The sequence below is a fragment of the Callithrix jacchus genome, chromosome 2 (assembly GCF_049354715.1).
Source record: "Callithrix jacchus isolate 240 chromosome 2, calJac240_pri, whole genome shotgun sequence".
Classification (NCBI taxonomy): Eukaryota; Metazoa; Chordata; class Mammalia; order Primates; family Cebidae; genus Callithrix; species Callithrix jacchus.
This window is the reverse complement of record NC_133503.1, coordinates 17626394-17769049: the sequence shown is the minus strand read 5'-3', so window position 1 is coordinate 17769049 and position 142656 is coordinate 17626394. Positions and strand designations below refer to the sequence as shown.

The 142656-nt window shown below is 49.5% G+C and overlaps 1 protein-coding gene and 1 non-coding gene across 2 annotated transcripts; both read left to right on the top strand.

Annotated features, from left to right (window-relative positions):
• Nucleotides 1–47498: 47498 nt before the first annotated feature.
• FOXK1 (forkhead box K1) lies at nt 47499–139630 on the top strand. The gene is made up of 9 exons (XM_017967013.4): nt 47499–48105; nt 106875–107060; nt 120926–121082; nt 121692–121838; nt 123379–123572; nt 127748–127914; nt 128006–128290; nt 129928–130152; nt 131042–139630. Exons 1-9 carry the CDS (start codon nt 47513–47515, stop codon nt 131320–131322), a joined length of 2235 nt encoding a protein of 744 aa, XP_017822502.2. The 5' UTR covers nt 47499–47512; the 3' UTR covers nt 131323–139630.
• Nucleotides 55576–55680, top strand: LOC118151975 (small nucleolar RNA U13). The gene has a single exon (XR_004740363.1). It is a non-coding gene; the product is annotated as a small nucleolar RNA U13 (small nucleolar RNA).
• Nucleotides 139631–142656: the final 3026 nt, after the last annotated feature.

Sequence of the window (142656 nt, the reverse complement as noted above, 5' to 3'; positions counted from 1 at the left end):
CAGAGAGGTTCAAAATGACACAGGCAGGGGCCAGACCCATTGGGGAGCAGGGCCAGAGCCTCTTGGATCCTTTCTGTAAAGGATATGGTCATGGGACAGACATAATGTGATCTGATCTGCACTACAAGTGGTAAAATAGACTTAGCATAGAATGTAAAAGCTTAGGCCAGGCACAGTGGCTCAGGCCCATAATCCCAGGACTTTGGGAGGTCAAGGTGGGTGGATCATGAGGTCAGGAGATTGAGACCATCCTGGCTAACACGGTGAAGCCCTGTCTCTACTAAAATTACAAAAAATTAGCCATGCGTGGTGGCATGCACCTGTCGTCCTAGCTACTCGGGAAGCTGAAGCAAGAAAATTGCTTGAACCTGGGAGGCAAAGGTTGCAGTGAGCCAAGATTGGAGATTGCACCACTGCACTCCAGCCTCGGTAACAGAGCAAGATTTCGTCTCAAAAAAAAAAAAAAAATAGAATTTGAAAGCTTAACCTTATTTTATTTTATTTTTTTTGAGATGGAGCCTCACGCTGTCGCCCAGGCTGGAATACAGTGGCGTGATCTCAGCTCACTGCAACCTTCGTCTCCCAGTTTCAAGCGATTCTCCTGCCTCAGGCTCCCAAGGAGCTGAAATTACAAGTGCCCACCACCATACCCAGCAAAGTTTTATATTTTTAGTAGAGACAGGATTGTTCGATGTTGCCTAGGCTGGTCTCGAACTCCTGACCTCAGGTGATCTACCCACCACAGCCTCCCAAAGTGCTGGGATTACAGGTGTGAGCCACCGTGCCCAGCTAAGCTTAACCACGTTTAAGCATGAAGTTCAGGGGCATTAAGCACATTCACATTGTTGTGAGGTCACCACTACCCATCTCCAGAACTCTTTCATCTTCCCAAACTCAAACACCATCCCATCAAACACTCACTCCCAATCCCTGTGCCACCAGCCCCTGGGAACCACCACTCTCCTGTCTGTGACAACAAATCTGATGGCTCTAGAACCTTATATAAGCAGAATCATACACTATCTGTCCTTCTGTATCTGGCTTATTTCACTCAGCACCATGTCCTTAAGGTTCATCCATGTAGAAGCATGTGTCAGAATCTCCTTCCTTTTTAAAATTGTGATAAAATGCATGGCTCACCCCCATAATCCCAGCACTTTGGGAGGCTGAGACAGGTGGTGGATCACTTGAGGTCAGGAGTTCAAGACCAGCCTGGCCAACATGGCAAACCCCATCTCTACTAAAATTACAAAAATGTTTAGCTGGATTACTAGCGTGGCCTGTAATCCAGCTCCTCGGGAGGCTGAAACACAAGAATCGTTTGAACCCAGGGGGCGGAGGTTACAGTGAGATGAGATCAGACCATTGCACTCCAGCCTGGGCAATAGAGCAAAACTCTGTCTCAAATATAAAATAAAATTGTTATAAAATATACAAAACATTAGATACAATAAGATCTAGTGTCTAGCACAGCAGCTGGACCACAGTCAGTACTAATTTGTTGTACGTTTTAGAATAACCAAGAGCATGCAATTGGAATGTTCATCACACAGAAACCATGAATGCTGGGGGTGCTGGAAACCCCATTTACCCTAATATGATTATAACACAAATATCCCATGTGTCCCATAAATATATACACCTACTATGTACCCATAAAAATTAAAAATTAAAAAAAATTAAATTAAAACATGTAGGCCAGGCGAGGTGGCTCAGACCTGTAATCCCAACATTTTGGGAGGCTAAGGTGAGAAAATCACTTGAGCCCAAATGTTCAAGACCAGCCTGGGCAACACAGCAAGACCCCATCTCTACCAAAAACAGGAAAAAAAATGGCCAGGCATGGTGGCTCATGCCTGCAATCCAGCACTTGGGGAGACTGAGGCAGACAGATCACTTGATGACAGGAGTTCAAGATCAGCCTAGCCAATATGGTGAAACCTTGTCCCTACTAAAAATACAAAAAAATTAGTTGGGTGTGGTGGTGCACGCCTGTAATCCCAGCTACTCTTGAGGCTGAGGCAGGAGAATCGCTTGAACCCATGAGGCAGAGATTGCAGTGAGCCGAGATCGCACCACTGCACTCCAGCCTGGCCGACAGAGCAAGACTCCATCTCAAAAACAAAAACAAAACCAAAACAACAACAATATATATATATACATATACATATACATATACATACACACATACATATATGTATGTGTGTATGTATATGTATATGTATATGTATATGTATATGTATATGTATATGTATATGTATGTATGTATATATATATCTGGGTGTGGTGGTGCCGGTCTGTAGTTCCAGCTATTTGGGAGGTTGAGGTGGAGGTGAGAGGATCGCCTGAGCCCGGGAGGTGGAGCCTGCAGTGAGTGATGATGGCATCACTGCACTATCACTGCACTCCAGCCTAGGCAACAGAACAAGACCGTCTCAAAAATAAAAATTAAAAAATAGAGATACATAGATATACACATACAAAACATAAACTGTACTCCACTCCTTTTTAAGGCTAAATCGTACTGCATGGTCTGCTGCTCATCCCTGGGACTGTTGTGTCTCGAGGGGTCCTCTTAGCAGCCGCCCAAGAAGGCACTCAGGGGCCAGCGCTGCCCTCCAGCCAGGTCACCACTGCACCTCCACTACCACCCACAGGGGTCCCACTTTGCAGGTGAGGGCCGCAGACTCAGAGGCCCGTGGGCTGCCTGCGCAAGGACACGAAGCAGGTGAGGCACCGCCGGGCGAAGAGCAGGGCGGGGCTGTCCCGATCCGCCTCTCCGCGCCCCGCAGCACCGCCTGACCGCAGAGTGCGGCCCCTCCCCGGGCCCTGCTCACCGCCCACCCTGCGCCGCCACTGAGCAAGCGCAAGAGGAGCACCGTGTCTGAGCCTTAGGGCGCATGCGCGGAAAGCGCACAAGCACGGAAGGCTCCGTTCCCACGGGCGTGAATCCGCCGATCCGGGCTTTCAGGCTCGCCAGGAGCTCTGTTTATAAACACACCGCGCGGTGGCCGGCGAGGGGTAACCCTAAGGAGAGTGGGGTGGGAGGTCAGAGGTTACTGGGCCTGGGGGCGCCGGTGGGGAGACGGACCCTACCCACCCTCGGGGACTGCTGGCTGTGCGGCGTGGCTGGTAGGGCCGCCCTACAGCGGACCGGGGCTGCCGGGGCGCCACGTGGTGTGCACGTGGTCCTGCCCCGGCGCGGCGGCTCCCCTCCCCCACGGCGTGAGCCGGGCTCCAACGCCCCCTGGCGTCGCCGGGTTGCATATTGCGCTTGCGTACAATGCGTCGCGAGGCGTCTTCCGGTGGCGCGGCGGGGTCTGTTGCATCCTCGCCACGGCTGCGCCGGGAGGTTCCGGGGCGGTGGGGTCGCCTGCCCAACGTCCTGTGCGCGAGTGACGGGTGAAGGCCGGCTTTGAGTGGGGGCGAGCCTCCAAGAGTCCACGTGGGGCCAGAGGGATTCGCTGGTCCTGTTTTCTAAACACTGGGTGTCCTCGAACCTGGGGGCGCGGGCTGGGTACCCCCCCACCACGAGGACGATCGTGCCTGGGTCAGTGACTGCATAAATAAATGAATGGGGGAGGAAATATGTACAATATTAAAAAGAATGTTGTTTCAGATTTTTTACCATGTCACCTACTCTTACAGATTTTATGAGACTTTTTGTTGTTTTTTATGTTGCCCAGGCTGGTCTCAAACTCCTGGGCTCAAACTATCCTCCGGCCTCAGCTTCCCGAAGTGCTGGGATTACAGGCGTGTTGATGAGATTCTACATGAAATTTATTGGGCATTTCCTAAGCAGTCAGTGGTAGTTACTATGGTTGTTGCTTAAAAACAAAAACAGAAATAAATGGTATACTCTATTCTAAAAGGATTTGAGAAAGATTTATAAAGATTAAAAAGCAAGTGACAGGAAAAAATAAAAACATGCAAAATTCCTCCTTTTTCTGCCATTTTATAGCAAAGGCTCAGAATTGCATTGCCACTGCTGGTTGTTTCTGTAAAATTAGTATTTCTCAATTTATCTACTCCAGGGACATTTTTTTTTCTTGAGACGGGGTCTCACTGTGTTGCCCAGGCTTTAGTGCAGTGGTACAATCATGGCTCGCTGCACCCTCAGCCTCCTGGGCTCAAGCAATTCTCCTACCTCAGTCTCCTGAGTAGCTGGCATTACAGGCACAATCCTCCATGCCCAGCTAATTTTTGTATTATTATATTTTTTAGAGACAGGGTTTTGCCATATTGCCCAGGCTGGTGTCAAACTCCTGTCTTCAAGTGGTCCTCTCACCTTATCCTCCCAAAGTGCTGCAATTACAGGCATGAGTCACCATGCCCAGCCCAGCAACATCCTTTATTTTTTATTTTTGTAGAAACAAAAGTCTCACTGTGTTTCCCAGGCTGTTCTCAAACTCCTGGGAGGCTCCCACCTCAGCCTCCCAAAGTGCTGGGATTACAGGTCTGAGCCACCTCTGCCATCCCATCTTAAATACAGCCATGCATTGCTTGAGAAAGATGATACTTGAGAAATGCATTGTTAGGCAATTTCATCCTTGTGTGAACATCATAGTGTGTAATTACACAAACCTGTATGGTACAGCCTGTTGGCTCCTAGGCTACAAACCTTTAACAGCATGTTAATGTAATGTGCTGAATACTATGAGCAATTGTAACATAACGGTATATGCATATCTAAACATAGGCAAGGAAGGGTAAAGATACAGTATTATAGGCCAGGCGTGGTGGCTCACACCTGTAATCCCAGCACTTTGGGAGGCCAAGGTAGGTGGATCACCTGAGTTCAGGAGTTCAAGACCAGCCTGACCAACATGGAGAAACCCCATCTCTACTAAAAATACAAAACATTAGCTAGGCGTGGTGGTGCATACCTGTAATCCCAGCTACTCGGGAGGTAGAGGCAGGAGAATCACTTGAACCTGGGAGGCAGAGGTTGCGGTGAGCCAAGATTGAGCCATTGCACTTCAGCCTGGGCAACAAGGACAAAACTCCATCTCAAAAAAAAAAAAAAAAAGGGGATACAGTATTATAATCTTAGAGGACCGCTGTCATCTATGGCCTGCATGGTGGGCCTGTTTCATGACTGTAAATACCTAGTATGTGCCAGATACTGCTCTGGGCTCTGAGGTGACGCTATTCAGGTAAAAGGAAAATCTAAACGTGGTCACATTATAAAGGAAAGCCAGGAAGTACATATCCTAACGGTCAGGCTAATGGTACATGTTTAACAATCAGATGGGGAAGGACTGCATGTATACACATTTATTATAAATGTTACTGGTATGAAGCGTGTGTGTCATATCAATTATAAATAATGATAAAACACACAGTTATCTTTTTGTTTGTAAATTCCATGGTCAGCTGATTCTCGGAGAATTCTTTCCTTTAGCATTGTTGAACTCCGGTGACCATAGCCAGCCTGTGCTTGAAACTGAATTATAATCTGCAAGGTTGAGTTGTTGCCCAGCCCACCATTTTCCCAGTAAATTTGTTGTCTTTAAATATAATGCTTGGCCTGGTAGGGTGGCTCATGCCTGTAATCACAGCACTTTGGGACTGTATGGGACGCCAAGGCAGGAAGATCACTTTAACCCAGGAGTTTGAGACCAGCCTTGGCAACAGAGCAAGATCCTGTCTCTACAAAAAGTAAAACAATTAGCCAGGCATCGTAGCATGCACCTGTGGTTTCAGCTATTTGGGAGGCTGAGGCTGAAGGATCTTTTGAGCCCCAGAGTTGGAGGCTGCGGTGAGCCATGGTCACGCCACTGCACTCTGTCCTGGGCAACAGTGAGACCCTGTCTCAGAAAAATAAAAGTAAAATAAATGTAATGTTTGACAGGAGTGTTGATATTTTTACTTACATTAACGAGTAAGAAATGAAGTAAAAAACCATACAGATCAGAACTTTGTTCCTCGATGATGTCAACAACTTCTTTGCTGTATTGGAGAACGGTTTTCTATTACTGGGTGAATATTTCCTCAAGGTTTTGTGCTATTCTCAATGTAATGGCTACAGACATCACAGAATTTGAAGTTTAACCATGTTGTTAATTTTCCCCATTATTTTCTTATGTCTAGGGATTGGCAAATGGATTCTGCAGAGTCAGATGGTAAATATTTTCCAGACACATACAGTCTTTGGCGCAGTCTCTTGTTTTGTCTTAACCACCCTTTAACAATGTAAAAAAAAAAAAAAATTTAGCACAAGCAAGGGCCAGATTTGGCCTTCAAAACCCTGAATTGTAGTATTTTCAGATTTCTGCAGTGTAAATATCTCTGCGATAGTTGATCCAAGCTGCCGATGGAGTATCTGAACCAACGCAGAGTATCTGAACTTGGGGTTGGGAAGAGACTTTCCAGTATACAGATGGAGTAGTTATAAGTAACCTCAAAAGCATAGATTACAGTAAAATAATTAGGACATGATAAGTGTTGAGACCCTTTCAACAGAAGTTATTTAACTGCAAGCTTAATGTAATTTAATTTTTTTTTTTTTTTTTGAGACAGAATCTTTCTCTGTTACCCAGGCTGGAGTGCAGTGGCGTGATCTCAGCTCATTGCAACCTCCACTGCTCAGGTTCAAGCAATTCTCCTGCCTCAGCCTCTCTAGTAGCTGGGAGTACAGGCAGGCACCACTGTGCCTGGATAATTTTTTATTTTTGTAGAAACAGGGTTTCACCATGTCACCCAGGCTGGTCTCAAACTCCTGAGCTCAAGTGATCCACCCGCCTCAGCCTCCCAAAGTGCTGAGATTACACATGTGAACCACTGTGCCTTGCCTAATATAATTTAATTTTTGATCATGGCTATCTTTAACAACCAATTCACCGAAATCCTGAACGTTTCACAGATAGGCTCTTGGGAACAGCTCCAACTCCGCATTAGTCTTGTCTGTAAGTAGAGGTGGGCTTCTGGAATGGTAGAGTTCCATTTCTTAGCATGGGTTACACTTAGACATACCCAAAAGTGACCACCTGCCCAGGAGTCACACACGTGTATCACACCCTCCGTTGAGTGAGTGCAGGGCCTGTGATGGGCTTCTAACCAGTGGAACATGGCAGATGGGGCAGATGTCATTGCCCAGATATGGTTATGCTGGTTATGTTATATGCAAAGGGCAAGGGGCTCCTATTCCCATCACTCCTATGGTCACATGACATTATAGAAGATCCGGTCCTGGCCCACTAGAGACAGAGACGCTCCTGCTGGCCTTGCAGAAGCAAACAGCGTGTTGTGAACAGCCCCTGGAGAGGACCCCATGGCCAGGGACTATGAGTGGCCTCCAGGACCTGAAGGCAGCCTCCAACAGATGGCCAGGAAGAAGCTGGTACCCTCCTCAGTCATGTGGCCACAAGGAAATGCGTGCTGCCAGCAGGCTGAGTGAGCTTGAGAGAGGATTCTTGCCCGGTTGAGCCTCTGGATGAGAATGCAGCCCAACTCAGCCTGGATTACAGCCATGAGAGACTCTGAGCAGAGGACCCAGCAGAGCTCTGCCCAGGCTCCTGCCCCAAGGAGACCATGCGGTGCTAGATGGATGTTGGTTTAAGCTGCTAACAAATACATAATTTTTAAATATATGGATGCACTGTTCTGTATGAGTGTTACATTTCCCAATTTTTTTTTTTTTTTTTTTGAGACAGTCTTGCTCTGTCGCCCAGGCTGAAGTGCAGTGGTACGATCTCAGCTCACTGGTACCTTGCTGCCTGGGCCTGCTGACCACTGCCTTCGTCCCTCTTTAATTCTGCTGTACCTTGTCACCCTCGTCTCACTTCCAAAGCTCTCCCTCACTTCTGGGATATTAAGAGGCCCACAGAAGGCCAGGCGTGGTGGCTGACGCCTGTAATCCAAGCACTTTGGAGGCCAAGGCTGGCGGATCACCTGAGGTTGGGAGTTCAAGACCAGCCTGACCAACATGGTGAAACCCCCTCTTTAAAAAAATAAAAATAAAAAAGTTAAAAAAAAAAAAAAAAAGGCCCACAGAGCCTGCTCGAAGCTCAGCCAAGGCTAACCAAACACCACCTCCCTGTTCACAAACCCATATCTTCTCTCCACCCCCCAGCCTCAGACTCCCTTGTCCCCCTTCCCTGGGAAGCCAAAACATCACAGCCCGGCCACTACGCATTTGCTCTCGTCTGCAGAATTTCACAAAAGAAACCAAGGGCCCCTGGGCCCCCACTCCAGCCCCAAGCGTTCTGCCAAGGAGGGAGGCCCCTGCTGTTCACGCTGCCCTGTGTGTGGGTAGACGGATCTTCCCAGGCCGGCTTAGGTTGTGAGGTTGGCCTGGCAGGGATAAAACCAGGCCGGATGAGGACTGGATTGCAGCAGGCAGCCCATGGGGCTTTATCGCCGTTTTCTGCGGAACAAAGGCCCGGCTGGCCCTGGGAGCGCATGCTGCTGCTCTATTGAAATCTTGAGGTGGTTCTCTATTAATCACTCCCCCTGGCGCCTCTGAGGCCCCAAAAGGAGTCAAACAAAACCTCTTTTCTAAGCAGGAAGAGGTTTGCAGAGGCCTGAGCAGAAAGATTCCCCCAGCCCCTCCGGCCAACTTAACACACAAGAAAAGCGTTGCTTGGGTGCATGGCGGTGGGGGGAGGTTGGAACGTGACCAATTTCACTCCGGACCCCAAAGAGCTCCGTGCAGGAAGCGGAGTGGGTGAGCGAGGGGTCTCACCTTCGTGCAGCCCCTTCCTTGTTTTATTTTAGAAACTGAAAAGACCCAGTTGAATGATGTTTGTTTGTTTGTTTGTTTTTAGTAGACATTTACTAGGAGCAAAGTAGAGAAAAAAACAAAACTTCCATTTTCTTTTTTTTTTTTTAGATGGAGTTTTGCTCCTGTTGCTCGGGCTGGAGTGCAATGTCACAATCTCAGCTCACCACAACCTCCGCCTCCCGGGTTCAAGCAATTCTCCTGCCTCAGCCTCCCAAGTAGCTGGGATTACAGGCATGTGCCACCATGCTTGGCTAATTTTGTATTTTTATTAGAGACGGGATTTCTCCATGTGCCCAGGCTGGTCTGGAACCCCTGACCTCAGGTGGTCTGCCCACCTCAACCTCCCAAAGTGCTGGGATTACAGGCGTGAGCCACAGCGCCTGGCAAAACTCCCATTTTCTTTCCTTCTTAGATGTAACCGTGAATCACAACTTCTTTGTTTCTCTTTTTTCCCCACCCGATATTGCTGTTCTGCATTAACCAATAACTGATATTGCATTATTCATTGACCTATCGATATGAGGTTTGGCTTCTATTTTTAAACAGGCTAAAACACCAAGCAATCATTTCCCCTGATAAGCACTCACGACCCGCCAGGACCAGGCCTGCTGCCTGTGGGTGTGTGTTTGTCTGTTTCTGAGAAACAGCTTTTTAATACTTTTATTTATTTTTTATTGTATTTTTTTTTTTGAGACAGAGTCTCACTCTGTTGCCCAGGCTGGAGAGCGCAGTCACTGGCATGATCACGGCTCCCTGTAGCCTCACACTCCTAGGCTCAAGCAATTCTCCTGCCTCAGCCTCCCAAGTACCTGGGACTACAGGCACATGCCACCAGTCCCAATTAATTTTCCTTTCTTTTTTATCTTTCAGACCAAGTCTTGCTCTATTGCTCAGGCTGGAGTGCAATGGCACGATCTCAGGTCACTGCAACCTCCGCCTCCTGGGTTCAAGCCATTCTCCAGCCCCAGCCTCCTGAGTAGCTGGGATTACAGGCATGCACCATCATGCCTGGCTAACTTTTGTATTTTTGTAGAAACAAGGTTTCACCATGTTAGCCAGGCTGATCTTGAACTCCTGACCTCAGATGATCTGCCCACCTCGACCTCCCAAAGTGCTGGGATTACAGGCGTGAGCCACCACACCCAGCCGCAACCAAGTTTTATTTCCTAACTTACTTGGTGACACTTTGCTGTCTCCTTCCCTCCCTCCTGCCCACTCCTTTCCTGCCTTTCTTTACTTCCCACTCTGTGTTCTTCTGTTTTTGTTTCATTTTTGGATTAAAATGACAGAAGTTTGTTCTCTCGCAGTTCTGGAGGCCTGAATTCTGAAATCACGGTGTCAGCAGGGCACAGTTCCCTTGAGGGCCCTTGGGAGGAATCTTTCAGGCCTCTGTCCCAGCCCCCGGCAGCCATGGGCACTCCTTGGCCCATAGGGGCATCATTCTGCAGTCCTTGGATCAATCAAGTACTCTTTGCAAAACACTACCAATGTGTGTTTTGGGAGGAATATCAAATGCAGTCCTGAGATTGCAAGTCCTTCGTGTCTCTACCTTTACAAGGCCATCTTCTCCCTGTCTTTCACATCATCTTCCTTCTATGCGTGTCTGTTTCCGTGTCCAAATTTCTTTTTATTTTATTTATTTATACTTATTTTTTTGAGATGGGGTCTTGCTCTGTCGCCAGGCTGGAGTGCAGTGGCTCGATCTCGGCTCCCTGCAACCTCTGACTCCCTGGTTCAAGCGATTCTCCTGCCTCACCCTTTCGAGTAGCTGGGATTACAGGCACACGCCACCACACCCAGCTAATTTTTGTATTTTTAGTAGAGACAGGGTTTCACCATGTTGGCCAGACTGGTCTCAAACTCCTGACCTTGTGATCCACCCGCATCAGCCTCCTGAAGTGCTGAGATCACAGGCATGAGCCACTGAGCCCGGCCAGGAATTTGTTTTTAACTGAAAAAAAGACACTAATTAGAGATGATTATAATAATGTCTTTACAGTGCTGCCTAAGGATTAATGAGACCTGTAGAAGTAGACAATTTACAGTATAGCTGAGGTTCCACTCGCTGTTATTTGCCAGGAAGAATTCAAATAACTCTCAGCTGACCTTTTTGGTTTCTTTTTGTTTGTTTTGAACAGAGCCTCACTCTGTTGCTCAGCCTGGAGTGTGGCAGCATGGTCATAGCTCGCTGCAACCTGGAACTCCTGTGTGCAAACCATCCTCCCACCTCAGCGCCCCAAGTAGCTGGGGCCGCAGGTGCATACCATCGTGCCTGGCTACGTTTTTTATTTTTTTGTAGAGATGGGGTCTCGCCATGTTTCCCAGGCTGGTCTCAAACACCTGGCCTCAATTGATCCTTCAGCCTTGGCCTCCCAAAGTGCTGGGACTGGTGTGAGCCAGTGTACCCAGCCCTCAGCTGATCTTTGATGCCAGCAGCGACTGGAACTTTTCGTATTGTGCTTTATGGTTCACAGCACAGCACCAATCAGTGCACAGCATCTTACACACACACAAAATGTTTCTCTTGCTCCATCCTCAACACAGGCTTTTATTTTCCCCAGAGTAAAGAAGACATTAGAAGAATGCTAACCTTTGCCTAATTTCAAAGTTCAACAAATAAGATTAGTGAGAAAGGTTTGCACTTTGGTACCGAACTCACTCCCTTTTTCTCTTCTTCCCCTGTGATATCCCTCCAAAGCACACATTCGTAGTGTTTTGCAAAGAGTGCTTGATTAATGCATTTTGAGTAACTATACAGTTACTTTAAATGATGTTGGCCAGGTGCAGTAACTCACACTTTGGAGGGCCAAGGCAGGAGGAACATTTGAGGCCAGGAGTTTGAAACAAGCCTGGGCAAGTTAGCAAGATCCCATCTTTATAAAGAATAAGGAAATTAACCAGGCATGGTGATGAACAACTGCGGTCCCAGTTCCTCAGGAGGCTGAGGCCGGAGGATCACTTCTGCCCAGGAAATTGAGGCTGCAAGTGAGCCATGTTCATGCCAGACAAAGTGACAGAGCGGGACCTTGTCTATTAAAAAATTTGTTTGATTATGTCAACTAAGAATTTGTAATCACATGGGGAAATACCACACAAAGTGAAAAAAAAAAACAAGAAAAGAAGCTGAAAGCCGGGCGCAGTGGCTCATGCCTGTAATCCCAGCACGTTGGGAGGCCTAGGCGGGTGAATCATGAGGTCAAGAGATTGAGACCATCCTGGCCAACATGGTGAAACCCCGTCTCTATTTAAAAAAAAAAAAAAGAAGAAAAGAAAGTTTAAAAGTAAAAAAAAAAATTTCCCAGGCACTGTGGCTCACGCCTGTAATCCTAGCACTTTGGGAGGCCGAGGTGGATCACCTGAGGTCAGGAGTTCAAGACCTGCCTGGCCATCATGGTGAAACCCCATCTTTAAAAAAAAAAAAAAAGAAGAAGCTGAAAATAGCCAGCTGTAAGGTGAGGCATAAGATCTGTTTCTTTTGTATATATATTTCCTACGATGAATACGCACTGCAGTTCTAATTCAGAGAAATCTCATTTCTTAGATGTAACAGGAACAGGAACAACGCTCTAATATTCCTTTTCTCCCATATGCTGCCTTCTTGTGATGGTTGACGTTTGTGGTCCACTTCAGTTCCTTGTATGCAATTCTTGAGATGCTAGCTTGTTGCTTGGTAACAGTCATTTTTAATGAGATCTTTTTCTCACCGGTCCCCTTCAGCGGGGCTGAGCTGCAGAGCAATCTGGTGTGAAATGATTGCAGACCAGGGCCGCGGTGAAACTACCTGGCCTTCGCAATTACCGAGTGGACGTCGGAACCACTGGCAATTTCCCAAAACATTACGTCGAACAAATGTACCAGAAAGAATAACACCTTAAAGATTCATGGTTCCTTGTTTTTGCTTCAATTTGCAGATGCGCAGATCTGTTGGTCCCTTGCACACTGCTACCTCTGTCCCAGAGTTCTCCTCTGACCTGTTACAGCACATGCCTTTTGTATGTGCTATCTTGCCCAGGCTTGTTTCAAACTCCTGGCCTTAAATGATCCTCCTGCCTTGGCCCCACCCAAGTGTTGGGATTACAGGTGTGAGTCACTGCATCCGGCCAACATTATTTTAAATAACTGTCTAGTACATGCATTAATCAACTACTCTTTGCAAAACAGTATAAATGTGTGCTTTGGGAGGAATATTGAAGGAAAAAAAGAGGAAAAGGGAAAGAGTTGGGTACCGAAGTGCAAACTTCTTTTTAAGACAGTGTCTCGCTCTGTCACCCAGGCTAGAGTGCAACGACATGGTCTCAGCTCACTGCAAGCCCCGCCTCCAAAGGTTCAAGCGATTCTCCTGCCTCAGCCTCCCGAGTAACTGGGATTACAGGCCCACCACCACACCAGGCTAATTTTTGTATTTTTAGTAGAGACAGGGTTTCACCATGTTGACTTGGCTGGTCTCAAACTCCTGACCTTGTGCTATGCCCGCCTCGGCCTCCCAAAGTGCTGGGACTACAGCCTTGAGCTACCACACCCCGCCAAGTGCAAACTTTTCTATCAGCCTTTTCTTCCCCCTTTCCTATCCAGAGAACCCACATTTCATCCAGATATTCATTTTCCATCAGCTTCAGGGGAGGTGGACCCCAGTTCCTAGGAGGGAATCATGGCAAAGCCAAGAAAAGCAAAGTGATCCCAGACAGCTCTCTTGGAATGGGTTCCAAGCATGGACACGTGATGTCACTGTGGCCAGTGAGACAAGAGGGGAAGCCTGCTGGGGGAGGAGAGCACAGGAAAAGGGATCTTTAGTCCTAAAAAGAATCTAATAAAGCAAAAATGGTACCTGGAGCCACCATTGTGGACGACAAGCCTAAGGCCCCTGCAGCCATCGTGAAATCATCAGAGCCAACATACCAGGACACAGGGGATGAATGATAGAAAGAAATGGAGTCCTCGGGCCAGTCGCGATGAGTCATGCCTGTAATCCCAGTACTTTGGGAGGCTGAGGTGGGCGAATCACAAGGTCCGGAGTTCGAGACCAGCCTGGCCAACATGGCAAAACTTCATCTCTACTAGAAATACAAAAAATTAGCTGGGCGTGGTGGTGGGCGCCTGTAATTCCAGCTACTCAGAAGGTTGAGACAGGAGAATTGTTTGAACCTGGGAGACAGAGGTCGCAGTGAGCCCAGATCACACCACTGCACCATAGCCTGGTCGACAGAGCAAGATTCTGTCTGAAAAAAAGAAAAATAAAAAGAAATGGAGTCCTCAATGACATCACAGTCACTGAATCAGTCCACCCCAGGACTGACTGTTCATCTCTTAAGTTCTTTTTTTTTTTTTTTTAGATGGAGTCTCCCTCTGTCGCCCAAGCCGGAGTCTGGTGGCATGATTTTGGCTCACTGCAACCTCTGCCTCCCGGGTTCAAACGCTTCTCCTGCCTTAGCCTCTCGGGTAGCTAAAACTACAAGCGCATGCCACCACACCTGGCTAATTTTTGTATTTTCAGTAGAGATGGGGTTTCACCATGTTGGCCAGGCTGGTCTTGAACTCCTGACCTCAAGTGATCCGCCTGCCTCAGCCTCCCAAATTGGTGGAATTACAGGCATGAGCCACAGTGCTCAGCCTCCTAAGTTCTTATCATGCAAGATATAAACGCCCTCAGCGTCAGAGCCATGTTGAGTTAAACTTTCTGCTATTCCCATCTGAAGCCATCTCACTGAGCCAGTGCTTAAATTAAAGGCTTGCATTATGTGGATACCCCCATCTCCCCTCTGCATTGGGTGACCTACCCATGGGGCCATCCACCACATTAAGACTGCACCTATGATCTTGGTGTGATTATAAAAACGCCTTGCTTTACTCTCAAAAGTGTCCCAGTTTTGGGTGATCGAGCATCTGCTTCTTGTTGTGAGTGGAATTGCATGCCCCTGAAATTTCTATGTTTAAGTCCTAACTTTCAATCCCTCCAAGTGTGACCTTGTTTGGAAGTAGGGTCATTTCAGATATCAGTAGTTAAGATGAGGTCATATGGGTGGGCACAGTGGCTCATGCCTGTAATCCCAGCACTTTGGGAGGCTGAGGTGGGAGGATCCCTTTGAGGCCAGGAGTTCGAGACCAGTCTGGGCAAGATAATGAGACCCTGTCTCTATGAACAGTTTATTTTAAATTAGCTGGAGGTCCTGGCACTTGGTTGTAGTTCCACCTACTCAGAAGGCTGAGGTGGGAGGATCGCTTGAGACCAGGAGGTCGAGGCTGCAGTGAGCTACAATTGCACCACTGCACTCCAGCCTGGGTGACAGAGAGAGACTCTGTCTCTGAAGGAAAAAACAAAAAAAAGATGAGGTTATACTGGAATCAGGCCAGCCCCAATCCAATACAACTGCTGTCCTTATAAAAAGAGATAGTTTTGGCTCATCTTGTAATTCTAGCACTTTGAGATGCCGAGGTGGGTTGATTGCTTGTGCCCAGGAGTTCAAGACTAGCCTGGGCAACATAGCAAAACCCCCATCTCTACAAAAAAAAAAAATTGAAAAAAATTAGGTGTGGTGGTGCACACCTGTAGTCCCAGCTACTCAGGAGACTGAGGTGGGAGCATTGCTTGAGCCCAGGAGGTAAAGGTTGCAGTGAGCCTCAATCTCCCAAGCTGAAGTGATCCTCCCAACTCAACCTCCCTGAGTATCTGGGGCTACAGGTGCATGGCACTAAGCCTGGCTAATTTTTTTAAATTTTTTAAGAGATGGGGTCCCACCATGTTGCTCAGTTTGGTCTCAAACTCTTGGGCTCAAGTGATCCTCCTGCGTCAGTCTCCCAAAGTATCAAGATTACTGAAAACATTAATCTCAAAGGAAAATAGTGATGCATATGACTGAATTAAAATTAAGAAGTTGTTCATCAATGTACAGCCACAAAAAGAAAATGAAAATTAAAAAAACAGTCACAGACAGTAGTAGAAGATACTTGCAACATCTATAACCAACCAGGACTAGTAGTTTTCCTGCAGTTCAAAGAACCTCAAACCAATAGAGGAAAAACAGATGACCCTATAGAAAAATGGGCAAAAGACTGTAATAGGCACTTCACAAAAGGGAAATATCATTTCTTTCTTTGGAAGTAAAGTGGTTTTTTTTTTTAATTATACTTTAAGTTCTGGGGTACATGTGCAGATCTTGCAGGATTGTTACGTAGGTATACACAGGCCATGGTGGTTTGCTGCCTCCATCCCCCATTGCCTACATTAGGTATTTCTCCTAATGTTATCCCTCCCCAACATCCCCAACCCCTGCTATTGCTCCCCTAGCCCGCCACCCCCCAGCAGCCCCCAATGTGTGATGTTTCCCTCCCTGTGTTCATGTGTTCTCATTGTTCAACACCCACTTATGAGTGAGAACATGCGGTGTTGGGTTTTCTGTTTTTGTGTCAATTTGCTGAGAATGCTGGTTTCCAGATACATCCGTGATCCTGCAAAGGACATGAACTCATCCTTTTTTGTGGCTGCACAGTATTCCATGGTGTATATGTGCCACATTTTCTTTACCCAGTCTATCTTTGATGGGCATTTGGGTTGGTTCCAAGTCTTTGCTATTGTAAACAGTGCCACAGTGAACATACATGTGCATATGTCTTTATAATAGAAGGATTTATAATTCTTTGGGTATCTACCCAGTAATGGGATTGCTGGATCAAATGGTCTTTGACAAACCTGACAAAAACAAGCAATGAGGAAAGAATTCCCTATTAAATAAACGGTGTTGGGAAAACTGGCTAACCATGTGCAGAAAGCTGAAACTGGATCCATTCCTTACACTTTATACAAAATTTAACTCCAGCTGGATTAAAGATTTAAACCATAAAAACCCTAGAAGAAAACATAGGCAATACCATTCAGGACATAGGCATAGGCAAGGATTTCATGACTAAAATACCAAAAGCAATGGCAAGAAAAGCCAAAATAGACAAATGGAATCTGATTAAACTTAAGAGCTTCTGCACAGCAAAAGAAACAACCGTCAGAGTGAACTGACAACCAACAGAATGCAACCTACCCATCTGACATAGGGCTAATATCCAGAATCTACAAAGAACTAAAACAAATTTACAAGAAAAAAACAAACAACCCCATCAAAAATTGGGTGAAGGATATGAGCAGACACTTTTCAAAAGAAGACATTTATGGGGCCAACAAACATTTGAAAAATGCTCAACATCACTGGTCATTACAGAAATGCAAATCAAAACTACATTGAGATATCATCTCACGTCAGTTAGAATGGCTATCATTAAAAAATCTGGAGACAGATGCTGGCGAGGACGTGGAGAAATAGGAACACTTTTACACTGTTGGTGGGAATGTAAATTAGTGCACCCATTGTGGAAGACAGTGCGGCGATTCCTCAAGGATCTAGAAATGGAAATACTATTTCTTACATGAGATATAACAGAAACAAGAACAGCGCTTTAAAATTCCTTTTCTTCCATATGCTACCTTTTTTGATGACTGACTTTTGTGGTCCATGTAAGTTCCTTGTATTCACAAAAGGGGCAGTCCAAATGGCCAATAAACATTTGAAAAGGCATTCAGTCTCATTAGAAGTCATTCAAGTGCCTATTAAAACAGGAGTGAGATACATTTATACTCTTCAGGCGGGCAGACATTTTAAAGCCAAGTGATAGAAAAGACGTAAAGCAATGGGAACTCTTAGACACTACAGGTGGGAGTGTAGATTGCTGCAATGGCTTTGGAAAATAGCTTGGCATTGCCTAAAATATTTGAACTTTGCAAATCTTATGACTCAGCAAATCTGCTTCTAGATTCATAACATGGAACAATTCTTCTCAAATCTTAGCATCAGAATCTCGTGGAAGACTTTTGATCCACCCTCCCAGAGTTTGAATCAGTAGATCAGGGGTGGGACCTGAGAATGTGCATTTCTAAGAAATTCCCAGGTGATGCTGATGCTGCTGGCCTGCGGATCACACTTTGAGAAACATGCACACCACCCCAGATATACACACAAGACCTGAGAATAGAGTAACAACTAAAAATGTCCATCACTAGTTGAATGAATAAAATATGGCAGTGGTCCTTGTGGGAAGTAAAAGTTCCTCTTTAAAGTTTCCTTTCTTGTCAAAGAATAAATCATAAGTGTGCTAATAACTCTTTGTTAAGCCCTATTTTATGTAGCTGTTAAACATGCCATGTTTACAGGCACGTAGTACATTCCATGTCCTTATACTTTAACCAAGGTATGTCCCAGCTCACAGCCTATGCCATAGCTTTTACCTGTTTAGAAAAGTTTTAAGTTATTAGCCAGTTGGGTTTTAGTTTAGATCGTAAGGTCTGGCTCCTGCTGAGATCAGACACAGCAGTTAAGAATGACCTCAAATGCGTAAGGGATAAATATGTCTGATTTTCCTTTGTTCATTGTACTCTCATGGCAAGATAGTTAGCAAGCGTACCCTTCTTACCGGAAGGGAAAATTGCTTGCTGAGAGATCCTTTGACTCAGTGCTGATTTTTCTTTGTGGCATGGAGCATCTGTTCCCAACAGTCCCAACCTTTTTGGTACCAGGGACCAGTTGTATGGAAGACAATTTTTCCACAGACCAGAGTTTGGAGGGATGGTTTCAGGATGATTGAAACATATTACATTTATTGTGCACTTTATTTTTATTATTATTACATTGTAATATATAATGAAATAATTACACAACTCATCATAATGCAGAATCACTAGGAGCCCTGAGCTTGTTTTCCTACAACTAGGCGGTCCCATCTGGGGGTGATGGGAGATCATCAGGCATCAGATTCTCATGAGGAGTTGCGCAACCTAGATCCTCAAATGAGCAGTTTGCAATAGAATTCACACTTTTATGAGAATCTAATGCTGCCACTGACCTGACAGGAGGCGGAGCTCAGGTAATAATGCAAGTGGAGGAGCAGCTGTAAATACAGATGAAGCTTCACTGGCTAGTTGGCCTCTCACCTCCTGCTGTGTGGCCTGATTCCCAGTTCAGGGCTTAGAGACTGAGGACCCTTGAAAGATGGCATGTTTCTGTAATGGAATACTGCAAAGCATTGGAAATGAATGAACTGTAGCCAGGTGCAAAACATAGATGCATCTCTAAACAATTCCCAAAGCCAAACATAAAAGATCATAACAGTAGAAACCTAATCATAAAAATGAAAAGAGCTCAAATCAAACCACATTATTTAGGGTTGCATGCATATCTGATAAAACTCTAAGGAAAAGCAAGGAAACGATGATCAAAGTCATTGGCATAGCGTTTTCCTCTCAGGAAAAAGGGCAAGAATGCATGCCAGTTATTAAGTTCTGAATTGTTAGGGCTGGGCTTTGTGATGTTGAGTCTGGGATTGACATCACCCTTTTCCCTTCACCCAGCTCTTCCCATAGGGGACGCTAGAGAAGGACTTTGAGGCTGGAACAGGAAGGAAGAACTTCCTCCTTCCTATTCTTTCCTTTTGGGTCTCCACCTGTTTCCTGCCCCTTTTAAAGGTTCCCAGCAAAACTTCTTCAACCTTGCACCATCAGTTCCTTTGTGCAGCAGCAGCTAAATCCTGCCTGCCATTTTTCCATCACTTCACAAAACTAACCTCATTGTGACCCTTCACCATCACCAGCTCCTGCCAACCCACTCTTCAGAAATCAGAGTTTCAGCTCCCCTAAGTTCCTAAATTTCAGTAATTCCAACCTCTTCATGCGATGCCTCCCCTCCACTCATCCCTATTGGGTAATTGCTTCTTCATCCAGTTGCTACCTCTAAGATAAACTTGGAATTCTGTTTTTACCATGTTGGTTACAGAGGTCACAATTTTTTACCTAGCTAATGGTTCATTAGATCAAGTTTTTTCTATTAAAATAACTTGGTGGCTCTTGAGTTCGTGTGTGTTGCTTCATAGTCTAGCATTGGGCTGACATCCCATGCAGCAAGAGAGGGAAATGGTGTATGTCAGCCACACCTTCCCCTTTCAAAGAGCTTTCCACTAGGATGACCAGTTGTCTCTGACTGTGCAGGACTGAAGAATTCCCCAGGATGCAGGACTTTTGTGACAAAACTGAGAAAGTCTGGGCAAACATGGATGAGTTGATCACCCTAAATTCTGTGACTTTTGCTTAAACACATTGACTGTAGTTATTTCTAAGGTCACCTTGGTCACCTCTGGCTTCAAGGAAGGCTGAGATATGTAGGTTTTTAGCAGGGCTCATGACCACCCCATGCAAAAACAGAGTCCTGTTAATTGGAAGGAAGGGTAGAATGGATACTGGGGAGGCAGCTGGTGGTTCTGCCCTTTAACTCCAGACAGCAATCATTAACCACCCACAACACTGCCTGAGATCACATGGCTATCATTAGAGTTGTGACCAGAAGCCAGGTCTTCTGCTGGTGGCTCCCATAGGATACACTGCCTGTTTCTCTTATTCAAACCATTATTCATTTCTGGCAGCCAAGAGAGAAAACCATTTCCATATGTTAGCATTTTGAATCTTCAGTGACTAATTATATTCAAAAGGTGAGAGGTTTATGAGAAAAAACTTCCCACCATGTCTTGGCGAGTTACCGGGTGAAAGTGATCATCCAGTGGAACCATGGATGATTTTACATACATGCCATTTTACATGTATATAAAAAATAGTTACATGTATGTAAATATTTTACATACATGCCATTTTTCCTTCTGTGGTTTGTAGTCATGCTTGGCTCTTTCTGAATGGAAATTCTGGTTTTAAGATTTTAGTTTTGGGCCAGGTGCGGTGGCTCACGCCTGTCATCTCGGCACTTTGGGAGGCCTTGGTGGGCACATCACAAGGTCAGGAGTTCGAGATTGGCTTGGCCAATATGGTGAAACCCTGTCTTGACTCAAAATACAAAAAAATAATAATAATAATTAGCCGTGGTGGTGGGAGCCTATAGTCCCAGCTACACAGGAGGCTGAGGCAGGAGAATCACTTGAACCCAGGAGGCAGAGGTTGCAGTGAGCCGAGATCACACCACTGCACTCCAGCCTGTGCAACAGAGTGAGATTCCATCTTAAAAATATATATATTTTTTAGTTTTGTCTGGGTACAATGCCTCACGCCTCTAATTCTAGCACTTTGGAAGGCCAGGATGAGTAGATTGCTTCAGCTCACAGTTTGAGACCAGCCTGGACAACATGGCAAAACCCTGTCTCTACAACCAATACAAACATTGGCCAGGTGTGGTGGGATGTCCCTGTAGCCCCACTTGCTGGAGCCCAGTAGGCAGAGGTTGCAGCGAGCTGAGATCATGCCACTGAACTCCAGCCTGGGTAACAGAGTGAGACTCTCTCTCTCAGTCTCTCTCTCTCTCTCTCTCTCTCTCTCTCTCTCTCTCTCACACACACACACACACACACACACACACACAGAGAGATTTTAGTTTTGGCCGGGCACGGTGGCTTGCACCTGTAATCCCAACACTTTGAGAGGTCAAGATGGGCAGATCAGTTGAGCTCAGGAGTTCGAGACCAGCCTGGGCAACATAGCAACACCCCGTCTCAATTTAAAAAACAAAAACAAGACTAGCCAGGGAAACACAACAAGACCCCATTGCAATTTTTAAAAATTGTTTTAGTTTTGCGATGGGTTCAGAAATCCTGTTTTCTGTACGCTCTTTTTATTTTGTATTTATCTGCTGTTTTTCTCAAACATTAAGTTGTTTTGTTTTGTTTTGTTTTGTTTTGTTTTGTTTTTTTGAGATGGATTCTTGCTCTGTCACCCAGGCTGGAGTGCAGCGCTGCCATCTTGGCTCATGGCAACCTCCACCTCCCAGGTTCAAGCAATTCTCCTGCCTCAGCCTCCCGAGTAGCTGGGACTACAGGCGTGAACCACCACACCCAGCTAATTTTTGTATTTTTGGTAGAAACGGGGTTTCACCATGTTGGCCAGGCTGGTCTTGAACTCCTGACCTCAGGTGATCTGCCCGCCTCGACCTTCCAAAGTGCTGGGATTGCACGCATGAGCTCCCTGCCAAATATTGTTTTATTCTAGATGTCTTTGTTCTAGGTACCCTTTGGTATCTGCATTTACTCTTACTGAATTGGTAATAAAATGCTTGTTTGGGAGGATTTCAAATCCATGAAATCCATATGCTGGCTCACTTTCATCTCAGCAGCCAGGTGCTTTGGCTTTATGGCGTTAATATGCATCAAAAGAGGAAGGCAAACTTATGTCTCATAGATTGAATCTTTTTTTTTTGAGACAGAGTCTGGCTCTGTAGCCCAGGCTGGAGTGCAGTGGCATGATCTGGGCTCACTGCAACCTCCACCTCCCGGGTCCCGGTTCAAGCAATTCTCCTGCCTCAGCCTCCTGAGTAACTGGGATTACAGGCACGTGCCACCACGCCTGGCTAATTTTTGTATTTTTAGTAGAGAGGAGGTTTCACCATATTGGCCAGGCTGGTCTTGAACTCCTGACACCATGATCCACCCACCTCGGCCTCCCAAAGTGCTGAAATTACAGGTGTGAGCCACCACACCCAGCCTAGATTGTATCTTTTTTACCAACTTAATGGAAGACTCTCTTGGCCAGCTTGGTTTGTTCCTTCAAAGCATGAATAGGACAAACTGCAGAGGAGACAATGTGATCAATAGGTATCAGTCAAGGGACACTGGGCCTTGCCTATTTCATGACATTTTGTGGTCTCCCCACACCACTCCATCGTTGGAGGCTGCATAGCTGCAAGGTACACATAAAACAGGCCACATCTCATCTGCTTTCAATTACCGCAGCACCACGTATGCTCAGTACAACCACACTTCTTATAAATGGCTGGGCAACGGGCTGGAAGCCAGCGTTTCTCAAATTCCATTTCCTTCTCTAGGATACGAATTTCCTCGTAGATGTGGGAAGCTACGTTTCCTCTTCCTTTCATCTCCTTCAAAGTGAATATGTGAATACACATTTAGAGTAGCGCGAAAAACAAGTGGTTCCTACATCTCACATGTAATTCACTAACATCCAATTTCATTTTCTCTCCTTGTCTCCATGTAATTCCTTTTTTCCTGTTCAGAGCTCTGAAGATTTGTAATTAAACTCCTACACTTGGGCTTTTGTTTCTTACTTCAGCTTTGATTACAATTTTAGATTGAGCCATATGAAAGTAATGACAACCACATTTTACCTTTTTTTTTTTTTTTTTTTTTTTTTGAGACAGAGTCTTGCTTTGTTGCCCAGGCTGGAGTACGGTTGCTCAATCTTGGCTCGCTGCAGCCTCCACCTCCTGGGTTCAAGTGATTGCCCTGCTTCAGCCTCCTGAGTACCCGGGACTACAGGAGCCCACCACCACACTTGGCTGATTTTTTTGTATTTTTAGTAGAGATGAGGTTTCACCATGTTGGCAAGTCCGATCTCGAACTCCTGACTTCAGGTGATCCACCCACATCAACCTCCCAAAATACTGGTATTACAGATGTGAGCCACCACTCCTGGCCCTCACATTTGACCATTTTTGAATGGCAGTTGCATCTGATTCAACCTAATTATAAGCTGCATATATTGAGATCGTGCTTATATTCGTGGCACTGCACCAAGTTTTTACACACATAACCCCCAGTTAGATTGCAGATTCACCTGAAGTGGGGAAACTGAGGCAGGCATACATGGAGATTAAGTGAATTGATCAGGATCGTGAAGTTAGTAAATGTTGGAGCTGCAGTTAAAACTCAGGAGTCTGGCCAGGTATGGTAGCTCGTGCCTGTAATCCCAGCACTTTGGGAGGCCAAGGCAGGTGGATTGCTTGAGATCAGGAGTTTGAGACCAGCCTGGTGAAACCCTGTCTCTACTAAAAATACAAAAACTAGCTAGGAGTGGTGGCGTGTGCCTGTAATCCCAGCTATTCAGGAGGCTGAAGCACAAGACTTGTTTGAACCTGGGAGGCAGAGGTTGCAGTGAGTCAAGATCACGCCACTGCACTCCAGCCTGGGCGACAGAGTGAGATTGTCCCCACAAAAACAAGAGAGAGACGGGGCAGGGGAGGGTTCTCCCTTTGTTGCCCAGGCTGATCTTGAACTCCTGGCCTCAAGCAATCCTACAGCCTCGGCCTCCCAAACTGCTGGGATTATAGGGGTGAGCCACCGCGCCTGGAAACCAGTTTCTTCGGGAAAGGGTCTGGTCTCCTGGTTGCTGTTCTCACACCTCTCAAACACGTGGCTACTTGTCACTTCGGGGTAAGAGGATTTGACATACAGCAGGACCTTATGATCTGCACTATGAAGCTGCTCACCACGAATCCACTTAAAATGGAAACAAAAACTTTTTAATTCTGTGAAATTTTGTGAGGTTTGTGGGGAACAAGAAAGGTATGATTCAGACTTTACCTAGAAAGATGATTCAAATAAATTGGTTTAACTTACACTTCACCGAATTTAGTTCCTACAAAATTTCTGCCAACTTTTAACAGCTGAGACAAAATGTGCATATTATATAAATCACCCATTTTGAATGTACAATTTAGTGGCTCTTGGTATATTCACAGATGTGTGCATCCATCAACACAGTTTACTTCAGAACATTTTCTTTTTTGTTGTTGAGACAGAGTCTCACTCTGTCGTCCAGGCTGGAGTGCAGTAGCGTGATTATGGCTCACTGCAACCTCTGCCTCCTTGGCTGAAGCGATCCTCCCACTTCAGCGTCCCAAGTAGCCAGGACTACAGGTGTGCACTACCACACCTGGCTAATTTTTCTAGAGATAGGGTCACGCCATGTCACGGAGACTGGTCTCGAACTCCTGGACTCAAGCAATCTGCCCACCTTGGCCCTGTAAAGTGCTGGATTACAGGCATGAGCCACCATGCCCAACCTTAAAACATTTTCATGACACCAAAAGGAAATTCCAAGCTCCTTAGCTATTAGCTTTCTCTCCCACACCCTCATCCCATCCAGCCCTAAGAAACCACTAATCTGCTGTCTCTGTGGATTTGCCCATTCTGGACGTTTCATATAAACGGAACCACGCATTAGGTGGTCCTTTGTGATTGGCTTACTTCACGTAGCATAATGTTTTCAAGGTGCACCCATACCGTAGCATGCATCAGTACCTCAACCTTGTTTATTGCCAAATAATATGCCATTGTAGCCAGGTGCAGTGGCTCACACCTATAATCCCGGCACTTTGGGAGGCCGAGGCAGGTGGATCATTTAAGGTCAGGAGTTCAAGACCAGCCTGGCCAACATGGTGAAACTCAGTCTCTACTAAAAATACAAAAATTGGCCAAGTGTGGAGGTGGGTACCTGTAATCCCAGCTACTTGGGAGGCTGAGGCAGGAGAATCACTTGAACCCAGGAGGCAGAGGTTGCAGTGAGCCAAGATTGTGCCACTGCACTTCGGCCTGGGCTACAGAGCAAGACTCTGTCTCAAAAAAATAAATAAAATGAAATAAAATTGCCTTCCCTGACGTGGAATTGAAAGCCTGACTTTTTAGATTCTTTCATCAGATCCCAAAGAAACCAACTGCCATTTCCACTCCTGAAGTTTCTCAAAAAACACCACTGTCCATTGGTCTGGTTAACAATGGGTGTGTCTTTCCCAAGAGTTCCTCCCACATGCTTAATAAAGAAGCAGGAATACTGATTGAAATTTTCCATTTGGCCAGGGAGGGTAGCTCATCCCTGTAATCCCAGCACTTTGGGAGGCTAAGATGGGAGGATTGCTTGAGCCTAGGAGATCAAGACCAGCCTGGGCAACATAGCAGGACCCTACCTCTATTATTAAAAATGAAGTTAAATTTAAAAAGAAAAAAAAGAAAATTTTATTTGGTCTCTGCCAGGAAAAAAAAGTAGCTTCCACTTAGCAATCAGCTTTTTAATCTTATAGAGAGTTAACCTTAGAAATGAACATATTTCCTTCCTTGTTTTGGCTGCTAGGTAGCTCAGAACCAAAACTGGGATCCATCTGTCCCAACTACATAAACATTAGGGTTTGTATTTTGTGTACTCACTATATGCATGGTTTAATCTTTATTTTTTGGTCACATTTCTCTGTTTTTAGTTTTCTCATTTACTGATCTACTTTTATTTTGATGTATGTATATTCTGAGTAAGCTAGCAGAAACACACTTTTAAAAATTTGAAAGCAGATGAACTTAACCACCATGATGCAATCAGCAAAAGTCAGACTGTGGGAAACTCTAATGAGCAAATGACCCAGTTTCTTGAAAGGGGAAGAAAAGGAAATGGATGGGGAAGCCTAGACCCAAAGCAATTACAAGAACCCTCATACGTGGTTCTTGGGAATGTCAAATTCCACAGCCGCTTGGGAAAGCAGTCTGGTAATTTCTTCAAAAGGTAAACATATACTTAGTATGTAACCCAGCAATTTCATCCCTAGGAATCTAACTGGAGAGAAATGAAAACACATGTCAAAGACTAGTCTGTGAATGTTCATAGCAACTGCATTATTCATAGGGCCAAAAACTGCAAGCAATCCATGTGTCCATCTAGTCGTGGATTTATTTATTTATTTTTGAGACAGAGTCTCACTTTGTCGCCCAGGCTGGAGTACAATGGTGCTATCTCAGCTCACTGCAACTTCTACCACCTGGGTTCAAGCAATTCTCCTGTCTCAGCCTCCTGAGTAGCTGGGACTACAGGCATGTCCTACTACACCTGGCTAATTTTTGTATTTTTAGTAGAGACAGGGTTTTACCATGTTGGCCAGGCTGGTCTTGAACTCCTGACCTCAGGTGATCCACCAGCCTCCACCTACCAAAGTGCTGGGATTACAGGCATGAGCCACTGCTCCTGGCCAATTTATTGTTTTAAGTGTGGTACAATTTATACTATACAACATTATCAGCAATAAAAAGTATGAAGTGCCAGTACATGTAACAACACAGATGAACCCCCAAAGCTTGTGCTCTGTGAAAGAAGCCAGATACAAAAGGCCACGTGTTTCATGAGCCTATGTATGTGAAATTGATAGAAAAGTCTAAATGGGCCAGGTGCTGTGGCTCACGCCTGGAATCCCAGCACTTTGGGAGGCCAAGGCAGGCGGGTCACCTGAGGTCAAGAGTTCAAGACCAGCCTGGCCAATATGGTGAAACCTCATCTCTACTAAAAATACAAAAATTAGCCATGTGTGGTAGCAGGTGCCTGTAATCCCAGCTACTCGGGAGGCTGAGGCAGGAGAATGGCTTGAACCCAGGAGGCAGTGGTTGCAGCGAGCTGAGATCGCGTCATTGCACTTTAGCCTGGGCAACAGAGTAAGATTTCATCTCAAAAATATATAAGTAAATAAAAGTAGAAATGGTCAAGGGAAAAGCAGGGGCTGGAGTGAGGACTGACTGCAAATGGGTGTGACAATTTTTAGGATGATGGAGATATTCTTTTTTTTCTTATTTCTTTTCTTTTTTTTTTGAGATGGAGTCTGGCTCTGTCACCCATGCTGGAGTACAGTGGTGCGATCATAGCTCACTGCAGCCTTGAACTCCAGGGCTCAGCCGGTCCTCCCACCTCAGCCTCCCAAGTAATTGGAATACAAGCACACACCACCAGATAGAGCTAACTTTTTATTTTTATTTATTTATTTATTTATTTTTAGGGGGATGGAGTCTCACTCTGTTGCCCAAGCTGGAGTGCAGTAGGGCATTCTCGGCTCACTACATCCTCCACCTACCAGGTCCAAGCCACTATCCTGCCTCAGCCTCCCCAGCAGCTGGGATTACGGGCGCCCACTACCACGCCCAGCTAACTCCTGACCTCAGGTCATCCACCCTCACCTTGGCATCCCAAAGTGCTGGGATTCTAGGTGTGATCCACCATACCCAGCCTAATTTTTTTTATTTTTTGTAGAGAGGTGGAGGTGGCAGTGAGCCAAGATTGCACCATTGCACTCCAGTCTGGGCAACAGAGTAAGACTCTGTCTCAAAAAAAAAAAAAAAAAAAAGTTTTAAAAGATAAACTACCAGACACAGTGGCTCACACCTATAATCTCATCATCTTGGGAGGCCAAGGAAGGATTGATTGCTTAAGGCCAGGGGTTCAAGACCAGCCTGGGTGACATCGGGAGACCCCCATCTCTACAAAAAAATACAAAAATTAGGCCAGGCACAGTGGTTCATGCTTGTTAATCCCAGCATTTGGGAAGCCAAGGCAGGCAAGTCACCTGAGGTCAGGAGTTGGAGACCAGCCTGACCAACATGGCTAAACCTCATCTCTACTAAAATAAAAAAAATGATCCAGGCATGGTGGCACATGCCTGTAATCCCAGCTACTTGAGAAGTTGATGCAGGGAATCACTTGAACCCAGGAGGCGGAGGTTGCAGTGAACCAAGATCACACCACTGCACTCCAGCCTGGGCCACAGAGTGAGACTCCGTCTCAAGAAACAAAACAACTTTGGGAGGCCGAGGCGGGTGGATCACGAGGTCAACAGATCGAGACCATCCTGGTCAACACGGTGAAACCCCGTCTCTACTAAAAATTACAAAAAATTAGCTGGGCATGGTGGCGCGTGCCTGTAATCCCAGCTACTCAGGAGGCTGAGGCAGGAGAATTGCCTGAACCCAGGGGGCGGAGGTTGCGGTGAGCTGAGATTGCACCATTGCACTCCAGCCTGGGTAGCAAGAGCGAAACTCCGTCTCAAAAAAAAAAAAAAAAAAGAAAGAAACAAAACAAATTAGCTGGGCATGATGGTGCCTGCCTATGGTCAGGAGGACAACTAGAATGCAGGAGTTTAAGGCTGCGGTGAGCAATGATCACAGCACTGGGCTCCAGCCTGGGTGACAGAGCAGGACCCCATCTCTAAAATAAATAAATAAATAAAAATAAACTAAAGGGTCTTTTAAAAAACAAAAATGAAGCTCTGGAGCACAGGTCACTGACGACGGCTGGCTGAATGACACAGTGAACGTCTAGTTTTTGCCTGCTCAGCATTCATTTCCCCTTCTGCTAGCAGGAGTTTGCTTGAAGGAATAGTCAGCCGTTCACAGGCAGCCTTCTGGAGTCTGCCCCTCAAGGCAATATACATACGCCAACCCACCCTTAGCCCAGCTGTGGACGTAGAACCTCTGCTAGGCTGATCACCGCCTGGGATCCCTGGGGGATTCCAGATTCCAGTCTCCTATAGAATGATGTAAGAATGGAAACGCTCAGAGCTGATTGATCCCAGTGGGACAACCTGAGACACAGTCTTGGGTTTTTGCTGCTGAATCCCACAGCAGCCCTGACTCCTGTCTTTTCTGAAGCCTGGATCTTGGCGTTCCTCTGTTATGTGAACTACAAGCGAATACATTCTTTTTGTTTGTTTGTTTGTTTGTTTAAGTTGGCTGGGGTTGGCTTCTGTGGCTCAAAACCACTGCACCCCATGGCAGAGCCTCTGCGGGTCGTCAGCTATTCTGTGTGCTTCCTTTCCTTGTCGGTCTTCGACTGATACAGCTACACCCACAGAACCCCTTTGACGTTAACACTTAGGCAAGCCATGAGAAGGGCATGGTGGAGTGAGACTGTGGTTCCAGCTACTCAGGAAGCTGAGGTGGGAGGATCGCTTGAGCCCAGGAGGTGGAGGCTGCAGTGAGTTATCATTGCACCACTGCACTACAACCTGGGTGACAGAGCAAGGTCCTGTCTCAAACAAACAAAATTCGGCCAGGCACAGTGGCTCACACCTGTCATTCCAGCACTTTGAGAGGCCAAGGCAGGCAGATCACTTGAGGTCAGGAGATCAAGACCAGCCTGACCAATGTGGTGAAACCCCGTCTCTACTAAAAGACACAAAAATTAGCCAGGCATAGTGGCGCATGACTGTAATCCCAGCTACTCAGGAGGCTGAGGCAGGAAAATCGCTTGAACCCAGAAGGCAGAAGTTGCAGTGAGCTGAGATCACACCACTGCACTCCAGCCAGCCTGGGTAACGGAGCAAGACGCCGTTTCAAAAAAAAAAATTGGCCAGGTGTGGAGATGGGAGCCTGTAATCCCAGCTACTTGGGAGTCGGAGGCAGGAGAATCGCTTAAACCTGGGAGCGTGAGATTGCAGTGAGCCGAGATTGCACCACTGGACTGGAAAAAAAAAATTCCATGGGAACCAGTACAAGGGTAGGAAAAGCTAAGCAGTAACGGGTGAATTCCTCGAGGCTCTGGATGGACGAGTCTGAGTGTTAAAATCTCCAAGGGACCCAGCCCTAGAGGGTTCTCACACTTTTGTGTTTTGCTTCCTGGACTCCTACCAGATTTTCACAGTGAAGATCAGAGAAAAACAAAACCAAACCCTCATGCTTCAGCAGAGGGAAGCAGAACATAGATGTTTTGAAATACACCAGAGTGCGGTCAATTCTTTGCAAGGCCTGCCCTCAAGGGAAACTATTTTACCAGAGCCAGATGGATGGACTGGGTGGGGTGGGTACCAGAGACTAACCAATCACTTACCTTGAATGTGCCTTATTCTTCTCATTTATAAAATCCGAGTCATAGCTATAACCACATAAGGGTATTGTGAGGATGAAATGGTGAACGTTTGCAAAATGCCCTGAGCGGCACCTGGTCCACAGCACCTGCTTGATATACGTGTATGTGCTGTCATCATTATCGTCATCATCCCCTGCACCTAAACGGGGCAGAGATGTGGACATCAGAGCGTCTCTGGACCCCGACGGACTTCTAGTCCTCAAACTCGGCCCAGTGCTATGATTCCCAGTTGAGCAGCCCTTGGGGGGCTGCTGTGAATCTGGTGTTTGAGCTATGATGATTCTTGCTTTTCTCATTTCCAAATCCACTCTTGCCAAATAAGCTTCATGTCTTGAGGTAACATGAGTGAGTTTCCGAGTGTCTCACACCCTCACTGACATTCTCTCTCTGTCTCCTCTCTCTGAGACAGGGTTTGTCTCTGTCATCCAGGCTGGAGTGCAGTGGTTAACTCATGACAGCCTCAACTGCCTGGCCCCAACTGATCCTCCTGCCTCAGCCTCCAGAGTACCTGGGACCACAGGCACGCACCACCACACCCGGCCATGTTTTAAAATTATCTGTAGAGACAATATCTCCCTATATTGCCCAGGCAGGTTTTAAACTCCTGGGTTCAAACAGTTCTCTTGCCTCAGCCTCCCAAAGTGCTGGGATTACAGGCATGGGCCACCATACCCGGACCATATATATCTTCTTTGGAGAAGTCTCTGTTCACATCTTTTGCCTAATTTTAAAATAAATTAATGTATTTTTAGAGACAGATTCTCAGTCTTATTACTCAGGCTGCTGTGAAATGGCACAATCATGGCTCACTGAAGCCTCGACCTCCTGGGCTCAAGCAATCCTCCGGCCTCAGCCTCCAGAGTAGCTACAGGCATGCACCACCACACCCAGCTTATTTTTGTATTTAGGGTTTTCCCTACGTTGTGTAGGGGAAGTGTAGATAGGGTTTTCCTACATTAGCCAGGCTGGATTTGCCTATCTTTTTTTTTTTTTTTTCAGATTCAGATTGAAGCACAGGGATGAAGGATTTGCCTATCTTTTAATGGATTGTTTCTCTAGATATTTTATTGCCTCTTTAACAATAAGATTAAATAAACTCTCTCTAACACAGCTTGAACTTCGCATCATGGTCTTGTGAATAGCTTAGTGCCTTGGAGTTAGTTTTGTTCCTTTTCGTTTCTGCTACCAGCTCCACAGCCTTCTGCTAAGGTAAGAGCCTGGATATGGTACGGTCTAAAAAGGTTGACTCATTCCTCCTTTGCAACTTTCTTTTCTTTTTGAGATAGAGTGTCACTCTGTAACCCCGGCTGGAGAGCATCGGTGCAATCTCAGCTCTCTGCAACCTCCACCTTCTGGGTTCAAACTGTTCTCCGGCCTTGCCTCCTGAGTAGCTGGGACTACAGCACATAACACCATGCCCACTAATTTTGTATTTTAGCAGAGACGGGGTCTCACCATGCCGGCCAGGCTGGTCTCAAACTCCTGACTTCAGGTGATCCACCCTCCTCAGGCTTCCAAAGTGCTGGGTTACAGGCATGAGCCACCACACCCGGCTGTAACCTTTTTATTTTTCTTCCTTTTGTTCTTGTTTGTTTTGAGATGGAATCTCATTCTGTCACCCAGGTTGGAGTATAGTAGTGATATCGTAGTTCACGGCAGCCTTGACCTCCCAGTCTCAAGTGATCCTCCTACCTCAGCCTCCCAAGTAGCTAGGACAACAGGTGTGCACTACCATGCTTGGCTAATTTTTGTATTTATTTGTAAAGATGGCGCAGGGTTGGGGGTCACACTGTGTTGTCCAGGCTGGTCTCCAACTCATAGACTCAAGCAATCCTCCTACTTCAGTCTCTCAAAGTGCTGGTGTGAGCTACCAGGCCAGCTATGCTTCTGTTTTTGAGCACATGCTTTGTGAGACAGCTTTCACCTGCCCTCTGGACCTGGAGGGATTGAGAGAGTAATTCAGTTTCTTACATTTTGGTTGGCCAATGCCTTTTTACTGGTCCTTTTTTAACCCTCCCTGTAGAAGCTACCAGTATGTGCAGTAACTGACTGCGTAAGGAAAAAGAATGGCAAATGATTAAACCCATGTCTGGACTTGCCAAGGTTGCAGTGTGGTGGCCTCGTGGACTCCTTGCGGTATTATTGTACAGCTTTCTGCTCTTAGGGAAAACAACACCTAGGTTTGTCAGTTTGTGCACAATTCTTTCTTTCTATGCTTTTTTTTTTTCTTTTTCAGAGACAGGGTCTCACTGTGTCCCCCAGCCTGGAGTGCAGCGGTGTGACGATCTTGCTCACCACAGTCTTGACCTCCTGGGCTCAAGTGATCCTCCAGACTCCATCCCCCCAGTAGCTGAGATTACAGCACCACCACACCCGAATAATTCTTTGCATTTTTTATGGAGATAGGGTTTCACCATCTTGCTCAGGCTGATCTCAAACTCCCATCTAGAAGCGATTCACCCACCTTGGCCTCTCAAAGTGCTGGGATTACAGGCATGAGCCACTGTGTTCAGCCTACCGTTCTTTACATTTTCTTTTCTTGTTTTAAGACGGAGTCTCGCACTGTTGCCCAGGCTGGAGTGCAATGGTGCCATCTCAGCTCACTATAACCTCCGCCTCCTGGGTTCATGTGATTCTCCTGCCTCAGTGCCCCAAGTAGCTGGGATTGGAGGCGCACACCACCACACCCAGCTAATTTTTTGTATTTTTAGTAGAGACAGGGTTTCACTATATTGGCCAGATTGGTCTCCAACTCCTGACCTCAAGTGATCCAACGCCTCAACCTCACAAAGTCCTGGGATTACAGGGGTGAACCACTGAGCCCAGCCTACGATTCTTTACATTTAATATTGTTAGGCCTTTGGTGCCTGGAGGTACATACATGCCTCTTGTCCTGAAATAGATCCCTCATTAAAAAGTCAGAAGTCAACTGAATGAGTCTGAAGGAAGAGATTGTATGTAAATCCCTCTCTTTACAACTGCAGTAAAATACACAGAACAAAATTTAACATCTTAACCGTTTTGTTTTCTGGGTTTTTTTTTGTTAGTTTGTTTTTTTGAAGCAGAGTCTGACTCTGTATCCCAGGCTGGAGTGCAATGGCATGATCTTGGCTCATCGCAACCTCCGACTCCCAGGTTCAAGCAATTCTCCTGCCTCAGCCTCCCAAGTAGCTGGGATTAGAAGCACACGTCACCATGCCCAGCTAATTTTTGTATTTTAGTAGAGACGTGGTTGGCCATGTTGGCCAGGCTGGTCTTGAACTCCTGAGCTCAAGTGATCTGCCTGCCTTGGCCTCTCAAAGTGTTGGGATTACAGGCATGACCACCACGCCCAGCCGTCTTAACCGTTTTTGTTTTTTTTTTTTTGAGATGGAGTTTTGCTCTTGTTACCCAGGCTGGAGTGCAATGGCGCGATCTCGGCTCACCGCAACCTCCGCCTCCTGGGTTCAGGCAATTCTCCTGCCTCAGCCTCCCGAGTAGCTGGGATTACAGGCGTGCGCCACCATGCCCAGCTAATTTTTTTTTTGTATTTTGAGTAGAGACGGGGTTTCACCATGTTGACCAGGATGGTCTCGATCTCTTGACCTCGTGATTCACCCGCCTCGGCCTCCCAAAGTGCTGGGATTACAGGCTTGAGCCACCGCGCCCGGCCTCTTAACTGTTTTTAAGTTCACAGCTCAGTGGCATCAAGCACAGTCACACTGTTGTGCAACCATCACTGTCATCCACCTCCAAAATGTTCTCATCTCCCCAGACAGAAACTCTGTCCCTATTCGGCTGTAATTCCGCATCTCCCCTCTCCCCATCCCTGGCACCCAGCATTCTACTCTCTGTCTCTATGACTCTTACTGTGTCTTTCTGTGACCAGCTGACTTCACTGAGCATAACGTCCCCAAAGCTCATCCCTTCACATGTCACGTGTGTCAGAGTTTCCTTCCTTTCAAGTCTGAATCATGCCCCTCTGGATGTGGTGCCATAGGTGTAAATGCACACTTGGATGGCTTCCACCTTCTGGCTCTCATGAGTAAATAACACTGCTGTGAGCATGCCAGGCAAGTATCTCTTCAAGACCCTGCTTGCAATTCTTTGGGGTGTAAAACTGGAAGTGGAATTCTGCATTGCATCTTATGGGAACTCTAGTTGTTTATTTATTTATTTATTTGTGTTTTGAGACAGAGCTTCACTCTATCACCCAGGCTGGAGTGCAGTGGTGTGATCTCAGCTCACTGCAACGTCTGCCTGCCGAATTCAAGTGATTCTCCTGCCTCAGCCTCCTGAGTAGCTGGGACTACAGGTGCCTGCCACCAAGCCCAGCTAATTTTTTTTTTTTTTTTTTTTTTACAATAGAGATGGGGTTTTACCATGTTGGCCAGGATGGTCTTGAACTCCCACTCTCAGGTGATCCACCCACCTCAGCCTCCCATATACTTTCTTTAGAAAAGTATCTGTTTGCATCTTTTGCCTAATTTTTAAATAAATTAATGTATTTTTAGAGACAGGGTCTCGCTCTTGTTGCTCAGGCTGCGTGAAATGGCACAATCATGGCCCACTGAAGCCTCGACCTCCTGGGCTCAAGCAATCCTCCTGCCTCAGCCTCCAGAGTAGCTACAGGCATCTGCCACCACACCCAGCTAATTTTTGTATTTGTTGTGTAGATGGGGTTTTGCTAAATTGGACCGGCTGGATTTGCCTTTTAATAGATTGTTTCTCCAGATATTTTGTTGCCTCTTAACAATAAGATGAAAGTTTCTCCAGAAATTTTGTTGCCTCTTTAACAATAAGATTAAATAAACTCCCTCTTTAATACAGCCTGAACTTTCCCTAGTGGTCTTGTGAATAGCTTAGTGCCTTGGACTTAGTTTCGTTCCTTTTCGTTTCTGCTACCAGCTCCACAGCCTTCTGCTAAGATAAGAGCCTGGGTATAGTGGGGCCTGAAAAGGTTGACTCATTCCTCCTTTCAACTTTTTTTTTTTTTTTTTTTTTTTGAGATGGAGTTTCACTCTGTAACCCAGGCTGGAGTGCAATGGTGCAATCTCAGCTCACTGCAACCTCCAACTTCTGGGTTCAAGTCATTCTCCAGCCTTGCCTCCTGAGTAGCTGGGATTACAGGCGCAGAACACCATGCCCACTAATTTTGTATTTTAGTAGAGATGAGGTCTCACCATGTTGGCCAGCCTGGTCTCAAACTCCTGACCTCAGGTGATCCACCCTCCTCAGCCTTCCAAAGTTCTGGGATTACAGGCAATGAGCCACTGCGTCAGGCTGCGACGTTTTTATTTTTCTTTCTTCTTTTGTTTTTGTTTTTTTTGTTGAGACGGAATCTCTTTCTGTCATCCAGGCTGGAGTGCAGTAGTTGATCATAGCTCACTGCAGCCTTGACCTCCAAGGCTCAAGCAATCCTCCCACCTCAGTCTCCCAAGTAGCTAGGACTGCAGGTGTGTGCCACCATGCTTGGCTAATTTTTGTGGTTTTCTGTAGCAATGGTGGTGTCTCACTGTGTTGTCCAGGCTGGTCTTCAACTCACAGACTCAAGCAGTCCTCCTGCCTTAGCCTCCCAAAGTGCTGGTGTGAGCCACCAGGCCAGCTATGCTTCTTTTTTTGAGCACATGCTTTGTGAGACAGCTTTCACCTGCCCTCTGGACCTGGAGGGAGTGAGAGAGGAATTCAGTTTCTTACATTTTGGTTGGCCAATGCCTTTTTACTTGTCCTTTTTTAATCTTCCCTGTAGAAGCTACCAATATGTGCAGTGACTGACTACGTAAGGAAAAAGAATGGCAAATGATTAAATCCACGTCTGGACTTGCTAAGGTCGTAGTGAGGTGGCCTCGTGGACTCCTTGCGGTGTTATTGTACAGCTTTTTGCTCCTGGGGAAAACAACACCTAGGTTTGTCAGTTTCTGCACAATTCTTTCTTTCCTTCCCTCCCTCCTTTTCTTTCTTCCTTTTTTTTTTCTTTCTTTCAACAGGGTCTCACTCTGTCCTCCAGCCTGGAGTGCAGTGGTGTGACAATCTTGCTCACTGCAGTCTCAACCTCCTGGGCTCAAGTGATCCTCCAGCCTCCATCCCTCAAGTAGCTGGATAATTTTTTGCATTTTTTGTAGAGACGGGGTTTCGCCATCTTGCTCAGGCTGATCTCAAACTCCTGACCTCAAGTGATCCATCCACCTCAGCCTCCCAAAGTGCTTGGATTATAGGCGTGAGCCGCTGTGCCCAGCCTATGATTCTTTACATTTAATATTGTTAGGCCTGTGGTGCCTGGAGGTACATATATGCCTCTTCTCATTAAATAGATCTGTCATTAAGAAGTCAGAAGTGCTGGGCATGGTGGCTCACGCCTGTAATCCCAGCACTTTGGGAGGCCAAGGTGGGTGGATCATGAGGTCAGGAGTTCAAGACTAGTCTGCCAAGTTGGTGAAACCCTGTCTCCACCAAAAGTACAAAAAAATTAGCTGGTTGAGGTGGCAGGCGCCTGTAATCCCAGTTACTCAGAAGGCTGAGGTAGGAGAATTGCTTGAACCTGGGGGGCGGAGATTGCAGTGAACTAAGATCACACCACCGCACTCCAGCCTGGGCAACAGAGTGAGACTCCATCTCAAAAAACAAAAAAAAGAAGTCAGAAGTCATCTCAGTGCATCCGAAACAAGAGATTGTACGTAATTTTCTCTTTACAATTGCAGTAAAATACACATAACATAAAATTTAACATCTTAACCATATATTTTTTTTTAAAGACAGGGTTTTACCAAGTTGGCCAGGCTGGTCTTGAACTCCTGACCTCAGGCGATCCACCTGCCTCGGCCTCCCAAAGTGCTGAGATTACAGGCGTGAGCCATCACACCCGGCTAACCGTATTTTTTTTTTTAACTGCTGGAGTGCAGTGGTGCGATCTCAGCTCACTACAATCTCCTTCTCCCAGGTTCAAGCAATTCTCCTGCCTCAACCTCTCGAGTAGCTGGGATTACAGGCACATACCACCAGGCCTGGCTAATTTTTATATTTTTAGTAGAGACAGAGTTTCACCATGTTGGCCAGGCTGGTCTCAAACTCCTGAGCTCAAGTGATCTGCCTGCCTCAACCTCTCAAAGTGCTGGGATCACAGGCGTGACCACCATGCACGGCCATCTCAACCGTTTTTAAGTGCACAGCTCAGTGGCATCAAGCACATTCACCCTGTTGTGCAACCAGCACCATCATCTGCCTCCAAAAGGTTCTCATCTCCCCAAACAGAAACTCTGTCCCTATTCAACAGTAACTCCCCATCTCCCCTCTCCCCATCCCCAGCACCCAGCATTCTCCTCTCTCTCTCTATGACTCTTACTCCACAAGGGGCCCCATAGAAGTGGGACCACACAGCATGTGTCTTTCTGAGACCAGCTGATTTCACTGAACATAACGTCCCCAAAGCTCATCCCTTCACATGTCAGGTGTGTCGGAGCTTCCTTCCCTTCAAGTCTGAATTGTGCCCCTCTGGATGTGGCACCACAGGTGTAAATGCACCCTTGGATGGCTTCTACCTTCTGGCTCTGGTGAGTCAATAACGCTGCTGTGAGCATGCCAGGCAAGTATCTCTTCAAGACCCTGCTTGTCGACCAGGCACGGTGGCTCATGTCTATAATCCCAGCAGTTGGAGAGGCTGAGACGGGCAGATCTCTTGAGGTCAGGAGTTCGAGACCAGCGTGGCCAACATGCTGAAGCCTGTCTCTACCAAAAATACAAAAATTATCTGGGCGTAGTGGTGGACACCTGTAATCCCAGCTACTCTGGAGGCTGAGGCAGGAGAATTGCTTGAACCTGGGAGGCAAAGGTTGCAGTGAGCTGAGATGATGCCACTGTATTCCAGCCTGGGCGACAGAGCGAGACTCCATCTAAAATAATAATAATAATAATGATGATGATTCTGCTTGCAATTCCTTGGGATGTAAACCCAGAACTGGAATTCTGCATTGTATCTTATGGGAACTCTAGTTTTATTATGTATTTATTGAGATAGAGCTTCACTCTGTTACCCAGGCTGGAGGGCAATGGTGCAATCTCAGCTCACTGCAACCTCCACCTCCTGGGTTCAGGTGATTCTCTGGCCATGCCTCCTGAGTAGCTGGGATTATAGGCGCATGCCACCATGCTCACCAATTTTGTATTTTAATAGAGATGGAGTCTCACCATGTTGGCCAGGCTGGTCTCAAACTCCTGACCTCAGGTGATCCACTCTCCTCAGCCTTCCAAAGTGCTGGGATTACAGGTGTGAGCCACTACGTTAGGCTGCAACCTTTTTATTTTTCTTCCTTGTTTTGCTTTTGTTTTTGTTTTTGTTTTGAGACAGAATCTCATTTTGTCACTGGTAGAAATAGATGCTTGGTGCGGCAAAGAAAATTAGCACTGAGACAAAGGATCTTTCAGCAACACAATTTTTACTTTCTGGACTGCAGGAAGGGCACTCTCGCTAACCATCTTGCCATGAGACTACAATGAACAAACGAAAATACACAAATTTATCCCTTACGCATTTGGGGTTGTCCTTACTGCTGTGTCTGAGCTCCATTGGCTGGAGCCAGACCCCAAAATCTAAACTAAAACCCAATTGGGTAACAACTTAAAACTTTTCTAAACAAGTAAAAGTAATGGAGAGCTGGGACATGCCTATGAGTACGTCCGGCACAGATACCTTGGTTAAAGCACAAGGACATAGAATGTACTGCGTGCCTATAAGCATGGCATGTCTAAGAGCTACATAGGATAGGGCTTAACAAAGTTATTAGCACACTTATTCTTTCACAAGAAAGAAAACTTTAAAAAGAAACTTTTCTACTTCCTATAGTCACCTAGGCCAGAGTGCAGTGGTGAGATCATAGCTCACCACAGGCGTGACCTTCCAGGCTCAAGTGATCCTCCCACCTCAGCCTCCCAAATAGTTAGCACTACAGGTGTGCACCACCATGCTAGGCTAATTTTTGTATTTTTTTGTAGAGATGAGGCGGGGATCTCGCTATGTTGCCCAGGCTGGTTTCAACTCATAGACTCAAGCAATCCTCCTGCCTCAGCCTCCCAAAATGCTGGCATGAGCCACCAGGCCGGCTATGCTTCTTTTTTTGTGCGCATGCTTTGTGAGACAGCTTTCACCTGCCCTCTGGACCTGGAGGGAGTGAGAGAGGAATTCAGTTTCTGACATTTTAGTTGGCCAGTGCCTTTTCAGTGGTACTTTTTTAACATTCCCTGTAGAAGCTACCAATATATGCAGTGACTGCATAAGGAAAAAGAATGGCAAATGATTAAATCCGGGTCTTGACTTGCCAATGTCACAGTGAGGTGGACTTGTGGACTTCTTGCAGTATTATTGAACAGTTTTTCACTCCTTGGGGAAAACATCATCTGAGTTTGTGAGATTGTGCACAATTATTTCTTTCTTTCCTTTTTTTTTCTGAGACAGGGTCTCACTGTGTCCCCCAGCCTGGAGTGCAGCGGTGTGACGATCTAGCTCACCACAGCCTCGACCTCCTGGGCTCAAGTGATCCTCCAGACTCCATCCCCCAAGTAGCCGGGATTACAGGCATGCACCACCACGCCCCGATAATTTTTTGCATTTTTTTGTAGATATGGGGTTTTACCATGTGCTCAGGCTGGTCTGAAACTCCTGACTTCAAGTGATCCACCCACCTTGGACTCCCAAAGTGCTGGGATTATAGACATGAGCCACCATGCCCAGCCTACGATTCTTTACATTTAATATTGTTATGTCTGCGGTGCCTGGAGCGTAGATGCCTCTTCTCATTAAATAGATGCCTCATTAAGAAGTCATCCCCGGCCAGGCACGGTGGCTCACGCCTGTAATCCCAGCACTCTGGGAAGCCCAGGCGGGTGGATCACGAGGTCAAGAGATCGAGACCATCGTGGTCAACAAGGTGAAACCCCGTCTCTACTAAAAATACAAAAAATTAGCTGGGCATGGTGGCGCGTGCCTGTAGTCCCAGCTACTCAGGAGGCTGAAGCAGGAGAATTGCCTGAACCCAGGAGGCGAAGGTTGCGGTGAACCGAGATCGCGCCATTGCACTCCAGCCTGGGTAACAAGAGGGAAACTCTGTCTCAAAAAAAAAAAAAAAAAAAGATGTCATCCCCACTTCAGATTCATCTCAATGAATCTAAAGGAGAAGATTGTATGAGGAGAATTAATGTAAAGCTCTCTCTTTACAATTGCTGGTAAAATACACATAATATAAAATTTAACATATTTCTTTCTTTTTTTTTTTAAGATGGGGTTTCACTATATTGGTCAGGCTGGTCTTGAACTCCCGACCTCAGGTGATCCACCTGCCTTGACCTCTGAAGTGCTTAGATTACAGGTGTGAGCCACTATGCCCGGCCTAAAATTTAACATCTTAACCATTGCTTTTTTGATGTGTCTCCCAGGCTGGAGTGCAGTGGTGTGATCTCAGCTCACTACAACCTCCACCTCCCACGTTCAAGCAATTCTCCTGCCTCAGCCTCCCAAGTAGCTGGGACTACAGGTGTGCGCCACCACACCTGGCTAATTTTTGTATTTTAGTAGAGACAGTATTTTACCATGTTGGCCAGGCTGATCTCAAACTCCTGAGCTCAAGTGATCTGCCTGCCTCAACCTCTCAAAGTGCTGGGATCACAGGCGTGACCACCATGCACGGCCATCTTAACCGTTTTTAAGTGCACAGCTCAGTGGCATCAAGCACATTCACCCTGTTGTGCAACCATCACCATCATCTGCCTCCAAAAGGTTCTCATCTCCCCAAACAGAAACTCTGTCCCTATTCAACAGTAACTCCCCGTCTCCCCTCTCCCCATCCCCGGCACCCAGCATTCCACTCTCTGTCTCTATGACTCTTACTCCCCAAGGGGCTCCATAGAAGGGGGACCACACAGCATGTGTCTTTCTGTGACCAGTTGACTTCACTGAGCATAACGTCCCCGAAGCTCATCCCTTCACATGTCACGTGTGTCAGTTTCCTTCCCTTCAAGTCTGAATCATGCCCCTCTGGATGTGGCGCCACAGGTGTAAATGCACACTTGGATGGCTTCCACCTTCTGGCTCTCTTGAGTAAATAACACTGCTGTGAGCATGCCAGGCAAGTATCTCTTCAAGACCCTGCTTGTCAGCAGGGCGTGGTGGCTCACGCCTGTAATCCCAGCACTTTGGGAGGCCGAGGCTGACTGATCTCTTGAGGTCAGGAGTTCGAGACCAGCCTGGCCAACTTGGTGAAACCCTGTTTCTATCAAAAATACAAAAATTAGCTGGGTGTAGTGGTGGACACCTGTAATCCCAGCTACTCTGAAGGCTGAAGCAAGGTAATTGCTTGAACCCGGGAGGTGGAGGTTGTGGTGAGCCAAGATCACAGCAGTACACTCCAGCCTGACAGAGCGAGACTCCATCTAAAACACACACACACACACACACACACACACACACACACACACGCAAAACCCTGCTTTCAATATTTTGGGGTGTAAACCCAGAAGTGGAATTCTGCATTGCATCTTATGGGAACTCTAGCTTTATTATTTATTTATTTACTGAGAAAGAGCTTCACTCTTTCACCCAGGCTGGAGTGCAAGGACGCAATCTCAGCTCACCTGCAACCTCCACCTCCTGGGTTAAAGCAGTTCTCCAGCCTTGCCTCCTAAGTAGCTAGGACTACAGGCACATGGCACCATGCCCGCTAATTTTATATTTTAGTAGAGACAGGGTGTCATCATGTTGGCCAGGCGGGTCTCAAACTCCTGACCTCAGGTGATCCACCCTCCTCAGCCTCCCAAAGTTCAGGGATTAGAGGCATGAGTCACCAAACCAGGCTGCAACTGTTTTATTTTTCTTCCTTGTTTTGTTTTGCTGTTTTGAGAAAGTATCTCATTCTGTCACCCAGGCTGGAGTGTGGTGGTAATGATCATAGCTCACTGCAGCCTTGACCTCCCAGGCTCAAGCGATCCTCCTACCTCAGACTCCTGAGTAGCTAGGACTACAGGTGTGTGCCACCATGCTTGGCTAATTTTTGTAGTTTTCTGTAGCGATGGCAGTGTCTCACTATGTTGCCCAGGCTGGTCTCCAACTCATAGACTCAAGCAATCCTCCTACTTCAGCCTCTCAAAGTGCTGGTGTGAGCCACCAGGCCGGCTATGCTTCTTTTTTTGCGCGCATGCTTTGTGAGACAGCTTTCACCTGCCCTCTGGACCTGGAAGGAGTGAGAGAGGAATTCAGATTCTTACATTTTGGTTGGCCAATGCCTTTTTACTGGTCCTTTTTTAACCCTCCCTGTAGAAGCTACCAATATGTGCAGTGACTGACTGCGTAAGGAAAAAGAATGGCAAATGATTAAATCCGTGTCTGGACTTGCCAATGTCACAGTGAGGTGGCCTCATGGACTCTTTGAAGTATTATTATACAGTTTTTTGCTCCTTGGGGAAAACTCCTAGATTCGTCAATTTGTGCACAATTCTTTCTTTCTTTCCTTTTTTTTCCTATTTTTTTTTTTTTTTGACAGGGTCTCACTGTGTCCCCCAGCCTGGAGTGCAGCGGTGTGACAATCTAGCTCACTGCAGTCTCTACCTCCTGGGCTCTAGTGATCCTCCAGACTCCGTTCCCCAAGTAGCTGGGATTACAGCCCCACAACACCACACTCGGATAATTTTTTTGCATTTTTCTTGTAGAGACAGGCTTCACCATGTGGCTCAGGCTGGTCTAAAATTCCTGACTTCAAGTGATTCACCCACCTTGGCCTCCCAAAGTGCTGTGATTACAGGTGTGATCCACCATGCCCAGCCTATAATCCTTTACATTTTTTTTTTTCTTTTTTTGAGATGGAGTCTCCAAAACCCAGGCTGGGGTACAATGGCGAGATCTCTGCTCACTACAACTCCACCTCTCAGGTTCACATGATTCTCCTGCCTCAGCCTCCCAAGTAGCTGGGATTACAGGTGCGTGCTACCACAACCAGCTAATTTTTTATATTCTTAGTAGAGATGGGGTTTCACCATGTTGGCCAGATTGGTCCCCAACTCCTGACCTCAAGTGATCCACCCACCTCAGCCTCCCAAAGTGCTGGGGTTGTAGGCGTGAGCCACTGTGCCCAGCCTACAATTCTTTACATTTAATATTGTTAGGCCTTTGGTGCCTGGAGGTACATAGATGCCTCTTGTCCTGAAATAGATCCCTCATTAAGAAGTCAGAAGTCATCTCAGAGAGTCTGAAGGAAGAGATTGTATGAGATTGTATGTAAATCCCTCTCTTTACAATTGCAGTAAAATACAAATAACATAAAATTTAACATGTTAACCATTTTTGGGTTTTTTTTGTTTTTTTGAGATGGAGTCTGATTCTGTCTCCCAGGCTGGAGTGTAGTGGTGTGATCTCAGCTCACTACAACCTCCACTTCCTGGGTTCCAGTAATTCTCCTGCCTCAGCCTTCTGAATAGCTGGGATTACAGGTGCCTGCCACCATGCCCATGTAATATTTGTGTTTTAGTAGAGATGGGGTTTTGCCAGGCTGGTCTTGAACTCCTGAGTTCAAGTGATCTGCCCGCCTCGGCCTCTCAAAGTGCTGGGATTACAGGTGTGAGCCACTGCTCCCAGCCACCTTAACCGTTTTTAAGTGCACAGCTCAGTGGCATCAAGCACATTCACCCTGTTGTGCAACCGTCACCATCATCCACCTCCAAAATGTTCTCATCTCCGCAAACAGAAACTCTGTCCCTATTCGGCTGTAACTCCCCGTCTCCCCCTCCCCATCCCCGGCACCCAGCATTCTACTCTCTGTCTCTATGACTTTTACTCCCCAAGGGGCCCCATAGAAGTGGGACCACACAGCCTGTGTCTTTCTGTGACCAGCTGACTTCACTGAGCATAACGTCCCCGAAGCTCATCCCTTCACATGTCACGTGTGTCAGAGTTTCCTTCCCTTCAAGTCTGAATCATGCCCCTCTGGATGTGGCACCACAGGTGTAAATGCACACTTGGATGGCTTCCACCTTCTGGCTCTCTTGAGTAAATAACGCTGCTGTGAGCATGCCAGGCAAGTATCTCTTCAAGACCCTGCTTGTCAGCAGGGCGCGGTGGCTCACGCCTGTAATCCCAGCACTTTGGGAGGCTGAGGCAGGCGGATCACTTGAGGTCAGGAGTTCAACAGCCTGGCCAACATGATGAAAACCTGTCTCTACCAAAAATACAAAAATTAGCCGGGCATGGTGGCACGCACCTGTAATCCCAGCTACTCTGGAGGCTGAGGCAGGAGAATTGCTTGAACCCGGGAGGCGGAGGTGGCGGTAAGCCAAGATTGTGCTACTGCACTCCAGCCGGGGCGACAGAGAGAGACTCCGTCTCAAAATAGAAAAAAAAAAAGAAAAGACCCTGCTTGCAATTCTTTGGGGTATAAATCCAGTAGTGGAATTCTGCATTGCATCTTATGGGAACTCTAGTTTTATTGATTGATTGATTTAGACAGAGCTTCACTCTATCACCCAGGCTGGAGTGCAGTGGTGTGATCTCAGCGCACTGCAACCTCTGCCTTCTGGCTTCAAGCAATTCTCATGCCTCAGCCTCCTGAGCAGCTTGGAAAAGTGCACACCACCACGCTTGGCTAATTTTTTGTATTTTTGGTAAAGACAGGGTTTCACCCGTTGGCCAGGCTGGTCTCAAACTCCTGACCTCTGGTGATCCACCCTGCTCAGCCTCTCAAAGTGCTGGGATTATAGATGTGAGCCACTGCCTGCCAGGTCTTGTTTTAACTTCTTGAGGACCTGCCATGCTGGTTCCCACAGAGGCTGCCCTGTCTTCCATTCCCACCAACAGTGTGTGCATGTAAATGTCTTTGCGGGAGATCAGTAGCCCCTGCTTCTCTGCACCTCTCTCCTTTTGCCTCTCTCTCTAGCTTTCTGAGTGACCTCCAACCGTCACTCTAACCTATTTGCAGCTCAGGATCCCCAGGGCAGCTGGAGTGATTGCATTTCAGATACTGCATGTGGGTGTGCCTGCCGTCTTGCATTTACAAGCTTCCCATTGCTCTTGGGATCAGCTTCAGATCCTTATAGGACTCACCTCCGCCCCTCTTCCCTCCTTAGCCTAACCTGGTTCAGCCGAACAAAGCCACCGGGTTCCACCCTCCAAGGCCCATACTTCCTTATCACATGCAGTTCCCTGGCTGGGCACCGCCCTCACAGTCCCCTGCCCCTTCCCTAATCAGCATCCCATAGACGTCAGGGAGGAGCCCCCGACTCTGTTTACCATTTTCCTCCCGCCCCCAATCAAACAGGTACTCTGGTTCCAGCGGCACTTGCTCATAATAAGTTCCTTGCCTCCCAAACAGTTATGTCTGTTTGCATGCACATATCCAAGACTGAGATGAAATACCTACTTCAGCCTCAGATTGGAGCATGGGTGTGCGGGTAAGGGAAGCTCCCACCTTAGGTCTAGTCTCCCGTCTACACTTGCATGTCACTAGGTACGAATCCCCCACTGGATTTACCACAGCTGTGGCTTGATTTTACTTTCACTAGGATGTATCTTTGATTTATGTCTGTAATTCCCCCTCGACTATCAGCTCCACCAGGGTGGGAACTGTGTCTCCTTTCCCACCCTCAATAACTCATAAATGAGGGAAATGTGGAAACTGCACCGCCTTTTTAGGGGAACCTGAATTATAGAAGGAAGACCAGGCTACTGAAGTCCTAAAGGAATCCCAAAGACACCCACGTTTGCCACTCCCTGTTTTCAGCTAAGATTTCTCGTTTTTTTTTTTTTTTTTTTTTTTTTTTAAGACGGGGTTTCACCATGTTGGTCAGGCTGGTCTTGAACTCCTGACCTCAGGTGATCCACCCACCTTGGCCTCCAAAGTGCTTGGATTACAGGTGTGAGCCACCAAGCCCAGCCCAGCTAAGATTTCTCTGTGGCATTTGTAGCCTTGTTGCCTTGCCTGGGTCTAGAGTATTGAATGAGTGAATGAAGAGCTCCAAAAGGAAAGAGTGGGATAGGCTGCGGGCAGTGGCTCCTGCCTGTAACCCAGCATTTTGGGAGGCTGGGCTGAGGTGGGAGGCTGCTTGAGCCCAGGAGTTGGATACCAGCCTGGGCAACATAGTGAGACCCGGTCACTATAAAAAACTTAAAAAATTAGCTGAGTGTGGTGTCTTATAGCTGTGGTCCCCTACTTGGGAGGCTGAGGTGGGAGAATCACCTGAGCCCAGGAGGTCAAGGCTGCAGTGAGCTATGAGTGCGCCACTGCACTCCAGCCTGGGTGACAGAGACCCTGTCTCAAAAGAAAAAGAAAAGAAGAAAGAAAAAATGGGAAGGAAGGGAAGGAAAGAAAGAAAGGGAGAGAGGGAGAGAGGGAGGGAGGGAGGGAGGGAGGGAGGGAGGGAGGAAGGAAGGAAGGAAGGAAGGAAGGAAGGAAGGAAGGAAGGAAGGAAAGGAGGAAGGGAGGGAGGGAAAGAAACAGAAAAAAGAGAAAGAAGGGAAAGGAGAAAGAGAAAGGAAGGAAAGAAGGAAGGAAGGGAGGGAGGGAGGGAAGGAAGGAGAGAGGGAGGGGGAAGGAAGGAGAGAGAGGGGATCGGGGATTCAGGGATTGATGTCAAGTGGTCTTCAGTTGAGTATGAGGACCTTTAATCTAAGGGTTTAAGAATGATCAGTCCTGGCACGGTGGCTCACAGGATGCTTTGGGAGGCTGAGGCAGATGAATTGCTTGAGGCCAGGAGTTCGAGACCTGCCTGGTCAACATAGCAAGACCCTGTCTCTATAAAAAGTAAAAAAAAAAAAAGCTGGGCATTGTGGTACTCGGGAGGCAGAGACAGGAGGGTCACTAGAGCACAGGAAGTGGAAGTTGCAGTGAGCTATGATTGTGCCGCTCTGCACTCCAGCCTGGGCGATAAAGCAAGACCCCATCTCAAAACATAAGCATATGTATTATATATAATACTCATATATTTTATCTATGTATGTATCTATCTATCACACATTAGGGTTGGGGGCCTGAGTGGGGCGGGGAGACTGCCGAGGTCATTCGTCCCTTTCTCCAGTGGCGCAGGCTCAAAACTCTCTGGCTGGACATTTCAGGGGTCCCCTGTACCCCCGGATGGAGGAAAGGCGGCTGCCTGCAATCCCACGCCGGGGCCTAGCCCTCCGGAGGGCCCGTCAGCCCAGCCAACCCAGGCCTTGCCCCCGACACCGAGCAGGCGCGCGCCGCATGGGCTGCGCTGGGCGGGACAGGCGGGCGCGGCGCGCGGGGGGCTGGGAGGCTCCGCTCCGCGCCGGCGCGATCTGGCCCGGGTTTCCGCGCCGGCCCCGCGCCCCGGCCTCCCCGCCCCCCGCGCCGCCGCCGCCGCTGCTGCCGCCGCCGCCGGAGGCCGCTCGGAGCCGCGCGAACATGGCCGAAGTCGGCGAGGACAGCGGCGCCCGCGCCCTGCTGGCGCTACGCTCGGCGCCCTGCAGCCCCGTGCTGTGCGCCGCGGCCGCCGCCGCAGCCTTCCCCGCGGCCGCGCCCCCGCCGGCCCCTGCGCAGCCCCAGCCCCCGCCCGGGCCGCCGCCGCCGCTGCCGCCGCCGCCGCCGCCGCCGCCGCTGCCTCAGAGCGCGATCGCGGGCGTGGGCTCCTCTGCCGGCTCCTCCGGGGGCTCCGGGGACGCAACGGGCTCTGGGGGCGCCGGGGACGAGGGCGCGGCGCCCGCCCTAGTGGCCGCGGCGGCCGCCTCGGTGCGGCAGAGCCCGGGGCCGGCGCTGGCGCGGCTGGAGGGCCGCGAGTTCGAGTTCCTCATGCGCCAGCCCAGCGTCACCATCGGCCGCAACTCCTCGCAGGGCTCGGTGGACCTGAGCATGGGCCTCTCCAGCTTCATCTCGCGGCGCCACCTGCAGCTCAGCTTCCAGGAGCCGCACTTCTACCTGCGCTGTCTCGGCAAGAACGGCGTCTTCGTGGACGGGGCCTTCCAGCGGCGCGGCGCGCCCGCCCTGCAGCTGCCCAAGCAGTGAGTAGCCCCCGCGATCCCCGCCACCCGCACCCGGGGCTTACCCCCGACCTCGATCTCTGCTGCCCTCCCCAGCTTGAACTCCTCCCCGTCCCCGTAACCCCCTACCGGCCCGGACTCCGTGATCAACACCGACCCCGGCCTCCTGGGCCTCTGGGGTCACCACGACCCCGATTCTTGCGGCCCAGGCCTGAGGTTCCCCCTCCACTTTCCCCAGCCTGGACACCCTGGTCGCCCCCAACCCCCACAGACCTAGACCCCCGGGGATCAACTCGGACCTCCTGTCTTCTGGACTCCTGGGTCACCCCCGACCCCAATCCCTGCAGCCTGGACTTGGGGATCCTGGTCGCCTCCGACCTCCACCGGCCTGGATTCTGGGTTCAACCCTGGCCCACATCTCGCGGGCCCTGGGGTCATGCCTGACCTCAACTCCCACCGGCCTGGACTCCTGGAGCTACGCCTACCCCAACCCCAACTGGTTGGGCCTCTGAGGTCACCCCTGACCCAGATCCCTGCTGCCCCCTGCTCCCACCGGCCTGGATCCCTGGGGTCATCTACATCCCCACCCAGCCTCAACACCCGAGGTCAACCACAACCCCCACTTCCTAGGCACCCCAGGGTCACCCCTGACTGCTAACCCCGCAAGCCTGGGCTTGAAGGGCCACTCCCACTCCTGTTCCACCCAGCTGAATCAGTGAGGTCACCCTGGACCCCCACGGGCTTGGACTTTAGGGTCACCACAGTCTGGCCTGTTTCTCAGGACCACCCCCTACCTCCACCAGCCAGAGCCTCGAGTCACCCTAGTGCCTATCCCTGCTGCCCTGGAACCCAGTGGCCATCCTGACCCTGTCTGGCCTGCCCTGGGCCACCCCTTCCCCATCCAGTCTGGGTCCTGGGGACTCCAGTGCAGTCACACAGGAGGGTGAGAGTGTTACTGTGGGAAGTGTGAGGTCCCCGGAAGCTTGGACTGTGATGAAGGGGCAGAGGCCCGGTGGGGAGGGGCCAGGACACGAATCCCGGGCCTCAGTTTACCTCACCAGTGACTACTCAGATGGAGTAGTGGGCTCCCGAGCTCCAATTAGATTCCCCCGGGCCCGAGGTCACCGGGGACAGAGAGACCCAGCTGGGCCTGGATGGCTGCCCAAGCCTGTCGTGCCTTTTCTCAGCATCCCAGGGTCACCTCCCACCCATTCCGGTTCCCTCCTTTCCAGCACCCCACCCTCTGCTCTGCGCCGACCTCAAGGTCTGTTGATCAGGAGAAAGCCTGTTTAATTACTCATTTCCTCTGGAGCCACTTTCTTTTTCTATTTAGTGATTGCCTGTAACTCCTCACCATGTTTATATTTCTTCAATGTCCTTCTCGTTCAAGGGTTGTCTGACTGTCTAATTACTCCCTTTTATAAGCGCTTTGAATGGGGTGGGGGGGGGGAATTTTTGCTGGGATAATTTCCAGGGCCCAAAGTTTGTGTCTGTAAGCTTACAAACCTTTGTCTGTTTGGTTACAAATATGACATTGAATAATCTGAAATGCAACATCAACAATGACTCACTCCCACTTAGGGGTGAGAGGGAAGTAGACCTTCATTTTCCAACCATGCTGAAAGGTGTGCATTTTGGTAGAATCAGAACTCGGGAGATAACAAAGTTGTTCTTTGCCTCAGTTATTACTCTGCTCTCTCTTTTCCATAACCTACACACTCTCTCCATTTGGGGCCATTAATGCATTTCCCTGCCTGTCTCCCCTCTGGTAAGAAAATGACAGGTGGGCTCCCCCAGGACCCCCTTAGAGCTGTGCTTTACAAATGCACCTTTATGTAATTCAGGTTCTCTGAGTGCTTCCATTAAACAGACTTGTTTTCAATTTCCCGTCCCAGCCGTGGAGACAGGTACACTCCCGAGTCAGATCCAGCTTTAGCGAATCTTGAGGGAGGCTTTCACAGTATTTTTTTTCTAGCTCAAGGAGAAAAAAGTTCGACCTGAGATCGTCACTGAATAGGCCAGTAACAAGTCTGTTATTTATGAAATGTTATCAGTGTATGTTCTTAGTGGGTACATTACAGGGCATCGTGGCAGAGCTGTCAGGCTAAACAGATGCCCGCTTGCTGACTTGGTGCATTAGATGTGCGAGACGTGCTCAGCCCACTGCGCCTGTCTGTTTTTATTTGACTTCACCTGCACATGTGAGCAGTATCTATGTAGACAGCAATGTAAAATGTACAAGAACAGAGCAGATGCGCAGAAGGAAAACATTAAATGGATGTCCATGTCCACCCGCCGAGAGAAGAGCTTTTTGTTGTTGTTGTTTTAAGATGAAGTCTCTTCTGTTACCCAGGCTGGAGTGCAGTGGCGCGATCTTATCTCACTGCAACCTCTACCTCTGAGGTGCAAGCGATTCTTGTGCCTCAGCCTCCTAAGTAGCTGAGATTACAGGTGTGCGCCACCACTTGGCTAATTTTTGTATTTTTTAGTAGACACAGGGTTTCACCATGTTGGCCAAGCTGGTCGCAAACTCCTGACCTCAAGTGATCTACGTGCCTCAGCCTCCCAAAGTGCTGGGATTACAGGCATGAGCCAACTCGCCCGACCGTAAAGCTGTTTGCTTCTGAAAGCTGCCAAAGTCTGTCAACAAAAATGTTTAGCAGTTCAAGCAGTTTTTTTTTTTTTTTTGAGACGCAGTCTTGCTCTGTCGCCCAGGCTGGAGCACGGTGGCACGATCTCGGCTCACTGCAACCTCTGCCTCCTGGGTTCAAGCAATTCTTCTGTCTCAGCCTCCTGAGTAGCTGGGACTACAGACACATGCCACCACGACTGGCTAACGTTTTGTAGTGTAGTAGAAACAGGGTTTCACCATGTTAGCCAGGATAGTCTCGATCTCCTGACCTTGTGATCCTCCTGCCTTGGCCTCCCAAAGTGCTGGGATTATAGGCATGAGCCAACTCACCTGGTCATAAAGCTGTTTGTTTCTGAAAGCTGTGAAAATCTCAACAAAAAATGTTTGCAGTTCAAGCAGTTTTGCTTTTTTTTTTTTTTGAGACGGAGTCTTGCTCTGTCTCCCAGGCTGGAGCGCAGTGGCTTGATCTCAGCTAACTGCAAACTCTGCCTCCTGAGTTCAAGCAATTCTTCTGCCTTAGACTCCCGAGGAGCTGGGACTATAGGCACACCTGACTAATTTTTTATATTTTTAGTAGAGATGGGGTTTCACCGTGTTAGCCATGATGGTCTGGATCTCCTGACCCTGTGATCCGCCTGCCTCAGCCTCCCTAAGTGCTGGGATTATAGGTATGAGCCACCACCTCACATTTTTTTTCTTTTAATTTTAGAAAACTTAGCACCTAGCTAGTCACATATGTAGAGCAGGCTGTCATAAACTTCTTTTTGGGTAAATATTCTTAAGCCTGGCGAGGTACAGTGGCTCATGCCTGTAATCCCAGCACTTTGGGAGGCCAAGGTGGGTGGATCACTTGAGGTCAGGAATTCAAGACCACCCTGGCCAATATGGCAAAACTCCATCTCTACAAAAAATACAAAAATTAGCTAGGCATGGCTCACGTCTGTAGCCCAGCTACTTGGGAGACTGAGGCAGGAGACTCCCTTGAACCCGAGAGGCAGAGGTTTCAGTGAGCTGAGATCATACCCCTACACTCCAGCCTGGGTGACAGAGCAAGACTCTGTCTCAAACAAACAAAAACAAACCAACCAACCACGATTCTTAACCCTGTTGCATTGAAAGTCATTAAGAAATTTTAAGGAATTCAGAGCAAGGAAGTTAGATGCATAAGTTTTTGTCACCCCTGAGTGGGAAATTCGTCACCAAATGTCAAGAATTACTGTGTCTGTTTTCTCTTGGGCTTTGGTACCTCTATTGCCATTGCTATTGGAAGTTGTGAATTTCTTTACTGTAAACTACAAATTCTCTTGCTGCATTGAAGTGTGATTGCCTTGAGCATGCTTGGATTTGGTGGGAAGTCCACGTCATATTGGTGCTCACACCATTTAAAGCTATGTTGTCCTAAACCGCCCTCTTCATCTTAGATCAGGTGCATGTAACACACACTCTCTGTACACCTCTCATCCAGGAAGGATACCAGAATTCACCCCTATTTGTTACTGGAAATATATAATTCCAAATCTTCAATATTCTTTTTTTTTTGAGACAGTTTCGCTCTTGTTACCCAGGCTGGAGTGCAATGGCGCGATCTCGGCTCACTGCAACCTCCGCCTCCTGGGTTCAGGCAATTCTCCTGCCTCAGCCTCCTGAGTAGCTGGGATTACAGGCACGAGCCACCATGCCCAGCTAATTTTTTTTTGTATTTTTAGTAGAGACGGGGTTTCACCATGTTGACCAGGATGGTCTCTATCTCTTGACCTCGTGATCCACCCGCCTCGGCCTCCCAAAGAGCTGGGATTATAGGCGTGAGCCACCGCACCCGGCCTCTTCAATATTCTTAATTATTGGTGGGGAAGAAAATGGCTTGTGACCCAGCTTAGAGCTGATCTTGGTCCGCTGGGTATCTGACGCTGTGTGTGGTGGGTGAGCATGTCGCCAGAGCTCCCAGGCCAGGAGAGTGTGCATGGATTCTGATTCAGGCTTGCTTGGTGTTGACTTGGAGGCACTGCCTGGGTCTCTGTGGTAGCATATCTTCTAAACCGGAAGCTCCCTGTGGCTGGGGCCGAGAATTTCCGATCTTTCCCCAGAGACCTGGTGCAGGCACTGGCTGGCATTAGGTACACAACAACTGAGTTCTGTTTGTCAAGTGAACAAATCAATGGACTAATGAATTTTCAGCTTCCATAGGAGAAAAATGGCATCACTGATTGAGCCTGGTGTCCTAAAAGGAGCAGTGAGCCTGTCGTGGGGCATTCAGACAGCCTTCTTCCATTCCGGGGAGGGGGTGTGAGGTGTGTGTGCACATGTGTGTGTGCTGTCGTCCTTGATGCCACTTACTTTTTTTGTTACATAGTGAATGTACCAACTAAATTCTTGTTTTGTTTTGAGACAGAGTCTCACTCTGTCATCCAGGCTGGAGTGCAGGGGCGGGATCTCGGCTCACTGCAACCTCTGCTTCCCGAGTTCAAGCAATTCTCCTTCCTCAGCCTCCCAAGTAACTGGGATTACAGGCATGTACCATCACACCTGGCTAATTTTTGTATTTTGGGGTTTTTTTTTGTAGAGACAGGGTTTCACCATATTGGCCAGGCTGGTCTCAAACTCCTACCCCAGGGGATCCACCACCTTGGCCTCCCAAAGTGCTGGGATTACAGGTGTGAGCCACGGCACCCTGCCAATTTTGGCTTGATGCCACTTAATTTTGAATTTGAATTACCCAATTCAAAATTCAAAAAATGTGTTTCATTCATGAACCTAAGAGACCCCAACCACATCCCATACTTGCTCTCCCCTCTTTTTCTGCAGACTTTTCCCCCAGTATTTTTATAGTAAGTGTAGATTACATGAATAATTACAGTGAGAACAAGACTTCTGTTTGTGATAACTTTCAGTGGCATCTTTTTTCTTTATACTTTTATGTGTTTTCCATATTGTCTGCAGTGAACATGGTTACTTTTCTTTTTATTATTTTTGAATTTTGTACAGACAGGTTTTGCCATATTGCCCAGGTTAGTCTGGAACTCCTGGCCTCAAACAATCCTCTCACCTTGGCCTCCTAAAGTGTTGAAATTACAGGCATGAGCTACCATGCCCAGCTGCTTTTTTTTTTTTGAGACAGAGTCTTATTCTGTTGCCCAGCCTGGAGTACAATGGCAGGATCTCAGCTCACTGCAACCTCCATCTCCCAGGTTCAAGTGCTTCTCCTCCTCAGGCTCCCAAGTAGCTGAGATTACAGGCTCATGCCACCACACCCAGCTAATTCTTTGTATTTTTAGTAGAGATGGGGTTTCACCTTGTTAGCCAGGATGGTCTCAATCTCCTGATCTCGTGATCCACCTGCCTCAGCCCCCTAGAGTAAGAACTGGGATTACAGGTTTGAGCCACCACGCCTGGCCACCCGGCTGCTTTTTTAAAAGCACACTTGTTTTTATCATGGTCAATTTTAAATGTAGAGTAATGAGCTTCCTTCCACGTGCCTGTTGCCGGAGTCAGTAGCTATCGTCTGGTGGCCAGGCTTGTGTTATCTTTACCCCCATTCACCTTTCCCCCACGTCCCAGTTATTTGGAAGCAAATCACAGATGTCATCTTTCTCTGTCTGTAAATATTTCAACCAAAATTTCAAGAAGATAATTCTGTCTTTAAAAAAAACTTAACCACAATGTTATTATCACACCTAAAAAATGAATAATTTCTTACTGTCCTTAATCAGTCCGCAGGTTTCTCTTACTGTCTGCATGATTATTTCTTTCTTTTTTTTGTTTTTGAAACGGAGTCTCGCTTTGTCGCTCAGTCTGGAGTACAGTGTCATGATCTCAGCTCACTGCAACCTCCGCCTTCTGGGTTCAAATGATTCTCCTGCCTCAGCCTCCTGAGTAGGTGGGAGTACAGGCATGCCCCATCACACCTGGCTAATTTTTGTATTTTTAGTAGAGACGGGGGTTTCACCATGTTGGCCAGGCTGGTCTCGAACTCCTGACCTCCAGTGATCTGCCTACCTCGGCCTCTCAAAGTGCTGGGATCACGGGTGTTAGCCACTGCATCCAGCGCCCCCAGCTTTTTTCCTCGTGAGGTCTTTTGTCCTGTGTAGTTCTTCACACCTGCCTTTACAGATTGGATTCTGGCAGCATCCATTCACTATGTCCCTCCCCCTTGTCGTTTCTGTAAATTGGTTACTAGACCTGGAGATTTGATCAGACTCAGGTGTTTTGTTTTGCTTTGTTTTGCTTTTCTGCCAGAACTGCCTTATAGGTGGTGACGTGTGCAGAGGTGAAAATGTCTGGATGTCCCCCATTTGTAACATTAGCAGCTTTCGGAGGTCATTGCCTGGGTCCCTTAATTTGTTCTCACCTGTACTTTTTTTTTTTTTTTTTGAGCCGGTTTCACTCTTGTTGCCAAGGGTGGAGTGCAGTGGCACAATCTCAGCTCACTGCAACCTCCACCTCCTAGGTTCAAACAGTTCTCCTCCCTCAGCCTCCCAAGTAAGTAGCTAGGATTATAGGTGTCCACCACCATGCCTGGCTAATTTTTGTATTTTTAGTAGAGAGGGGGTTTTGCCATGTTGCCCAGGCCAGTCTTGAACTCCTGACCTCAGGTGATCTGCCCACCTCCGCCTCCCAAAGTGCTGGGATTGCAGACGTGAGCCACCGCACCCAGGCACCTGTACTTTTTTGTGGTTCATTTTGACTGCCAGCATCGGATACCTGGCCGGGTTGCCATGCTCCACCTGCTGAGAGGCGTAGTGTGAATGGCAGGTGTTATGGATCACAGCCTCTGCACATGTGCCGTGAGAAGAAGTAATTAATTGTAACCACCAAAGCATTTTACTACATAAATGATTTAGCCCCTTTAAAAAGATCCGGAGATCGTTTTGTAGTTCATGAGCATGATGATTGGGTGTTTTCACGCGGTGTGTGAAATGTGCCACTCTGGAGCATTGTTAGGACATCAGCACGTTACCCGTCTGACCTGAAAAATAAATTAATTAATAAAACACGGGCCGAGGCGGGTGGGTCACGAGGTCAAGAGATCGAGACCATCCTGGTCAACAAGTGAAACCCCGTTTCTACTAAAAATACAAAAAATTAGCTGGGCATGGTGGCACACGCCTGTAATCCCAGCTACTCGGGAGGCTGAGGCAGGAGAATTGCCTGAACCCAGGAGGCGGAGGTTGCGGTGAGCCAAGATCGCGCCATTGCACTCCAGCCTGGGTAACAAGCAAAACTTCGTCTCAAAAAAATAATAAATAATAAATAATAAATAAATAAATAAATAAATAAATAAAACATATGGAAACCTGTTTCTCATGGCTATTTCCAACTGGTCACTTGAAGAGTATCGAATTAGTTTTATGCATTGTATAACCATCATACAATTCGTTATAGATTGACATGACATTATCTTGAAATTAACTGGAAAGTCACCCAGACATAGGGAAGTCAGTAAGCTTGTGCCCAATGCCCCATTACCTGGCATCAAGGGACGGTCATGGCATTTCTCTTCTTGGGTTTTTACACCCTTGCCACTGCCCTCCCCCGTCCCTTAGGACCCAGGCACTGGGTCATGCTTGGCTTTGCATTTGGGACAAGAGAAGGTATCAGATCAGTCTCTTTCCAGCGGGTAGATGTGAAAATTCAGGTGTTGCTGACTGTCTTCTCCACATGGAGGATCAACCTGCAGTGAGAAAGGCGGGCAAGGGCTGTGATTAGGGAGGATTGGTCTCTTAGTGAAGGAAGCCATGGAGGAGATAAAGGCCCATCCTGAGACCTGCAGCCCCAGGTCTGCTCCCTGGGAAGGAGCAGATTTGGGTTGCAGGATCTGCTGAAGGAAGGAATGTTCCCGTTGGGTAATGGTTTGAAACGGAGCCGGGGAGAATGGTCACGTCTGCAGAGGCTGGAGGGGAGCTGCTTCCCAGAGGGGGGTGAAGCTTTAGTTTCAGTCCATTTGTATCTTTTATTTATTTTTTTTTAATTTTTTTTTTTTTTTTGAGACGGAGTTTTGCTCTTGTTACCCAGGCTGGAGTGCAATGGCGCGATCTCGGCTCACCAAAACCTCCGCCTCCTGGGTTCAGGCAATTCTCCTGCCTCAGCCTCCTGAGTAGCTGGGATTACAGGCACGCGCCACCATGCCCAGCTAATTTTTTGTATTTTTAGTAGAGACGGGGTTTCACCATGTTGACCAGGATGGTCTCGATCTCTTGACCTCGTGATCCAAAGGCTGCCTCAGCCTCCCAAAGTGCTGGGATTACAGGCTTGAGCCACCACGCCCGGCCCCGTTTGTATCTTGATAGTCAAATTATGAAATGTGGCATCTCCGAATAGAGGCTTTATTCTGGTTTTTTGCTAGTTGGCAGTTACTATGTATCACATATATTTGTTCCAAGTGAGACTGTCAACTTGTTAAAAGTTACTTTAAAAAGGTTTGTGGGCGTGTGGCAAGTACATTGGGTCTGTGTTAAAAATATGAGCCACTTCTAGTATTTGGTTCACGTTGAGTCTTTCCAGCTTGCTGCCCATTTAAGAAAACTTATGTAGAATGTTAAAAGGCAATCTATGAGAAGGGTGTTATCATGTAGTATTATTGAATTGAATTTAGAATATCCGAATGAAAGCCTTTGTCATATTGACGGGGAATAGGGTTTGTGGGTGCTAAAAGTGTAGAACGTAGTGGTGTTCGTATTTGGTACTTTTGAAAAAGACGCAGCTATGTTTAAAATTATGTGCTGAAATGAAACTAAAGCATTTGATTTGGAGATGGAGTAATTTACGATTTGCTGTTTTTGCATCTTGTGAATGTCAGAGGATAAACTTGCTAAATTAATGACAACCCAAATTGCAGCAATGCCTCATTTCCATAATTACCCTGCATTTAAAGCATTTCATATTAAAATGAGAGGATTATATAAAATGCTCTTACTTTGATTTCCTGGAAATAGGCCCCTGCATTGTGACTTGTTGGGCTATCTTGCAGTTAATTTTCATTGCGACTATTACTTTTCATGAGTTTCTAGTTTTCTGGTAAAATGTTGCCGGGTAATTAGAAAGGATGAAAACAGAATGTGCGTGTGAGTGTAGCTGGTGAATTTACAAAGTGAAACCAAGAAGGCGTTCGGCGTGCTCCCAGGATTCGAGGAAGCAGGGTGCCCTCCCAAAGTGCTGGCACACGACTGTGATCCCAGCACATTGGGAGGCCGAAGCAGGCGGATCATGAGGTCAAGAGATCAGGACCTTCCCGGCCAACATGGAGAAACCTCGACTGTACTAAAAATAACAAAAATTAGCCAAGCGTGGTGGCATGCGCCTGTAATCCCAGCTACTCAGGAGGTTTGAGACGGTAGAAATCGCTTGAACCTGGGATGCGGAGGTTTCAGTGAGCCAAGATCCAGTCCAGCCTGGCAACTGAGTGAGACTCTGTCTCAAGAAAAGAAAATGAAAAGAGAACTCACCTCATCCGAGACCCATTTCTACGGTGTCGACGATATGTTTTCTCCTAGGATGCTGTGAAGATGAGTTTCGGCAGGTTTTGCTTTACTTAAACATAGCAGTTCTATCATTAAATCATGCACTGCTTGCAAATGTATAGCTTTTCTCTCCTAAGAATAATTTTCAGGAGATAGACGAACTGATCAATAAACATACAGAATACAGATGGGTTTCTTTTTTTTTTTTTTTGAGACAGAGTCTCACTCTGTCCCCAGTCTGGAGTGCAGTGGTGCAATCTCAGCTCACTGCACCCTCTGCCTCCTGGGTTCAAGTGATTCTCCTGCCTCCGCCTCCCGAGGAGCTGGGATTACAGGCGCCCCAGCTAATTTTTGTATTTTTAGTAGAGACGGGGTTTCACCATCGTGGCCAGGGTGGTTTTGAACTCCTGATCTCAAATGATCCGCCCACCTCAGCCTCCCAAAGTGCGGGGATTATAGGTGTGAGCCACCATGCCTGACCCAGATGGGGATTTTATACATGATTTGATTAAGAAGAATCTGCATTTAACCTTACTGGAAAAGGTGTGAACTGTCTTTTATCTGTTTCCTCAGAGGATGCTGCACTCTGGTTATGTTGCTGCCCTGCCTGGAAACCTCAATGGCTCCCATGTACCCAGGGGGGTGAGGCCCTGCCCTTCAGCCGAGACCCTGGTATTCTGAAGTTCCTCCCCTATCTTGTTCCCCTAAGTGTCAAAGGGCATGGTTCTCTCGGGGCAGAATGGCTGCTGGACGTTCTCTGCTTAAACCAGCAATTCCCAGATTTGTTTTAGTCTCAGGGCCCTTTTTTACTCTGATACTCCTGCACATTACTGGGGACTCCAAAGAGCTTTGGTTTATATGGGCTATATCTGTTGATGTTGACCATATTAGAAATTAAAATATATATATTTCTTCATCTGCTCAAAAATAGCAATAATAACTATTTCAATATATATATATATATACACTTTTTTTTTTTTTGAGACAGAGTCTCACTTTGTTGCCAGATGCCAGGCTACAGTGCAGTGGCACAATCTTGGCTCACTGCAACCTCCGCCTCCAGGATTCAAGCAGTTCTCCTGCCTCAGCCTCCTGAGTAGCTGGGACTACAGGTGCACGCCACAATGCCCAGCTAATTTTTTTGTATTTTTAGTAGAGACGGGGTTTCACCATGTTGGCCAGGATGGTCTCGATCTCTTGACCTCATGATCCGCCCGCCTCGGCCTCCCAAAGTGCTGGGATTACAGGCTTGAGCCACCGCGCCCGGCCTCAAAAATATTTTTTATTTTAAAAAAAAAATAAATTCTCTCCCCTCAAAAAAATAGAGTAAGAGGTTTTTTTGTAGAACTCTGTAATGTCTGGCTTAATAGAAGGCAGCTGGACTCCACGGCTGCTTCTGCTTTGAGTCGGCTGAGATGTGTGGTTTAGGCTGAAGTACATGGAGACAAGCCAGCCTCCTGCAGATACGTAGTTGGAAAAGGGAGTATTTTAGTAGCCTTTTCAGATGTTGGGGATAATTCTTGATTCCCCCACTAAAATGTGATATGGGATAGTTTCTTTTATTTCTTTGTTTTGTTTTGAGACAGAGTCTTGCTCTGTCGCCCAGGTTGGAGTGCAGTGGCACCATCTCGGCTCACTGCAACCTCCGCCTCCCGGATTCAAGCAATTCTCCTGCCTCAACTTCCTGAGTAGCTGGGATTACAGGCATGTGCCACCACACCTGGCTAATTTTGTATTTTTAGTAGAGATGGGGTTTAATAATGTTAGCCAAGCTGGTCTCAAACTCCTGACTTAAGGTGATCTGCCCACCTTGGCCTCCCAAAGTGCTGGGATTACAGGCATGAGCCACCGTGCTGGCTGGGTAGTCTCTCTTTATTTATTTATTTTTTGCGATAGCGTCTTGCTCTGTTGCCTAGGCTGGAGTACAGTGGTGCAATCATAGCTCACTACAGCCTTGACCTCCTGGGCTCAAGCAATTCTCCCACCTCAGCCTCCTGAGTAGCTGGGACCACAGGTGAGCACCACCAGACCAGCTTATTTCTTTCCTTCTTTCTTTCTTTTTTTTTTGTTGAGATGGGGTCTTGCCACGTTTCCCTGGCTAGTCTCAAACTCCTGGTCTGAAGTCACCCTCTGCTATGTCCATGGATGTTTTGTACTGTGTTACATTAAAGCTCATTGCTCTTTTATTTTTGAATGAATCTTTTGCCCCTCCGTGTGATTTTGTAACATCATACATTGGCCATTGAAGAATATTGATTGAGTTATGCAGTAATGTTAATATAATTATACAAAACAAAGTCTGTTTTATCCTGAGGTTCAGCTGGTAGTTAAACTTGATCCCTTCAAACCCCATAAGCTTTGTTTTTTTAAGTAGAAATCTTTTATAGGAGCAGGCTTTTTAAAGTCAGTTAATTTTTAAATCTGTTTTAAAAGTTGAATGACATGGCATATTTTTAATAGACTTTTTATAGAACGGTTTTAGGTTCACAGCAAAAGCATATTTTTATTGAAATAAAAAAGTTACATAATTTAGTCATTGGCCTTATTAGCATCTTGTGACATGACTTGGCTAAATTTAGCATATTTTTTTTTAATGTACAGGAACTTTTTGATAATTTAGGGTGGCACAATTTATCCCATCAGTTTCTGCTGTTATTTTCCCTGGGGGGCCTCTCTGTCCCCCAAGCCACTCTCTGATGGTGCCCCTGGCCTTTCAGGCACAGATGTGGGGGTCTCCTCCCCTGGAGAAGAGCAGAGTGATGAGGGAGGTGGGACAGGGTTGGGGTGTCCCAGGTGAGTCCTGGAGTAAGCGGGTAACAAAACTTGTTTTTGTCGTCGTTGTTGTTGTTTTGTTTGTTTGTTTGATTGATTGATTGATTTTGAGACAGTATTGTTCTGTCGCCCAGGCTGGTCTTGAACTCCTAGGCTCATGTGATCCTCCAGCATCTGCCTCCCACTGTGCTCAGATGTGAGCCACCTCATCTGGCTGTAAATAATCTCTTTAAAAAAAAAACAACAACTTTTTTTGTAGAGACCGGGTGTTCTTGCCCAGGCTGGAGTGCGATGGCATGATCACAGCTCACCATAGCCTCCAACTCCTGGGCTCAAGCGATCCTCCTGCCTCAGCCTCCTGAGTAGCTGGAACTACAAGTGCGCATCACCATGCCTGGCTAATTTTTTTTTTTTTTTAAATAAAGATCTGTGTCTCACCATGTTGCCCAGGCAGATCTTGAACTCCTGGGCTCACAGGATCCTCCTACCTGGGCTTCCCAAAGTGTTAGGATTATAGGCGTGAGCCACCACACCGAGCCAGGATGTGTTTTCCACACAACATGGAAACGTTGTGTGGAATTTTTCATGAAACTTTTCTTAAGTTTTGTTTGTTTGTTTACTTTGGAACATTTACATCAAAATAAGCAGACTTTTTGAAAAACTGTGCCACTTTGGATAAACATAAAAATTCGTTTTCTTCCTCCATAGTCTGATAGGAACTCCTGGGAGAAATTTATCTCTCTTTCTTTCCCTTCTCACTATAAATCACAGCAAATCAGTATTACACAGAGAATAAAAGCAGTCTTCTGCCTGTTCTGAAAAAGCTTGCTTTTTCTGATTTGTGTCATGAAGGTGAAATGTCCTTACTGTTTTTCTGAACATACAGCTGTGATAGAGGCTCCTCCCAGCCCCGTCCACAGGCCCAAACAGTGCTCTGTCTCACAGATGTGTTCTGGGGCTTGGTCCTTATTTTTGTTTTTGTTGGGGGCAGCATATAGAACCCCAAAATAATGTCATAACCTAAAGTTGGAGCTTTGTGCCAGCCTTGTCTGTAGGATGACCCGTGTGGGTCTCACCTGTGGCTGGGGGTCTGCCGAGGTCAGTAAGTTGCAGGGAGCTGCAGGGTGTCTGTCAGCAGAGGCCCTCTTATTCCCCAAACCCAGGAGCCAGAGGGATTGACGCCCAGATAAATGCACAAGCCGCCGAGGGTGGGATTGGTCCTCTGTAGAAAACCCTCCCAGAAATACACCCTCCCATCCTGTGACTTGGATACAGTTTACCAGTGAAATTAGGGAACCTCCTACATCTTACCAAGAATCCTGGCTAGAATTAGTCAATGAAAAATGATTTGTAAACTTAGTAACTCTTTGGAGCTGACTCTGAAACAGTGTTTAAAATGATAGCTGATACTGCCAGACAACAGAGCAGGCCGGCCTTACATGAGGTTCTAGAAGGAGGAAGACTGCAAAGTTTGTGTTTGCTCCCTCTGCCCTTGGGATGGAGCCATGCTGTCTGCTTGGCTGTACCGCCCTGGCATTGGGAGCAGTGATTCATCACCGCTTGATGAAAACATCTTTCCCTGAAGAACATCCACCTCCCTCGGGTTAGATTCCATATTAACCGGGGAACATTGGCAGCCCGAATTTGGTGCCTAACCTGCAAGAAGATTTGGCTAGAATATCCAGCTTCCTTTGTAATTCTGTTTTTCTCCGTAAATTGTGGTGTGGACAGATTTTACCGGCCCACCTACCCTTGGATTGGCCAATCAGGGATGCCATGGCGAGTCTAGCACTTTCTATGGTGGTAGAAATGTTTTTATCTGTGCTGTCCAGCATGGCTACCACGAGGCATGTGTGGCTGTTGAGTGTTTGAAAGGTGGCTCAAGGCTGGATGCAGTGGCTCATGTCTGTAATCCCAGCACATTGGGAGGCCGAGGCAAGAGGATCACCTGAGGTCAGGAGTTTGAGACCAGCCTGGCCAACATGGTGAAAACCCGTCTTTACTAAAAATATAAAAATTAGCTGGGTGTGGTGGTGTACACCTGTAGTCCCAGCTACTCAGGAGGCTGAGGCAGGAGAATCACTTGAACCTGGGAGGTGGAGGTTGCAGTGAGCTGAGATCGCACCACTGCACTGTAGCCTGGGGAACAGAAAATAGTAATGATTTTCATTTAAATTGAAATGTGGCCCATGTCACTACAGAACTGAATTTTTCATTTGGCTTTAGTTTTTTCTTTTTTGGGGGGGCAGTGGTACAGGGTCTCACTCTGTTGCCCAGGCTGCAATCATGGTTCACTGCAGCCTCTAGCTCCCAGGATTCAGATGTTCCTCCTACCTCAGCCTCCTGGGCAGCTGGGACTATAGGTGTACATCACTACACCCAGCTAATTACTGTATTTTTTGTAGAGATGGGGTTTTACCATGTGTCCAGGCTGGTCTTGAACTCCTGGGTTCAAGCAATCCACCTGCCTCAGCTTCCCAAAATCCCGAGATTACAGGCATAAGCCACCATGTCTAGCCTGGCTTTAGTTTTTAAGTTAAATTGAAGTGACCACACACAATGCTGCTCAGCAGTGCCTTTGAAGAGGTTACAGGTCTGTGAGTTCCCTGGTGACTGGTTGTGGCCACTGCCTCAGTTTACTCCATTGACCTCAGTGGCACAAGTATGATTTTCTGCAGTTGGCTTTGAGGTGGAAATGATCAGGAAGGTCTGGTGAAAACTGTGGAATTTTGCAGACCCACTGAAGTTGTCTGTGGTCACAAGGTGCCCTGAGGCAGGGAGCCAGCCCTCTAGACCCCTGTTAAAGGCTCCTTTTGAAATGCCTTGTGGCCTGGTGTGGTGATCCCAGCACTTCAGGAGGCTGAGGCAGATGGATCACCTGAGGTCAGGAGTTTGAGACCAACCTGGCTAACATGGCGAAACCCCGCCTCTACTAAAAATACAAAAAGTAGTCGGGTGCAGTGGCTCATGCCTGTAATCCCAGCACTTCGGGAGGCTGAGGCAGGTGAATCACCTGAGAGGTCAGGAGTTCAAGACCAGCTTGACCAACATGGAGAAACCCCATCTCTACTAAAAATACAAAAATGTAGCCAGGCACGGTGGTGTACACCTGTAATCCCAGCTACTCGGGAGGCTGAGGCAGGAGAACCCTTGAACCCAAGAGGCAGAGGCTGCAGTGAGCTGAGATCCTCATGCCACTGCACTCTAGCCTGGGCGACAGAGCAAAACTCCATCTCAAAAAAAGAAAATGCCTCCTTCAAGGGGTGATTCTGGAGTTCAGTGGCCTGGGCGTGGCTGTGCCTGCTGCAGTGGTGTCTGCATCTGGAGAAAGGGAGGGTCTCAAGAGTCCAGGGGAGGCAAGGCCCAGAAGCAGCAGATCTCACTTCCACTCAAGCCAGTGACCAGAGCTCAGTGTCCAGCCACCCCAAGGGAAGGCACTGTGCCCAGGAGAAAGAGGGCAGTGGCTCACTGAACAGCCAGCCAGTAGTCGTAGCCAACTTCTTAGATCAAGGTAGCCAGCTGCAGCCTGTGGGCCAGACCCAGCCAGCCACCTGTGTTTGTAAATAAAGTTTTATTGGAACACACCACACACATTTATTAAGTGCTATCTGTGGCTGCCGAGCTGAGCTGGAGACTATGTGGACCCCAGAACATCTGCACACTCCTGCCCTAGGCCACAGACTTCTACTCTTCCATATCTGTGCATTTCACTGGGGCTCATCAGCCAGCATCTTTTGTTACCAATTTCTCTTCACATCAAACCGCTTGTGTTTCTTGTCATGTTAAATCCTGCGTTTTGGGAATATGAACAGGGTCTTTTTTTCTTACTATTTTCTGAAGGTTAGTGTTTACATACAGTAAAGGTAGGCTATGTGAGAGTGTGCGTGTGTTTCTTTGGTATGAATTTTATAATACTAATTTGTTTTTCTTTCTTTCTTTCTTTCTTTCTTTCTTTCTTTCTTTCTTTCCTTTCTTTTCTTTCTTTCTTTCTCTTTCTTTCTCTCTCTCTCTCTCTCTCTCTCTCTCTCTCTCTCTCTCTCTCTCTTTCTTTCTTTCTTTCTTTCCTTTCGATGGAGTCTTGCTCTGTCACCCAGGCTGGAGTGCAGTGGCAGGATCTCGACTCACTGCAACCTCTACCTCCCAGGTTCAAGCAGTTCTCTTGCCTCAGCCTCCCGAGTATCTGGGATTACAAGAGTGCGCCACCATGCCTGGCTAATTTTTGTATTTTTAGTAGAGGTGGGGTTTCACCATGCTGGCCAGGCTAGTCTTAAACGCCTGACTTCAAGTGATCCTCCTGCCTCAGCCTCCCAAATTGCTGGGATTGCAGGCGAGAGCCATTGTGCCTGGCCCTAATTTATTATTAAAATTTTACATTTTGAAAATGTTGCACGCCTCCAAAAATGTTGCAGGATAAGTCCAAATAGCTCCTGCATGTCCTCTGCCCAGATTTTTTCATTTTTAGTGCTCTGCCATGTTTAGCATTTTCTGTCTGTACTTATGGTATCTGAGAGTGAGATTTTATACGTGTGTGTGTGTGTGTGTGTGTATATATATATCGTGCCCTTTTTCTTAATACCACAAGATGCATTTCCTAAGAATAAGGATTTCTTTTTCTTTTCACTTCATCATATGCAAGAATAAGGATATTTTATTCATGTCCACCCCAGGACACCCAAGAAAGGGATGGAGGATATTTTATATAACCACAGTTATTCAGCAACATTAACACTGACCCCATATGATTAGCTCGTGTGCAGTCCATAGACCACTGTTTTTGTTTGGTTTTCTGTTTCTTTGTGATAGGGACTCCCTGTGTTGCCTGGGCTGGAGTGCACTGGTACCATCATAGTTCACTGTAGCCTCGATCTCCCAGGCTCAAGTGATCCTCCCACCTCAGCCTCCTGAGTAGCTGGGACTACAGGCACATGCCACCACGCCCTGCTAATTTTTTCTGGTCACATTATGTTTCTGGTAACAATTTTTTAATTCATGTGTTTGGGTTTCCTAGGTCATAATCCTCATGTGCAAATAATAATTCTTCTCTTTGTTCCACTATTTTTTTTTTTTTTTTGAGATGGAGTCTTGCTCTTGTTGCCCAGGCTGGAATGCAGTGGCACAATCTTGGCTCACTGCACCCTCTGCCTCTCCTGTCTCAGCCTCCAGAGTAGCTGGGATTACAGGCGCCCGCCACCATGCCTAGCTAATTTTTGTACTTTTAGTAGAGATGGGGTTCTGCCATGTTGGCCAGGCTGGTCTCGAACTCCTGACTTCGTGATCTGCCCGTCCTGGCCTCCCAAAGTGCTGGGATTATAGGCATGAGCCACTGTGCCCAGCGCTGTTCCAGTATTTTAGATCTCATTTCTTTGTGTTGTCTGGTTGAATACTCTAGAATCTCCAAATAACACTGACCAAGTGCCATGATAATGGGCTTCTTGTTTCTGTCTTGGAAAGAAACTCCTGTGAAGGATTTTAGAGTAAATACCGCTCTGCCTGAGAGCCACTTTCTCGGGGGTCTTCCCCGGTTTCTGGCTGAGCTTAGATCCCACTGGCGTGCACCACAGCACCCCATGGCACCTCGTGTGGCCTGTCATTGTTTGTAGTTATATTTATCTGAGGCACCCTGAGTTTTGTGGGGGCAGGACCGTGTTCTTGTTTCTTGCATAACCTCAATACGTACCAATATGCTTGGCATGTAGTTGGCATTTGTAAATAATTGTCAAAATGAATAAACAAATAGGAGAGATCTGAATACAAAAATAACCTGGTCTAAGAAAGCGATCGGAAGTTACATTAGCTTAGTTTCTTAAAGATCTGCTTTTTGTTGGGTGCCCTTGGGCAAGTGGATAGACCCCTGAGATCCTGTTTCTCATCTATAAAGTGGGCATACTTCCTTTTTCATAGGTAATTGTGAGAATTACTGGAGAATATTAGAAGTATTTATGGGCCAGGTGTGGTGACTCAGTGGGATTACACCTGTAATCCCCTCCCAGCACTGTGGGAGGCCAAGGTGGTAGGATCACTTGAAGCCAGGAGTTCAAGACCAGCCTGGGCAACATGGCGAAACCCTGTTTCTATAAAAAATACAAAAATTAGTCAGGCATGGTGTCACACACTTGCGGTACCAGCTACTTGGGAAGCTGAGGAGGAAGGATCCCTTGAGCACCGAAGGTCAAGTGAGCTGTGATTGCACCACTACTCTGCAGCCTGGGCAAGAGAGCAAGACCCTGTCTCAAGGGAAAAAAATCAAACAAGTATTTATCTCAGTGCCTGACACACAGACAGTGCTAATAGAGAGACATCCCACATACACGTGTCTGTGCTGTCATCCTCGCTTCTGTTATTGTCAAGGATGTATTCATTCTGTGATGTCGGAAATGAGGTTTGCTGCAGGGCAGAGGGAAATGCCTTGGTGCTTTGAGCTGCTCACAGTGGAGCAGACTGGCCCTCAGGCCTGCTGAGCTCCCCGCCCCAGCCTGTTCCAGCATGGGTGGCGGCTCACAGGCAAGGCTGTCATTCCTAGGTAGCGTCTTGCACTGGTTGGAGAATGGGCTCAGTATCTCCAAGCTCCCTGCTGCTCTGAAGGTTGTGTGATCAGAGCTAAACAGCAGGGGTTTGTTTTCTTGTGTTTTTCTGACCTGCTTATCTAGACAGTGGGAGCTCAAAGTACAGGGAACTGAAAGAGACAGACTTAGGTTTTACCTTGAATGAGTTTGAGTAACCTTTGTAGGGTATAGAGACTGGGTAAAACTTAGGGAGGGCACTGAGATAAGGTTTGATCTGAAGACACCCCCAGTTTTAGCCACCGTGCCCAGCCAATTTATATGTATTTTAAGGCTTTTTTTTTTTTTTTGAGACGGAGTTTCGCTGTTGTTACCCAGACTGGAGTGCAATGGCGTGATCTCGGCTCACCGCAACCTCCGTCTTCTGAGTTTAAGCAGTTCTCCTGCCTCAGCCTCCCGAGTAGCTGGGACTACAGGCGCGTACCACCATGCCCAGCTAATTTTTGTATTTTTAGTAGAGACGGGGTTTCATCATGTTGACCAGGATGGTCTCGATCTCTTGATGACCTCGTGATCCACCCGCCTCGGCCTCCCAAAGTGCTGGGATTATAGGTGTGAGCCACCGTGCCCAGCCAAGGCATTTTTTAAACATGGAAAAGTACAAGGATATGTAACAAGTACTATTGATCAGGCACGGTGGCTTACACCTATAATCCCAACACTTTGGGAGACTGAGGTGGGAGGATCCCTTGAGCTCAGGAGTTCAGGGCCAGCCTGGGCAACATAGCAAGACTCTGTCCCTGCAAAAAATAAAAAATTATCTGGGCATGGTTGTGCTTGCCTGTAGTTGCAGCTAGTCAGGAGGCGGAGGTGGGAAGATTGCCTGAGCCAGAAAGGTTGAGGCTACAGTGAGCTGTGATTGTACCACTGCACTCCAGCCTGGGTGACAGAGCGAGACCCTATCTCAAAAAAAAAAAAAAAGAACAAGAAAACCAAGTTGTATTATACTCACTAAGAATCAGTGCTTATTCACATTTTGTTATATTTTTTCAAGCCCTTTTAAAAATAAGAGACAAATGACAGATAAAATTGTGGTCCCTTGTCCTCTGCCTTCCCCTCCCGTTTCTGTCCCTTCTCCAGATGCAGCTACTGGAGGAATTTAACCCGAGTCCTCCCGCATATGTCACATATACATGTAGATATCTAAGAGGCATTTGTTGTTTATTTGTTTTTGGTGTTTTTGTTTTTTTGAGACAGAGTCTTGCTCCGTCACCCAGGCTGGAGTATAGTGACACGATCTCGGCTCACTGCAACTTCTACCTCCCCAGTTGAAGTGATACTCTTGCCTCAGCCTCCCAGGTAGCTGGGATTATAGGCGTGTGCTACGATGCCCAGCTAATTTTTTGTATTTTTAGTAGAGACAGGGTTTCACCATGTTGGCCAGACTGGTTTCGAACTCCTGGCTTCAGGTGATCTGCCTACCTTGGCCTCCCAAAGTGCTGCATGAGCCACCATGCCCGGCTGCGTTCACTGTTTAGTGTGTGTGTGTTTCCAGGTTTGTGTAAGTGTTGTCATGGCATCTTGTTCATGATCCTGTTTGTATTTTCCACTTCTATGGAAAGATCACATCATAGGTGGGCGCAATCGGCCGTGTGTGACGCTTGTGGGTGTAGCTCCCCCATCCAGGACGGGGCCTTGAGGGGCCTATGGCCTTCTCCCCTGCCTTCTTCTTCTCAGCTTTCACCAGAGGAGATGCAAGCTTTTGTTCCTTTGGGTGGCAGAGCCAGCATGCCTGTCCCACCCAGCTCAGGCTCTGGGTTCTTTTGTCCCCGTCCTCAGAGCTGCGTGTCCACTTCACCCTCCTGAGCTCCTGGCCTGCGTCTCCACCTGAAAGGCTGTCTTCAGCTGTACCCCCGCCAGGTCCAGTTGGGTACCAAGACCCCTGGTTGCTTGCAGTGCTGAGTGAGAGCACTGCTGTGTGGGGAACTGAGCTGGGCTGGGAAGACTGGCTCTCTCAGGAGATTGCAGGGTAGGCTGCAGGGAGGGCCTTTCTGAAGAAGCTCTGTTTTAGCCAAGGTCTAAGTTTATAGGCAGGAGCTGCGGATGAGGAGTCAGGGACACACCTCTAGCCATTGGGCCTCTCAGCTCTGAGGCGAGGGGAGGGAAGGGGAGAACCCAAGGGAGCCAGCCGTTTAGGATATCAAGTGGGTAGGGCATGTCGACAGCCTGGCTCCCAGGGCACAGGAGGACAACTCGGTGAAGTTAGCGGCCCCAAGCCATGCGGAGAACCGAGTCTGCAGGGCTGGTGGCGTCCAGCACAGGACAAGCATCCTGGTGTCCTCAACCTGCAAGGCTGCTCCAGGGTGGCCTGACCCTGCTACACAGGAGGGAAAGAGCCACAGGAAGTTGAAGGTACCCAGGAGACTTGGGTACATTTTACTAATCTTAGGGTTGAGGACAGAACATCATTAAGAATTGTTTTTATATCTGGCAAAACTAAGTTTAGATATTAAAACCAAATGATCTCAGGAAAAGCCGCAGGAGGGGACTAGTGCGCCATGAAATTCACACAGCACTGCTCAGGCGATCAGAAGGCCCTTCAGTGCTCAGGGGCACTTTTAGCCTTGTCTTTCCGAGTGTCATGACTATATAAAAGTAGGTGAAAATGGACTCACAGCCTGCGGAGAGCTTTAGAGAGATTCCCCTTACCATGATTTAATTTGGTGAAGGGAGAAAAGTCACACGTGGCACTCATATAACATTACAACCATGAAGTCCAAATAAATACTCTCAGTCACTATAAATATGGAAAAACCAAACATGGTGGGAAAAAAAAACATGTATGTATGTACCCCTCTGTGTGAAAAATTGGCTACTGCATGCTTAACAAAATAACTTGGGAAGGAATTACCCGTGGTGAGGCTTCCAATCAGTGTCTAACCCTGGTAGCGTCTGGCGTCTGCCAATAGCTGCGCTGAAAGGACCTGCCGAGGGTACACTGTGGGCATTTTTCATTTAGAGGTGAAACATTTTTTAAAATGCATTGCTAGGAAACATTCCTGGCTGGGCATGGTGGCGCGCTCCTGTAATTCGAGCACTTTGGGAGGCTCAGGCGGGTGGATCATTGAGGTCAGGAGTTGGAGACCAGCCTGGCCAAAGCGGTGAAACCTCGTTTCTACAAAAACATAAAAATGAGTCAGGCCTGGTGGTGCACACCTGTAATCCCAGATACTCGGGTGGCTGAGGCAGGAGAATCACTTGAACCCAGAAGGCAGAGATTGTAGTAAGCCGAGGTCGTGCCATTGCATTCCAGCCTGGGTAACAGACTGAGGCTCTGTCTAAAAAGAGAGATTGAAAGAGGGAGGGAGGGAGAAATGTTCCTTTCATAAAACAAGAAATAAGTATTGGCCAGGCACAGTGGCTCACGCCTGTAATCCTAGCACTTTGGGAGGCCGAGGTGGGTGGATCACCTGAGGTCAGGAATTCAAGACCAGCCTGGCCATCATGGTGAAACCCCATCTTTAAAAAAAAAAAAAAGAAAAGAAAGAAGTATTTTCAAATATTAAAAATAAATCCTCAAAGGATTACCAGGTATTTCGTGAATAAATGCTTTCCCTATTTCAGAACTGGATAAGCTAAGCTGGGACCCACACACAGGAGGGATTGCCCTGTGTCCTAGGCAAGGCTGACATCAGTGTGGCAGCGTCAGGCTGTGCTCGGATCACATGCCCATCTGTATTTCTGTATTGATACTTTTTAAATTGTTTTCATTTTGTAGTGATAGAGTCTCACTATGTTGCCCAGGCTGATCTCAAACTCCTGGCCTTCAGTTGGCCTCCCAAACAGATGTGTGTTTTATTCTTTTTTTTTTTTTTTTTTTTTTGAGACAGCGTCTAGCTCTGTCACCCAGGCTGGAGTGGAACGGCGCAATCTCAGCTCACTGCAACCTCCACCTCCCTGGTTCCAGTGATTCTCCTGCCTCAGCCTCCCGAGTGGCTGGGATTGCAGGCACCTTCCACCACCCCCGGTTAATTTTTGTATTTTTAGTAGAGACGGGGTTTCACACCATGTTGGTCAGTCTGGTCTCGATCTCTTGACCTCGTGATCCACCCGCCTCGGCCTCCCAAAGTGCTGAGATTATAGGCATGAACCATGGCTCCTGGCCTAATAAGTTTTCTTCAATCAGTCTACATTCTTTTTTTTTTTTTTTTGAGACAGTCTCAAGCAGTGGCGCCATCTCAGCTCACTGTAACTTCCGCCTGCCAGGTTCAAGCGATTCTCCTCCCTCAGCCTCCTGAGTAGCTGGGATTACAGGTACCCACCATTACACCCAGCTAATTTTTTTATTTTTAATAGAAATGGGGTTTCACCCTTTGGCCAGGCTGGTTTGCCCACCTTGGCCTCCCACAGTGCTGGAATTACAGGTGTGAGCCACTGTACCTGGCCTAATTCTCCAATTTTTTAAAGTCAGAATTTAATTTTTTTGTTGCTGTTATTAGAAACAAGGTCTCACTCTGTTACTCAGGCTGGGAGCAGTGGCACGATCACAGCTCACTGCAGCCTCAACCTCCTGGACTCTAGCCATCCTCCCACTTTAGCCTCCTCAGTAGCTGAGACTACAGGCACACACCATCACCCTGGCCAATTTTTTTTTTTTTTTTTTGTAAAGACAGGTGTGCCGTGTTTTGCGCTACACAGGGTTTAAGGACCTAAGAGGGAACGGCGGGGAATAAGGAAAGACACAGACACAGACATAGAGATACAGAAAACTGGGCCAGGCGGTCTGGGAGGTGATGATGTTAGTTTTTTTGGCCCCTGACTTGTCTTAGGGTACTTTATTTTATATGTTCACAAAGCACATAGCTGAGGGAGGGTGCAGTTCCTTAGAACAGTCTTTGGTTGTTATTTTTACACTTTAGTTAACATACTTTAGCTAAAAACTATCTTGCAGCAAGGTCAGCAAAAGCTGGTTATCTCTCTCCAGGTCTGTCTGTTCTTCTCTGAGAAATACACATTCTCTTACTGTGGTTTCACTTCCCTGAAGTTCACCTAAAGTTCACAGCAGCCTTGCTGCTGATCCCCCCAGAGCGGGTGGGCTACTCCAGCTCCCTACAGACGGGGTCTTGCTATGTTGCCCAGGCTGGTCTTGAACTCCTGGGCTCAAGTGATCCTCCTGCCTCGGCCTCCTGCAGTGCTGGGATTACAAGCGTGAGTCACTGCACCTGGCCTTAAGTGAGAATTCTTATGTGTCTTTTTTTTTTTTTTGAGATAGAGTCTGTCACCAGGCTGGAGTGCAGTGGCTCAATCTCAGCTCACTGCAACCTCTACCTCCAGGGTTCATGTGATTCTCCTGTCTCAGCCTCCCGAGTAGCTGGGACTACAGGCATGTGCCACCACGCCCAGCGAATTTTTGTAGTTTTAGTAGAGACGGGGTTTCAGTTGGCCAGGATAGTCTCAATCTCTTGACCTCGTGATCCGCCTGCCTCAGCCTCCCAAAGTGCTGGGATTACAGGAGTGAGCCACCCCGCCCGGCCCTATGTGTCATTTCTTTTTGTAGGAACCAATTTTAAAAGAAAACCAATTTTAAGAGTTCAGCTTTTATGTTATATATCTATATAAACTATATAATTTCAGACTTTCAAATTATATATATATATATATGTATGCAAACCATGCTTACAGAAAATTGAAAGATACAGACAAGTGAGAAGGAGAAAAACCACATAGAACTCTCCACCAAGATGGCATTCCAGTGTGTTTTCCTCCTGCTTCCTTTTACAAAATCTATAGCAGGGACTTGGCTGAAACCATATATTTGCATATTCACAACAGCCGCTGATCAGAATCTCAATTGTTTAGAGGCTTAAATACTTAAAAAACAAAACAAAACTCTTTCTGCGAATGATCTGTTTGAGTGAGTAAAGTGCTCTGCCACCCCACCGTAAGTTAGGAGTTTACATCTGTGACCCTCCCTCTCTCCAACTAAACAGCAAGGGAGCTGGTCGGGGAAGTTCCAGGAATGCAGGCCTCCAGCCCCAAAGTGGGGTGGGGCCATGGACGCTGACAAGTTGGGGACCCAGCCAGGACAGTCCTGTGCAGCCTGGCTGGGTGTCTGTGGTTCCCTCCTATCAAGAAGGAACCTCTCACGCCTATTCCCAGCACTCTAGCCTGGGCAACAGAGTGAGACTGTCTCCAAAAAAAAAAAAAAAAAAAAAAAGAAGGAACCTCTCCACACTTCTTAAAGGTGGTCGGAATCCTGAGGACATCCACTTCCCCCCACCCCACCAGCTGGATGATATAAAGCCGACAGTCACCAAAAAGCAAAATGATTTACAGTTCTTTCGGAATTGTTTTCGGAGTGCAGAAAAGGAGGTCTTCATGTATCCTCGTGAAAGACATCACAGGGTGAAACGTTTGAAAGTCATCTGAATGAGGAATGCTTTGCTTTGCAGTATCAGCCAAGTCATCATTGACCCCAGAGTTAGGGCTGACCTTCCTTGGCCTCCCGGATGCAGAGCCGCTGGGCCCCTCTAGAACTGCTTGGTCTGCCTGCGCCTTCTCCCTCCCACCCCCCGGGGGTTCCTTCTTTGAGGAGGGCTGTGCCCTAGACTTCCGGCCCACTTCCCTCTACCCTTCTCAAGGAAATAACTTAGCTACTTTACGCCCTAATTGAATTCCATTGCATTTTCTTCTTAAAAAGCTAAAAACCAATGGTTGTTTTCCTGCCTTTGTCTGTTAGGACCACCTTCCAACCTTAGAGGAGCGGCGATATCTCCCCCTCCGCGTTTCCCATGACGTCACGCTGCCCGCTTTGTTACCAACCCTGGCGCCGGGGGCCCAAACAAGCCCAAACGCTAACGAAGAGGGAAGAGGCGCAGGGCAGGGAATTCAGGACATTCGGGGTGGCGTGCTGGTCGCGGGGACGCTGGTAAAGAGCAGGTCTGCTCAGTGTTTATTTCTGGGAAAAGTCTTCTGATGAATGGGCCATCCGGGATAAACAGATGGGACCGAGAGTGCAATTTACATAACGATTAAGCTAGTTTAGTACCTCCTGCAATGCTGCCGAAACCAGGCCTCTCCCCGGGCGGGCTTTCCGTGTTATTAATCTACTTTATGACCCAGTTTCCCCAAATGGATCATTTCGCCTTCGTAGTGTTAAGATATATTTAGTGACTCAGGTATCTGCAGCAGCGAGAGTGTGGGTGTGAGAGTCGGTGAATTGTTTCTTACGCCTTCCTCTCCTGGTGTGCGTGGAGAAGCTGCCTCACTGGGTCTTTGCAATTGGCGTGTTCCCCGAATGCCATTCGTATCTGATTCATGCGTGTGCAACCGTAGCCTGCCAGCAGTACTCCGTTTTCACTTTTTCTTTTTGAGACGGACTCTTGGCTCTGTTGCCCAGGCTGCAGTACAGTGGTGCGATCTTGGCTCACTGGTACCTCCGCCTCCCGGGACCAAGCAATTCTCGTGCCTCAACCTCTGGCTAATTTTTGTATTTTTAGTAGAGATGGAGTTTCACCATGTTGACCAGACTGGTCCCGAACTCCTGACTCCAAGAGATCCACCACCCCCGCCCCCGGCCTCCTAAAGTGCTGGGATTACAGGCGTGAGCCACTGCTCTCAGCCTGTTTTCACCTGTTTTCTGAAATCTGAGTAAAAGTGGAGGGAGAAATTGCCCTGGCGCCGGGGTACGGCCTGGTAGCTGGTGGGAATTTACTGGAAGGATGAGAGCCAGTTCCTTTTCCCAGCCTAGAACCCGCCCCACCCTTCAGGAGTGCTTGGAATGTGCTCTTTGAAGGGCCGGAGTCTTCCACCAAATAAAGGCTTTTTCAGATGCTGATTGGTGCTGATGCCGGGCAGCTTTGTTTGGGTTCCGTTTTTATTCTGGTTGACAGAGAGGTCTCTAAAAAGGAGTTCCCGTTGATTTGTAAACATGGCCTGGTTGCCCGCAATGACCCCAGCCGCCCTTAGGAAAACTGGAAGCACCTGCGGATCCGGGATCTGGGATCTGGCCCTCCTTCCTCCAGGGCTGCTGATCTGCCGGTAGTTAACCCGAAGGCAAGGCCAGGCTCGGTGGCTCACGCCTGTAATCCCAGCACTTTAGGAGGCAGAGGCGGGCAGATCACGAGGTCAAGAGATCAAGACCATTCCGGCCAACATGGTGAAACCCCATCTCTACTAAAAATATGAAAATTAGCTGGGCATGGTGGTGGGTGCCTGTAGTCCCAGCTACTCAGGAGGCTGAGACAGAATAGTTGAACCTGGGAGGAGGAGTTTGCAGTGAGCTGAGATTGCACCACTGCACTCCAGCCTGGGCTACAGAGTGAGACTCCATCTCAAACAAAAAGAAAAGAAAGGAAAAGAATCTGGTGGGAAAGTGTAGCTCCTGGAAGCCTCACATGGCTGTTGCTGTGCACACTGGGGGCCCGAGGCCCCACGATCCCCTTGTGCCTTATCCACAATCCACACTGTTTGGTGCCTGACATCCCCAGCCTGTCACCCCTAGAATCCCCACTGCACGTTTCATATCTGGCCAGGATCCCTCCTTGTTCTGCCAGGTTAACGTGAGGCCGCTTACTGTGCCTCCTTCCCAACCGTCACATTGCGGTGTCTGCGAGCCTGGCTTCAGTCTCTGTTCTCCAGGCCCTTCCCATGTGCGTAGTCAATGTTGGCTGCTCGTTTGGACTGGACATCTCCAAGCAGATTGAGGCTGGCCCACCACTGCTGGCCTATGACCATTGCTGGTAGATTGTGACCTGGGCAGACGGACCTTCTCCCGGAGCCCTTTGCACAGTTAGTTTTGCAGCAGGCTCATGCGGTCTGCTAGGAAAAGGGAGGTTTTGGAAGATTGTAACTTTAGTAAAACTGAACTAACTGCCACATAAAGTGTAATTCACATGATACAGAATGTCACATTGCGTTTTACATACTCCATTGGTTTGAACATTGGGGTGGTAAGTTCCACAGTGTAATTAGTTCCTGACGTTGAGTGACCTCACAATGTGCTGTGCGTCTTCTCACTGTTCAGCAAGCAATTCCCTGTCTGTAAAATAGGTCCAAGAGCCATCCCCGCTTCCTAGGAGAGAGAAGATTGAATGAGTTCACTTAGAACAACACGTGTTAGGCATTAACATTGTTCCAGTGTGAAGGGGTAGAAAAACAGGCAAAATCCATGATTTTTTTTTTTTTTTTGAGGGGGACGGAGCCTCACTCTATTGCCCAGGCTGGACTACAGTGACACAATCTTGGCTTACTGCAACCTCCGCCTCCTGGGTTCAAGTGATTCTCCTGCCTCAGCCTCCCAAGTAGCTGGAATCACAGGCATGCACCACTACACCCAGCTAACTTTTTTGTATTTTTAGTAGAGATGGGGTTTCACCATGTTGGCCAGGCTGGTCATGAACTCCTGATCTCAGGTGAACTGCCCACCTGGACCTCCCAAAGTGCTGGGATTACAGGCGTGAGCCACTGCGCCTGGCCCAAAAATCCATGACTTTTGAACATTAAATTGTGTGGTGGCAAGTTAGTTCAGCAGCACTGCTTGTGCTTTTAATAGTATTGTCAAATTCACAAAATTCAGTTTCTTGGTTTCCTCGTGTGAATTAGAAGGTTGGAACTTAAACAGAATCTCACTTCCTGTTTTAATGACTTTGGATGAGTAGCTCATCTGCTCCAAGCCTCAGTTTCCTCAGCCGTAAACAACACAAATGCCAGCTTCCTTTCTTAAGATAAGAGGTCTCAGAAAGTACAGGATAGGCCAGTGCACTGGCTAACGCCTATAATCCCATGGTCTTTGGGAGGCTGAGGCTGGAGGATTGCTGGAGCCAGGGAGTTTTGAGACCAGCCCGGGCAACATAGTAAGACCCAGTGTCTACAAAAAATTGAAAAATTAGCCGGGCATGGTGGTATGCACCTGTAGTTCCAGCTACTTAGGAGGCTGAGGTGGGAGGATCACTTGAGCCAGGGAGGATAACCCTGCAGTGGGCTATGATCCCACCACTGCAGTCCAGCCTGGATAACAGAGTGAGATCTTGTCTCAAAAGAAAAAAGAAAATAAGGGATAAAGTGAGTTCTTTCAAGGTCTACAGCCTCCACTGTTTGTTTAAAAGACCCACACACATTGGCTTCGGATACGGTGGCATCAATCAGTATTTTAACTGGCATTTTAATTGGAAATGGAGTATTGGAATTTTATGGAGAGGACTATTTTATACTTGCAATTAAAAAGTGGTTGTTAGGCTGGGTGTGGTGGCTCATGCCTGTAATCTCAGCACTTTGAGAGGCCGACGCCAGTGGATCACCCAAGGTCAGGAGTTCAAGACCAGCCTGGCCAACATGGTAAAGCCTTGTCTCTACTAAAAATACAAAAATTAGCCAGGCTTGGTGGCACTCATCTGTAATTCCGGCTACTCAGGAAGCTGAGGCAGGAAAATCACTTGAACTCAGGAGGTGGAGGTTGCAGTAAGCCAAGATCGCGCCACTGCACTCCAACCTGGGCGACAGAGCAAGACTTTGGTCTCAAAAATAAATAATAAAAACGAAAAACGGCTGTTTATTTTGGAGAAATGGGTGCAGCCTGGTGTATGGCTTTCTGCCGCTTATGGGACCACAGGGTATGTTCATGCTTTGGAAGGCAGGGTTGCATTCGGGGCAAGGGTGGCTTTGCAGCACCAATGGTGTCTGTTCTGTGTCTGCATGGGCCACGATGCTGTTAATAGAAGCCGTGCTCAATTGGAGCCACCGTCTCCCACCACTGGGAATTACAGCCATTCCATGTCTTGGATTTTTCCTATTTGTTTGTTTCCAGTTTGTTGTGACTCTTGTTCCTTCTCCTGGCCTGTGTAGTTCCTTCTGGGTTAGAGATGTATCTGTTAGTATTACTTGTCGACAGTGTCCTAGCTGCTGTTCTGGGAAGCCCGATCACGATGCCTGAGCTTCACAGAGTTGCAGTGCAGCACAGCTTTTGAGAACACTTAGAGAAGCCAGAGATGGATAGAGACAGACGTCCATCAGCTGTGCAGGTCAAAGCTGGGCCTAGATCCTCCTTAGTCTCCATCACTTCTTCCACTCAAACAGATGTCCATTCCTGATGTCTTGCCGGGGGCAGCATGTGCCCAGCTCTGTTCAGGAAGTGTGTTGGTGTGCTCTGCTAGGCGCCTCAGGAGGCACAGCAGCGGGTCCGACACCTGGGGGTGTTTGCACAGGGTGAGAAGGCTGAGGATATGGGAAGCAACCACGGGATGTATCAGTCAGGGAGGCGGGGGCACAGTAATAAACACGCCCAGCATGGAAGGGCTTCCTGTAAGAGGATGTGGCAGTCCCCGGGTGGGCCCCAGCTAGCAGCCAGCTCTCCTTGGAGTGATATCTGGATGTTGGGGAGGGAGAGATCTGGAGGTTGAGGAAGATGTGACATTCTCAGTGGACCTCAGGCATCTTGGCAAGTGAAGAGCATGAAGAGATGTGCCCTGTTCCCCGACCACTAGAGAACTGGCAGAAGCTCCTAGAGCAGTCACATGGGGAGATCAGAGCAAGTTTCAGGAGCACAAGTCCCCGGCACTGTGCAGATGGGTGGTAGTAAGAAAAGGCCTTTGTGAGAATAATGATAATGACCACAGTAGTGACTATTTATGCCTCCTCCTATCCTTACCATGTGCCCTGGGCTAAGGGCATCATATCCTCTCATCTGCATCACCCACAAGGGGTAGGCAGTGGTGCTGTTGTGTCTTGCCAGGAGGTTAGCTCAGCATCACCCATCAGGCTGGGCTCAGCCACAGGTCAGCAAGGTGGTGCCTGCAGGGCAGATGCCACGGACTGTGGAGAAAAACGCAAGGTCAGAGAGAAAAGATCACGGTCGGCTGGTGTCGAGGGGGAACCTGTGAGTTGCGTCTGGAGCTGAGGCTGAACTTGGTGGAATACTCAAAGTTGGGATGCGGCAGGGACTCTGGGGGAAGAGGCTGAGGGCAGTTGCCGTTGAGCAGGAGGGGGACGCGGCAGGTCTCGGAGCCCACCAAGTCCCAAGCTGGATGTTCAGATTCTTTGATATTCAGAGGCAGATCATCTGTGCTTGTTTTTTTTTAATCAGTCTCTCATTTTTCATCCACTGTCTATCTATGACAGTTTATTTGCCTTTAAACCATGAGATGGGGAGGAGGGTAGAGATGAAATCCAGGTACCTGGTTTCCCTTCCCCGTTGGTCGCCTCCCTGGGGTGAGATGTGTGATGTGTTCTCAGACTTCACCAAGAGCATCTCCTGCCTCAGTGCAGTAATTGACTTGGAAACGATTTACTCCCGCACTTGGTTCCTGTCTCCATAAATATGACTGCTTTAAAGGGAATGTAAAAAGGGCTGTAAATTGGTATTGATTGCCAGTGGTCTTGAATAATCCGAGCTGAGGATTGACTGTTCCTCAGGGCTCCTCAGAGCGAAGGCTTGCCGTCCTCCAATCGCGTTCACGGACGCCTTTCACCTTACATCATCATCATTGAGAAGGGAAAGGAGATGTGTTAGTTTCAGTTTGATTATTTACCATCAAGGCATAAACACTTCTCAGAGGCAGTTGAACCGATTTGTCCTGCCTGCGCGCTCACTTGGCAAGGAACACGGAGAGCTGTAGAATCAAACCACCGCTCCCTGAATTCTGGGTGTGTTACTGCAGTCTCGAAAAGACTGATCATGTTTGTGTTTAAGTGTACCAGCGATTGGGCTTCTCATTTTACAACTCAAGGGTTTCCTATCCTCTTACCTCACTAATCTGTCGCTCTGTCAGATCGGAGATACTTGGTTCTGTTTATGCTGCAGAGTGCTTTCAAATCCATTTATGATTAAACACTGCTCAAACAGCTGGGGCAGAGTTTATTGACACACAGCAGCGTGATGGCGATGGAGGGGTAGGGGATGAATCATTGTTCTCTGTTCTGTTTATTTCCAGTTGACAAGAGGTGGCATTTAATTTTAAATTGTGCTCAGCGCTCTGTGACTTCTGCAGAACTCCAAACAAGATTTCATTTTATACAGTAAGAGTGGGAATAATGACCAGTACCGGCAAAGGGGGCACACCTGCTTCCTGTCCCTCTTAGACCGATAACTCCACACCTGGAGCTCATAGTCAGATAACATTGGTTCAGGTCATTTAATCCAAGTACATTTGTGGCTTGAAAAAAAATTATTTTCTTGCTCTATTAATTTGCTAGTCATTTACATTTTGAAATAGTCAACAAAGTCCATAGCTCTGGTCACAGCCCATTGTGTAATTTTAAAGTAATTGGAAAATATTTCTTTTCTATACTGACTGTAACAGTGCTCCATGCCAGGCCCTAAGCTAGGCTCTGGGCTTGGGGCAGGCTGGGATTCCTGCTGCCGTGGCTTGGTGTCGTGGAAAAAACGAAGGCAGAGAATTAGACCACAATACGGCCACCGGAGCTGCTGGGCCAGGAAAGCCGGGCGAGGGCTGCTCCCTAAACAAAAGACTTTGCATAACCACCATCTTTGCTTTTTTATTTATTTTTTTTGAGATGGAGTCTCACTCTGTTGGCCAGGCTGGAGTGCAGTGGCATGATCTTGGCTCACTGCAACCTCCGCCTCCCGGGTTCAAGCGATTCTCCTGCCTCAGCCTCCTGAGTAGCTGGGATTACAGGAGCGTACCACCACACCTGGCTAATTTTTGTTCTATTTAGTAGAGACGGGGTTTCACCATGTTGGTCAGGCTGGTCTCGAACTCCTGACCTCATGATCCACCCACCTCAGCCTCCCAAAGTATTAGGATTACAGGTGTGAGCCACTGCTCCTGGTCCTTTGTTGTTTTTTTTCTTTTATTTCTTTTTTTCCTCCCTCCCTCCCTCCCTTTCTTCCTTCCTTTCTTCCATCTTTCCTTTATTTTTGAGGTGGAGTTTTGCTCTTGTTGCCCAAGCTGGAGTGCAGTGGCACACTCGTGGCTCACACCAATCTCCACCTCCCAGGTGTAAGTGATTCTCCTGCTTCAGCCTCCCAAGTAGCTGGGATTAAAAGCATGCACTACCATGCTTGGCTAATTGTTTGTATTTAGTAGAGACGTGGTTTCATTATGTTGATCAGGCTGCTCTTGAACTCCTGACCTCAGGTGATCCACTCTTGTCGGCTTCCAGAAGTGCTGGGATTACAGATGTGAGCCACTGCATTTGGCCTCTTTTTTCTTATACCCATCTTTGAGATGGTTTTTTAGGTCATCTATTCATGAGCCCTGAAAACTGGCCTGTAACTCCCAAATCTTGCACCTGCAATAATCAGAGGTTACACAGGCTTGTGGTGTAGCTTTTCTGATCAGATGAGTTTCATGGCTTTAGGACAGAAATATTCAAAGCAAGTGTAGCTGGAATTGTGATATAGAGCATGGTGGCTTTGTGATGATACAGGGCATGGTGGGATTGTGATGATTCAGGGCATGGTGGGATTGTGATGATGCAGGGCATGGTGGGATTGTGATGATGCAGGGCATAGTGGAATTGTGATAGAGTGCATGGTGTTTTGTTTCAAGGAGAATTCATAAGTCATGGCTTCAGTTTGCTCGCAAAGTGTGTCTCAGAGTGAAGCCGGTATGATCAGGCCCAAGTGCTCAGGGCACTCGACTGTGGGCGGTCCGGGTACAGGAGTGGATCATTTGCACAGTGGTCCAGCTCAAAGTGCACGCATCCCTGCCCAGCCTCCCTCCTTCTGGGGGGTTGGCTGGAACTCTGGCCCCCCTGGCCGGCAGCAGGAGCTGGAATGCCTGAGTTCTGAGAAGCTCTTCATTTATCAGCATTCAGCTTTCAACTTCAGCAGTGCCAAGTTTAGAATGAATGAATAGGATTTGAAATGCTCTGGCGTTGTGAAATACGGAACTTTGTGAGTCCTTGTGGCCATTCCCTTTGTTCCCTGCTGTGCCTGACTGGCAGGAACTGGGGCTTGCCAAGTCACTCTGTAGTGCATGCTGTTAGATTGGTTGTCATTGGACAAGCCAGCACCAGGCACCCTGTGGTTCTCCCACAGCAATTCCACCAAAGAGCGCTCCTGTCCATAGCTGTCTCTTTGAATACTTAAGGAAATGTAGGAATAGCAAAATTCACATGACTGTCCTTCCAGCCACTGCACAGGATGGGAGTTGCTGAGCTTCAGTGTTGGCCACCAGTATCTGCTGTCTGTGCTTGAAGGATCAGAAAGGCAGACCTCAGCCAAGCACGCTGACTCACACCTGTAATCCCAGCACTTTCGGAGGCCAAGACGAGTGGATCACTTGAGGTCATGAGTTTGAGACCAGCCTGGCTAACATGATGAAACCCTGTCTCTACTAAAAATACAAAAATTATCCAGGTGTGATGGTGTATGCCTGTAGTCCCAGCTACTTGGGAAGTTGAGGCAGAAGGATTGATTGAACACAGAAGGTGGAGGCTGCAGTAAGCCAAGATTATACCACTGCACTCCAGCCTGGGCAACGGAGGAACAAGACCTTATCTCAGGAAGGAAGAAGGGAGGGAGGGAGGACCTCAAGGTGGGAGGATCACTTGAAGACAGGAGTTCAAGACCAGCCTGGGTAACATAGCAAGACCCTGTTGCTACAAAAAAAAAAAATTGATCAACTGGATGTCATGGCACGCATCTGTAGCCCCAAGTACTTGGGAGGCTAAGGCAGGAGGATCACTTGAGCCTGGGAGTTCAGGGCTGCAGTGAGCTATGATTGCACCACGACACTCCAGCCTGGGTGACAGCAAGGCCCTATGTCAAAAAAAGAAAGAAAGGGAGAGGGAGGAAGAGAAAGAAAAGAAATACAGACCAGTAGAATGGACTACCTCCAAAAAGCCAGTACAGTGAGAGGGGCCCCAGACATGTCACTGTGGCCACGGGCAGGGCCTGAGCCTATGTCCTTCTCCAAGACCCACTGCCGGTCTTGGAAACAGGTGAGTACAGAGGCAGTGAGGGCATGGCAGGTGCTGGGTGGATATGCTTCTTGGAAGCTGTGTAATAGGGGCTGTGGGTGTCTCCATGTTACTGGTTTGGAGCTGACTTACAAAGGCATCACAAAACAGATATTCTATACGTTTTCTTTTTGTGAATTATTTTAATCTGATTGCTTGATTTTTCTTCATTTTAATAGAAATTAAAATGGGTTGGTTTGTGTCTGGCTTGCATGTGCAGCTCATCTCCAGGTGAAGGGCAGGTTGTATGTGGTGGGAGGTATGTGGCTGCAAGGTGGTTGCTGGGAGGTGTGTGGCTGGGAGGCGGTGGCTGGGAGGCAGTGGCTGGGAGTTGTGTGGCTGGGAGGCGGTGACTAGGAGGTGTGTGGCTGGGAGGCAGTGGCTGGGAAGTGTGTGGCTGGGAGGCGGTGACTAGGAGGTGTGTGGCTGGGAGGCAGTGGCTGGGAAGTGTGTGGCTGGGAGGCGGTGGCTAGGAGGTGCGTGGCTGGGAGGTGTGTGGCTGGGAGGTGCATGGCTGGGAGGCAGTGGCAGGAGGCGGTGGCTGGGAGGCAGTGGCAGGAGGTGTGTGGCTGGGAGGTGCATGGCTGGGAGGCAGTGGCTGGGAGGCTGTAGCGGGAGGTGGTGGCTCTAAGGCAGGTGTCTGTGGGGTGCGTGTTGGGAGGTACTCCACCCTAGCCCCAGAGTCTGGGCCCTTCCCTACACCTGACCCCACTGCCCACCTGGTCCTGGCGGCGGCCTTGTCTCTCGGGGCATTGCAGCTTCATCTGCACGAGGAGGTGCTTGAACCCCACCTCTAAATACCGTTCATCCTTCAGCTTTGCTGCACTGTGCATTCTTAGTTACAAACATGCTGGTCATGCTCCAGGTGAAGACTGAGCACCAACCTGTTGCTTATGTCTTTGGGCTCTGGTGTCAGGCTGGCTGAAGCATGTTGGGTGATGGTTTTCTGCTGTAAAAGCAGGAGAATATTAAACATCTTTGCCTTGTCACCTTTTCTTCCTGATAAAGGTCCGCAGACTGGTTGATGTTTCACTCCTCCTGTGTGCTGTTTCGGTGTTGAAGGACAGGAAAGTGAGGGTCACTGCTCCCAGGGGTCCCATCGCACTTGTTCCCACCAGCTCCACGGGTGCACTTTTCATTCGGAGACAATTACAGTTTCACAAGGAGCAGCAGGTGTGTTGCAGAGAGCTCCCTGCACAAGCCACCAGCTTCCTCCAACACTTCCATCAGCATAACTGCCGGGAAGTTGGCATCGGTGCGATGTGTGTGGTTCTGTCATCTCATCCCACGTGGCTCTGTGTGACTGCCACCTCGGTCACCATGCAGAGCCATTCCCACCACAGAGGTCACGCAGCCATTGTAACCCTGGCAACCAGTAAACATGTCTCCACGGCTGCAGGCCTGTCATTCTGAGGTTTTGGAAGCGGCTCATCCCAGCACAGGGTGTCCATCTGCATCTCAGGCCTCAAGAGTGGATTCCTTTTTATTGCTGAGGGGGCGCTGGGTGGAGGTTCCCCTGTTTGTTTAACCCCCTTGCCTACTGAAGGGCGTTTTCGTTTTTCCATTTTTTGGCATATTACAAATATGATAGCTGCTATGAGCCACCATGTTTAGGTTTTGAGTGGACATAGGTTTTGCTTGTCAGGGTAGGTACGCAGGAGCGCAGTGGCTAAGGCCTGTCCTCAGCAACGGTTTTGTTTTTAAAGAAACTGCCTACAGAGTGGCTGCCACATTTTACATTCCTTCCACCCGTGTATAAGAAACCCAGTGTCTGCAATCTCGCCAGCATTTGCTGTATTTTTTAAATTTCAGCCATTCTGATAGGTACGTAGCTTTTGTTGTTTTTTGTTTGTTTGTTTTGAGACGGAGTTTCACTCTTGTCGCCCAGGCTGGAGTGCAATGGTGCAATCTCAGCCCACCTCAACCTCCGCCTTCCGGGTTCAAGTGATTCTCCTGCCTCACCCTCCTGAGTAGCTAGGATTATAGGCATCTACCACCACACCTGGCTAATTTTTATATTTTTAGTAGAGATGCAGTTTCACCATGTTGGTCAGTCTGGTCTCAAACTCCCAACCTCAGGTGATCTGCCCGCCTTGGCCTCCCAAAGTGCTAAGATCACAGGTGTGAGCCACCGTGCCCACCTTGAACTCCTGGGCTCAAGTGTTCCTCCCGCCTGAGCCTCCAAGTAGCTGGGACTACAAGTACACACCACCATACCTGGCTAATTTTAAAAGAGATTCTTTTAATAGAGGTGAGGTCTTGCTGTGTGGCCAAGGCTGGTCGCATACTCAGCCTCAAATGATCCTGCTGCCTCGGCCTCCCGACATGCTACGGTTACAGTGTGAGCTGCTGTGAACTAACTATACTGCAGATCCTTTTTTTTTTGTTCGAGACAGAGCCTCACACCATCACCCAGGCTGGAGTACAGTGGCGAGATCTTGGCTCACCGAAACCTCTGCCTCCCGGGTTCAAGCAATTCTCTTGTGTCAGCCTCCTGGGTAGCTGGGACTACAGGGACGTGCCACCACGCTGAGCTGTTTTTTCTATTTTTAGTAGAAATGGGGGTTTCATCATGTTGGCTAGGCCGGTCTCAAACTCCTGACCTCAGGTGAGCCACCCGCCTCAGCCTCCCAAAGTGCTGGGATTGCAGGCGTGAGCCACTGCGCCCGGCGGTACTGAACAGCTCTTCATGTGCTTATTTGCCAGCTGCAGAGCCTTGTCCGTGAAATATCTCCTCGTGTGTTTTGTCCTCGTTCTAATGGAATTGTTTGGTTTTTATACTGAATTTTGAGTTGTTTCTGTGTTCTAGAGAGGAGACTCTCCTGCCAGTGTGTAACCTCTTTATCCTCTCGTTGGACACCTGCGTCCACACACAGCTTTACATTTTTATGAAGCCCGATGTGTCAAGGGTTTTTATTTTGTTTTTCTTTTATGGATCCTGTTTTTGGTGTCATGGCTAGGAACTCTTCGCCAAGCCAGGTCCTGAAGGATTGTTTGAAATTTGAATTGTGTTTCCCTCACTGCTTTCTCCCTGGCTGCTTTGTTTCTGGTTTTCAGAAGCCTGGATGGGTTTCATCGGTTTCACCCTAGATGGGCCTCACGCACCTTCAGTCCGTAGGTTTATCATTCTTGCCAGATCTGGAAATTTTCCAGCCATTCTTTCTTTGGCTGTTTTTCACCTCACCCACTTTCTGTCCTTCTGGGACGTGCATGAGAGAGCTTTTGTTATGTATGGTCTAGTGTGTCCCTGAGACTCGAATACCTGATTTTCAGTCTCTTTTCTCTGTTGTTCAGGTTGGGTAATTTTTACTGTTTCAGTTTCAAGCTCACTGATTTCTTTCCTCTGGCTTTTTCATTCTGCGCAAGCCTGTTCATTGAGATTTAATTTCAGCTGCTGTACTTTGTAGATGTAAAATTTCCCCCATGCCTCAGAGGGGACGGGTGGCTTATGTTGGGGGGCCTGTGGCCCACTTCAATACTGGCAGAGCCAGGTCGGGGAGGCTCCAGCTTCAGCCCCCTCCCTCTCTAGCAGGTAGATGCTTCCTAAGAATTAGACAGACCTGTTGGAAACTGGCTTTGTATGCTGCGTGCCTAGCTTTTTGCTTTTTTATTTTTGAGACAGAGTCTCACTCTGTTGCCCACGCTGGAGTACAGTGACATAATCTGGGCTCACTGCACCCACTGCCTCCCAGGTTCAAGTGATTCTCCTGCCTCAGCCTCCCAAGTAGCTGGAGTTACAGGTACATGCCACCATGCCCAGCTAATTTTTGCATTTTTAGTATAGACCGGGTTTTGCCGTGCTGGTCAGGCTGGTCTCAAACTCCTGACCTTAAGTGACCCGCCCACCTCAGCCTGTCAAAGTAGCTTTTTACCTCGGTCTTTTTGCCCTTCAGTTAAGTTTTGCAGTTTTCTCTGCACTGCCCTCCATGCCCCTGTCCCTTCCTTGCTTTACTCTGTGGCTGTTGCCGTAAGTGCTTTCCCCTGAGTCAGCAGCCTCCCTCTGCGCATCAGGGCCCTGGAGGGGGCTCTCCATTCAGTCTGCGCACATGGCTTGATGCAGCGGCTCGATTGGAGCCTGGATCTGGGCATCGTGGGGCCTTGCCTGTGTGTGGCAGGCCATGTGGGTCTTGATGCATGGAACCCCCTGGAGCTCCCTGGCCTTGAGCTGCTGGCCTGGCCCTGTAATGCTGTGGCCCACGCTGGTGCAACCTTCTGATGACCTTGGTGAGAAGCAACATTCCCTGAGACCTCCAGCCTATTTTTTTGCAGCTGGCTCAGTAAAAGGCCTTGAATCCTTATCTCCAGCTGTCTGCTATCAATTAACCTAAATTTCATGAAGAACTTTTTCTTAAACTTTGAAAATAAGAATAATTCCCCGCTCTCCACTGATAGGAACCCACAGATGGCAGCATAAAAAGCACTTTTCTTTTTTTTTTTTTTCTTTTTTGTTTTTGAGTCAGAGGCTTGTACTGTCTCCCAGGCTGGAATGCAATGGCACGATCTCAGCTCACCGCAACCTCTGCCTTCTGGATTCAAGCGATTCTCCTGCCTCAGCCTCCCGAGTAGCTGGGATTACAGGCGCCTGCTATCACGCCCGACTAATTTTTGTATTTTTAGTAGAGACAGGTTTCACCATGTTGGTCAGGCTGGTCTCAAACTCCTGACTTCGTGATCTGCCCACCTCAGCCTCCCCAAATTGCTGAGATTACAGGTGTGAGCCAGCGCACCTGGGCTGTTTTCATTTTGAGTTTTGTTTTTCCAAATTGGATTTCTCAAATGTCAATGCATCCCTTTCTCGTGGAGGAGTAACAGGGACACACACAGCCACATCACTTTCTCCAAGAGGAGGGGGCCAGGGTGGGAATGGTGACCCCTCTGAGTCCTGTACCCTCCACCCACCACCCCTGCCTTTGGGCAGGATGTACTTGAAGAGGGGACTTTGGTGAGGCCTTGGGCTCTTGGTGGCATCCTGCCCTGATTCAGTAGATGGGGGAGCAGGAGGTGTCTGTGTCTCAGCAGATGCTGGATTTTGCATCCACGGCTGCCTAGAAATAAATGCCAGCACCGTGCAAGCTGTCTTTGCCTTCTCTGCCTTTCCTGAGTGTCCCTGCTTCAGATTCCAAAATTGTTTCTTCTAGAAACTCACTAAGGTTTTGCCCAGATTCCCATTGTTGCCTCTTATGTACTTTGGCGGTCTATTATTTTCTAGGCTTGAAAAGTTTTCTCCCTGTGAAGAGGCCTTCCCTGAGATCCTGGCCAGAGGAGGTCCTGTGGACAAGTGGTGGCAGTGCCAGACGAACATGGCAGGGCAGTGCGCTGCTCAGTGCCAGTGGCCTCAGCGCAGTGCCCTGTGCTGGCACGGATACACTCGTTCCTGTTAACCACACACTTGCGTGCATGTACCAGGGGCACACTCATGTACACAACGGGCACACGTACACGTCAGCCACACACTCATGCACATCCATGGGCTCTCTCCAGTGTTTCTGAGAAATGGGATCTTCCTTGCATGAAACGGGGAAGTTGTAGGAGACCCATCTCAGTAGCTCGGGTCCCCATTCAGGGCGAGTCGACTGCCCAGCATGGCTTTGGGGGATTCCATTCCTTTGCTGCCCCACTTGGCCACCGGCCTCCTCAGCCCTCTGCTGTGTCTCCTTCTCCGTCACTCTCCAGTTCGGGGTCCAGTTCCCACAGAATTGGTGTCCAGGTGAGGTGCCTGTGGGCAGAGCTGTTTATGGGAGATGGTGTGGTCAGAGGCAGGGCAGTCATTGTAGGAAGAACCTCCAGGAGCAGGTGGCCGACGCAGACACCCTCAGACCTGAGATCTGCACAAGAGGCAATGCTGGGTTCGGACCCCACACTGCCTGTATCAGCTCGCGATCCTGAATAACAACGGGTCTCCCAAGCCTGGTGAGGATGATGGTAACAGCACCGTGTTGACTCCAACACCGTGGCTGTGAGGGAATGTCAAAGCACCCGGTGTAGGGCGCGTGCTCTCAGTTGCCCATCGGGTGGGTGTACACCCAGGGCGGCTTACACGTTGCATGTCCCCCGGCTCAGCACCGAGCAGGCAGGCCTGGACCCTGAAGGATGTGGCTGCCGCCTGGCTCCAGAGTGACAAATCTAGCAAAAGAGCTTGTTGGTAAATACTGCCTGAAAACATTGGCTTAATTTGTCTTCTCAAAGCTGTTTTTGTTTTCTGTGCAGTTTTTTTTGGCCATTCCCAGTTGACTACATTTGCATTCTTCCTTTAAGGACCATCTTGGAATAATCTTGCTCAGTTCAATAATGTTGCAAACTAAAAATAGCAAACGCAGCCCCCAGCCTCCCTGTGGCCTGTTGGGTCTGTGCGTCATCAGCCCTGGGTGCCCACGCCTGCCCTCTGCAAACACAGGACCCTCATCGCTGTGCAACAATCACCACAGCACAGGACCAAGTGTGGAGATGTGCAGACGTGCAGGGAGCTTTTCGTTTCTCCAGATGTTGCTCAAAACAGTTACTACCAATGTTTGTTTGTTTGTTTGTGACAGGGTCTTGCTCTGTCGCCCAGTCATAGCTCACTGCAGCCTCAACCTCCTGGGCTCAAGTGATCCTCCCGCCTCAGCCTCCTGAATAGCTGAGACTACCAGTGTGCACCACCACACCTGGCTAACTTCTTTGCATTTTTGGTAGAGATGGGGGTCTCGCTCTATTGCCCAGGCTGGTCTTGAACTCCTAGGCTCAAGTGATCCTCCTACCTCAGCTTCCCAAAGTGCTGGGCTTATAGGCATGAGCCACTGCGCTCAGCTCATTTGATTTTTAAAAACTTAAATGATCCTGCATTTTCTCCTGCTTACTTTTTCTAGAGCTTTTGATGCTTTGGGTTGTTAATTTGTGAGTGAACATGATAATGGCCTTGTCAAAGCAGCTCTGGTGCTCTGAATGGCTGGGCACCAGGCAGTGCCTGAGACCTCCCGCTCCCAGCTGGGATTCTGTGCACACCCAGAGTTTGTGTATTTTGGGGTTTTCTTTCTTTCTTTCTTTCTTTCTTTCTTTCTTTCTTTCTTTCTTTCTTTCTTTCTTTCTTTCTTTCTTTTTCTTTTTCTTTTTTTCTTTCCTTCTTTCTTTCTTTCTTTCTTTCTTTCTTTCTTTCTTTCTTTCCTTCCTTCCTTCCTTCCTTCCTTCTTTCTTTCTCCCTCCCTCCCTTCCTCCCTCTCTCTCTCTTTCTTTCTTTCTTTCTCTTTCTCTCTCTCTCTGTCTCTCTCTCTCTCTCTCTCTTTCCTTTCTTTCCTTTCTTTCTTTTTGAGATAGAGTCTTGCTCTGTTGGCTAGGCTGGGGTGCAGTGGCTCACTGCAATCTCTGCCTCCGGGTTCAAGTGATTCTCCTGCCTCAACCTCCCAAGTAACTGGGATTACAGGCACCTGCCAGCACACCCAGCTAATTTTTGTATTTTTGTGGGGTGGGGTTTCACCATGTTGGCCAGGCTGGTCTTGAACTCCTGTCCTCAAGTGATCCACCCACCTTGCCCTCCCAAAGTGTTGGGATTATAGACGTGAGCCACTGTGCCCAGAGTTCGCTTTTTCTTTGGTTGGGGAGCTCTGACTTATTTTCCTCTCTAAAGCCAAGCATTTCTATTTTGTCCAAATGTGTCAGTGTTAAGGGGTCTGTGCCTTGGGGGTGTGTGTGTGGTGTGTGTGTGTGTGTGTGTGTGTGTGTGTGTAAGGGGTCTGTAACTTGTGGGAGGTGGGTGTGTGATAGCCCCACAGCCCCCCTCCTAGACTGTGGTCCTGGCTAGGGCTCTGGGCTCAGCAGGCAAGCAGGCTGCTTCCGCTGTTCTGTGAAGCTCCATCTCAAGTCTCAAGGTGGCCTCGGTGTTCAGCATGGTTGCCTGTGCCCCAGTCATTACATTTCCATTCCCGGCAGGAGGTAGGGATGATGGGTGGTGATCCTCACTTGGTAGCTCCTGCCCACCTCTTCAGAGACTCCCATGAGGGCTGTGCCGTAGGCCACACCCAGTTTGCATTGCTGGACCCCAGCTGCGAGGGGAGCAGGAAACATTGGCTTTTAGCTGGGTGCATGGCACACAGAAAAACAGTGGGGACAGGGAGAGGAGAAGTGGGTTTGGGTGGTGCCCTGCCCTCCTAACCCTGCCTGCTACCCACTGTCCCCTTCAGGAGCTCCCACCGGCCCATCCCAGTGGGGTATACCCGACACCCCAGTGCCCTCTGCACCCACCTTGCCCTAACCCTGCTGTGCTCCACTCACTGGTGTTCTGTCTCTGAATGGGTTTCACTGCACTGAAAGTTGGGGCTGCATGGGTAGGTGGAGCTGCCTCTTGAGAACAGCAGTGTGCAGGCTTTGGCCCAATCGGCCAGAGCGCCCCTTAGAGCACCAGCCCCATCGGCTCCAGGAACGGCAAGCAGCAGGGAGCCCAGCCCCTTGGTCTGACCGGGGCGCTGCTTTTGTTCAGAAAGCAGTGGGAGTGATGTCATCAGGTTTTTTTTCACTGCTGTTGCCCAAAGTGAAACCAGACTTAGTGGTTGTCTCAGGAGCCCAGCCAGCCAGGGGGACACAGCTTCCTGCTCGCAGGCAGAGGCCTGGGGCCAGATGTCCCGCTTTCTCTTTTGCTCCAAAGGCATGAAGAGCAGGACCTCACTGCCTTAGCGGCTGGGTCCCTCTGGCTGGGCCCCTCTGGCCCCTCTGTGTGGACAGACTCTGGGACTCACCTGTGCTCCGGGCGTGTGGCTATGTTGGGAGAACAGGCGCTGCTTGGCAGTGGACACACCCAGGCTGCCGATTGGCCTAGTGGGAGGGTGATGCCACTTGCCTGTGATTTCTCAATCTCTGTCAACTGCTGTGGCTGCCCAGGCCAGGCTGCCCTGTGATTTCAGTTCTTCAGGGAAACAGGCTGGGTGCCAGGTGAGGTGCCCACCCTCAAAGGAGTAGGGAGCCAGGCCCACATGTGCCAGACTGGGGCTGGGGCCTCTGGCTGGCGGGGTGTGTGGGTTTGGGCCTGGTGGGATTCCCCATATTAGGAAGGTGAGCTAAGCTCGGCTGCAGTGGCTGGAGCAAGGAAGTGATTTGTCAAGGCATTTTAGACACCATCCCTGTTTGCTTTCAGCAAACAGAACTTTTTTTAGAAAACAGCAAAGACCTTTTGTTCTCTATCGGGGTGTGGTTGAGGTTTGCATTTGGGGGCTCTCTTGAGCTTTGCCGCTGTCTTTGAAGATAGTATCTAAAAGGAAAGTCTTAAAATAAGTAACTTTGAATTTGGATAGGAAAGGTCTGTGCGGTGAGGGACAGGAGGTTTTCATATGTTTCACTAGCACGTTCTTGTTCTTGGCAAACAAATGCTTTTACTTAGGGAGGATGAGACCCATGCTGCAGACCGTCTGTTGGAACTGGCCACGGCGGGATGGCCAGCACCTTCCTGTTAGGCCCCTCCCAGGCTCTCCCCTCCGCTCTGAAAACATTTCCTCCACCAACTTTAGCAAAACTGGGCCTGGCAGATCATTCGAGGTCAGGAGTTCGAGACCAGCCTGACCAACATGAAACGTCATCTTTACTAAAAATACAAAAAAATTAGCTGGGCACGGTGGTGTGTGCCTGTAATCTCAGCTACTTGGGAGGCTGAGGCAGGAGGATCACTTGAACCTGAGAGGCAGAGGTTGTAGTGAGCCAAGATCATGCCATTGCACTCCAGCCTGGACGACAGAGCGAGACTCCCTCTCAAAAAAAAAAAAAAGAAAAAGAAAAAGCTGGGCCTGGGCCTTGTAGGTGCCTGAGTCCAGAAGACAGACAGCAGGAGCCCAGCCTGCTGTGCCACTCCTGTTTCTTCTCCTCTCTGCTGGGGCAGCTGCTTTGCCCTCAGGTCTTCTGTTTTCACCCACTCTGTTCATGGGGGAAATAGCACAGGCGCTTTCCCTCAAACTCCATGTATTTATACATGACTCAACTGCTCAGAGAAGTGGGATATTTTGGTGAGTTCATCTACTTAGAGTGCTTAGCACATCATACCTGGTACCTGTAATAACAGCAGATATTTGTTGTCAACTACTAATTTTGATTTTTTTTTTTTTTTTAACAAGCAGGATTTTGCTCTGTCACCCAGGTTGGAGTGCAGTGGCACAGTCACAACTCATTGCAGCCTTGAATTCCTGGGCTCAAGTGATCCTCCTGCCTCAGCCTCCTGGAGCAGGCGGGACTACAGGCACGCGCCACCACGCCTGGCTAATTTTTAAAAATTTTTTGTAGAGACAGGGTCTCGCTCTGTTGCCCAGGCTGGCTTTGCACTCCTGGCCTCAAGTGATCCTCTCACTTTAGCCTCCCAAAGTGTTGTGATTACCGGTGTGAGCCACAGCTCCCAGCCTATTTTTATTATAGAATTTCATGTTAAGGTTTAAGCAACAGATTCCTGATTTTGCAGATTATTCTTTTACTATCTTTTTTTTTTTTAATGGAGTCTCTCACTCTGTCGCCCAGGCTGGAGTGCAGTGGTGCTATCTTAACTCACTGCAACCTCCACCTCCTGGGTTCAAGTGATTCTTGTGCCTCAGCCTCCCAGGTAGCTGGGATTACAGACTTGCAGCACCACACCCAGCTAGTTTTTGTATTTTTAGTAGAGACAGGGTTTCACCATCTTGGCCAGGCTGGTCTTGAACTCCTGACCTCAGGTGATCTGCCCACCTCAGCCTCTCAAACTGCTGGGATTACAGGTGTGAGCCATGGTGCCGGGCCTGATTTTGCAGTTTGTTCTAAAGCGCAGTGTTTCTGTTTTCAGGCTTCAGTGCTGAGGGCAGCCTGCTGTCCATCCCTGCCGTGGACTGGGCCCTGCCCCACCATCCCATCCCTCTTCCAGGTCACATCAGAGTAGTGGCTCCAGTGCACGGAGGAAGCACTTTCCTAGAGTAAACGAGATTATGACTTGTTTGCCAGAGAGCCTCTCCTGTGGCTGCCCCTGAGCCTCTCCTGGTTTCCTGTCTGTCTACGATCTTCACATTGGTGCTTGGACACCCGTCCTTCAGAAGGGGAGGAAACCTGGCCTGTAAAATGGAGACAGTCGGTAGTTTGTTTGCCGATTGGATTGGCATTGGTATAGATAGATATCGATCACTGCACAGACAATTGCAGGGCCCCCTCCCCCAGCCATGTTTAGTGACACTGACTTTGGGCAGCTGGGCCCCTGGAACAGCAACCAGGGGACTGCCCCAGCCCTGGATGGCCGCCGGGACCGGCTTGAAGCTTCTGTTTGGAGCAGTTCTGTTGATGGCCCCCGCCTCCAGTGGAGATGTAGCACGCTCCTTCTTGCCTGCCAAACGTTCTCTGATTCTTTGGATCATCGATTCCAACACAGCAAAGGCGGTATTGTTGCTGTCCTTTCAGGGTTAATCCAGGATCAGAAAAGTCTAATGTTAAATTTCTCCTGTTTTTTAGAATTTCCAAAGAGCCCCCAGATTTAGCTCTCAGTCCTCCGGGTTTCCTGGCTGTGGCTGTGGAGCGTTGAGCTCATTCCACCTCACATGATACACTTGCTTCTGTGCATTTACCTCCTGTAGATGCCAAATTCCTGAAAGAACTGCATTGTTATGCAGTCTTACTCATGTGCACTTATGCTGCGTGTGTACCGACCCCCTGCCCTGTGGGAACCATGTGGTATGGGAAGAAAACACCAGTAGCCGGAGGGATCCATCCTCCAGGAACCTGCAGTCCAGTAAGGAAGCGAAAGGCATGCTCCCAGTTAGGCATGCTGGTGCAAGCCTATAGTCCTAGCACTTTGGGAGGCTGTGGCAGGAGGATTGCTTGAGGCCAGGAATTTGAGGCCAGCCTGGGCAACATAGTGAGACCATGTCTCTTTAAAAAAAAAAAAAAAAAGAAAAAAGGCTGGGCGTAGTAGCTCATGCCTGTAATCCCAGCACTTTAGGAGGCCTAGGTGGGTGGATCACCTGAGGTCAGGAGTTCAAGACTAGCCTGGCCAACATGGTGAAACCCCATCTCTACTAAAAATACAAAAATCAGCCAGCCATGCTGGCACATGCCTGTGGTCCCAGCTACTTGGGAGGCTGCGGCAGGAGAATCGCTTGTACCTGGGAGGTGGAGGTTGCAGTGAGCCAAGATTGTGCCACTGCACCTCAGCCTGGGTGACAGAGTGAGACTCCACCTCAAAAAAAAAAAAAAGAAGAAGAAGAAAGAAAAGAAAACGTATTCCCCTAAGTCGAGCCTGAGAGTGAGCCAGGGAGTCAAGGAAGGCTGCCTAGACCAAGAAGGGGACTTCGGAGAACAGAGTCTTGGAGGACCCAAAGTCTATTCGGATAAAGCCGCATCTTGTACTTGGTATCAATCAGGTGGCCAGAATAATGACTAAGTGGAATTACTGTGGACAGCATTTTGAGATCTGCAGATTAAGCCATTTGGACTTCCTGGAAGCATTTTCTTACATCAGCAGAGAGACAGAAGATGGAAGATAGCTTGAACTGCTCGTCATGAGCAAGCTCTGGCATCGCGTGCAGGCTGATCTGCCCAGGTCAGCCCCAGAGGGCTGCCGCAGGCTGTGTCTGTGTCTGCTGTCTTAAAGAGTCCAGTCCATCTTTATGCAGTCTTTTTGTTTACATTGAAGCCACACAGCATGGTGGGGAGCGGAGATCGTTTCACAGCCTACTCTCTGACCTCAGGATCCTCTTTGGGAACAGTGGGCAGTGACTTTCTCCTGGGGCAGGCAAGGCTGTCTTGGGGAGTGGAGTGTCTGGGAGAAATGCAGGTGGCTGAGGCTAACGCCGTTTGGCCGAGTCAGTCATCTGGGGGCCCCATGGCCTCCACCGGGCAAAGCTGTGGGAGTCACCACGAGTCCCCATGGCGGGATTGGGAAGCAGTCACCTACCAGATGAGCGTTCCTCCTGTGAAGAGAAGGTGGGGTGATTTTGAAGGAGCTGTGAATGCGGAGGGTGCCGTCCTCGCCCATGCTGCCGTGGGGTCTGCTGGGCCCTGGGAGTCCCATCCAGCAGTACACACGTGTGAGACCCAGGGAGGGTGAGTGGCTGTGACTGTGCTTGGCCTGCTCTGTGGGCCTCCATGCTAGTTCAGTGAGGTCTCTCGCCACCTTCTTCCAGAGTCCTCCTGAGACAGAGGCTGAGACTTCAGCTTCAAAAAGAAACCCCAGCCAGGTGCAGTGACTCTCGCCTATAATCCCAACACTTTGGGAGGCCAAGGCAGGTGGATCACCTGAGGTCAGGAGTTCGAGAACAGCCTGACCAACATGGAGAAACCCCATCTCTACTAAAAATACAAAAACTATCTGGGCGTGGTGGGGGGCACCTGTAATCGCAGCTACTCAGGAGGTTGAGACAGGAGAATCCCTTGAACTCGGGAGGCAGAGGTTGCAGTGAGCCGAGATCACACCACTGCACTCCAGCTTGGATGACAGAACGAGACTCCGTCTAAAAAATGAAGAAAGAAAAGAAAAAGAAACCCTGGCTTTTGTCAGACCTTCATCTGCAGTTTTCACTGCGTGTCACTGACTCAGCATATGGGCTTGAGTATCTCGCTATCTTTTTTTCTTTTTCCGGATAAAATGTGCTCATTTGTCTGACTACAAAAATAAATGCATTCTCTCTATTTAAAAGAATTAGGCCCTAGGAAAACATAAGAATTTACAAACACGAGAACTGCTAGTATGTTTTAATTCGCACACCCCATGCACACCCCCACATTGTTGTTGCTACAAGAACGGAGGGTTCAGAGCCGAGTCCACATGGCCAGTTGAGTGGTGGGCAGGCTCAGAGCTTCATCCCTGACCACCCTGCTCCCCAGCTTGCCACCGCTGTCAGCTGTGCCACTGCCACGCGAGTCCTGGGTTCCAGGAGGATGAGGTTGGGGCATGGACTCAGAAGTAGAGTCAGGGTTGCAGCTCTGGTTCCTGGAGGAGGGACTCGGGCACAGTGGAGAGGGCATGCTTGGCAGACGCCAGTGCTGGTTTCTGTGCGCACTTACCTGTAACTTGTGTCCCTTTGCTGCTTTGTACTGTTCTTAGCACACTGGTAAAGATGGGGTCTCTTCAATAGAGAGGCGCCGGTGGCTGTAGCCACCTGTGTTCATTTTGGGGGCATCATGAATAAATAAATTTCATTTTTAATACAAAGAATATTTTAGGTTAAAAATTTTAAGATTTTCAGAATTATCTGATTTGGGGATTTTATATGTTAAAGTTTCTTTCAGCATTTCCTGAGGCTAGGTGCAGTGTCTCACTCCTGTAATCTCAGCACTTTGGGAGGCTGAGGCAGGAGGATCCCTTGAGGCCAGGAGATTGAGACTAGCCTGCGCAAGGTAGCAAGACCCTGTCTCTACATTAAAACATTTGCTGAACAGTCTTATTCCTCCAAGGAGTTTACGCAAACACTGAGCCTCGGGGCATTCCAGCTTTAGGCCTTATCTATTGTGGTCCACCTGGGACCGTCACCTGACTTCCTGTGCCTGTGCAGAGAACATGCTGGTGGGAGGCGGTGAGGGGGCTCCAAGGTAGTGGGTGGCATCCCTATGAGTCAAGCTCTGCTGTTCCCCAGCCTTCCCTTGAGACTCTTGGGAGCCTGGGCCCTGGGGGACATTTTCCCCCACCTTGGAGCCAGACCCCTTAACAGGTGAGCCAGGTTTAATACTTGATTGGGTTTCTTAAAGACACGTCGTACCCTGCAAAATTTGAAAGTACCTGTTATGAGGTGTATAACAGCTTTTGCCTTCCATTCTCGAGTCTTTCATTTCTTCAAGGACGTGGTAGCAACATCTAAAGGACTTTTTGAAAGGAGAGAGGCGGCCGGGCACAGTGGCTCATGCCTATAATCCCAGCATTTTGGGAGTCTGAGGCAGGTGGATCACCTGAGGTCAGGAGTTGGAGACCATCCTGGCCAACATGGTGAAACCCCATCTCTACTAAAAGCACAAAAATAAGCCGGGCGCGGTGGCAGGTGCCTGTAATCCCAGCTACTCAGGAGGCTGAGGCAAGAGACAATTACTTGACAGGAGACAGAGGTTGCAGTGAGCTGAGATTGTACCATTGCAGTTCACCCTGGGCAACAGAGTAAAACTCTGTCTCAAAAAAATAAAAAGAGAGGTCTGCTACTATACACCACCCTTATCCAGGGCTGTTTTCATTTCTCCTTCCAGTCCTTGTCTAATAACAAGAATAACTGAAGCAAACTTTCAGTAACTGCTTGCCATGTGCCAGCCATCTGGATGGGGCTGATGTTCATGGCATGGAGACCTGAGGCCACACAGAAGCTGGCCAGGGCAGGGCTCAGATCCAGAGACTTGCCCAGGTGCCCCCAGGGCAACCGAGCTGCCCAGGCTCAAGCCAGGCAGGTCCAACTTCACCTCCCTGCCATTAGCCACTGCATTGCTGCACTTGGTCTTGCACCAAATTGATGAAGCTGTTGTAAACATCTCCATATTGTCAGTATTTATCGAGGGCTCCTTGTGTGTGACACACCCTGTGTGCTCCTGATGGCGTTGCTTGGAATCATTTGTTCAGACCTCACAAAAACTCTGAATATGCACCGTCATTAGCCCAATTTCGCTGATGAGGCAAACGTGGCCAAAGGAGATATTGACCAAAGATCCCAGTGCCAACAGTTGTCCATTCATTCATTCATTCATTCACCGTCATAGCCCACTGCAGCCTCCACCACTCAGGCTCAAGCAATCCTCCCTCCTCAGCCTCCTGAGTAGCTGGGACTATAGGTGTGAGCCACCACACTTGGCTAATTTCTTTAAAAAACTTAAGAGACAGGGTCTCGCTGTGTTGCCCAGGCTGATCTTGAGCTCCTGTGATCCTCCCACCTCAGCCTCCCAAAGCACTGGGACTATAGGCATGAGCCACCATGGGATTACAGGCATGAGCCACTGCGCCAGCCAACATACATAGTTTTCAATGGCCACAGTAACGGGTTCAAACAGAAGTCCTCAGGTCTCACTTCCCAGAGGCAACAGCTTTTTCTTTTTTTTTTTGAGACGAAGTCTCACTCTGTCCCCAGGCTAGAGTGCATTGGTGTGATCTCAGCTCACTGCAGCCTTCACCTCCTGGGTCCGAGTGATTCTCCTGCCTCAGCCTTCCGAGTAGCTGTGATTACAGGCTACCACCATGCCCAGCTAATTTTTTTGTATTTTTAGTAGAGACAGGGTTTCACCATGTTGGCCAGGATGGTCTCAATCTCTTGACCTCATGATGTGCCCACCTCGGCCTCCCAAAGTGCTGGCATTACAGGTATAAGCCACCACGCCCGGCCAGCAATGGCTTTTAAAGCTTCCTGATGAACAATCTGAGCTGCTGTTCACTGAATTTTCACCCTGTGGCAAACACGCATGGCTTTCTGTTGGAGAACATAGGGTCTGGCTCACCTGCTGCTCATCCTCATCTGAGAGCCGTAGGTCCACACCGAATACCCTCTTTGCATGTGTGTGCCTTTTTCCCACGGTGCAGAATCTCTTTCACTCACCCAGCATTCTCTGTACCTATCGAGAAGTGATCTGTGGATGCTGACACAACTCTAGAACTCCACTCAGCAGTCAGGTAACGTGACATTCCTGTGCTTGAGAAAATGGCTTTCTCCCAAGATCCCTGACTCTCTCCTACGCAGCGTCGGGCTCCTGCACAGCTTCTATTCTGGGGCTTTTCACCCTCTTCCTGGATTCTTTCATTGAGAATGTAGTTTTGATTTTGCAACAAAGGTCAAAATGACAAGGGCAAAGTTTGTTTCTTTCACATATGACAGTCTTTTTAAAAAAAAAAAAAATTTTTTTTTTAATTTCAAACTGGACTTTTGCTATGTTGCCCAGGCTGGTTTCAGACTCCTGGGCTCAAGCAGTCCTCCCAGCTCCACCTCCCAGCGTGCTAGGATTATAAGCATGAGTCACCATGCCCAGCCACACTTGACCACCTTAATGTCAGCTATGACCTGGCAGCACCAGGCTTTTTCTATTACATTGCTCTGTTACGCATTGCCCCTTTATGGCCCATTGTGGCTGCTTGGCTCCTGCCATAATGGCCACATCCGGCCCTTGGGAAGGGAAGGAGTGAAGGAGGCCCTTGGTTCTTCATTTAGACATGATCCATTTGTATCCCATCGACCAGCTCATAGTCTCATGGTCTCATGGTTGCAGGAGGGGCAGAGAAACATGGTCTTCATTGGATGGGCGTTCTCTGTCTCCATGTTTGCTGTAGAAGCAGTAGAGGAGGTGCTCTGGGAACCACAGTCTTAGCCACAGTCCAGGAAGCTACTCAGCACCCACCCGGGAAAACCAGCCTGGCGTCTTCTGATCCTTGCTCTTGGGTCTGCTGTGTCTCTCACAGGAGTGGTGGCTGCTCTGAGGCCCCTGAAGCTGCAGGCTGGGTGGGACGGTGGGAGCCTTTCCATGGTCTTTACTCTGGCTGGCTCCCTCTCTCTGGCTGTCACAGCCAGCCCCATGGAACTATGGAAGCCACAGGAGCCTCCCAGCATGCTCGAATCCTCAATATCCCCCAGAGCTCTTCCCGGTGGCAGGTGCTGGCCACGAGGGGGTCTGTCCTCCAGAGGCCGAGGGTGAAGCTTCACCTCACACAGGGAAGGCTATCAGACTCCCAGCTCATCGCCCGTGTTTTCAGCTCCTAACCACCAAAGCGATGCCTGCGTTTTAACCTTAGTGACTGTGCCATCCAGCTCTAGGAGACACCGGCCCCCACCACAGCTGGGAGACAGCATTTGCGGACTCCTGAGAAAGGAGTGGCCTGTGTAGGGTGACGCCAACTCAAGCTGTGGGCCTCCCAGACAGTCTCTGAAACTCCTGTTTTCTTCGTCCTTCCTGGGAGAGGTTTTCACGTCTCATCCAGCCTTCCTTTTGAAGTTTTCTGAGTCACTTTAAACTGTTCGAGGTTTCCCTTTTCCCCTGGATGTGGCTTCCTGTGGTCCTGGCCTGGGTGGGCGGGGCCTGCTCTGACCTGGGGAGAATGAGGTGATGCTGCGTGGCTCCCACCGTGCCTGATCATCCGCTGCCTCTGCGCCCCTCAAAATCCCTTGCCTCGGTCCCTGTCTTCCTTGTTGGCAACATTCCCCAAGTGTCTGTTCCTGTGGCAGAGGAGGCTCCCCCATTCCCTGCTGCCCAAGTGTGTGGGCATCAGTGCACGGGGCTCCCTCCCTGGGGCTTCACAGGGGCCCTAAGAAGGCTGGGCCTCAGGCTTTTCTCCTGGGCCATTGTCTGCGGACAGTTGGGCTCAGCTCTGGAAGTTTGCGGGGTGCTCCTCCAGTCCTCCTACAGAATTTCAGTTTGCAAGGCTATTTTCGGTGTGGGATGTCATTCTCTGCTGCTTCTGTGTCAGGTGCCCTTGTCCAGGCCTCATGGTTCATCCCCTCCAGAAAATAAACCCGTCTTTCTGCTGGGAGGGACAGGGCAGGGGACAGCTGTGCATAGGAGAAATCTGTAGCATTCATCTTAAAAATTGCCTCTGGAAGCTTTCACGGGTCCTTCCTTCCCTCTGATTATTTCTGTGTCTAAAATGACAGCAATTGTATTTGTATTTATATCATCGAGAATTAAGTGAGCTGTTCTTGTTTTCCTGACAGCTTTCTGGTTGGCCGGGCAGGTGGTGGAATTCGTGGCCTAAGGAGGGGATGGAAATGAAAGCACATGACATGTCCCATTACTGGTAGAGCAATGGCCAGTGCCAGCTCACTGTGCAGAGGGCTCTGTGGTCTGAGGCTGAGCCAGGCAGTCTCATCTCCAACCAAGTCAACACTTTGGCCCAACTTCCAGGAGCCATCAGCTTCCAGGTGGACCTGGGAAAAACCCAAGGCTGGAGTAGATGCTCAGTGTGGGAGCTTTTGGGCAAGAATTCTCCCCAAAAACAGCTTGCCTGAGATAGAATGCACATATCCAAAACTAACCCTTTGGATTGTTCCAGTCTGTAATTTTCAGTGCATTCACCGAGTCATGTAGCCACCAGCACAGGCAAGCTCGGAACGTTGTCATGGCTCCAGAAAGAAGCCCCGCTCCCCTTGGTCATTTTCCATTCCCCCTTCCTGTCCCACCCGCCACTCCAGCCCTAGGCAACCACTAATCTCCTTTCCGTCTAAGTCGGGCAAGAATGTTCTAGAGAGATTTCCTCCAAAGATGGGCACTTGCCTGTACAAGAACCTGCCCCCCAGTGGATGGAGATTTCTACCCTGTGGACCCACTTGACCTTAGCAGAAGCTCCTTCAGGAAAGACCGACAGTGCGTGTGGCTGGGGTTAAATCACAGTGCAGCAGCTTCACGATGCAAAATTTGCTCACTGAAACTCCAGCTAGAACCCTGCACCTCCATGAGATATTACAGGGAGAGATGTAACTGGCAAACTCCATGAGCACGCTGGGGAAACATCTACTCAAAATCAACCCCAGGTGCGGTGGCTCACACCTGTAATCCCAGCACGTTAGGAGGCTGAAGTGGGTGGATCACTTGAGGTCAGGAGTTCAAGACCAGCCTGGCCAATATAGTGAAACCCCATCTCTACTAAAAATACAAAAAATTAGCCAGGTGTGGTGGCTCGTGCCTGTAAACCCAGCTACTCAGGAGGCTGAGGCAGAAGAATCTCTTGAACCCAGGAGACCAAGGTTGCAGTGAGCTGAGATCATGCCACTGCACTCCATCCTGAGTGACAGAACAAGACTCCATCTCAAAAAATAAATAAAATCAAGTAGCATGCTTCATGGCATTTTCTCCTCTTCCTAGTAATGAGGCCGCCTGCCTCAGGACAATCACTGTTACAGCAAATACTATGAAATCTTTATTGTTAAACCTTAATTGGAAAACTCCTATTACAGTAGGAAATTGTCCTAATGTCATCTATAGATGGTATTATATCCCTGCCTGTCTTACAAAACGTCGTTTTGTTTTACTGAAAACTCAATATATATGTAAATATCTAGAATTAGTTTTGGGTTTTTTTTTGCGGGGAGGGGGTTGTTTTTTAGACAGTCTTGCTCTGTTACCCAGGCTGGAGTGCAGTGACACGTTCTTGGCTCACTAGCACAGCTGCCTCCCAGGTTCAAGCGATTCTCCTGCCTCAGCATCCCAAGCAGCGTGCCACTATGCCCAATGAGTTTTTTTGTATTTTTAGTAGAGAGGGGGTTTCACCATTTTGGCCAGGCTGGTCTTGAACTCCTGACCTCAGGTGATCTGCCCACATCAGCCTCCTAAAGTGCTAGGATTACTGGCGTGAGCCACTGACCCCAGCCTAGAATCAGTTTTTTGAATTGGAAAGCAACTTAGAAATGGTTTCTCGTGTTCCAGCCATTGTGTTTTTTTCGTAGAGATCACAGAAGCACAGAGAGGTTGGGTCAAGTGGTTCTAAACCAACTTTCTCTTTTGGTGGCGTTCACCTTTGTTGCAGGTCCCCACACCTTACGGCTCTCCTTGCTGCCACAATTCGCTCTTTGAAGGGGAGAAGTCAAGCTTTGGGGCAGATAGACTCTGGCTTCTCCCAGTCCAGAGGGAGACCATGCTTCTCTTCCGTGCACACGTGTGCGCCTGTGTGTTGCATATGCGCACGTGCATCTGCAGATGTCTTACCGATAAGCACCTCTTCATGTCTTGATATCTGAACCCCGGTCTCCAAGGTCCCTATCTTCTTGTGACCCCAGTCATGGGCCGGAAGCCACATCTTCTTTCTACTTGGCCTTGACGGTTCCAGCGTGATACGATCCTGTATTAACATAGGGGGCTTTCACCACACAGAAAGTCCGCGGTCTCAACTGTGCCCTTCTGACAAACGGGAAAACATGGTTTGTTTCATTGATTCACAGTGGTTGGGGGAACTGGAGAAAAGAGACAAACAGCAAGGGCCATAGAAACTGTCTTTAAACATTTGTCCTCATGACTGCCATCATGTCCAGCGCTGGTGGAACAGTGTGTTATGCGTGCGTGTGCGTGCACAGATACACACGCATGCACACTGTGTTCATTCAGCACCATCCTTCCCAGGTGGAGCTCACCTTAGCTCCCCTGTCTGGACCCTCAGCCAGATGCTGACCCCAAACCTTGCTTCTCTAGGTCAGGGACCACCAGCCCATCCTTAGACACCAGCTTGGGTGGACTTCAGCTCTGGGACCCACAAAAGCTGACAGCCCCAGCACTGAAGAGCCTTTAGGCTTCATAAAGTATCTTAGAAAATGGGTGATGTGGCCGGGTGCAGGAATTACGCCTGTAATTCCAGCACTTTGGGAGGCCATGGTGGTTGGGTCACCTGAGGTCAGGAGTTTGAGACCAGCCTGGCCAGCATGGCGAATCCCTTTCTCTACTAAAAATACAAAAATAGCCAGGGGTGGTGGCACATGCCTGTAATCCCAGCTACTCAAGAGGCTGACAAGAGAATCACTTGAATCCGAGAGGCGGAGGTTGCAGTGAGCTGAAATTGCACCATTGTGCTCTAGCCTGGGTGACAGAACGAGACTCCGTCTCAAAAAACAAACAAACAACAACAACAACAAAAACGGGTGATGCACCTTTCTAGTCAAAATACAGATGTAGGAAATTTCCATCAGGCTGAAAACTGAAAGAAGTGTAAAGGACATCATCAGACATTCCTCTCAACGTGACTGAAGAGGACAAAATTGTGGAGTATTTTCAAATAGCCGTGGGCTGCCCTTTAAGCAGAACCTCGGGGGCGAGGTGCTACCCACGACCGACCACCCAAGGTCCACTTGCTGGGCGAGCCTCCCAGACAGCTTCTCATCTCGATGGAAACAGTCTCAGAATGTCCCTTTTGTGTTGGAAATAGAAACCTGGTGCCCACAGGCCCGTTAGCACCTGGCGCTGAATGATGCAGCCCGGCCTCCTCTGCCCAGTATCTCGAAGACAATCAGGACTGGCCCAGTTGAGCCAGTTTAAGTGCCTGATTTTCTCTCTCCGATGTGGGCAGCCTGGCTAGCAGAGCTATGGGAGGAGCAGCACATTTGTAATGCTGAGTCACTTCCTTTGAAGCGGGTCCCTGGGAAGAAAACGCAAGGGGACCCCCTGCCGACAGCCAGAGGCACCCTTCATCACACTCTGACCTGTTCCTCCATCCTGCTTTTCAAAAACGCTTTCACGAAGAGCAAAGGGGCTTTCAAATGAAAGAGGGGTGTTTGCGCATGTCTGTGCAGGGTTTTAGATAGATTTCCTCCTTCGACACTGCTTCAGATTTAAAAACGGTCAGGCAGAGACCCAGCAGCCGGGTGCTTGGAGGCTTCATCCAGGTTCCCCTACAAGAGACTTCCACATCTCTCAAGTGTTGAGTCCCTTGGCTTGTTCTGAATGCCTTCTGGAACTCTGAAAAGTGCATTGTCACGGGTGGTTTCTATACATTCTTTCTTCCCCCGCTCCCATGCTTTAAACAAGAGCCTTTTCCAAACAGCTGTGCAGGCGGCCAGCATGCTTATCTCTGTGTGGGCAGGCTGCTGCTTTACCTTGTTTTTGTTTTTGTTTTGTTTTGAACTGAGTCCTGCAGGGAGCAACTTGATAGTTGCTGCCTCATCAGTTTAGAAATTGAAAGGTGAGGTGGATAAGTAACACTAAGCATTGTAAAAGGTGGCAGTTTCCGCAATCCAGGTGAACCTTGGATACCGTTCCCAGCATACCGGTGTTGACGCTGGCACTTGCGGCTGGCTTTGTTTGCACTTGGTCATCTCCCATAGAAAAACCGAGGCTTAGGGTTTTAAGCTCAGAATTGACTGTGAAGCCGGTCCATTAAGCGCTGGGTGGATAATGAGCACTCTCTGCGACTCCTGCCGGCCCGTGCGGGGGTGGAATTGCTCTATCAGATCTTCCAGGCAGCAGCGGGGAATCATCTTGAAAATCTCTGCTTAGGTGGCTGCCATGCCATTTCAGCCTCCCAGGGTGTCCTTTCAGAGGGACCCCACCTGGGTGTCACAACAGTTGCCCTGGAGACAGGAAGGAGCCCTGACTGTCTGGAGCCTGAGTGGGAGTTGGCAGCATCAGCGGCGCTTGTTTGGGGATATTTATATCTCTTCTGTTCTCAAGCACAGTAGAAAGACAACTGATGGCCGGGTGCGGTGGCTTATGCCTGTAATCCCAGCACTTTGGGAGGCCAAGGCGGGCAGATGACCTGAGGTCAGGAGTTCAAGACTAGCCTCACCAACATAGTGAAACGTTGTCTCTACTAAAAATATAAAAATTAGCCAGGCGTGGTGGCAGGTGCCTGTAATCCCTGCTACTCAGGAGACTGAGACAGCAGAATCGCTTGAACCCAGGAGGCGGAGGTTGCAGTGAGCGGAGATTGCGCTACACTGCACTCCAGCCCGAGCGACAGAGCGAGACTGCCTTTCAAAAAATAAAATAAAATAAGAAAGACAACTGATGTCCAAATAAGCCTAAGTCTCAGTTCCTGCATGTCCTAACAAAAGCAATGAAACTGCTCTCTGGGGCCCAGGTTGGAGAGTTGAGGTCTGGTCACTTAGACCCACAGACACGCACCTACCCTGGGTGTTAGCGTTCTCTTGTGTGTCCTGCACCTCACACCCGCTCCTCCTCCCGTTCCAGGTGTACCTTCCGGTTTCCCAGCACGGCCATCAAGATCCAGTTCACGTCGCTCTACCACAAAGAAGAGGCCCCGGCCTCCCCACTCCGGCCGCTCTACCCACAGATCTCCCCGCTGAAGATCCACATCCCGGAGCCGGACCTCCGGAGCATGGTCAGCCCCATCCCCTCCCCAACTGGCACCATCAGGTGAGCAGCCCCCCAGCCTGCCCTCAGCCCCCAGGAGAGAGGGAGATAACACAGGCGTGCCTGGTGCACATGACACCGGGTTCTGTATCTCTGAGGAGAATTGACATGCATGGAAATATGGAAAGTGCTATGTGTGCATCCGGTACCTGGCTGAAATCTCTGTGAATTCCCTGGTAAAAGGAAGAGTCACTGCTTCATCACCACTTTTCCCATTGGAAGTTTTACATATTAGGGCTTATTAAAGCAAGCACAGGTTTTTTTTTGGTGTTTTTTTTTTTTTTGTAATACATTGAAAATTTTTTTTTTTTGAGACGGAGTTACACTCTGTCACGCAGACTGGAGTTCAGTGGCGTGATCTTGGCTCACTGCAACCTCCACCTCGTGGGTTCAAGCGATTCTCCTGCCTCAGCCTCCCAAATAGTGGGATGACAGGCACCTGCCACCACACCCAGCTAACTTTTGTATGTTTAGTACAGACGGGTCTGTTGGCCAGGCTGGTCCTGAACTCCTGACCTCAAGTGGTCCACCCACCTCAGCCTCCCAAGGTGCTGTGATGACAGACGTGAGCCACCGTGCCCAGCTGAAAATGTTTTAAAGTAATATTTGTCCACCAGGATTTGGTGAACTTTCTTTCTTTATTTGTGAAAATCCTCTATGACCTTTTAGAAATTAATCTAGATTTTGGAAAGTCCTCAAACTTTCTCATCTCTGGTGTGTTAGACAACGATAAGCCCGGGGGGCGGGAGGGAGGCATTTCAGGTCACGAGTGGAAACAGAGCTCTGTGTAGAGAGTGCTGGTGAGCCTTGGACTGAGTCACACGCAAACCTCTGGCAGTAGCCTGGATGTGTGGCACACGGTGCTGGCCCGGGTCCTGTATAAAAGGATGCAAAAGCAGACGTGTGCTTGAGGCTGGAGGGTCATACATTGTTTAATGATTTACCTCTTCATCGCATCGCGGACATTTCTTTCTTTTTCTTTTTCTTTATTTTTTTTGGTACGGGGTCTTGCTCTGTCGCCCAGGCTGGAGTGTAGTGGTGCAATCTTGGCTCACTGCAACCTCCGCCTCCTGGGTTCAAGCGATTCTCCTGCCTCAGCCTCCCAAGTAGCTGGGACTACGGGCACATGCCACCATGCCCAGCTAACACTTGTATTTTTAGTAGAGATGAGGTTTCACCATGTTGGTGAGGCTGGTCTAGAACTCCTGACCTTGTGATCTGCCCACCTCGGCCTCCCAAAGTGCTGGGATTGCAGTGTGAGCCACCACGCCTGGCCTTATCTCAGACATTCCTAAACGCGGCTGGCTTTTCTCGCTCCCAGCTGTACATCAGTGGCCCTGAAGATGTGTGGCCGTGCGTGGTTTGGTGCCAGAGCTGTGGTTTCTCTGCGGCACCAGCAAAGGTCAGCCCAGTGGAAAAAGCAGATCGCATCTTACAGTTGTGAACATGATGTTGACCTCACATATACCCTGAAAGGGGCTTAGGGCCCTCAGGGACATCTGTGAATAATATTCTGGGCACACTGGTCTGTTAGAGGGACTACCATGGCATTCCCAGTCCAATCACGTCACTCTGCCAAGCCCCGGCTACACCTTTTCTGTTTTTCCTCTTGCAACTGTAGGAGAGGAGAGGACTTTTGTTTGTTTTGCAGAGACAGTGTCTCACTCTGTCACCAAGGCTGGAGTGCAGTGGCACAGTCATAGCTCACTGCAGCCTCCAACTCCTGGGCTCAAGTGATCCCCCCACCCCAGCCTCCCAAGTAGCTGGGACCACGGGCATGCACCACCACACCCAGCTAATTTTCTTATCTTTTGTAGAGACAGGGTCTTGCAATGTTGCCCAGATTGGTCTGGAACTCCTGGGCTCAAGAGATCCTCCCTCCTTCACCTCCCAAAGTGCTGGGGTTACAGGCATGAGCCAACACACCTGGCCCATACGTGGCCAGCACCTTTTCAGAGTCCAAGTCCACTGGTTTATCTTGGAACACAGCCATTGCGGGGACGGCTCCTCTACCCAGCTTTGCCGACAACTTACCAGTGGTGTCCTACAAGTTACAAGTTGCGAATCATTTCCTTTTGAGTTGCTTGGAGTTGGCCTCCTTTTTTCCAGAGGCAGTGGTTAGAAGAGTCTCTGATTGCAAGAGACGTTCAGGGACACAGCTGCTGTGGAAAGCCTGTGGAAAAGCTGCTGGGCTCAGGCCGGGCATGGTCGCGTGTGTGACTCTACGTGGTTGCCTCAGCCCCCGACCCCTGGGCCTGGTTCCCATCTGTGGAGCCAGTGCTGTGATGTCATGAGCCTCTGGGAGGATGATGATGATGGTGGTGATGGTGAATCCTAAGTGACTGAAACCCTGCTGTGTGCCTGCCTGGCTCTGTGCTAAGCAGTGCACATGCAGTATTTTTTTTTAGTACGTACGGCTTTATGGGAGAATGTTCTAGAAGTAGCTAGCAGTGATGGTTATTCAACTTTGTGAATATACTAAAAGTCACTTTAAAGGGTGAATTGCCTGGGCGAGGTGGCTCACACCTGTAATCCTAGCACTGTGGGAGGCCAAGGCAGGCGGATCACTTGAGGCCAGGAGTTCAAGACCAGCCTGGGCAACATGTCGAAACCCCATCTCTACTGAAAATACAAAAATTACACAGGCATGTTTGCCCACATCTGTAGTCCCAGCTACTTGGGAGGCTGAGGCAGGAGAATGGCTTGAACCCAGGAGGCAGAGGTTGCAGTGAGCTGAGATTGTAAGACTGCACTCCAACCTGGGTGACAGAGTTGAGACTCCATCTCAAAATAAATAAATACATAAGAAATAAATACACGGTGAATTGTACATTATTAGAATTGTATCTGAAGAACACAACTGAACACCGCCGATGTCCTTGAGTACCTAGTACCACCTTAAAGGCACTTTAGAAATGGTGGCCAAGACTAGCTCCTGTGCTGCTGGGAGCTCACCCAGAATAGGCTGGTCCTGGCCAGGTGTGGGGGGTCACGCCTATAATCCCAGCACCTTGGGAGGCCGAGGCAGGCAGATCATGAGGTCAGGAGATTGAGACCATCCTGGCCAACATGGAGAAACCCTGTCTCTACTAAAAATACAAAAATTATCCAAGCTCAGTGGTGGGCGCCTGTGGTCCCAGCTACTCAGGAGGCTGAGGCAGGAGAATCACTTGAACCCGGGAGGTAGAGATTGCAGTGAGCCGAGATCGCACCACTGCACTCCAGCCTGGCAACAGAGCAAGGCTCTGTCTCAAAAAAAATAAAAAATAGGTCTGGTCCTGCTGCTTTTGGGGTGGGCAGCAAAGGCCTCCGGGTCCAGAGAGAAGCAGGCCAGGAGTGACCTGGGCTCCTGCCACAGGGCTAGGTCTGCGCCCCCGCCTGAGCCTGGCAATGGGTTCTTACCCAGCACGTTGTAATCCAGCTAAACAAGCTTTTTAAGAAAGAAAAATGTTTTGGTTTGCTCCAGGAGGGGGCTTAAAAAACAAAAGTATTTCCCATCATTAAGCCAAATTTGCATATTAAAGTTGCTTTTGTATTACAAGAAAGGTAGTGGTTTGCAAAGGAGTTAAAAGATCCCGGTTTTAAAAATTAGGGCATGGAAAGTACTGTTTATTTTTATTTTATCTTCGATTCAGGGGGTGTATGTGCATGTTTGTGACATGGAGATATTACATCCTGGTGGGGACTGGGCTTCTAGGGTGCCCACTACCCAAACAGTGAACCTCACACCTCGGAGGTCATCTTTCACCCCTCGCCCCTTCCCGCTGCCCAGCTTTGGAGTCCCAGCGTCTGTTGTTTCCATCTTCGTGTTCCTGGGCACCCACCTGTTCAGCCCCCACTTGTGAGAGCAGGCAGTGTGCAGTTTTGTTTCTGAGTTAGTTCATTTGGGACAAGGGCCTCCAGCTCCATCGTGTTGCTTCCCTGGCGGAGATTTCGTTCTTGTTGATAGCTGGGAGTAAAGATATTTTGTACTGAACACCTGAAGCCCTTGCAGCTGGAGCTCCGAGAAGCTGGGCGGGCCTCCTGTGACCGTGAGTTCCCATGGGAGGGGGGTGTGTGCAGCTCCTTGGTTCTGTACCCACCCTGCTCTTGCTGTGGAAGCCGGGAAGGTGGGGGACCCCCGGTTCCCCTCCCTCCACCCAGTCTTGTTCTTTGAAGCTGCCCTGTGCAAAGGATTCTTGTTAGGGGAGTTCTCTGCGGAGAAAGTAGCAAGTTAGGGACTGGCTGTCTGGCTCTTTGGCCTACCATTGTTACAATAAAAGCCTCTCTGTTTACATCCGTTTATCTTAGCACCATGGAATTCAATTGAGTGTTTAGAAACCTCAGAGGCCCTTGAGGTTTTGCTTGCCAAGATACTTTTCAGTTTGAGTTTCTGCCGTAGGGTGGAGCCGGCGTGTTTACAAACACTCCCAGCCCTTCCCTGCCACCTCCCCACTCTCCTCCCGCTGGCTGCGCTCCCTAAGAGATTGGGGCGGTGCTGGCCTCCACACCCAGTGCCGGGCTTCCTGCCCGGCTGGCCCCTCCCGGGTGTCGCCCCGCCCCCTCGATGCCTGCCTTCCTAATTTGGTGTGCGCTCGTCTCGCGGGTCCCCATTGGCCATGGAGTGGCTGCCTAGGGTGTAGGCCGGCTCGCCCAGAGCCCCTTGTTCCCAGGAGTCGGGAGTGACTTGGGAGGGAGCGGCTATTCCCTGTGGGATCTTCCCTGATCAGCTGCCCCTGTCCCCCATCACCCTTCCTCCTCCTTTTCCATTCCTCCTACTTTGCTATCGAAGGCCCTCACTCCTCACTCCGGTTCTCAGGGTGGGTGGGTGTGGATTTGTGGTTTTGTGTGTGTGCTGGTTTATTTTTTTCTGCTCTGAAGTACTCCACCCAGAAAATGAATGAACTCTCTTTGAAATAAATTCTGCTATCTTTAGCAGCATTTTGACCTTTCTTTCCTTTTTGCAAAGAAGTGTTTTTACAGGCGCCGCGGCTCACGCCAGTAATCCCAGCACTTTGAGAGGCAGAGGCGGGCGGATTACCTAAGGTCAGGAGTTCGAGACCAGCCTGGTCAACATGGTGAAACCCCATCTCTACAAAAAATACAAAAATTAGCCAGGCATGTAATTCCAGCTACTCTGGAGGCTGAGGCAGGAGAAGTGCTTGAACCTGGGAAGTGGAGGTTGCAGTGGTGAGATCACTGCACTCCAGACTGAGCAGAGTGAGACTCCATCTCAAAAAAAAAAAAAAAACAAAAAGGTGTTTTTAGGAAGGAATTAAAGTATTTAATCAAATAATTAGAGTAGTTAATAATTTTCTAGGTTCCACCAAACAGACACCAGTCTAAAAAGTGTTCCTTAGAGGTAGAGTTTTAAGAAAACTGCTGAAGTTCAGGGAGAGAGCATTGCACAGAGAGTGACTGTTTTTGCTCATGAGGGCGAGACTCCAGGAGCTGTTTCTCTCAGAAGGCCTTTCCTGATTTCTCCAACGTGGAGATCAAAAATGAAAGTAACTCATACAATTTGGTGAAGGTCAGCAGTACATAAACATACAGTAAAAATTCAGCAACTGACTTCAACATCTTCCCCTTTTACTCATGACCTTCCTCATGATTAAGTTAGAACTCACAGTTCTAACTTATTGCTAGGTAACATTCAGTCCCAATTCGGTTTATGTTGTTTCGTAATGTTAGAGGTCTTTTGAGCTTGGAGGTTATTGGGTCTACATTAGAAATACTCTCCTTTTTCTGACAAACTTTGGTTCCTTCCCACAGAGTGATTCATCTGCTTCAAAGTTTCTGGTAGGCTGGAATGCCAGCACTTTGGGAGGCTGAGGCAGGAGGACAGCTTGAGGCCAGAAGTTTCAGACAAGCCTGGGCAACATAGTGAGACCCCCATCTCTACAAAAAAAATTTCAATCAGCCACGTGCAGTGGCTCATGCCTGTAGACCCAGCTACTTGAGAGGCTGAGGCGGGATGATTGCTTGAGCCCAGCAGTTGGAGGCTGCAGTGAGTTATGATCTCACCACTGCACTCCAGCCTGGGCAACAGAGCAAGACCCCATCTCAAAAAATAATAATAATTTAAAAACACAAGTTTGTGGCTGCAGCCTTCCCTGTGTTTCAGCACGGCTGCAGGAGGACTGTGGTGCGAATGTGTGAGTCACCTCTAGCAGGGATCCCGCCTGACTGATCAGTCATGCTGGCAATGAGAGTCCTTCTTCCCTTCTCCCTGTCCCTGTAGGCTTTGCTGCCCCTCCACACCCCACCACACCCTCTTACACCTTTTCCAATCTGAGAAGTCTGGGGAAGTAACTACTGCTTCCGCTACTCAGGAAGGTTGGGACTTTTCTGTGTGTTCCTTTTATTTTTCCCTCCTGCCTAGATCCCTTTGAGGGGTGCCTTTGGCTCTGAAGTGTTGGGAGCTCGGACTTGGTAGGGAACTCCTTGTGTTTGTTCGAATCTGGTAAACAGATGGCCCCACCCCCGGCTTTCCTGTAATCTCTGGGAGGGCCCTTCTGGGTGTAGCACCCAACTTTTCAGACCTCCGGTGACACGAGGCTTGTGTGGAGTAGGCCTTTCACACGGCTTCTGCGCAGGCAGGTGACACACAGGGACAGTCCTTCCCAGGTTCCACAAGGAAGCAGGAGGTGTCTGCAGGTATGGAGCTGACCCCAGCGCCTGCAGAGCTGCGGGGCACCTCTCCGCCCAAGCACCCACTCAGATCCTCTTCGGTCCAGCGTGCTGGTTACTCTTCACTGGGGCAAAATGCACTTCAGAAACAAGTTAATTTAATTTTTAAATTATTATTATCATTATTTTTGATGCTCTGGGCGACATGTCGCCCAGGCTGGAGTACAGTGGCGAGATCTCGGTTCACTGCAACCTCCGCCTCCTGAGTTCAAGCAATTCTCCTGCCTCAGCCTCCCAAGTAGCTGGGACTACAGGTGCATGCCACCACGCCCAGCTAACTTTTGTATTTTAGTAGAGATGGGGTTTATGTTGGCCAGACTGGTCTCGATCTTTTGACCTCCTAGTCTGCCCACCTTGGCCTCCCAAAGTGCTGGGATTACAGGCATGAGCCACCGTGCCTGGCCTAAATTATTATTATTATTATTATTATTATTTTGAGATGGAATCTCTGTTGCCCAGGCTGAAGTACAGTGGCAAGATCTCTGCTCACTGCAACCTCCGCCTCCTGGGTACAAGCTGGGATTACAAGCATGAGCCACCACGCCCAGACCCTACATTATTATTTTTAATGGCAGTTCCAAGTGTGGTTTTGGGGTTTGTGTTTGTTTTTGTGTTTTGACAGGGTCTCGCTCTTGCCCAGGCTGGAGTTCAGTGACACAGTCACAGCTCACTGCAACCTCAACCTCCCGGGCTCAATCGATGCTCCCACTTCAGCCTCCTGTGTATCTGAGACTACAGCTCATTTTTTATTTTTGTTGAGATGGTGTCTTGCTTTGTTGCCCAGGCTGGTCTTGAACTACTGGCCTCAAGCAGTCTTCCCACCTTGACCTCCCAAAGTGCCAGGACTACAAGGCGTGGGTCTGGTTTTTTGTTGCTGTTGTTGTTTGTTTGGGTTTTGTTTTGAGGCAGGGTCTTGTCTGACACCCAGGCTGGAGTGCAGTGGCACCGTCACGGATCACTGCAGTCTCGACCTTCTCACTGCACTCAAGCGATCTTCCCACCTCAGCCGTGACTACAGGAATGGTCCACTAGTTAATTTTTAAAAATAGCTTCCCAGAGTTTTACAGTGTCGGATTTATCTTAAAGGAACAGAAGCATTTGTTACGATTGTTCTAAGAAATTTGCCTCTGGAAATTTTCTTTCCTTTTTTTTTTTTTTTTTCCAGATTACAAAGAGACTATATCTATCTTATATGCATCGTACAAAATCCAAACATTTCAGAAAATGAAAATCCCCCATGTGGCACTCCCCAGAGCGAATCCCTTCTCACTCCTGTGTCTGAGTCATCATCGCACATGACTGTCTTGGTTTTTCAGTTTTAGGTATTGTACAACAGCTTCCTATATGGAAATTGAGGATTTAGCTTCCCCGCTCCAGCCCGTCAAGTTGCATCATCATGTTTGGTTCACCCAGCATTAGCGTTTTCTGTATTAGAACTGTGTAGTGATTATAATGCTTAGCCATTTCCTTCCTGTACTATTGGCTTATTTCCACCACACCTCCCCCCCCCCTTGGAGTAAATATAATGGCCTCTTCTCCATTTACTGTGAAGGCCTTCCTCTTTGACCACAGGATCATCTTCTCCACCATCCTGGGAGTCCCCTCAGGAGGTGGTGGTGGAGAGAGGGCTATTTCCTGACTCCCATGATCTTCCTCTTTCCTCATTTGTTCCTTTGTTTTACTAGAGTACATCCTCCAGGCACTTCCTGGGAAAGGGCACAGGAGAGAGACTTTTCATTTACTGATTTAAGAGACAAGGTCTCACTTGGTGGCCCACTGTTACTTCTGGGCTCAAGCGATCCTCCTGCCTCAGCCTCGAGAGTAGCAGGGACGACAGGTGTGCACCACCATGCCTGGCTAATTTTTGTATTTTTTGTAGAGATGGGATCTCCTTATGTTGCTCAGGCTGGTCTTGAACCCCTGTGCTCAGTGATCTTCCTGCCTCAGCCTCCCAAAGCGCTGGGATTACAAGTGTGAGCCACCACTCCTGGACCCCCAGATCCTGTCCCCACTTCTGGGACTGGCTGTGCCTGGCGGGCCTCTGAGCTGAGCTCACTCCTCTCCTTTCCTGTCCCTCTACTTTCTGGGAGACTTTCTCCAGTCTCTCCTTCTACCCTTTCTTGGATTTTTATTTCTCATTTTTTGAGTTACTTTTTTATTATGAGAGAGTGTTCTTGCTCTGCATGTGTGCTTTGCGTGGTGTTCTTACTGTCTTACTGAGCCGGTGTCATCACCTCCCTAGGGATGGGAACCGTGCTTCATCTCCACCCGGGCTCCCGTCAGCTTCCCCTGGGTCCCTCCTCCCTTGTTCTGTCTTGCACCATGTCCTGCCTGGTAGAAACTTCCTCAAACCACAGATGTGCTGTAGCCAGCTGTTCTACTTAACAGCGAGGTCATAAAGCCCTCTTAGAGCGGCTGGTGTTGGAGCAGGGGCTGGGGCAGGGACCCCAAGCATCCTCGTCTCCAGGGAGGTTCCCCCAGGAGGCCTCAGGCACCGCCTCGGGACACAAAAGACAACAGAGACCCCGAAGCCTCCTGGACCCTCCATTGCCCACAAGGCTCTGTCCCAGCCCCTTCCTCCAGCCCCTCCTGGCAGGTCCCATCTGCATCTCTCGGGCTTCAGTAGGGATCAGGTCCCCACTGCCCTCTCTGGACCTGGGGAAAGCCACATCCCTTCCCGACCCCAGGCCTCTCAGGGTGGCCTTCTCCACCTCAGCAAAGAGCCACGGCATTGAGGGGGATCTGGAAGGACCGCTGCCCTGTGCCCGGGGGAAGGCTTGTCTTGGGCTCTGGAGGCGGAACCCAGCTGTCGGCTCCAGAGTTGGCTTTACGTCTGTTGTTGGATTTGCCTTTCTCAGTGTGAGTTCTTATCGCAACATGACCCAGCTACCTGTGTGTCCAGTGTCCTTGCGTGAGCGTGTCCTGGTGGTCCCGGAGGCACCTTCTAGGCCCGGCTCCTGGGTGTGGTGGAGGCTGTCTGTCCCAGGCCCATGTAGGGTTGTCCCTGCAAGCACACAGCTCCGGGAGTGCCCCACTCAGGATCTTCCAGCTCTCTGGCCTGAAGCAGAAATGTGACTTGGAAATTGTCCTCTACAGAAGGGAGGGGAATCCAGGCCTGGGGTGAGCTGCCTGCTGTGCTTCAGTCCCACTCTCAGCCACCAGTCGGGGGGCGAAGGCATTGATTCCTAACACACTTGTGGGCTGCCGCTGTCCAGCCTCTGCTGCCCACACAGGCAGCTGGGGAGTGGGAACGGGGGCTGGCCGAGGCCTGGGGTACTTCCCCCAGAAGGAGCGATTTCTTGTTTCCTGCAATTGAGCTGGGGGTCCCTGTCAGGGAGCAATGGGGTCCCCTCAGCTTCCTGCTCTCTGTCATTCCTGCAGGAGGACACGTGTGGATGTGTATGCCACCGTTTTTAGCTAAGGGTCAGAGAATGTTTCCCTGGACTCCTGGCATCAGACACAGGATTCTTTTTTTTTTTTTTTTTTTTTCTTGCTCTGTCACCAGGCTAGAGTGCAATGGCACAATCTCAGCTCACTGCAACGTCTACCTCGTGGGTTCAAGCAGTTCTCCTGCCTCAGCTTCCCAAGAGGCTGGAACTACAGGCGCCCACCACCACGCCCAGCTAGTTTTTTGTATTTTTAGTAGAGACAGGGTTTCACCATGTTGGCCAGGATGGTCTTGATCTCACCCACCCACCTTGGCCTCCCAAAGCGCTGGGATTATAGGCATGAGCCACCACGCCCGGCTGGGATGTCTTGATTAGATTTTCAGATGGCTCCAAGGCCCCTCTCTGTTCAGTCCCCAAGGCCAGGACCCTGGCTGTGGAGCTGGGTGTCCCATGCCACCACGTTCAGGTGCCCTCAGAGCACTTTACAGGCCTGACTGGCTGTGGCTCCAGTGGCCTCTGCTCCCCACTTCCCTCAGCTGCAGGCCTGGTATGGGGCCTTGGCATTGGGGACCTGGTACCAGGCACAGCCCCATGGCAGAGGCCAGCCTGCAGAGGACAGCTGAATGGGGCTTATTGAGAGACGGGCTGCTCCAAGGGCTGGAGGAGCCATGTGAACAAACACACGTGGTCCCTCAGCCCAGGTGGCTGGAGAACCTCAGAAACTGCGGTGTCATACCTGTCCCAGCTGGAGTGACACCAGGATCTGGCAGCCCAGGCCAGGTTCAGTACTGGGGCAAGGGGTGGAGAGACCACCTCTCTTGGTGGAGAGTGGTGGAAAGACCACTCTCCCTGTTTTTGAGCCAGGCTTTGCCAACTTTTATTATTTTCACTTGATATCCTTCTTTTGGGAATGACAACCTTTCTGGTGGGTTTTACTGCCTGAGGTTTAGAAATAATTTTGGTGTTTTTGAGACAAGGTCTCAGCCTGTTGCCCAGGCTAGAGTGCAGTGATCGTAGCTCACTGCAGCCTCGACCTCCTAGGCTCAAGCCATCCTCCTGCCGCCGCCTCCTGAATAACCAGAACTACAGGTGTGCACTACCATGCCCGGCTAGTTTTTTAAATTTTAAAACATTACTTATTTTTAGAGACAGGATCTTGCCATGTCACCCAGGCTGGAGTGCAGAGGCACGATTATAGCTCACTGCAGCCTCAAACTCCTGGGCTCAAGGCATCCTCCTGCCTCAGCCTCCCGAGTAGCTTGGGACTACAGGTACATGCCACCACACTTGGCTAATTTTTTAAATTGTTTGTAGAGATGGAGTCGTCACTGTGTTGCCCAGGCTAGTTTTAAACATCTGGGCTCAAGTGATCCTCCCACCTCAGCCTCCCAAATTGCTGGGCTTACAGGTAGGAGCCTTCGAGCCCAGCAGACATGAATTTTCTATGATCTTTTGCAAAATCATTTCTGGGAACAGGAGCGGGTCCCTGCTGCACGTGCTGGGCCATCACTGTTTGTCATGGAGCAGGCAGGGGTTCCCCTTGCTGGTCTTTAGGAAGGATGGAGGAGCCCACCTGCCACCTCATGGGCCTCAAACAAGATTTTCCGAGGTGAGCGGCCGTTCCCCAGCCTGTGGCCGGAGATCAGGGTGTATCTGAGTGAAAGCTTAGCTCAGTGGTCCCCAGCAAGGCCTGAATCTCAAGTCTTCCCACTGAGTCCCAGGGGACGTCCAGGGGCTTTGGGTCTGGGGTGGGGTGCACAGGTGCAATGCTGGCCACGTCATCTGCAGCTCCCAGCCACGAGGCCATCCTGCCTTGACAGGGAGGTGTTCGGTTCCCAGAGGCCTTTGACAAAGTGGATTTTGGGGACTGTGTGCTGTTATCAGTCAAAACCTTTCTCTCCTCTTCTCACCTTTTTTTTTTTTTTTTTTTTTTTGAGACAAAGTCTCGCTCTGTCGCCCAGGCTGGCGCGCAGTGGCATAATCTCAGCTCACCACGACCTCCACCTCCTGCATTCAAGCGATTCTCCTGCTTCAGCCTTCTGAGTAGCTGGGACTACAGACGCGCACCACCAAGCCCGGCTAATTTTTGTATTTTTAGTAGAGACGGGGTTTCACCATGTTGGCCAGGATGGTCTCGATCTCTTGACCTCGTGATCCGCCTGCCTCGGCCTCCCAAAGTGCTGGGATTACAGGCGTGAGCCACTGCGCCCAGCCTCAACCTTACTTTTAAGCTTGAGTTTTGTATTTTGGGTTCAGAATTAAATTCAGAAAAAAAATTTCCCTTTGACTGTTTCCTACCTCGATCGAGCCATTGGTGGGTGTGTTCAACCTGTGTGTGCTGTATTTGAGGAGTCTGTGGGAAGAGAGAGCAGGAATTCCAGATCAGAGTCCTTAACGTTCTGTGTGGCGGATGCTGAGTCATCCCTGAAAAAGCCCCAGACCTGAACTGATCATTCATGGCAGTTGCCAGGTTTTTCTCAGCCACAGGGCTTTTTTCATTCATCCTCCTGCTCCATCCAAGAAATGTTTCTGAAGCCCCCTTCAGTGCAGGCGGGGCTCCTACCTAGTAGGAGAGACAAATTGCAAGCTCGCATCACCATTCTGGGCCTGGGGGCTGCCTTAGGAGTGGGGGCAGGAGAGCAGCATGGAGGAGGTGGCCTCGGAGCCTAAGTTTGGAGATCTGAGAGAGTCTTGTGCCTGGACGGTTGGGGAAGGACGTTCCAGGCAGAGGAAGCAGCAATAAGGTGGGAAGAGGAGAGTGGACCTTCTGGAGGGTTCTGGGTGGCCTGCAGGGCAGGGCAGCAGGGAGCGTCCTGCTTACCATGGGGTCTCTAAGTCGGTTGAGGCGGGGATGTCAGCATCACAGGTGGGCAGGGCTCATCCGGGATGGGGCCTTTCCTGGGACGGGGCCAGGTGGGTGCCCACTTGCTCAGGACAGTGGGACCTCTTTCTCTGGGGGGGTTCTGCACCCATTCTTCATGTCCTCATTGACTTTCTCTGAATACCTATAATAGAAATCATTTTCAGAAGCAAAACATCCGCCGTGGTTTGCTCACGGAATTGTGCCTGAGTGAGTTAGGGAAGCAGGCCAGGGCGCACTTGTCAGCCACCGGACACAGCCCCCCTCCACGGCCCTGGCCTCAGCTGCAGCCAGGGGTGTCGGTTACTCCCAACAGTCAGTTATCGCTCCAGCCTGGGAAGAAGAGGGGACCAGGGCTGGGGCATCTCAGTGGCTCAGGAGGAAACCACAGGGGCCAGCTCTTCCCAAGGGCAGTGCCTCCAGGAGAGCCACCTGCCACGGAGCCCTCATCCTTCAGGGCGATGGCACCTCCAGGGCCCCTTTCCAGCATCTGCCTCTGACCGCACTGGGTTGTCCCAGGCCCAAGCCTTTTCCCATGGCGCCACCTTGTGGACACCTGCACACAGGCCAGCAGCCTGCGGAGGCTACCTGCCCCAGGTGCACATCCTGTAGCTGCGTGGGGGCAGCTGAGGAGGGGCCTCCACAGAGCTTCCTGACTAGGTGCTGTCCTGGGCCCTGCACAATGCCAGGAGGTGGGCCCACGGCACTCTCAGCCCCTGAGCAGAAGTCACCGCTGGGAGGAAACACATCTGCTGTTTCCAGCATCTTGTCCCTGATGCTGTGTGACCTTGGACTTTTTTGAGGGCAGGGCAGTGTGATGGCACTTATGATTGGAAAGTGCAGGTTTCTCCCCATTAGCCCCACCTTCCTGGTAGGTCCTGAAAGCCCTGTGCCCCTCAGGGACCCCCTTTTCAGAGCCATGAGCTTACAGTGTCCTTCTCTCTTCTCAGTGTCCCCAACTCCTGCCCAGCTAGTCCACGGGGCGCCGGCTCCTCCAGTTACCGCTTTGTGCAGAACGTGACCTCAGACCTGCAGCTGGCAGCAGAGTTTGCAGCGAAGGCCGCATCGGAGCAGCAGGCAGACACGTCTGGAGGAGACAGCCCCAAGGTCTGAGCCACCCCTGCCACATGATGCACGTGGTGACCAGGATCGGGCTGTAGTGACCCAGCACGAGCAGCACAGACAGCCCCAGGGTGTGCGGCGGTGTGCTCGAGGCAGTCTTGACCCCCGAGGAATGCAGCCAAAGTTGGCAGTAGAGCCATTGGCCCTTTCTCCTTTTCGTGCCCAAACTGTCCTTCTTGGCCATTTGCTGGTGATGGGTGGCACTGACACCAGGGCCCCTCCGCTCCGCTCCTTGTTCATCTGCCACTGGCAGCCTGACGTCAGAGCCTTCAAACAGCCCTTGAGAAGGATGGCGCCTTCCTTATAACTCTGGCTTAGTTCATTTCTGTCCAACAGCTGTTTTAAAATCAATTTGTGGAAGAGGTGAGAAATTTCAGAATTAAATTATGACAAAAACAGAAGTTTTCCTTCCCACGAGGCAAAAACGGCTGTTCCTAGTTTAATTCAGGCCCCTTAACGGGATCATTGGAGGGCATTGGGATTGTCGAGATGAGTGCGTCCTCGGGGGAAGGTTCCTCTCTGTCAGCAGTGGCAGGTGGGTGGGTGAACCTGGGACCTTGCTGGGGCTCACCTGTGAGCCACATCTCTCCGCAGGACGAGTCCAAGCCACCGTTCTCCTACGCGCAGCTGATCGTGCAGGCCATCTCCTCCGCCCAGGACCGGCAGCTGACCCTGAGCGGCATCTACGCCCACATCACCAAGCATTACCCCTACTACCGAACGGCCGACAAAGGCTGGCAGGTGAGGCAGGCCCTGGGCCCGGAGCGCCTCCAAAGGCCCCTAGAACATGAAACTAACAGACATGTCGCTTCCCTGAAAATAGACAGAAAAGAGGGCAGTAAGGGGGCTCATGCCTGGAACCCCAGCACTTTGGGAGGCCCACACAGGAGGAGGATCGAGACCAGCCTGGCAACATAGCGAGAACCTCTTTTCTACTCAAGATTAGCTGGGTGTGCTGGTGCACGCCTGTGGTCCCAGCTACTCGGAGGCTGAGATGGGAGGATCACTTGAGCCCGGGAGGTTGAGGCTGCAGTGAGCTGTGGTCGCTCCACTGCACTCCAGCCTGGGAGAAAGAGCAAGACCCTGTGTCTAAAAAGAAAAGAAAAAATTAAGTAATAAAATAAAAGAGGGATATTTTCCCAGACTGAGAAGATGGGGACATACCTTGTTAGATTTTGTGCTTGCTGTGCCTTACAGTCCCATGCTAAGTTGGAAATGCACCATATACTGTCAATAAAACCGCCCACACGTCTGAATTGTGGATTGGATTATAAGAGCTTTGTTCACACCAGCCATGGCTGACGCATGTTGCATTTGCCTGTATTTTCTCCGATGTCAGTATACCCCATCTGCTAGTGTTTTGTGTTTTTTTTGGTTTTTCTTTTGTTTTGTCTTGTTTTTTGACAGGATCTCATTCTGTTGCCCGGCTGGAGTGCAGTGGTGCGATCTCTGCTCACTGCAACCTTCGCCTCCCAGGTTCAAGCCATTCTCCTGTCTCAGCCTCCTGAGTAGCTGGGATCACAGGTGCCCACCACCATGCCCAACTAATTTTTGCACTTTAGAAGAGATGGGGTTTCGCCATGTTGGCCAGGCTGGTCTTGAACTCCTAACCTCCGGCGATCCACCCGCCTCAGCCTCCCAAAGTGCTGGGATTACAGGCCTGAGCCATCTCACCCAGCCAAGACCCAGTGTTTTGTTTGTTTTGGGTTTTTTTGTTTTGTTTTTGTCCCAGACATGCTCCTAGACCAGGATCAATCTTTCTCATTCACTTTTTCTGTAAAGAATGGTAATGACAGCCAGGCACAGTAGCTCACGCCTATAATTCCAGCATTTTGGGAGGCCAGGGTGGGAGGATGGCTTAAGCCCAAGAGCGTGAGACCCTATCTCAACTAAAAATACAAAAAAAAACAACCAGGCATGGTGGCCCACACCTGTAGTCCCAACTACTCAAGAGGCTGAGGCAGGAGAATCCCTTGAACCCAGGAGGTGGAATTTGCAGTGAGCCAAGATCATGACACTGAACTCCAGCCTGGGCAACAGAGCGAGACTCCTTCTTAAAAAAAAAAAAAAAAAAAAAAAAAAAAGGAAAATGGTAATGATGCTGTGTGAGATTGTGATAGGCATGGCCTGCCCCCTGCATCTGCTCCCGCATAGCACCAAGGGCTCTGCACAGCGGGACAGCCTCCCCTCGCCCTGGTCCCACCTATGTTGCAGATTTGGGGCAGGTGGGACTCGATTTCTGACTTGCTGATGACGGGTGAATATCTCTGCTTCCCTGCAGAATTCTATCCGACACAACCTCTCTTTGAACCGTTACTTTATAAAAGTCCCGCGTTCCCAGGAGGAGCCTGGGAAGGGGTCTTTTTGGCGTATAGACCCTGCCTCTGAAGCCAAGCTCGTGGAACAGGCATTCCGGAAACGGAGGCAGAGGGGTGTCTCCTGCTTTCGCACCCCCTTCGGGCCTCTGTCCTCAAGGTAAAGCTCTTTGTGTGGCTGTCCCAGAGCTGTTAGGAAAGCTGGGCTGGCCTGGAGTTTAGGGATGTGTGGCACAGTCGGCCTTCCCCCTCCCTATCTGTGGCCTCCATAGCTGCAGGCTCAGTGTCTGGGCATGCAACTGATCACAGGTTGAAAACAGTCCCAAAAAAAGGCTAGTGCGGTGGCTCACATCTGTCATCCCAGCACTCTAGGAGGCCGAGGCTGGGTCACCTGAGGTCAGGAGTTGACCAGCCTGGCTAACATGGTGAAACCCCATCTCTACTAAAAAAATACATATTAGCCAGGCATGGTGGTGGGCACCTGTAATTTCAGCTACTTGGGAAGCTGAGGCAGGAGAATCGCTTGAACCCAGGAGGCAGAGGTTGCAGTGAGCTGAGATTGCGCCACTGTACTCCAGCCTGGGTGATATGAGCAAGACTTTGACTGAAAAAAGTTTTCAAAAAAAAAGTAATACAAATGAAACAATACACACTGCAATAGCCATTTACATAGCATGTACACTGGATTAGGGATTCTCAGTACCCGGGATATGATTTACAGCTTACAGGAGGATGTACCTGGGCTGTATGCAAATGCGACACGATAGTTATGAGGAACTGGGTTGAGCATCTGCAGATTTAACTGCAACCCCCTCCCCTCAAATAGTGAGGGGTGACTGCTCTTTTTGGCACTTAAAGACTCCACCATTTTTTGGTTTGGGTTTTGTTTTGAGAGAATATCTCAGGACCAGGATTTCCTCAAATAGTAATGTTACTAAGTAAGCCACTGACTGTTCTACTAATAATAACATTTTAGTTCTTAGAAGCAGAAATATGGGCCGGCACAGTGGCCCATGCCTGTAATCCCAGCACTTTGGGGTGCCGAGGCAGGCAGATCATGAGGTCAGTTCGAGACCAGCCTGGCCAACATGGTGAAACCCTGTCTCTACTAAAAGAAAAATTCGCCTCTACTAAAAAATAGAGAAATTACAGATATGGTGGCCGACGCCTGTAATCCCAGTCACTCAGGAGCCTGAGGCAAAGAATTGCTTGAACCTGGGAGGAGGAGGTTATAGTGAGCTGAGATCGCACCACTGCACTCCAGCCTGGGCAACAGAGCAAGACTCCATCTAAAAAAAGAAAGTGGAAATGTGTGTAGCAGTGGGAACAGTTCCTAAGGCCAGGAGTAAATGGCTTCCAGCTTGCGGTGCTTTTAGTGGCTCCGAGCTTTCTGTTGCAGTGAGAGAGGACCTGGGGAGAGCCAATCTTTGAAGGGACAGACTCGGGGTACGACTTGGGGAGCCCACAGCTGCCTTTGCTTTTCACAGATGTTGGGGAACGTGGCTCTGCTGCAGGTGGTCAGGGGGACAGACCCTCCCCCAGCCTCTGCCACCCACCTGGTGGGTCAGGGCTACCACTGTCCAGCTCTGTCCTGGCCAAGCCCAGTCTGGAGGAGCAAGGTTGCCCATTGGATGAGCCCATTCTAGTGTGGGGGAGGAGATCTCCCAAGAGGCCCTCTCACAAATCCTTCCCTGTGGAAGGACACGTTAGCATCTCATGCTTCCCATTTCAAAATTCTGTTTCCAACACAATTCGATGAAAGATTGAAATATCTGGCTGGGTGCAGTGGCTCACACCTGGAATCCCAGCCCTTTGGGAGGCTGAGGCGGGCAGATCACCTGTGGTAGGGAGTTTGAGACCAGCCTGGCCAAAATGGAGAAACCTCTTCTCTACTAAAAATGCAAAAATTAGCCAGGCATGGTAGTGAATGCCTATAATCCCAGCTACTCGGAAGGCTGAGGCACAAAAATCACTTGAACCCGGGAGGTGGAGGTTTCAGTGAGCTGAGATCATGCCACTGCACTCCAGCCTGGGTGACGAGAGTGAAACTCCACAAAAAGAAATAAGGGAGGGAGGGAGAAAAGAAAAGGAAAGAAGGGAAAGGAGGGGTGGAGGGAGGAAGGAAGGAGAGAAGGAGGAAGGAAGGAGGGAAGGACGAAGGGAAGGAAGGAAGGGATTGAAATATCTGAAAATTAATTTCGGGCATAGGGTCTGGCATGGTGGTTCTCAGGTGGACTGGGCGTATGGTTAAGGTAGGAGTTGAAAAAAACGTTTGACCATCATTTGGAAGGTTCAGCAGACCTCAGCTTTTCCAGAGCACAGCATCACCTCATGGAATGTGGAGGGAGATAGTGTCGCACCGTTAGGTGGCTAGGGCTGTCGAAACAAGCACCGCACACGGGCGGCCTACACAAATGATGACTGTCTCAGTCCTGGAGGGAGGCTGGAAGTCCAAGGCCACGGTGTCGGGACGGCTGGGTCCCTCTGAGGCTGCGGAGAGTCTCCCCAGGCCTCCACTATGGCTGCCTGTGGTCTCTGGCACTCCTCGGCCATATCACCCCGACCTCTGCTCCATCTTCAAGTGGCACTGTGATCTGTGTGTGTCTGGGTGCAAACTTCCCCTTCATATGAGGACACCACTTGAATGACTGTGGCATTTTGACTTGATCACCTCTGTTAGACCCTGTCTCCAAATAAGGTCACACCCTGCAGTATTGGGGGTTAGGACTCAGTATGTCTTCTCTGGGGGCCAGGCAAACCCCTGACAGTTGCCAGTGTCATTTTTCACCTGTAGGGCAGTCTGTCAGCCAGGGGAAGTAGCTGGAACTTGCTTTGTGTGCCCAGCACACTGTCCAGGGAGCCGTGTGTGAGGAGGGCCTGCAGGGAGGGCAGGGTCCCATCTTCAAAGTCACCCCTGGAGTTGTGGAAGCAGATGTGTTGATAGAATCTGCTTGGGTGATGGGAGGAAGGAGGACCCTCCAGGCCAGGAGGATGGCACAGCCAGAGCTGGGTCTTCCGTAGAGGGAGGAGGCTGGCTTGACTTGCAGAGGCTAGATGGGTTTAAAGGGAGGCAGGTCATAGGGAAGGGGGTGATTGGGTAGAGGAAGGGGAGATTAGAGATGGCCCTGATAGATGTTTGGCCTCTTTGGTAAGAATGAGAGCCGTGGCAGACTGGAGAACTGGGGAGCCGCTGTGGCCACACGGGTCTGGGACTGAATCAGCTGAGCACTGGAATCAGCAGGCAAGGCCTCCAGGCCCAGGAAGAAGAGCAGACAGGGAGCTAAGTGGTCTGGAAGAGACTGCAGGGCAGCAGAGAGGGGAGGGACGGGGAGGGAGCACCCAGGCCTCTGCCCAAGGAGCCCAGGACGGGCCCAGCACAGCTACCAGCAGTAGACACAGCATACGCAAAGTGACCAAGGGTATTTGTAACACAGTGAAGACTCTGGCTGGACATAGTGGCTCATGCCTATTATCCCAGCACTTTGGGAAGCTGAAGGATCACTTTGAGGCCAGGAGTTCGAGACCAGCCTGGGCAACCTAGCAAGATCCCTATCTCTACCAAAAAAATAAAAGTTTTAAAAAAGACTGGTTCCTTACCCCCAGGTGCCTCTGGTGGGTTCCAGCTTCCCGCCTCTCTGGGTCTCTGCTGAGACCTCCTGCTTTGTGTGTGCCGTGGCGTGGGTGGGCTGCTGTCCTGCTGCACGTTGTGTGCTGGGTGGTCCCAGAGAAGAAAGCTGGCTGCTTCCAGGCCTGGGTCTCAGCTGCGTCGCCATCGCCTACACCAGCGCCTCGCAGGTGGCACCTGGCAGGAACACGGTGTTTATTGTAGAACCCAGGCCGATGGCGATGGGAAGTGGGCAGGGGAGCAGGATGGGGAGCGGGCGGTGATTTCGGGGGGTGGGGTGAGTGTGCTCGGACTGTTGGTTGTTGAGGAAACAGTTGTGCTCCTGAAGCTCGTTTTACTCTCAGGGTAGCGTTTTCATGGTGGAACGCTTGTGACCACCAAACAGAAGCTTATGTGTTTTGATGTAGAAGGTCTGAGCCATTTTCATCGACAACTGGCTGGCCATGGTGGAAGTGAACACTGGAGTGTCTCCTCAGATAACTCCGCTCCCTCCCATTGAACGGAGCCTCCCCGTGCAGCCCCCCTCAAATGGAGTTTTAAACACTGGGTTCAGGTTACAGGGGGAGGGTCTCACTGCCTGAATGGGGAGGACGGAGATGAGCTCCAGGGAGCGTGGGTGGGTGATGGGGTGACACTGATGACACTGAGCTCTGTGATGTCTCCTCAGCACGGGTAGATACTGACTGCCAAGGTCCTTTCCTCTTCTCCAGGAGTGCTCCAGCTTCACCCACACACCCCGGGCTGATGTCCCCTCGCTCCAGCGGCCTGCAGACCCCAGAGTGCCTATCTCGGGAGGGCTCCCCCATTCCACATGACCCTGACTTCGGGTCCAAGTTAGCTTCTGTCCCAGAGTACCGGTATTCCCAAAGTGCACCTGGTAAGGAGCAGGCGGCCCTCTCGCAGGGCGGGGCGGCGCTGGACTCTCGGGGCACAGGAGGGGTCACTGTCTACTTCGCACCTCCATGCAGGCTCCCCCGTCAGCGCCCAACCAGTGATCATGGCCGTGCCACCCCGACCATCCAGCCTCGTGGCCAAGCCTGTGGCCTACATGCCTGCCTCCATCGTGACCTCACAGCAGCCCACGGGCCATGCCATCCACGTCGTACAGCAGGCCCCCACCGTCACCATGGTGAGGGTGGTCACCACGTCCGCCAGCTCGGCCAACGGATACATCCTCACCAGCCAGGGCTCAGCTGGGAGCTCCCACGATGCAGCGGGTGCAGCTGTGCTGGACCTGGGCAGCGAGGCCAGAGGTAATGCGGCCGTGGCTGGCAGTCTTCACAGGACTCTCCGTGGTGGTCCCGGCCAGCAGGTCCTGAAGGCAGCACCATCGGCCTGGGCCTGGGGCTTGAGGAGGATGATTCTCCGCCTCTGCCTCTCGCTGCCGTGTCCTTTTAAATCAGCATGAGCCAGGTGCGGTGGCTTACATCTGTAATCCCAGCACTTTGAGAGGCCAAAGCATGTGTATCACGTGAGGTCAGGAGTTCAAGATCAGCCTCAGCCTCCTGAGCAGCTGGGATCAACTATGGCCAACATAGTGAAACCCCCGTCTCTAATAAAAATACAAAAATTAGCTGGGCATGGTGGTGCGCTCCTGTAGTCCCAGCTACTTGGGAGGCTGAGGCAGGAGAGTCGCTTCAACCCTGGAGGTGGAGGTTGCAGTGAGCGAGATTGTGCCACTGCACTCCAGCGAGGGTGACAGAGCCAGACCCTATCTCACACACCAAAAAAAAGTATGACTGTCCACAGAGGAGTCTTCCTTGTTGAATATGCCCTCGGATGCATGCAGCTGTGTCCTTGCCTTAAGGTAGCATTGAATTAGGTGTGCTGTGGCCTTGCATAAATTTGGAATTTAGTATTTTCTACGGGAGAAAGAATGAGCCTGGGAAGACTGTTTTTTCTCCTCCCTCATAAGGAGACTTTAAAAGTCATTTAGGGAAAAGGTAGTTCCGAATTGCTAAAAGGAATCTGATCCCAGGGCTTGATGGGATAGACACTGAACATGCAGCTGACCCCCACCTCCCATAAGACCTTCTCTGGAGCACCTTCAGAGGGGCAGCATCCTCTGACTTCACTCTCCTCCCTTGACTCCATCTCGGTGGTGGTTTCTGTTTCAGTACTGCCGTAATACTGAAGGCAGGCCAAGATACGGCTCGAATCAGATCATTTCATTCCCAGTAATACATTTGCTTTCTCAGACTGAATTTGGGTGGGTTAAAGCAAAGTCTAGGCCAGATGCGGTGGCTCACGCCTGTAATCCCAGCACTTTGGGAGGCCCAGGCAGGTGGTTCACAAGATCAAGAGATCGAGACCATCCTGGTCAACATGGTGAAACCCCGTCTCTACTAAAAATACAAAAAATTAGCTGGGCACGGTGGTGCGTGCCTGTAATCCCAGCTACTCAGGAGGCTGAGGCAGGAGAATTGCCTGAACCCAGGAGGCAGAGGTTGCAGTGAGCTGAGATCGCACCATTGCACTCCAGCCTGGGTGACAAGAGCGAAACTCTGTCTAAAAATAAATAAATAAATAAATAAATAAATTAGCCGGGTGTGGTGGTGCGCGCCTGTGATCCCAGCTGCTCAGGAGGCTGAGGCAGAAGATTTGCTTGAACCCCGGAAGTGGGGTTACATTGAGCTGAGATTGTGCCATTGAACTCCAGTTGGGCGACAGAGCGACAAAACCCTGTCTCAAAAAAATAAGTAAAATATTTTAAAACCTAGCAATTGTTTTCTTCCCAAACCTATTTTCACCCATGAGATTCTCCTCTGGCGAACCCGTTTTTCCCAGCGCCGACCTCACTCCCCTACTTGGCCAACCTGCTGCCCAGGCATCAAGGAAATTGATTGTCTTGTTGGCTGAATGTGGTGCTAACCTGGTTCCTGTCCTGCAGGCCTAGAGGAGAAACCCACCATTGCGTTTGCCACAATCCCGGCAGCCAGTGGAGTCATCCAGACGGTGGCCAGCCAGATGGCCCCCGGGGTCCCCGGACACACAGTCACCATCCTGCAGCCTGCCACACCCGTGACCCTCGGCCAGCACCACCTTCCAGTCCGGGCCGTCACTCAGAATGGAAAGCATGCGGTTCCCACCAACAGCTTAGCCGGCAATGCTTACGGTGAGGCCCCACCCCGTTCTCTGCGCCACCTCCCGAGCTTTGTGGCTCCTGGTAGTCAGTGCAGTATGAGAACATTTCTCCATTGTTGCCCGATCCTCCTCACAGTTCGGTTTATTGAGCACCTGCTGTACTCCCGGCACTGGGACAGTGCTAAGAAAAGAGGGTGGAAGGGGCCGGGCTCTGTGGCTCACACTACCATCCCAGCACTTTGGGAGGCTGCGGCAGGCAGATTGCTTGAGCCCAGTTCAAGACCAGCCTGGGCAATATAGCAAAACCCCATCTCTACATAAGACTCCAAAACTTGGCCAGGTGTGGTGTCGCACATTTGTGGTCCCAGCTGCTCAGGAGAATGAGGCTGCAGTAAGCTGTAATCTCTCTGCTACATACCAGCCTGGGTAACAGAGTGATACCCTGTCCCTTTTAGAAAAAAAAAAAAGGAAAGAAGGTAGAAGGAAAGCCCAGATCTGCCCATTGTCTGGAGTTCACACTCCATGGGGTGAGGCAGGAGGTCAGAGAAGGAAGAAGGAGAGCTGGGGTGCAGGAACCCAGGGGCTCCAGGGCACCGGGCGGGGTGCAGGAAGCCAGGGTGCTGGGTGGGGTGTCAGTGGGATAGCTCAGGGCAATGCATCTGTGTAAAGGAGTGGGGCGACCCATTGATGTCCCCCAGGATCCAGACACAGCAATGAGAGGGGCTTCCACCCAGCAGGCTGGGGCCGGCAAGGACAGGACAGACCTGGTGGGGAGGGGACAGCAGGGCCCATGGGGTGTTCTCAGCTCCCCTGCTCGGTGGCTTAGCCCCTTTTGTGTGGGTGACTTGGGCCTCTATTCAGAAAAAAACAGCTTGGTTCCAGCCAGACCCTAGAGTAATCCTCTTCTTCCTCCACTCCAGCCCTCACCAGCCCTCTGCAGCTCCTTGCGGCCCAAGCGAGTTCGTCCTCACCGGTGGTGGTCACCCGGGTATGTGAGGTGGGGGCCAAGGAGCCAGCAGCAGCCGTTGCAGCCACGGCCACCACCACCCCAGCCACTACCACCACCACCTCTGCCTCCGCCTCCTCCACTGGAGAGCCTGAGGTCAAAAGGTCTCGGGTGGAGGAGCCCAGTGCGACCGTGACCACGCCGGCCGGAGTGATTGCAGCCTCCGGCCCCCAGGGGCTGGGCACCGGGGAATGAGGTCACCTGCACACAGGGGAGTGGGACTCACCCAGCGGCGACCCCGGAGCTGGACCCAGCAGCATAGGCGGCCGCACCCACGGACGGAGGACAGCCCACAGCAGCCTGCGGGCATCAGCAGCACCTGGACACACCCAGCCCTTTCCATGTTATCGCCTGTCCTCCCGTGGTTTAAAACAAAAACATAAACAAGTTCAGACAACTGATTGTATGATTCTGGGAATTCTTTGCTTTCATGTCCTTCGCCTCTCCCCAGGCCTCCCTGTCAGGCGTGGGGAGGAGGCTGTCATTCAGCATCTCGAGGAATGTGTCAAGATAGCTCTGCCCGCCCCGCGCTACACAGCCAGCCCTTTGTCCTGGGAGGACAGACAGAAACGCACACCCTGAGGCTATAGGGGAAGCCCAGGTGCTGGACGGAGGACTACTGGGGAAGCCAGGAGCTGCTGCCACACCACGGACCATCTAACAGCCTCTCTGCCCGGAACGTGACATAGAGAGTGTTGGCATTAACTCGGGGAGTGTCCGGTTTCACTTCGGACCTCAAGTTTTTCTTTGTTTAAACATGGAATTCAGACTTCATTGTACACCTTAGGCAGACACAAAAGGGATCATCTGTTTTTGAGGATTTCACCTGCTGATGGTCTGATGACTGGCTGTGGGGCCGGGGTTCCTGCTGGCATTCATCCCTCAGAGTAAACCTGCTCTGTCTGATAACTTCAAGTAAGAGCAGCAGCTTCCCGGGTTGGCATTCACCGTGGAAGGTTCCACGGATGAAAGATGGCCCTGGATCCGCCGGCCACAAGCATCACGCTGCCAGAGACAGTCGGGGCCTCTGCTCTGCAGGCCAGACCTTCCCGAATCCTCCTATGGCTCCGATGCCCCAGTGCTGACGGCCACAGTGGACCCAACAGTGCCAAGCGCCATCTGCTCGAGCTGCTTTTTCACCCAGTTACAGTGTCCTTACCACTCCCACCTTGCTCTGCTGTTTTCACTTGGAACGGTTTCTCCTGCCCGAAGCTGCAGGGGCCCTCCCTGGTCCGTCCGTGAGCAGAAGGGAGGCCCCACCCCAGCAGCAGCGGCTCCTGCGCCTCCACGCCCGGCCCCGGCCTCAGCCCGCCAACCCCACTGGTTTTGTTGACATGGTGAGAACCGGAGGAGGACAGGATCCTGCAGACAGTAGGGCGGCTCCAGGGTCCCTGAGGAAGGCCGCCCTGCACTTCCATCAAGACGTCCAGGGGCACCTGGAGCTTTATCAGCTGTCTAACGTTGCGCCCAGCTCGGGGAGGGAGGAGAGAGGAGTCCTTCCATGTGTCTTGAGAGGTGTGAGGTGTCCCCATAAAGGTCAGCTGTCAGTTTTGCTGGCCACTCCAGCACCGGCCCTCCTGTTGGGGACCACAACAAGAAACAGTGGCAGATTCAACACTGAGCTCCAGAAATGCCAGAGGAGCAGTGTTTCTGGAAATTGTCCGGTCCTCCGCATCGCAGCCTCCACCCAGACCTCAGCAGGAGAGCCGCAGAGGGACCCAGATGCCTGGAAGGTATCTGAGGGAGGTGGCTGGACAGGTGTCTCCCTGAAGAAGAAGGGAGAATGCTTTTCAAATCGATTTCAAGGCAGTGCAGGAGGAGCGGCGTGCTGTGTGGTCGAGTGGGGGTGCCCATGGCCCCATCAGAGTCCCCAACCCTAGGACAAGTGCAGAACTTCTGTGGCCCCTCCTACCTAGAGAAAACCCCTGTTCTGTTTCCTTCCCCTGTTCCATTGTTTTTCTAAGCCCCCCAAATGAGTCATTTCTATGGCACTAACCTTTCCATGGGAAATAAGCTCTTTGTGGAAGTCCATACCTGTTGCCTTGGGTGACGTTTCAGAGAAGTGGGGGCGAGACAAACACAGCCGGGCCTCCCAGGTGCAGTTCCGTCCATGGAGGGTGAGAGATCACACTCCGTGCCACATGCATGGCTCCTGCTGTTGTCTGTGGGCCTTTTCTTTCTGTGCTGCCTGATGTGTGCATGCGTGGCGTGAGGGAACGGGGAGATGACTGGTGCCTGCATGGCCTGAGCCAGTGCCGTCAGTGGGGGCCTCTGTGATCGCCTGCTGGTGCCCTCTTCCCCCATGGTGACCATGTATCCCCAGGGCTGTGTGGCCAACCTCATGGGGGAGTTCTGTTTGCTTTTGAGCCGCTGTAGGTCGGCCTCCTTGTGCAAGCTGATGTCTGCAGGGAGCACTGCGTACCATGTGTTGGTCACAAGATGTGAGGTAGCCTCTCACCCTGGTCTGTTCAGGCTGGCTCCGATCCACTTGCTTTCCTGGCTTTTGAGACGAGCACGTTCTTTCTGTTGGTGGTAGGATTCTCAGATTTTATTGCTTCAGTGCCAAGGGCGTGGAAAGGGGGTGGTGGGTGGAGCTGGGGGGTAGCAAGCACAGCTCAGGGCTGCGTCCTGGCGTTTGGGGAGTCGGCACTATGTAGCTTCTGTGGCGACTGCAAAGAGGGACGAAGGGAAGTGGGCCTGGGGGTTGGCTCAGACTCGGAGCAGGGCAGGGAGAGGACGGCTGGGTCCTGGACCCACTGCTCTGGGCTCATAACCATGAGATTTTGAAAGTTTTGGTCATCGGCTCCAGCCCTCCTGGAGTGCCCTGAGCCAGCCCAGCAAGTGCCTCCCAGCCAGGCTCATTTGCAGAAGCAAGAGCACAGGCCAGGGGGACCAGGAGAGCCTCAGCCCCCAGTCCCAGCCACCTGTGACCCTGAGCTGTGGGGAGCCAGGAACCTCAGAACCTTCTCTAGGTTGTCAAGGCTGGGTTGACCCTAGCAATGTGCAGGAATGCGGGGAACAAAAGTAACTTGATTCCAGCCCTATCCAGGGGTCACAGCAGAGGCTGAGGGCCTGCTCTCCTTTAACCGGGGGCTGTGGGCATGGTCCATGGATGAGAACAGCAGGTCACAGTGGTGGCTTTGGGAAGGGCCCCTCCCACTTTGCCCTGTTCTGAAAGGGGCTCCCTCAGCACCCATGGGCCCGGTAACCCACTTCTCTTTCCTGCTTCCTGCTCAATAACTTGCCAGGTTTACCAAATACAAGACACTTGCGTTGGACAGGAGGTGAGTCCCAGAAGAAAACATCTGAAGTAGCTGAGCACAGCCATCTCACCGAGACCATCTGGTAGCCCCTGAGAAGTGGGAGGCCAGGGCCTGAGTGTCCCCCAACTGCTAGGGCAGCAGGTGGCTCAGGGCACCCTCTCTCATGCCAGCTTCTGCCACCAGCCTGGTGTCCACAGAGCAGCAGAGCTGGAGGAGCTCAGGGAGACCCAGCCATGGAGGGCACAGTGCCCGGCGTCCCAGCGTGTGCCTGTTCTCAGACACTTGTGTCTTTCCTACTGTGCAGATGTTCTCCTAGTGACACCTGGCCTCGGTGGAGGATGGGACCTGTCACTCATGCCTTTGAGGGACCCAGATAGAGCATCCCTGTTCTGCTCTTTCTACATTCCTAAAAACCTTAACGGCAGTCCCTCACCAATCCGGCCGCAGGGCCTCATGCTTCTGCAGCACCCCGTCCTGTCCTGCTGGCTTCACATTAGAGGCCACCGTGTGCTCTAGGCCGAGTGAAATGAAACACTGCTGTCAGGTCCCCATGCAGACATCTTTGAGGCAGCACTGGGAGACACTGTCGGGGGACCAAGTCTGGGCAGGCAGAGACTTGTGCACCTCACATTCACCCCTCAGTTTCCCTCCCCAGGTCTGGTTGTTCCTCTTTGGGATTTGCTGTTTATTTGTATTTTCTTTTTCTTTGATTTAAGAACCATGCCAAGTGAAAAAGGTGGAGATGAGTTTCTGAGCTGCAGAGTGTTCCCTGATCCTAGGTACCACGCTTTGGGCCTCTCAAGCAGGGAAGGGACGGATTTGGTGGAGTTGGGCCAAGGTGGGGGGGGCCTCGTCCTGCCCCCTCCAGACTGCCGGGGACCCAAGAAGTTTTCAGCCCTCTTGAACCTCGGTCCCCTGGCTCCTGGGTCCGTTTCTGTACTGTTTGAGATTGCAGGCGTCATTCAGCGAATGCTCTTATGTCCCCTACACAAAGCGGGCTCTCCCTGGAACACCCAAGGGCACTATGACTCTCAGAAAGCCCTGAGCAAGGTCCCTCTCTTGAGAGAGAGAAATCCCTTTTTCGGGCGGTTCAGCAAGTTCAGGAGGAAGAGAAAGCTTTTCTTTGGCTTTGAAACCAGTGTTTTTGTGGCGACAAGAACAGACTCAGGAGGAAAGATGAAAATGTCATTTAACACGGGGACTCATCAGAGGAAAGGATTTTCCCCTTAGCTTTCAGAGCCGGCGGGAGCGCAGGGTCTGTTTGGCTTCAAAAGCTTCACATTTTGCTTTGTCCTTGAGTGACTTCACACGGGATGAGGAACTGTTGACCTCCGTAAAGAGGACACCCCAAATCCATCCTGGGCTCCTCTTCCCTCAGAGAGAGCCCCCCCGCAAAAAAGGCTTTAGAATCACCAGCGTGCCGCCTCACGTGTCAGGGCAGAATCACGGGCTCCTTACGCTGGAATAAGTTACCTGATTGTGAGGCTCTTCACACATGCAGAGCCTCGGAATGCTGGATGGAGGCCTCGTCGGGCCCCGCCTGTGGCCTGGCTGCAGTGGGTCTGCGGTAAGGGGCAGCCACGGTGATGACCTCACACTCCCGATGAAAACGTGTTTACCCACAGCCTCACCTCAAGCCTCCTCGGCAGTACCGCTGCCTCGAAGCAATATTGTTTAATAAGAATACTTTAAATAGTTCACACGTGCTGCTATGAAGACAGGAGTAATCTTTAGACGGGACTCAGCTAATATATTTCGGCTCTTGGAAGTAAGGGTAGAATTTAGAATATAACAAATGGTCTCTCGCCCGGTTCTGTCCCTTATTTTTAGATTGTTTTCCTCCATCTTACAATTTCCTTTTCTTTTCCAAGTTCCTTTCTCCAGGCCTGTTTTTCAGTGCTCAGGACATGGTTTTCATCACCCACTTACTTTCTGCTTTTTTTGTTGTTGGGTTTGGTGCAAGACATTTGCAATTTGTATTGTCTTTTAATACAAAACGCTGCTACATTTGGTGACCAGAGGGAGGGTTTAGAATCTGTGCTTTGCCAGGGATCTCGGTGGGTACCGAGGCCCCCCACAGGGTGGTGAGCTGGGCCTGTGCCTCAAGAGAGGGCCCTTTCCCACTGCTTGCGGCTTGAATTTTGTCGGAGTTAAGTCTGTGGAAGGGATTGTTCTGTTGGAGCTGCTGCATCCTTCCCTCTGTCCTCCCTGTCACCCAAACCCCGAAGTCACAGCTGCTTGGAAGAATGGGATTTTGGGGATACAACCACACACATTTATTTTCCTCTGAACTGAAATTTTTAAAATAGACCCATTTCACTGACTTCGTTTAGGGAAAATACTTTCTCTCTTGGGGTGTCTTTTGAGCCCACAGCCATGTAACCCTGTCTCTGCTGGGCTTTTCCGCCCCATCCCAGCTCCTCCTTCTCAGGCAGAGGCTGCAGCTTCCGGCCCTGCTGCTGGATGGGACATTTCAGAGCCACCTCCTGGAAAGTGGGCAGGGTGGAGGGCCCAGGGCCAGGCCCAACATGCGCCATGACCAGAGGTGTGAAGCTGGGCTGGCTTTTCCAGGAGGTGGCTGAGAAGGTTCTTTGGGCAAAACAAAAGGCCATGAGAGAGAGGGGTGGGGGGGGAGAGTGGTGAGGAGGATTTGTCTCTAATGAACCTCGCCATGCCTGCCTGTCACATCCAAGCCTGTGCCAGCTGCTAGGAGGTCAGAGTCCTGCCCTGAGAAACAGCCCAGTCCCTGGAGAATACCCAGGGGTCAGTGACTGAAGGCCCTCCCTCGAAGCCACCACTCCCAGGAGGCCTGAGCGTGACCCAGAAGCTCTGCTGGGCACCAAGACTGGCATTTTTCTTGTATTTTTGTACGGGACTGAAGTGAGCATGCTTCCTTTGAATGAGCCCTGGGACTTTTTTGGTTTCTTTTACTCATTCTAATGGCTGGTTTTGGCTGCTCAGAGTATCGGAGAATATTACTAAGAAGGCAGTCACTCTGTTTTTAAGTATCTTTCCTTCTGTCCAGGGAGAAACCCCTAGGAAGAATCTTAGTCAGTCTTTGCACCTGCCTGTCATTCCTGCCACGGGGAAGATGCGTTGAAAAGAAAAATACTGAGACCAGGGAGAAGCTGCGAACGCATTTCTTTGCTTTGGTGAAGCAGCTGAACACTGGCTGTAAATGACCCCCACCCCCACCCTGCTGCAGGCCCCAGTGACCCAGCTGCATCTTCAGGTTCCATCCGCCAGATTTCAGTCAACTGCTGAGGCTGCCAAGGGTGACTGAAGAGGTCTCCATGTCACTCTGTCACTTTCTTTTTTTTGAGACAGAGTTTCACTCTGTCACCCTGTCACCCAGGCAGGAGTGCAGTGGTGCAATCTCAGCGTCCCTAATAGCTGGGCTGACAGGCGCCTGCCACCACACCTGGCTAATTTTCGTATTTCTAGTAGAGATGGGAGTTTCACCATGTTGGCCAGGCTGGTCTTGAACTGCTGACCTTAGATGATCCACCCACCTCAGCTTCCCAAAGTGCTGGGATTACAGGCGTGAGCCACTGTGTCCAGCCTCTGTCACTTTTTTTGCTCCTTACCCAGTTTTTTGTTTTGTTTTGTTTTTTGGTTTTTTTTTTTGAGAGTCAGGCTAGAATGAGAAGACTCCTGGTTGGTTATTCTTTATCTCGGATTCTTTTTTCTGGAATTATTTGCTCAGTTGAGTCATTGGTGGTTTACCCCATGTTAGACACAGTGAAAAGTGTGCAGGAGGCCAGGGCCAAGGAGAAGCAAAGCGGCTTCAATCCGGGATGACAGCCAAGAAGTGTTTTCTTCCCTCCGGCTACAAGACCTGCCCCTCCGATCCAGAGTCAGAAGCAGCTTCTAGAACTGTCCTGTTTCCAAATGTGTTGGCTGAGCTGAAGCGAGATCTGTGACTCTGAATTAGATGATTTTTCCTGCATGAAGTTCACAGGCCTGTATGTATGTTATATTCTGTCTGTGGTCTCTCAATTTCTAGGTTAACTGGTCCAGATTTTTTTTTTTTTTTTGATCAGTAACAACGGGGATTTAAAATAATATCGTTGGCCAGGTGCAGTGGCTCACACCTGTAATTCCAGCACTTTGGGAGGCTGAGGCAGGCGGATCATCTGAGGAATTTGAGACCAGCCTGACCAACATGGTGAAACCCGTCTCTACTAAAAATACAAAAAGTTAGCCAGGCGTGGTGGTGGCGGGCACCTGTAATCCTAGGTACTAGGGAGGCTGAGGCATGAGAATCACTGGAACCTGGGAGATGGAGGTTGCAGTGAGCTGAGATCATGCCACTGCATCCAGCCTGGGCAACAGAGGGAGACTCTGTCTCAAAAATAAAAATAAAATAAAATGTTTTAAGTCTGGCCCTTCTTTCTTTCAAAAAAGGCTTTTTGGATACCTAGAATACCTTCATCTATGTGGCTTGATTTCTATTTCAGGAAAAGGGGGGTGGGGCAGGAGGAGGGACAACAGCTGTGTTCCAGATTCTGTGCTGAGATGTCACTGAGTCCAGACACTCAGGTTGCGAGCACCCGTGCCGGAGGGGTTAAAGCCAGTCCTGAGCTTTGGTTTTTGTTTTTGTTTTTCATCTGAATGATAATTCTCCTGTAAAAATAATTCGGGAGGGGCGGGTGTTAAGGGGTGTGTGTGTGTATTTGCGTGTGTATGTGTGTGTGTGAGTGTGTTTGGTTTTTTTTTACAGTGGCTGCCTGTCTAAAGTATTTTTCACAACTCGTTCAATAATCAGTGCTTTAAAAAGCAGCAGTATCCTAGAAAGGAAATGTCAGTTCTGGAGCATTGGATGTGAGGTTCTGCTCATGTCACCTTGCGTGTCCCGCCCTAGAGGAATGGAGGTGGGTGCCCAGGGAGGGTGGCTGAACCCCAGCACCGGGAGGGGGCACGCACGAGACCAGAGGAAGGGACAGCCCCACCCATGTCAACAGCAGGCGGCCTGTGTTTTCATTTCAAATGGGATACAGTATTTTTTTAATAAGGAGCCATACTTTTTTTTAAAAAGTTTGAGATCTGAATGTGATTTCTAATTGTATCAGACGTTAATGTTTTAAAGCTATAACAAAGTTTAAAATTTCTACCTTTTGTTTTTCATTTATTTTAACTGTTCTTTTATCTATTAAATTGTTGTATGTGGATGGGGAAGTTTTGTTTCTCCTCTTAGCATTTGTTTCTATAACCAGAAATAAAATTCTATATTAAAGAAATGACCCTGAGGCTCCAGTGTAGTCCTTGTGCACAGGATGGCTGCTGAGGGTGGCGAACAGCCTGGATACACAGGCACCCCGTCCCCTGGACACATAGGCACCTGGCTCCCAAATACACAGGCACCCCGCCCCCTAGATACACAGGCACCCAGTCCCCTAGATACACAGGCACCCAGCCCCCTGGACACATGGGCCCCTGACCCCCTGGATGCACACATACCAGGCCTCCTGCTCCAGAGGCTGAAGGGTAGCTGCTGTTAAGGGAAGTCGCCCCATAGGCTCTGGATATCCCTTTACTGGCTCATGCAGGAGACACTTCTGCAGATGCCTGTGGCTCCTGGACTCGGTGACCCCCACGCACTGGGAGTGCTCTGAGCAAGGATATTTGCAGCTCCAGGGATGTGAAGACAACATGCGTCTGCCCCTTGGACATGGCAAGGGAGAAACCAGCTAAGCCAACCTCCTGCTCCTGGCACACGCCCGCAGCCTGGCTGGGGGCACTTGCAGGCACTCACTGCTGCACCAGCGGCTCCTGGGCAACTGTGGCTCCTTCCTGCCGGTGCTTGGCTAGGTGAGACTTTCTGCCCATCTTGCACATGGGTAGAAATTCCCTCAGGCCTTGCTTATTGTAGGTGCAGGGCCCATGGGGTGGGAACAGAGCTACACAGACCTGGGTTCAGGTTCCCGCTCTGTCCTTACTGGCTGTGGGACTTTAGCCTGTGATGCGCTCCACTTCTTCACATGCAGCACGGGTACCCCCACCCCACACACCTGGCGGTGCGCCCTGAAGCTCAGCTGCAATGCAGTCAGCCTCTGTCTCTTCTGAGAGTCCATATTTACAAGGCCCTTGGGTGTGTGCAACAACCTCCAATGGGAGTCTTGATAGCAGTGCGTGCTTGTTGCACGTCTATCTTCTGTCAAGGTTCTGTCGTGTTGGCGTGTGACTCACTCAGCTAAATAACTTGCATTTTTCGGAACGCACAGTTGCCCACAGCCACAGCTGAAGTCCGAATGCTTCTCTGCCTGCCTTCAAGTTACTCCATGTCCACTGCGAGAATCTAACATAACTTTTAACAGATTAGTTCTAGTTTTAAGATTTCGGCCAGGCGCTGTGGCTCATGCCTGGAACCCCAGCTCTTAGGGAGGCAGAAGTGGGAGGATAGCTTGAGCCCAGGAGTTCAAGACCTGCCTGGTTAATATAGCAAAACCCTGTTCTCCACAAATAGAAAAAAACAAAACACAAAAAGTTTTCAGCCTAGGCCGGGCAGGGTGGCTCATGCCTGTAATCCCAGCACTTTGGGAGGCCGAGCAGGGATGGGTCACTTTAGGTCAGGAGTTTGAGACCAGTCTGGACAACATGGTAAAACCCTATCTCTGCTAAAAATATATATACACAAAAAATTAACCGGGCATGGTGATGTGTGCCTGTAATCCCAGTTAGTCAGCAGGCTGAGGCAGGAGAATCACTTGAACCCGGGAGGCAGAAGTTGCAGTGAGCTGAGATCTCGCCACCGCACTCCAGCCTGGGTGACACAGCAAGACTCAGTCTCAAAAAAAAAATTCAGCTCAATAGCAAGCGTGAGAGAGAAGTGTAAGCTTCCTCCAGAGAGCTGTGTTGGGTAATTATTAATCGAATCTCTCCTTTTTAAGATGTTGTTGTATTTGTTTGTTTGTTTAGAAACAGGGTCTGGCTATGTTGCCCAGGTCAAGCAATTCTCCTTCCTCAACCTCCCAGTGTTTGAATTACAGGTGTGAGCCACTGCACCTGGCCTTTTTTGCTTTTGGTTAGGACAACCATTTTTCACTAGTGAGACCTTAAAATAACATATTACACTAATGTAAACATTTTGTAAGAAACAAGTCAAATATTACCCCTGGTAAAATTGCTTGGGTTGTGCCTGTGTGGAGAGAGACAGAGATTGAGATTCCTGGCACATAGTTAGTTAGGTTCTCAGTGTAAGTTGGCTGCTCTGTGAACCTGGGTATATATACAACGAAGAGGGGTGCATCTCTGACCCCAGAAGACATAATGATTGTGCACTGCAGCTCTATTCATTATTGTCAGAAGCTGGAAACCAATCAACTATTCATGGAAGAACAAGAAAAGCTAAGTACTGTATGATTCCATTTGCATGAAGTGTAAAAAGAGGCGAAACTAATCTCTGGTTAGAAGCAAGACTAGGCCGGGCGCGGTGGCCCATGCCTATAATCCCAGCACTTTGGGAGGCCGAGGCGGGCGGATCACAAGGTCAAGAGATCAAGACCATCCTGACCAACGTGGTGAAACCTGGTCTCTACTAAAAATACAAAAATTAGCCAGGCGTGGTGGCATGCACCTGTAGTCCCAGCTACTTGGGAGGCTGAGGCAGGAGAATCACTTGAACCCGGGAGGTAGAGGCTACAGCAAGCCGAGACTGCACCATTGCACTCCAGCCTGGTGACAAAGCAAGACTCCATCCCCCTCCAAAAAAAAAAAAAAAGCAAGACTAGCAGTTACTTCTGAGGGAGGGGAGTGGGTGTTGACTAGGAGGGGGCCACAGGGGGACTTCTGGGGGGCTGGAAATGGTCTAGATCTTGAACTCACCCATGGCAGGAGTATTTACACCACAGAAATTATCAAACACAAATCAGCTCCACCCCCACCCCTACACCACCAATGGAGCCAAGACTTAAGACATTTTCCAATTTACCATTGATTTCTAGAAACGTAAAAAACAAAATTCATTTCAGATTTGTGCACTTTGATGTGTACGTTTTACCCTAGTAAACATTAAACACTGGTAGGACGCTTTTCAGAGATACCTGTCACCAGCTTTCCTTTACCAGTCTTCAACCTGTGGATATGGGGCACCCACCGCACTCCACATTGGAAGCTTCTCTCATTCTGGTACAGTTGTGGTCCAGAGGAGGGAGGTTTGATTGATGGATTTGCAGGCAGGCAGAAGAAAGTGGAGAAATCAAGGGTAACTTCATGTTTCTGGCTTGGGAACCAAGAGACTCCCATCTCTTCATCCTCCACACCAGGT

Excerpts from the sequence above, each read along its gene's own strand:
- FOXK1 (XM_017967013.4), top strand. The coding sequence starts at position 47,513 with ATGGCCGAAGTCGGCGAGGACAGCGGCGCCCGCGCCCTGCTGGCGCTA. Across the intron at positions 107,061-120,925 it reads TCCCCAACTGGCACCATCAG|TGTCCCCAACTCCTGCCCAG; the intron begins GTGAGCAGCCCC and ends CTCTCTTCTCAG. Across the intron at positions 123,573-127,747 it reads TTCGGGCCTCTGTCCTCAAG|GAGTGCTCCAGCTTCACCCA; the intron begins GTAAAGCTCTTT and ends CCTCTTCTCCAG.